Raw genomic sequence first — 144,179 nt, 5'->3', positions numbered from 1 at the left:
TCAGGAAGCTGTTGATCCTCCCAACTGATGTTCAGTACACACACACACACACACACACACACACACACAGAGGCTCCTCCGCAAGGAAGGGAGTCATACCTATGAATAATCAATCTATGGTTGGTAACAGGAAGAGACAGTAGATTCTGGAAGAGGAACGGAGTGCCAGGCAGCACTCAGGCTGGTGTGTGCGCACTGCGTAGGTCATGTCTTTATTTTATAGGCTTTCCTGTACAAAGGCTGTCAGTCTCCCTCTTCTAACCCCTAACCCTAACATTTAAAGTTAGCTTCAGACTCATGGTGTGAGTCTATAAATGTCATAGCTGAGTATTTTCCCTGGGCATGTAGAGCGGTGTAAAGGATGGCGCTGAGCTGTTTTAGCAGTGCGTAGGGGAGCTGAGGCTCTGTGTGTTGAGTCAGGGAGGGAGAACATATGCTTTATTACATGACACATCTCAGCTGGTGTGAAATAACTCATCGATGAGTAAGACTAGGGAAGGAGCAGGGCCTGTCGGGAAGGAGCAGGGCCTGTCGGGAAGGAGCAGGGCCTGTCGGGAAGGAGCAGGGGCTGTCGGGAAGGAGCAGGGCCTGTCGGGAAGGAGCAGGGGCTGTCGGGAAGGAGCAGGACCTGTCGGGAAGGAGCAGGGCCTGTCGGAAAGGAGCAGGGCCTGTCGGGAAGGAGCAGGGGCTGTCGGGAAGGAGCAGGGCCTGTCGGGAAGGAGCAGGGCCTGTCGGGAAGGAGCAGGGGCTGTCGGGAAGGAGCAGGGCCTGTCGGGAAGGAGCAGGGGCTGTCGGGAAGGAGCAGGGCCTGTTGGGAAGGAGCAGGGGCTGTCGGGAAGGAGCAGGGCCTGTCGGAAAGGAGCAGGGCCTGTCGGGAAGGAGCTGGGCCTGTCGGGAAGGAGCAGGGCCTGTCGGGAAGTTGGGTGTATGTGTCCCTCTGTTATCTTCTGCTGTTCTTCGCCAGAGGGGAGCTCCGACACAATGTTCTGGCCTTTGATGTGTGCTGTGCGGTATGTGTAGGAGTGCCCCATATTCACTCTCCCCAGTGGCTCCACAAGGAACATCACCACACAACTGCGCACGGTACAGCATAGCACAGATCAACATAACAACAGCACAGCATAGAACCACATAACAACAACACAGAACAACATAACAACAACATAGCACAGAACAACATAACAACAACATGGAACCACATAACAACAGCATAGAACCACATAATAACAACATAGAACCACAGAAGAACAACATAGAACCACATAACAACAACAACAGAACCACATAACAACAATACAGAACAACAACATAGAACCACATAACAATAACACAGAACATAACAACAACACAGAACAACATAGCAACAACATAGAACCACATAACAACAACAAAGAACCACATAACAACAACATAGAACCACATAACAACAACACAGAACCACATAACAACAACATGGAACCACATAACAACAACATAGAACCACATAACAACAACATGGAACCACATAACAACAACATAGAACCACATAACAACAACAACAGAACCACATAACAACAATACAGAACAACAACATAGCACAGAACCACATAACAACAACATGGAACCACATAACAACAACAACAGAACCACATAACAACAACAACAACAGAACCACATAACAGCAATACAGAACAACAACATAGAACCACATAACAACAACATAGAACCACATAACAACAACAACAGAACCACATAACAACAACAACAGAACCACATAACAACAACACATAACAACATAACAACAACATCACAGAACAACATAACAACAACATAGAACCACATAACAACAACATGGAACCACATAACAACAACATGGAACCACATAACAACAACAATATAGAACCAAATAACAACATTAACATAGAACCACATAACAACAACAACAGAACCACATAAAACAACAACATAGAACCAAATAACAAAAACAACATAGAACCAAATAACAAAAACAACATAGAACCAAATAACAAAAACAACATAGAACCACATAACAACAACATCACAGAACTACATAACAACAACATAGCACAGAACAACATAACAACAACACATAACAACATAACAACAACATCACAGAACAACATAACAACAACATAGAACCACATAACAACAACATAGAACCACATAACAACAACATAGAACCACATAACAACAACATCACAGAACAACATAACAACATAGAACCACATAACAACAAAATGGAACCACATAACAACAAAATGGAACCACATAACAACAACATAGAACCACATAACAACATCACAGAACAACATAACAACAACATAGCACAGAACAACATAACAACAACATCACAGAACAAAATACCAACAACATAGAACTACATAACAACAACATAGAACCACATAACAACAACATAGCACAGAACAACATAACAACAACATAGCACAGAACAAAATACCAACAACATAGAACCACATAACAACATCACAGAACAACATAACAACAACATAGCACAGAAAAACATAACAACAACATAGCACAGAACAACATAACAACAACATCACAGAACAACATAACAACAACATAGCACAGAACAACATAAGCACAACTGCACCTTGCAGCACAGCAGAAAACAATGTTGCAGAGTACCGTGCACCAAATCCCCCAACATTGCACCCAGCTATTATAGCACCAGTATAGCGCCAGTTAACCTAGACATTCTAGGACTCCATATCCCCATGGAGACCAGACACCAGGGCCTAGAAGGGGACCAGGACAGAATAGCCTCGAGTTGGGAGGAGGAAGAGCCCACGGCCAAATTAGGTTTTTAGGCTGCTGAATACGTCACTGCATACGCATAACCCATATTAGCATCCTCGTGGGTGGCCAGTCAGAACGAGAGACTGATAGAAGAGAGGAAGAGATTAATATGGGTATGAAGGTAAGGATCGTTGATGGATCATTCCTCGAACACCATGTCCTTTATGATTTCATTATGCTTAGAGCTGTTGTAGCTTTCTACTTTTAGCCTGGTGGTGATGGCCTGCTATGGTTGAAAAACATCACACTCTCTCTAGCACCACAAAGACACATTACATCCATACTTTTGGCACTTTCTAAACTCCTTTGAAAGTCCCTAATAGATAGTCTGCACTCTGACTCCATTTTGAAAACCCAGTCAGCCTAGTCCTAGGGGTTTGGGGGAACTAGCACATCAGAGCAGTCCGTGTGTTGTGTAATCGTGTTTATAGATGGGATGTGATAGTGGAGTGAGTATTGCTGTGTGTTTATACAGCCCTAGCTCCTGTGGACATGCTAATTGCTTCTGAGTAAGAGGAACACATTGGGTTGGTGTTGACCACCTCATTAGTTCAGGCTTTAGTCCAGTCCAGACCAGACCAGACCAGCAGAGCTTCACACACACTGGTGTGGTCTGTTTCTGTGTGTCTGTGTGTCTGTGTGTGTGTGTTAAACTGTGGGTCACTTAACCAACAGTGCAGTTTTTAAGTAAAAAATAGGTATTAGGTAAACAATAGATAAGTTAAGAAATAAAAATAAACTGTAAAAAAATAACAGTTGCGTGGCTATATACAGGTGGTACCGGTACAGAGTCAATGTGCGGGTGCACTGGTTAGTCAGGCTATTTGAGGTAATGTGTATACAATGCATAGTCCGGGTAGCCATTTGATTAGCTGTTCAGGAGTCTTATGGCTTGGGGGTAAAAGCTGTTGAGAAGCCTTTTTGTCCTAGACTTGGCACTCCGGTACCGCTTGCCATGCGGCAGCAGAGAGAACAGTCTATGACTGGGGTGGCTGGAGTCTTTGACAATTTTTAGGGCCTTCCTCTGACACCGCCTGGTATAGAGGTCCTGGATTTTTCTTTTATTTTATTTCACCTTTATTTAACCAGGAAGGGCTCATTGAGAATTGAAATCACTTTTTCAAGAGCGTCCTGGCCAAGATAGGCAGCACCAAGTCATTACACAATTACAGACAGACAACATGAAAAACTACAAGTAATCTAGTAAAAACCATAGAATTAACAAGAGTATAACAAAATCATAAAACAGCTAATTTTGCCTGGATGGCAGGCAGCTTAGCCCCAGTGATGTACTGGGCCGTACGCACTACCCTCTATAGTGCCTTGTGGTCGGAGGCTGAGCAGTTGCCGTACCAGGCAGTGATGCAACCAGTCACGATGCTCTCGATGTTGCAGCTGTAGAACCTTTTGAGGATCTGAAGACCCATGCCAAGTCTTTTTAGTTTCCTGAGGGGGAATAAGCTTTGTTGTGCCCTCTTCACAACTGTCTTGGTGTGTTTGGACGATTCTAGTTTGTTGGTGATGTGGACACCAAGGAACTTGAAGCTCTCAACGTGCTCCACTACAGCCCCGTCGATGAGAATGGGGGAGTGCTCGGTCCTCCTTTTCCTGTAGTCCACAATCATCTCCTTTGTCTTGATTACGTTGAGGGATAGGTTGTTATTCTGGCACCACCCGGCCAGGTCTCTGACCTCCCTATAGGCTGTCTTGTCGTTGTCAGTGATCAGGCCTACCACTGTTGTGTCGTCTGCAAACTTAATGATGGTGTTGGAGTCGTGCCTGGCCATGCAGTCGTGGGTGAACAGGGAGTACAGGAGGGGACTGAGCATGCACCCCTGAGGGGCTCTCATGTTGAGGATGAGCGTGGCAGATGTGTTGTTACCTACTCTTACCAACTGGGGGCGGCCCATCAGGAAGTCCAGGATCCAGTTGCAGAGGGAGGTATTTTGTCCCAGGGTCCTTAGCTTATTGATGAGCTTTGAGGGCACTATGGTGTTGAACACTGAGCTGTAGTCAATGAATGGCATTCTCACGTAGGTGTTCCTTTTGTCCAGGTGGGAAAGGGCAGTGTGAAGTGCAATAGAGATTGCATCATCTGTGGATCTGTTTGAGCGGTATGCAAATTCGAGTGTGTCTAGGTGTAACCGATGTGAAATGGCTAGCTAGTTAGTGGGGTGCACGCTAATAGCATTTCAATTGGTGACGTCACTCGCTCTGAGACCTTGAAGTAATTGTTCCCCTTGCCCTGCAAGGGCTGCGGCTTTTGTGGAGCGATGGGTAACGATGCTTCGTGGGAGGCAGTTGTTGATGTGTGCAGAGGGTCCCTGGTTCGAGCCCAGGTAGGGGCAAGGAGAGGGACGGAAGCAAAACTGTTGCTGCCAAAAAGGAGGAGGTCAAAAGGGGGGTGAGTGTAACCGATGTGAAATGGCTAGCTAGTTAGCGGGGTGTGCGCAAATAGCATTTCAATCGGTGACGTCACTCGCTCTGAGACCTTGAAGTAGTTGTTCCCCTTGCTCTGCAAGAGCCGCGGCTTTTGTGGAGCGATGGGTAACGATGCTTTGTGGGAGGCAGTTGTTGATGTGTGCAGAGGGTCCCTGGTTCGGGACCAGGTAGGGGCGAGGAGAGGGACGGAAGCTATGCTGTTACATAGGGTTTCTGGGATAATGGTGTTAATGTGAGCCATGACCAGCCTTTCAAAGCACTTCATGACTACGGACGTGAGTGCTACGGGTCTGTAGTCATTTAGGCAGGTTACCTTAGTGTTCTTGGGCACAGGGACTATGGTGATCTGCTTGAAACATGTTGGTATTACAGATTCAATCAGGGACATGTTGAAAATGTCAGTGAAGACACCTGCCAGTTGGTCAGCACATGCTCGGAGCACCCGTCATGGTAATCCATCTGGCCCTGCAGCCTTATGAATGTTGACCTGTTTACGGAGATCGTGATCCCGCAGTCGTCCAGAACAGCTGATGCTCTCATGCATGCCTCACTGTTGCTTGCCTCGAAGCGAGCATAGAAGTGATTTAGCTCGTCTGGTAGGCTCGTGTCACTGGGAAGCTCACTGCTGTGCTTCCCTTTGTAGTCTGTAATAGTTTGCAGGCCCTGCCACATCCGACGAGCGTCGGAGCCGGTGTTACCTTACAGCCTTATTCTAAAATGGATTAAATAAAACACTTTCCTCATCAATCTACACACAATACCCCATAATGACAAAGCGAAATCAGGTTTAAAGAAATGTTTGCACATTTTATAAAAAATAAAAACAGATACTATATTTACATAAGTATTCAGACCTTTTGCTATGAGACAGGAAATTGAACTCTGGTGCATCCTGCTTCCATTGATCATTCTTGAGATGTTTCTACAACTTAGAGGCCACCTGTGGTAAATTTAATTGACTGGACATGATTTGGATAGGCACACACCTGTCTATATTTGTAATATATTCGCAAAAATGTCCAAAAACCTGTTTTTGCTTTGGCATTATGGGCTATTGTGTGTAGATTGATGAGGACAAAAAAATGATTTCATCCATTTTAGAATAAGGCTGTAACATAACAAAATGTGGAAAAAGTCAAGGGGACTGAATACTTTCCGAATGCACTGTAATTATAAATACCGTTTATACAGGTTTTTATACACATTTTCTGTATAAATAGCCTTTAAAACGTATGTAAACAGTCCACAAATGTATCCATTTTTATTTTCTTGGAAAGCTGTGAGTGCTATTATATGATACAATATCAGTACTTGTTGCATTTACATCTTGTCTAAGTTCTATCATCAACTGATTGGTGTGGTGTAGGGCTGTGGATTGACTGCATTGTTTAAATGGAATGTTGGCATATTGGCATTTTTCATTCCTCTAACTGTCTGACTAGCTAGCTAACACACATACATTGCAGATACATTCTTCAAATTCATTATTTTACACTATGTTATCACAGCACTGGCAAACCATGTTTGACCATCTCCCTCACCAACATGGCTGACCTTTATCCCATTATAAGAAGGTTAATGTCCATTCTAGTATTTTAATTCCTAATTCTATGATTCTTTATGCATTTGGGCAGGAGTTTTTCCAGACCACATGACCTAACCAGGTAGTCAGGAAAAACTGTGAGGCTGTAATAGTGTTACAGAGTGTTCTTCAGTGTAGACTGTGGTAGAGAGTGGCTCCACAATAACCAGATCCACTCTGGGAGTAAACAGTATACACAAGGTTTCTGTGAAGAGGTGGGCTCACTGCTCAGTCTTACTGGAAGAGGTATTTTGTGATGCCACCATAACATACAGCTGTTCAATTGAGTACAGGCTTAACTGAATGATAATAGAGACAGAATCCAGAGTTTTGAATAGTTTGGGGTAGGCATCGTCTCAGAGGAATGCTCCTCAGAACTGATGACAGGTTGGGCAGCTAAGCATCGACCCCCCCCCCCCCCCCCCCCCCCCACACACACATAGGAAGGGATGTGAGTTACAGAGTCTACTAGATTAATGAAGTGACAATCCATTCAGACCAGCCTTACTGATTGAAGTTTTGTAACTACATTTAGCCCATTATTATTAGTTTAAGACTATTGGGGCCGCTGCCACCAGTGAGTTGTCGCCCCTGAGTCACTGTCCTGATGTCCTCCTCTGAAAGGGAAGGTATATCCCCTCAACTTCCTTGGCACATGTTTTGTGTGTCACGTCTGTCTCAGACCTGAGACCCCCCCCCCTTCACCCCTCCCAGCCAGCCCTGGTGATGAGGGATGCTGATTAGGCAGCAGCGGACATAAACTAAAACAACATTCAACCAGGCCAGGCGAGGGCCAGCCAGTCAGTCAGCTTGGCAGTGATAAGGTCCGTGTGCCTACGTGCCGCTCGGCCAGCCACGTACTCTCTCTGTCTGTCATGCCCACAGTGACCTAATGACACCCCAGACACAGCTAACGCTCTGCCCTGCCCACTAGAGAGGGAGAGACTGGTAGCAAGGGTGAGGGTATCCAGGCATTTTATGGTAATTAGCATCCACTTAGTGGTTGTTGGTATGATGACGTTTGATTGTTCTGTTGCTGGTTCGGGTTTAGCCAGGGGAGAATGACTACTACCACATACATATATACATATACAGTTGAAGTCAGAAGTTTACATACACCTTAGCCAAATACATTTAAACTCAGTTTTTCACAATTCCTGACATTTAATCCTAGTAAAAATGCACTGTCTTAGGTCAGTTAGGATGACCACTTTATTTATGAATGTGAAATGTCAGAATAATAGTAGAGAGAATGATTTATTTCAGCTTTTATTTCTTTCATCACATTCCCAGTGGGTCAGAAGTTTACACACACTCAATTAGTATTTGGTAGCATTGCCTTTAAATTGTTTAACTTGGGTCAAACGTTTCGGGTAGCCTCAGTTACATGAGCTGGTGTAACTGAGTCAGGTTTGTAGGCCTCCTTGCTCGCACACGATTTTTCAGTTCTGCCCACACATTTTCTATGGGATTGAGGTCAGAGCTTTGTGATGGCTACTCCAATACATTGACTTTGTTGTCCTTAAGCCATTTTGCCACAACTTTGGAAGTATGCTTGGGGTCATTGTCCATTTGGAAGACCCATTTGCGACCAAGCTTTAACTTCCTGACATATTTCTTGAGATGTTGCTTCAATATATCCACGTAACTTTCCTCCCTCAAGGTTGCCATCTATTTTGTGAAGTGCACCAGTCCCTCCTGCAGCAAAGCACCCCCACAACATGATGCTGCCACCCCGTACTTCACGGCTGGGATGGTGTTCCTCGGCTTGCAAGCCTCCCCCTTTTTCCTCCAAACATAATGATGGTCATTATGGCCAAACAGTTCTATTATTGTTTCATCAGACCAGGGGACATTTCTCCAAAAAGTATGATCTTTGTCCCCATGTGCCATTGCAAACCGTAGTCTGACTTTTCTATGGCAGTTTTGGAGCAGTGGCTTCTTCCTTGCTGAGCGGCCGTTCAGGTTATGTCGATATAGGACTCGTTTTACTATGGGTACAGATACTTTTGTACCTGTTTCCTCCAGCATCTTCCCAAGGTCCTTTACCGTTGTTCTGGGATTGATTTGCACTTTTCGCACCAAAGTACGTTCATCTCTAGGAGACAGAACGCGTCTCCTCCCTGAGCAGTACGGATGCGTGGTCCCACGTTGTTTATACTTGCGTACTATTGTTTGTACAGATGAACATGGTTCCTTCAGGTGTTTGGAAATTGCTCCCAAGGATGAACCAGACATGTGGAGGTATACAATTTTTTTCTGAAATCTTGACTGATTTCTTTTAATTTTCCCATGATGTCAAGCAAAGAGGCACTGAGTTTGAAAGTAGGCCTTGAAATACATCCACAGGTACACCTCCAATTGACTCAAATGATGTCAATTAGCCTATCAGAAGCTTCTAAAGCCATGACATCATTTTCTGGAATTTCCAAGCTGTTTAAAGGCACAGTCAACTTAGTGTATGTAAACTTTTGACCCACTGGAATTGTGATACAGTGAATTATAAGTGAAACATGCACAAAGTAGATGTCCTAACCGACCTGCCAAAACTATAGTTTGTTAACAAGAAATTTGTGGAGTGGTTGAAAAACGAGTTTTAATGACTCCAATCTAAGTGTATGTAAACTTCCGACTTCAACTGTATATATATATAACAAGTTCTCATTTACAATTGCGACCTGGCCAAGATAAAGCAAAGCAGTTTGACACATACAACAACACAGAGTTACACATGGAGTAAAACAAACATACAGTCAATAATACAGTAGAAAAATAAGTCTATATACAATGTGAGCAAATGAGGTGAGATAAGGGAGGTAAAGGCAAAAAAGGCCATGGTGGCAAAGTAAATACAATATAACAAGTAAAACACTGGAATGGAACATTTGCAGTGGAAGAAAGTGCAAAGTAGAAATAGAAATAATGGGGTGCAAAGGAGCAAAATAAATAAATACAGTAGGGGAAGAGGTAGTTGTATGGGCTAAATTATAGATGGGCTATGTACAGGTGCAGTGATCTGTGAGCTGCTCTGACAGCTGGTGCTTAACTCTAGTGAGGGACATAAGTGTTTCCAGTTTCAGAGATTTTTGTAGTTCGTTCCAGTCATTGGCAGCAGAGAACTGGAAGGAGAGATGGCCAAAGGAGGAATTGGCTTTGGGGGTGACCAGAGAGATATCCCTGCTGGAGCGCGTGCTACGGGTGGGTGCTGCTATGGTGACTAGTGAGCGGAGATAAGGGGGGACTTTACCTAGCAGGGTCTTGTAGATGACCTGGAGCCAGTGGGTTTGGCGACGAGTATGAAGCGAGGGCCAGCCAACAAGAGCGTACAGGTCGCAGTAGTGGGTAGTATATGGGGCTTTGGTGATAAAACAGATGACACTGTGATAGACTGCATCCAGTTTATTGAGTAGGGTATTGGAGGCTATTTTGTAAATGACATCGCCGAAGTCGAGGATCGGTAGTATGGTCAGTTTTACGAGGGTATGTTTGGCAGCATGAGTGAAGGATGCTTTGTTGCGAAATAGGAAGCCAATTCTAGATTTAACTTTGGATTGGAGATGTTTGATGTGAGTCTGGAAGGAGAGCTTACAGTCTAACCAGACACCTAGGTATTTGTAGTTGTCCACATATTCTAAGTCAGAACCGTCCAGAGTAGTGATGCTGGACGGGCGGGCAGGTGCAGGCAGCGATCGGTTGAAGAGCATGCATTTAGTTTTACTTGTATTTAAGAGTAGTTGGAGGCCACGGAAGGAGAGTTGTATGGCATTGAAGCTCGTCTGGAGGGTTGTTAACACAGTGTCCAAAGAAGGGCCAGAAGTATACAGAATGGTGTCGTCTGCGTAGAGGTGGATCAGAGACTCACCAGCAGCAAGTGCGACATCATTGATGTATACAGAGAAAAGAGTTGTCCCAAGAATTGAACCCTGTGGCACCCCCATAGAGACTACCAGAGGCCCGGACAACAGGCCATCCGATTTGACACATTGAACTCTATCAGAGAAGTAGTTGGTGAACCAGGCGAGGCAATCATTTGAGAAACCAATGCTATTGAGTCTGCCGATTAGGATGTGGTGATTTACAGAGTCGAAAGCCTTGGCCAGGTCAATGAATACGGCAGCACAGTATTTTTTCTTATCGGTGGCGGTTATGATATCGTTTAGGACCTTGAGCGTGGCTGAGGTGCACCCATGACCAGCTCTGAAACCAGATTGCATAGCGGAGAAGGCACGTTGGGATTCGAAATGGTCGGTAATCTGTTTGTTGACTTGGCTTTCGAAGACCTTAGAAAGGCAGGGTAGGATAGATATAGGTCTGTAGCAGTTTGGGTCAAGAGTGTCCCCTCCTTTGAAGAGGGGGATAACAGCAACTGCTTTCCAATCTTTTGGAATCTCAGACGACACGAAAGAGAGGTTGAACAGGCTAGTAATAGGGGTTGCAACAATTTTGGCAGATAATTTTAGAAAGAAAGGGTCCAGATTGTCTAGCCCAGCTGATTTGTAGTGGTCCAGATTTTGCAGCTCTTTCAGAACATCAGCTGACTGGATTTGGGAGAAGGAGAAATGGGGAAGGCTTGGGCGAGTAGCTGTGGGGGGTGCAGTGCTGTTGACCGCGGTAGTTGTAGCCAGGTGGAAAGCATGGCCAGCCGTAGAAAAATGCTTATTGAAATTCTCAATTATAGTGGATTTATCAGTGGTGACAGAGTTTCCTATCCTCAGTGCAGTGGGCAGCTGGGAGGAGGTGTTCTTATTCTCCATGGACTTTACAGTGTCCCAGAACTTTTTTGAGTTTGTGTTGCAGGAAGCAAATTTCTGCTTGAAAAAGCTAGCCTTGGCTTTTCTAACTGCCTGTGTATATTGGTTTCTAACTTCCCTGAAAAGTTGCATATCACGGGGGCTGTTCAATGCTAATGCAGAACGCCACAGGATGTTTTTGTGTTGGTTAAGGGCATTTATATATATACTGCTCAAAAAAATAAAGGGAACACTTAAACAACACAATGTTACTTCAAGTCAATCACACTTCTGTGAAATCAAACTGTCCACTTAGGAAGCAACACTGATTGACAATAAATGTCACATGCTGTTGTGCAAATGGAATAGACAACAGGTGGAAATTATAGGCAATTAGCAAGACACCCCCAATAAAGGAGTGGTTCTGCAGGTGGTGACCACAGACCACTTCTCAGTTCCTATGCTTCCTGGCTGATGTTTTGGTCACTTTTGAATGTTGGCAGTGCTTTCACTCTAGTGGTAGCATGAGACGGAGTCTACAACCCACACAAGTGGCTCAGGTAGTGCAGCTCATCGAGGATGTCACATCAATGCGAGCTGTGGCAAGAAGGTTTGCTGTGTCTGTCAGCGTAGTGTCCAGAGCATGGAGGCGCTACCAGGAGACAGGCCAGTACATCAGGAGACGTGGAGGAGGCCGTAGGAGGGCAACAACCCAGCAGCAGGACCGCTACCTCCGCCTTTGTGCAAGGAGGAGCAGGAGGAGCACTGCCAGAGCCCTGCAAAATAACCTCCAGTAGGCCACAAATGTGCATGTGTCTGCTCAAACGGTCAGATACAGACTCCATGAGGGTGGTATGAGGGCCCGCCGTCCACAGGTGGGGGTTGTGCTTACAGCCCAACACCGTGCAGGACGTTTGGCATTTGCCAGAGAACACCAAGATTGGCAAATTCGCCACTGGCGCCCTGTGCTCTTCACAGATGAAAGCAGTTTCACACTGAATACGTGACAGACGTGACAGAGTCTGGAGACGCCGTGGAGAACGTTCTGCTGCCTGCAACATCCTCCAGCATGACCGGTTTGGCGGTGGGTCAGTCATGGTGTGGGGTGGCATTTCTTTGGGGGGCCGCACAGCCCTCCATGTGCTCGCCAGAGGTAGCCTGACTGCCATTAGGTACCGAGATGAGATCCTCAGACCCCTTGTGAGACCATATGCTGGTGCGGTTGGCCCTGGGTTCCTCCTAATGCAAGACAATGCTAGACCTCATGTGGCTGGAGTGTGTCAGCAGTTCCTGCAAGAGGAAGGCATTGATGCTATGGACTGGCCCGCCCGTTCCCCAGATCTGAATCCAATTGAGCACATCTGGGACATCATGTCTCGCTCCATCCACCAACGCCACGTTGCACCACAGACTGTCCAGGAGTTGGCGGATGCTTTAGTCCAGGTCTGGCAGGAGATCCCTCAGGAGACCATCCGCCACCTCATCAGGAGCATGCCCAGGCGTTGTAGGGAGGTCATACAGGCACGTGGAGGCCACACACACTACTGAGCCTCATTTTGACTTGTTTTAAGGACATTACATCAAAGTTGGATCAGCCTGTAGTGTGGTTTTCCACTTTAATTTTGAGTGTGACTCCAAATCCAGACCTCCATGGGTTGATACATTGGATTTCCATTGATTATTTTTGTGTGATTTTGTTGTCAGCACATTCAACTATGTAAAGAAAAAAGTATTTAATAAGATTATTTATTTCATTCAGATCTAGGATGTGTTGTTTAAGTGTTCCCTTTATTTTTTTGAGCAGTATATATATATATATATATATATATATATATATATATATATATATATATATATATATATATGTATATACAGTGGGGGAAAAAAGTATTTGATCCCCTGCTGATTTTGTACGTTTGCCCACTTATAAAGAAAGGATCAGTCTAATATTTTAATAGTAGGTTTATTTGAACAGTGAGAGACAGAATAACAAAAATATACAGAAAAACGCATGTCAAAAATGTTATAAATAGACTTGCATTTTAATGAGGGAAATAAGTATTTGACCCCCTCTCAATCAGATAGATTTCTGGCTCCCAGGTGTCTTTTATACAGGTAACGAGCTGAGATTAGGAGCACACTCTTAAAGGGAATGCTCCTAACCGCAGCTTGTTACCTGTAAAAAAGACACATGTCCACAGAAGCAATCAATCAATCACACCATGGCCAAAACCAAAGAGCTCTCCAAGGATGTCAGGGGCAAGATCGTAGACCTACACAAGGCTGGAATGGGCTACAAGACCATCGCCAAGCAGCTTGGTGAGAAGGTGACAACATTTGGTGCGATTATTCGCAAATGGAAGATACACAAAATAACTGTCAATATCCCTCGGCCTGGGGCTCCATGCAAGATCTCACCTCGTGGGGTTGCAATGATCATGAGAACGGTGAGGAATCCGCCCAGAACTACACAGGAGGATTTTGTCAATGATCTCAAGGCAGCTGGGACCATAGTCACCAAGAAAACAATTGGTAACACACTACGCCGTGAAGGACTGAAATCCTGCAGCGCCCGCAAGGTCCCCCTGCTCAAGAATACATATACAAGCCCGTCTGAAGTTTGCCAATGAACATCTGAATGATTCAGAGGACAACTGGTGAAAGTTTTGTGGTCAGATGAGACCAAAATGGAGCTCTTTGGCATCAACTCAACTCGCCGTGTTTGGAGGAGGAGGAATGCTGCCTATGACCCCAAGAACACCACCGTCAAACATAGAGGTGGTAACATTATGCTTTGGGGGTGTTTTTCTGCTAAGGGGACAGGACAACTTCACCACATCAAAGGGACGATGGACGGGGCCATGTACCGTCAAATCTTGGGTGAGAACATCCTTCCCTCAGCCAGGGCATTGAAAATGGGTTGTGGATGGGTATTCCAGCATGACAATGACCCAAAACACACGGCCAAGGCAACAAAGGAGTGGCTCAAGAAGAAGCACATTAAGGTCCTGGAGTGGCCTAGCCAGTCTCCAGACCTTAATCCCATAGAAAATCTGTGGAGGGAGCTGAAGGTTCGAGTTGCCAAACGTCAGCCTCGAAACCTTAATGACTTGGAGAAGATCTGTAAAGAGGAGTGGGACAAAATCCCTCCTGAGATGTGTGCAAACCTGGTGGCCAACTACAAGAAACGTCTGACCTCTGTGATTGCCAACAAGGGTTTTGCCACCAAGTACTAAGTCATGTTTTGCAGAGGGGTCAGATACTTATTTCCCTCATTAAAATGCTAATCATTTTGGGGGGGAACAAAATGGCACCGTAGAGAGAACACGGTGTTTCAGCGAGCTCACGCGGTATTCGTAAATTTATATTCTTACATTAATCTCCTAGCTTGAAAAAGTGGTAGAATTGGCTAAATAAGTTACCCTACAATGAGTCTTTGCGACTATTTCTCAAAAATCTCCGACAACATGCCCAACAGAACTACTAAGAAGTCGACCAAAACCGCCATCCCTGTAGATGTGCAGGAGGAGCTAGCTAACGTTAGCGAAGCTAACAACATTGCGGATCCAGGCACAATGAACCTGGTGATTCAAAGGATGACGGATAACATTACTAAAGTGATCGATGTTAAGATAAGAACGGTCCTGGAAGCAATAGCAGGCCATTCAGCTGAACTACAGAGGGTTGTCAAACGTGTTGATGAGGCGGAAGGAAGAATTGCTTCTGTGGAAACTTCAACTACATCCATGGACACTAAGATAAAAGCACTTGAGAAACAGGTGCGCAAAATGGTGGAGCACATTGACGACTTGGATAATCGAGGACGCAGATGCAATATTCGTGTTGTGGGGCTCCTGGAAAATTCTGAAGGGACACGTTCAGTAAAAATTTTTGAGGAATGGATCCCTGGCTATCTACAAATGGACACTAAGGCTGGTCGTGTGAAGCTAGACAGAGCACATCGCTCTCAAGCACCGATACCCGGTCCCAATCAGCGCCCACGGCCAGTGGTTATAAAGTTCCACAACTTTACCGACAAGCAGCGCGTCATGGATGCAGCTAGAAACATCGGTTCTGACGGTAGTCAACGTAAAGGTCCAAAGGTCTCATTCTTCAATGATTATTCCACAGCGGTTGTACGAAGGCGCAAAGCGTTTTATGAGGTGAAGGCTCGACTCAAGAGAATGAAGATCGACTACGCACTGCTGTACCCGGCCACATTGAAGATTATGGTCAACGGATCGCCTAAAAAACTCTACACATCTGAAGAGGCTGCTGCGTTTATTGACTCTCTCGGGTAAATAACCTTAAGCTGCACCTCCGCAGCATTGGATAACGTTTTATTTTATTTGAATCTGATCATGAAACAGTGGTGTAAGTTCTCATGTGCTCCTGTTCAGTAATATTCGTATCATTATTAAGTAACTGCCGCCGTAGCCCAGACTGAGATATGTGTGAACCTATATTGGTGCCCAGGCTTGGTTTTGGGTGGAAGAGCCTCAATCTTCTTCTATTGATTTTAACTTCCACATATATAAAGGTTGAGGCTATTGAGTGGCAATGCGGACTTAAGAGTCTACATTGGAAAGTTGAAATCCCCTGCATGTTAGCTAGTGGGAAAACCCCCTTTTGGATCTTTACATGTTTAATTTTTGGGTTTAGTATAGTTCGAGTTCAGGGTTCATATTGTTTGTTTATGCTCAGTGAGATAGAGGAGAGTTCAACACATGGAAAAAGGTACCACCCCATTTTTACAGTAGGATTCAGTCTGGATATTGAATGGTCAAAGCGCAATGGCAGGTAACAGACTACGTGTATGTACATGGAACATTAGAGGGAGCCATAACCCCATTAAAAGGAAGAAGGTACTGTCTTTTTTTTTTAAAGAAAATATTGATATTGCCCTGTTGCAAGAAACTCATTTGAATGATAAGGAGCATCTGAAATTACAACAAGGCGGGTTTGGTCAAGTGTTTTTCTCATCATTTACATCCAGAAGTAGAGGTGTAGCAATTCTTGTGAAAAAGAACCTACCACTTAAGTTCTTGAAGTGTGTGAAAGATAAATTGGGTCGCTTTGTTATAATTAATGGTACTTTACAAGGGCAGAACATTTCCATAATGAATATTTACTTCCCCCCTGCCCACCCCCTGACTTCCTCACTAAGGTATTTCTAGACTTTTCAGAATTAAACTCAGACACTGCAGTGGTTGGAGGAGATTTTAATTGTTTGTTGAACCCCCTTATTGATAAGTTTCCCAGTGGTATAGCCTCACTCTCTCCTCAAGCTAAGTCACTTACAGCTATTTGTGATGATCTGGGGTATGCTGATGTTTGGAGAGCTTTTCATCCCTCCAACAGAGAGTTCACTTTTTTCTCTGCACCTCATGGATGTCAGACTAGAATAGATTACTTTTTTGTGCCCAGGACGTCGCTGCAGTCTGTTTTATCCGCTAGGATAGGAAGTGTCATGACGTTGGCCTGTGGGTAAGGTTTATGACCCCCCCCCCCATAAATACCTTTCTCCCTTCCCCTCTCTTACTAACCCTACTGATGGACTGCTGTCCTGTTAAATATAGAGAGTCTGGGAACATCAAACAAATGGAGAAAGGAACCATCTTTTGATAATAAAACCAGTTGGAAATATGCTTGATAACGTAATGAGTATGTATGTCAGTTCATTGTTATCTGAGACATTATGATTGATGACAGGACGACATAAACTGTACCTGAGAAAGTATACACCCTCTAGTTATCAGAGTCACATGGAATTGCTATGCAATTGAAATGTTTGATATTGAAATTGTTTGTTAGGAGATTAAATGTAATTTTAGCTTCCAAATGAGAGAATTGGGTTTTCATAAGGAAAGTGCCCTGCTCGATCAGTGGCCAACCCTGTGAAGAGACAGGGGTTATAAACGATGAAACACCTCCTTCCCTCCTCTCCACTATATAAGCCTTTGACGAAAAGACATTCACATGTTCCAGTACGGGAGGTCTGCAGCCTCTACGTTAGAAGGACACACATATCAAGGACAGAACTAAGCCAACCTCGGCGTGAGCTTTGATGGTGAATGGTATGAACTTTGAGCTTATTCACTACAGAAGTGATACTTCCTAGCCGTTGAGTTAGCCGCTGCTAACGTGGGCTAGGAAAGGACGGACGACGGATCCAGTCTAACAACCAGACGAAGATACCCCCACGTATCCAATTTACCACCATTGACATTCTTCCACTACAGGAAGATCTGTTGGCCAACCCGGCCAGCATCTACGACCAATCTACCGAAGCGCAGCTCAGAGTAAATATTTATTGCATTTTCCCTTTCCAAATGGGCGGTAATTTAGAATGCATAAGATAATGTATTTACGATAGCATAGCTGCTGTTTCTTTGTTCCTAAATCCTCCCGCTCTTTCATTCAAGCCCAACCCCCTTTCCTTTGTGTAACCAGCTTTCATACAGGTTCCGTTCACCAGGGGTGAATTCTGTATGACATCATTGTATTCTGTGTATTTGTAATTCTGTGTGATTAGTTTAGGTATTTAGTAAATAAATAATTAAACCCAATTTTGTATTGCTGATTCAACTTGTTAGCCAGGGTTCGTGAAGATAACCAAGAATTTACAACTTTCATTATGAGACTGAAAATAAGATAAGGGTTAATATTGACTGCTATCGATGTAAAATATTACTAAGTATTTTAAGAGTTTATTCGGAAGATAACAGCTCTATAAACGTTCTTCTGTGGTGCCCCGACTTTCTAGTTAATTACATTTACATGATTAGCTTAATCAGGTAATATTAATTACAGAGAAATCATTTTATAAGTTAGCATGTCATATCACTTAATCCGGCATAGCCAAAGACACGCCAGAAGCATAGTCATATCTGATCATGCGGAGGTGATCCTGGACATAAAACTCAACAGGGTATTCAATCAGTCAAGACATTGGAGGTTGAATACAACCATTCATAAAGACAATACATTCACATCATATTTTATTACAGAGTTTAAAGCATTTTTCTCTATTAACTCTCAATCAACAGATAACCCCTCACTCCTTTGGGAAACCTGTAAGGCGTACGCCAGGGGTCTGATTATGTCATACGCAGCCACTAAGAGGCGGAAAAAGCGTGAAAAGCAAAAAACACTAGAGGTTGAATTAAGAACTAAAGAGAAGGACTACATTAAAACTCCCACTCCTGCCCTATTAAAGGAAATATCAGTTCTTAGATCAACGTTGGACTCTCTCCTAACACAGGACGCTGAGAAGAAAATGAGATTTGTCAAGCAAAAGCTATATGAACATGGCGATAAGCCAGGAAAGTACTTGGCGTACCTAGCTAAAAAGAGAGCTGACTCACAGTCAATTGCGACTATTACTGATTCTGATGGCAATCATTTATATGAAAATAAATTGATAAATGACTCATTTAAGAAATTTTATGCAAATCTTTATGCCTCAGAACTGCCAAATGATGCACCCAAGTTAATGGAGAACTTATTTTCTAAGATTGAGCTCCCTACTATCTCCGAAGAACAGAGGTCTCTCCTTAATGCCCCTATTACTGAGGAAGAGATAATGTCCGCAATTAAGAATCTGCAAAATGGTAAGGCCCCAGGACCGGACGGGTTTTGTAGTGAGTTCTATAAAGAGTTCCATGGCCTGATCCTTGAGCCATTGCGTGATATGTTTAACCACTCATTTTCAAATGACCAGCTCCCCCAAATGCTGCGAGAAGCCAACATATCACTTATCCTCAAAAAGGGAAAATGTCCGGAGTCTTGTTCCTCGTACAGACCAATTTCCCTTCTGAATGTGGATAGAAAATTGCTTTCTAAAATTCTAGCCACAAGATTAGAGGACTCACTGCCACTAATTGTGAAAGGAGACCAAACTGGCTTCATTAAGGGCCGTAGGTCATGTAACAATGTCAGACGGCTTCTTAATGTAATTCAAGTCTACCAACAAAGTGCTATGGATGGTCTTGTGCTCTCCCTAGATGCTGAGAAAGCATTTGATCGTGTGGAGTGGTCTTACCTATTCTTTGCTCTAAATACATTTGGTCTGGGGGACAACTTTATAAAATGGGTGAAAGTTTTATATGATGATCCTCAGGCTGCTGTCCTTACTAATGGACTTAGGTCAAATAGCTTCTCTATACACAGAGGTACCAGACAGGGCTGTTCTTTGTCCCCCCTCCTATTTGCACTCGTTATGGAACCACTGGCCGAGGCCATCAGGGTAACGCCTGCTATACAGGGGCTGCTCATTGGTGATGTTCACCATAAAATAAGCTTGTATGCTGATGATGTCCTGATATTCATTTCTAATCCCGAGACTTCAATCACATCTCTTATTAATATTATTGAGTTATTCAGTGAATTCTCAGGCTACAAGATTAACCTAACTAAATCAGAGGCTATGCCACTTGGTAACCTTCACTCTGTACCTAATACTTCTCCCCCCTTCCCTTTTAAATGGTCTCCCTCAGGTTTTACGTATCTGGGTATATTTGTAACTCCTAAATTCCAACAAATGTACAAAGCCAATTTTGTTCCCTTGTTTGACACAATAAGACAGGATCTGGAGCGCTGGAACTCTCTTCCGATTTCATGGTTGGGTAGAATATCCCTCTTGAAAATGAACATTTTACCTAGGCTACTTTACCCAATCCAAATGATCCCAGTATTACTCTCCAATAAGGTAATAAAGGATGTAAATGGATGGCTAAGTTCCTTTATATGGAGTAAACGCAAGCCAAGACTTAAGATGGCAATATTGCAGCTGCCAAGTTCTATGGGTGGCTTGGATCTGCCCAATATCAGGTTCTATCAGTGGTGTGCCCACCTATGTTATATTTCTGACTGGATCACAAATGATGACTCCTCTATTTGGTTAGACATTGAGACTTCTCTTTCAAAATACCCTTTACAGGATCTTTTGTTTTTCACAAGTTTCAAGTCTGTAAAAGATCACTGTAACAACCCCATTACACTTAACACACTTAAAGTATGGAGGTCAGTTCAATGTTTCCTGGGAAGGTCCAAACTAACCTCTGCTCTTACCCCAATTCTTAACAACCCAGATTTTGTCCCAGGATTGCTGGATGCTGGCTTTAACGTTTGGCTTAATAAGGGCATACGCAGACTAAATGACTTATTTGCGGATAAGATTTTATTGTCATTTGAGCAGATGGTCGAGAAATATCAACTTCCAAAGCAGGACTTTTTCCGTTTCCTACAAGTAAGACATTATATTCTGAAGAGCACCACCTTAATTGGCAACCCTGATATGTCTGTCATTGAAAGAATGCTTTTTTTCCCACAAAGGAAAATGTCTGTAAGTCTGTTTTATGATGCTTTAAGGTCCTTTTCCACTGTCGACACACAGAGGGTGAAACAAGTGTGGGAGAAAGAACTGTCTGTTACTATTGACGAAGAGATGTGGGAGGACATTGGAAATATGCAAAAACAATATCTAGATGTAATCGTACTAGAGCAATTCAATTAAGAATAATACACAGATTGCATATATCCCCAAATCGCAGACATGCTTTTAGCCCCCTCTTCCTCTTCTACTCAATGTCATAAATGTAAAACTGATACAGGCACCCTAACACATTGTTTATGGTCATGTACCAAAATACAAAGATATTGGTCTGGTGTTCTGCAAGAAATTGAAAAGATCCTAGGGGTCGATCTAGAATTGGACCCAGTTTCTCTACTGTTAGGTCTCCCTAGTAGGCATGTTACTTCTGTGGGTAAGAGGAAGCTTTACAACATCCTCACCTTCGCAGCGAGGAAAAACATACTTTTACAGTGGATTAGTGATAAGGTTCCCTCTATTAAAGATTGGCATAAGATACTATTTGAATGGGTGCCGTTGGAATATCTGACATGTACATTGCATTCTAAGACAGATCAGTTCTACAAAGTATGGGAACCTTACCTAAATTACCTAGAACCTGAAGTATCAGCTATTATGCTGCAAGGATTCTCTTAGAATGGTGATCTATGTATTTCAGAATTACACTGTACGGTCTATGTGGGGAACCCAACTTCTTGGTTTAACCTGAGCTTTTTTTTATTTATTTATTATTATTATTATTTATTTTTTTTTAATTCTATTTATGTTTGTTTAAAATGTATGTATTGAGAGACACAATGAGGGGGATGGGGTGAGAGAAGCGCTGAGCGGGGAGAGGAAAATGGTGTGTGTGTGTGTACGTGCGTGCATACATACGGATATGTGTAAGTGAGTGCTGTTTTTTTGCCTTGTCTTTGTTGTTGTATCTGTTAATATGGGAGAAAATTGTGAAACTCCAATAAAAATACTGTTACAAAATGCAAATCATTTTATAACATTTTGACATGCATTTTTCTGGATTTTGTTGTTGTTATTCTGTCTCTCACTGTTCAAATAAACCTACCATTAAAATTATAGACTGATAATTTCTTTGTAAGTTGGCAAACGTACAAAATCTGTAAGTGGGCAAACGTACAAAATCAGCAGGGGATCAAATACTTTTTCCCCCCACTGTATATATATATATATATATGTGTGTAAGTATTCCTCTTGTCCAGATGGGATAGGGCAGTGCGATGGCATCTATTGGGCTGGTATGCAAATTGCAGTGGGTCTAGAGAGTCTGGTAAAATGGAGGTGATATGGTCCTTAACTAGCCTCTCAAAGCACTTCATAATGACAGAAGTGAGGGATGTGGTGCGATAGACATTTAGTTAAGTTACTTTCACTTTCTTGGGTACAGGAACAATGGTGGACATCTTGAAGCAAGTGGGGACAATAGACTGGAATAGGGAGAGATTGAATATGTCCGTAAACACTCAAGCCAGCTGGTCTGCGCCTTCTCTTCAGACGCGGCTATGGATGCCTTCTGGGCCGGCAGCCTTGCGAGGGTTAACACGCTCAAATATCTTACTCACGTCGGCCACAGAAAACGAGAGCTCACAGTCTACGGGAACGGTGGCCCGCGTCGGCGGCAGTTTGTTTCCCTCGATGCGGGCGAAGAAGGTTATTAGCTTGTCCAGGAGCTAGATGTTGGTGTCCGCGACGTGGCTGGTCTTCCCTTTATAATCTGTGATTGTCTGGAGTCTCTGCCACATACGTCTCGTCTGAAACCGTTGAATCGTGACTCCACCATGTCTCTGTACTGACAGAGACAGTCTTTGCCTTACAGAGGTCATAACTGGACTGTTTGTACTCAACCATATTCCCAGTCACCTTGCTATGGTTAAATGTGGTGGTTCGTGCCTTCAGTTTTGTGTGAACGCTGCCATCTATCCAGGGTTTGCACAGTGTAGTTTCTTGAGCCATTGTGGTATCGGCTTGAGGGGGAATATACACAGCTGTGACGATGACCGAAGATAATTATCTTGGGAGGTAATGCGGTTGGCATTTGATTGTGAGCTATTCTAGGTTGGTGAACAAAAGGACTTGAGTTCCGTACATTACTATAATCACACCATGATTAGTTAATCATGAAACATACACCTCCACCTTTCTTATTCCCTGAGAGTTCTTTATACCTGTCTACGCTATGTACTGAGAACCCAGCTGACTGTATGGACTGGGACAGAATATCCGGAAAGAGCCATGATTCTGTGAAACAGTATGTTACAGTCCCTGACTCTCTGGAAGGAGATCCTCGCCCTGAGCTTGTCTACTTTATTGTTCAGGGATTGAACATTAGCTAGTAATATACTTGGAAGCGGTGGGTGGTAGAGTCCACTCCGAATACCTCTGCTCCGCCAGCTGCGTCTTGGAGCAGTTTCTGGGATAAGTGGAATTGCCTTGGAGGGTACAACGAAAGAGTCCAATTAAGGAAAGTCATATTTCTGGTCGAAATGCTGGTGATTTACCGTCGCTCTAAAATCCCAAAGTTATTTCCGGCAGTAATAATAACCCCAGCCAAAATAAAAAAAATATACTGCAACTGTCACGCCCTGACCTTAGAGAGCCTTTTTTTATTCTCTATTTTGTTAGGTCAGGGTGTGACTTGGGTGGGCATATCTATGTTTCTATTTCTTTGTTGGCCTAGTATGGTTCCCAATCAGAGGCAGCTGTTTATCGTTGTCTCTGATTGGGGATCATACTTAGGCAGTGTCACATCCTGACCAGCAGATGGAGCTAGTGTTTTAGTTTTGGGGTCAGGACGTGGCAGGTTTGTGTTTGTATATGTTGGTTGGATGATTGGGACTTCCAATTGAAGGCAGGTGTGTATAGTTGCCTTTGATTGGAAGTCCTATATAGGTGTGTGTGTTTGTCTTTGGGGTTGTGGGGAATTGTTGTGAGCACTGCTTTGTTTGGTTGAGCCTGCCACACCGTCACATTGTGAGTACCGTCCATTGTTTTGTTTATTGTTTTGTTTTCTCAAGTGGATACCTTACATGTTTTTTGCAGTAATAAATATGAGTATCCACACTTCCGCTGCGCCTTGGTCCTTCTCTCTCCTGCACGACTTATTCTGTGACAGAATTCCCCACCACCAACACAGGACCAAGCAGCGGAAGAAGGCTGGCAAGGACTGGGAGACCGAGAGGCACCCCCAATAATTTTTTAGGGGGGGGCACAAGGGCTATTTGGCGGGGCGAGATTACAGCCCCAGGCCAGCTCCCCGTACCCTTGTAGGGCAGACTGGACAGGTCCCGTGCTTTGGGGTTGGGGCTGTGGTGAGGCCTGGGATTTTCAGGCCGGTAGGCAAGGTACCAGCACCCCGCATGTGCCAGGGCGAAGTAGGCATCGAGCCGGAAGGGGTGATGCCAACCCTGCACTCAAGACCACCAGTGCGCCCTTTCGGTACAGTGTTTCCCGCTAGACGCACTAGCATGGAGGTGCGTGTCTCCAGGCTGGCAAGTCCAATACCAGCCCCACGCATCAGGAGTCTAGTGCGTCAGCCCAGCCTCGCCAGTCAACAGTCACCAGAGCTGCCCGCCAGTCAACAGTCGTCAGAGCTGCCCGCCAGTCAACAGTCGTCAGAGCTGCCCGCCAGTCAACAGTCGTCAGAGCTGCCCGCCAGTCAACAGTCGTCAGAGCTGCCCGCCAGTCAACAGTCGTCAGAAATGCCCGCCAGTCAACCATCACCAGAGCTGCCCGCCAGTCAACAGTCGTCAGAGCTGCCCGCCAGTCAACAGTCGTCAGAGCTGCCCGCCAGTCAACAGTCGTCAGAGCTGCCCGCCAGTCAACAGTCGTCAGAGCTGCCCGCCAGTCAACAGTCGTCAGAGCTGCCCGCCAGTCAACAGTCGTCAGAGCTGCCCGCCAGTCAACAGTCGCCAGAGAGGTCAGACTGCCCCGAACTGCCGGAGTGGCCAGACTGCCCCGAACTGCCGGAGTGGCCAGACTGCCCCGAACTGCCGGAGTGGCCGGACTGCCCCGAACTGCCGGAGTTGCCGGACTGCCCAGACTGTCCCGAGTTGCCGGACTGCCCAGACTGTCCCGAGTTGCCGGACTGCCCAGACTGTCCCGAGTTGCCGGACTGCCCAGACTGTCCCGAGTTGCCGGACTGCCCAGACTGTCCCGAGTTGCCGGACTGCCCAGACTGTCCCGAGTTGCCGGACTGTCCCGAGTTGCCAGACTTCCCCGAGTTGCCAGACTGGCCAGACTGCCCCGAACTGCCAGAGTGGCCCGACTGCCTGGAAAGACCAGAACCGGAGCCACCTCCTGATATAGGTGGGTTGGGGAGGGAGGGTGTAGCACAGTGCCGTCGGTGACGGCAGCCACCCTCCCTTCCCTCCCTTATGGTTTAGGGGTTATTGTTTGTTGGTTTTTGTTGGGGTATTGGGGATTTTCTTGTGTTTTTCTTGTGTTTTTCTTTTTAGGTGCATTCCGGGGACTGCACCTTGAGGGGGGGGTACTGTCACGTCCTGACCAGCAGATGGAGCTAGTGTTTTAGTTTTGGGGTCAGGACGTGGCAGGTTTGTGTTTGTATATGTTGGTTGGATGATTGGGACTTCCAATTGAAGGCAGGTGTGTATAGTTGCCTTTGATTGGAAGTCCTATATAGGTGTGTGTGTTTGTCTTTGGGGTTGTGGGGAATTGTTGTGAGCACTGCTTTGTTTGGTTGAGCCTGCCACACCGTCACATTGTGAGCACCGTCCATTGTTTTGTTTATTGTTTTGTTTTCTCAAGTGGATACCTTACATGTTTTTTGCAGTAATAAATATGAGTATCCACACTTCCGCTGCGCCTTGGTCCTTCTCTCTCCCGCACGACTTATTCTATGACAGGCAGCCCTTTTTCCCACCTGTGATTGTGGGATCTTGTTTGTGTGCAGTTGCTTTCTGCACTGCATGTAGCGTTACGTTCATTTTTCGTATGTTGTTGTTTTTCTCGGTGTCATTGTTAATAAAATAAAATGTACGCCTACCACGCTGCACCTTGGTGTCATTCCAACAACAGACGTAACAGCAACAGTTGCTTAGGAGCCATGAACAGGGCGACCATGTCCATCGACACCATCTTGTTAGGATAATTTAGTTGCTAATGGCAGCCTGCAGTACCACAGTCAGCATTTAACTTGTGTTACTCAATGAGAGGTGGCAGTACTGAGCTAGCCTGCAACGTAACTTCCTGGAATAGCTCAAACTGTGCATGTTATGTCTCCATGAGACGCCATCTTAACCAACTTCATTTGTTTGTGAACTATGTCAATGTAGACAAACACTGTATGGCTTCAAAACATGGTTAAAACTACAATTTTGATGGCATGGATGGTCAATCCTTGCATCCAGAGCTCTTTCTATGAATTTGAAAGTGGCTACATTTCTCCAGCCCCATCCTTCAGCTTTTACCAAAACAGTGGCAGGGAAGATCCTTTGTTAGTATTTGAACAGCAGTTTGCCCCTTTAAAGGAACACTAAGTAGTATAACATCATATACAGAAAAGTGACTTACTGTGGAGTGGCCTAAATTTAAGGACTTGACTATGAATTTCTCTGTCCTCTCTCCTTGCTCTCTCTACAGAGACCCCACCACTGTAATGAAAAGAGCTGCCTCAGCCAAAGGATCAATACCTCTGTTTGGATGTATAGCTAGAATTAGAAGGAATAAGATCAAATTTAGACTACTGTGCAGGTGCTTTATTTGCATCGCTAGGTAATCACATTATGTATGGTCTGCTGCAATGACAGTGTTCTCAGGATGTTTTGTGTTAAGACTCTGGCTCTGCTCTGTGAGGAACTCTTTTCTTTCATAGAGATCTGGGGTGTGGTGAATTTTCATTATATCTGAAAGGTATTGCCGGCGACAAAGCCTGTACTTTTATTTGCTGCAATAATCATGATTGCCGTAATATATTTAAAAGTACTGTGAACCCCTCAGAAGAAAGGCCAACGTCCTACATCTTACCGTCTTTCCCTCGCATTAAATCATGAATATTCTATTGTTTAGTATTTTAATCAACTTTTAATTTCATTTATATTGACAGAGAGGTACAAAGAAAACAAAGAGTAGTCACATTAACCCTCCCTCCACCTGAAGCACTGACACAACACATAATACACTGCTCAAAAAAATAAAGGGAACACTTAAACAACACAATGTAACTCCAAGTCAATCACACTTCTGTGAAATCAAACTGTCCACTTAGGAAGCAACACTGATTGACAATAAATGTCACATGCTGTTGTGCAAATGGAATAGACAACAGGTGGAAATTATAGGCAATTAGCAAGACACCCCCAATAAAGGAGTGGTTCTGCAGGTGGTGACCACAGATCACTTCTCAGTTCCTATGCTTCCTGGCTGATGTTTTGGTCACTTTTGAATGCTGGTGGTGCTTTCACTCTAGTGGTAGCATGAGACGGAGTCTACAACCCACACAAGTGGCTCAGGTAGTGCAGCTCATCCAGGATGGCACATCAATGCGAGCTGTGGCAAGAAGGTTTGCTGTGTCTGTCAGCGTAGTGTCCAGAGCATGGAGGCGCTACCAGGAGACCGGCCAGTACATCAGGAGACGTGGAGGAGACCGTAGGAGGGCAACAACCCAGCAGTAGGACCGCTACCTCCGCCTTTGTGCAATGAGGAGCAGGAGAGGCACTGCCAGAGCCCTGCAAAATGACCTCCAGCAGGCCACAAATGTGCATGTGTCTGCTCAAACGGTCAGAAACAGACTCCATGAGGGTGGTATGAGGGCCCGACGTCCACAGGTGGGGGTTGTGATAACAGCCCAACACCGTGCAGGACGTTTGGCATTTGCCAGAGAACACCAAGATTGGCAAATTCGCCACTGGCGCCCTCTGCTCTTCACAGATAAAAGCAGGTTCACACTGAGCACATGTGACAGAGTCTGGAGACGCCATGGAGAACGTTCTGCTGCCTGCAACATCCTCCAGCATGACCGGTTTGGCGGTGGGTCAGTCATGGTGTGGGGTGGCATTTCTTTGGGGGGCCGCACAGCCCTCCATGTGCTCGCCAGAGGTAGCCTGACTGCCATTAGGTACCAAGATGAGATCCTCAGACCCATTGTGAGACCATATGCTGGTGCGGTTGGCCCTGGGTTCCTCCTAATGCAAGACAATGCTAGACCTCATGTGGCTGGAGTGTGTCAGCAGTTCCTGCAAGAGGAAGGCATTGATGCTATGGACTGGCCCGCCCGTTCCCCAGACCTGAATCCAATTGAGCACATCTGGGACATCATGTCTCGCTCCATCCACCAACGCCACGTTGCACCACAGACTGTCCAGGAGTTGGCGGATGCTTTAGTCCAGGTCTGGGAGGAGATCCCTCAGGAGACCACCCGCCACCTCATCAGGAGCATGCCCAGGCGTTGTAGGGAGGTCATACAGGCACGTGGAGGCCACACACACTACTGAGCCTCATTTTGACTTGTTTTAAGGACATTACATCAAAGTTGGATCAGCCTGTAGTGTGGTTTTCCACTTTAATTTTGAGTGTGACTCCAAATCCAGACCTCCATGGGTTGATAAATTGGATTTCCATTGATTTATTTTTGTGTGATTTTGTTGTCAGCACATTCAACTATGTAAAGAAAAAACTATTTAATAAGATTATTTCATTCATTCAGATCTAGGATGTGTTATTTTAGTGTTCCCTTTATTTTTTTGAGCAGTGTATTTTACCATTAACACTGCAGCAGAAGTGAACTCATTCTCTGCTAAGTTTCCTAGGGAAGCTGTGAAGCACTGGGGAAGCTGTGAAGCCAGCTGTAGCCTATTGCATGATTGTGTTCATGAGTCTGCTATTAAAGGTGTATGTTTACAGATTTTCATTAAATCATGTATGGCTCCAAATATTGTACATACATTCCTTCATATGGGCAGAATATTGTAGCCTAGGCTTATATACATTTGTTCATATGGGTATATAAACTGTGGCTCCTTGAAAGCACCTCAGCTACAGCATTTGTTTGTCTGAAAGGGTAGCCTACACTATGTCGCCACGAAACCTGGACATAGTTTCGAAGCACCACTGAATGGGCATTTAACTTTTCGGTAAAGAAATTCCGCTTCTGAAGAAGGGCTAAAGTCCATCACTAGGCAACCAGAACTGTCAATTAAATTATCTCGAGCTGCCTACGCGCAGCCCATTCACTCCTAAGAAAAGTTATTTGAAGTTTGTTTAATACAATGACTTACCAATACATGTACTAGAAAGAAAACACTGCAGAAAAACTACACAACAGGATATCAATCAGCAACGTTTATTCCCCCACCCACACTCATTCATGAAATTAAACAAACAAAAAAGGGCAGGATACTAAACCTTTACCCTCACACCCTCCCTCCCTCCGACACACACATTTAATAGGATGCAGAATAATCGCAGGAAAGGAAGTGTAGCTAGATTTAAATATTTAGTATATGTCAATCTAGCAAGCCAGGCAACTAAAAGCAACTCTCTAGACAATGTTTTGATTTGTTGGAAACGTTAGTTAGTTAGCTACCTAACTGGCTAGCCACCTAATATAATTATCTGACAACGTTTTCAGTTTAACTGTAGACATCTTTTTATTCACCGTAACAGGAACATTAACACATTACAAGGTCATTACTAACAAATTATTTACAAGTATGGCGAGGTGCTAATTTACAATCGTTGTCATGAAAGCAGTGCATTTCTGTCGGATTTAAAACGTGCTCTCGCGTCAGGTTACCATGACAACGATTGCAACAACAAGGTCAAAGTTGAATATTTCCTGCTTGGTTGCGGCATCAATGGCAATATGAAATGCAAATGCAGCCACAATTGGGGGGAAAATGTGGCTGTTTGAAAGGGAGCCATATAAACATTGCCCAGTTGTTGTTTTTTTCAGGCAACATACTGCAAATCCTATGTGAATTCCAATCCTGGTGTTGTGCCCCACATTCAGCCAAGGGGAAAGAACAGACGGCTGCAACCTGATTGACTGAATAAAATATGCAGTGGAGGAAAAGTACCCAATTGTCATACCTTAATAGAAAATGACTTAAGTAAAAGTGAAAGTCACCAGTAAAATCCTACTTGAGTAAAAGTATTTGGTTTTAAATATACTTAAGTATCAAAAGTAAATGTAATTGATAAAGTATACTTCAGTATCAAAAGTAAAAGTATACATCATTTCAAATTCCTTATATTAAGCACACCAGACAGCACCATTTTCTTTTTCCTCAACTAGCAGCTTCATTAAAAATGACCCACAAACACCAGTCACAACGTCTACAGTGAAGAGGTGATTCCGGAATGCTGGCCTTCTAGGCAGAGTTCCTCTGTCCAGTATCTGTGTTCTTTTGCCCATCTTAATCTTTTATTTTTATTGTCCAGTCTGAGATATGGCTTTTTGTTTGCAACTCTTCCTAGAAGGCCAGCATCCCAGAGTCGCCTCTTCACTGTTGGCGTTGAGACTGTTGTTTTGCAGATACTATTTAATGAAGCTGCCAGTTGAGGACTTGTGAGGCATCTTTTTCTCAAACTAGTCACTCTAATGTACTTGTCCTATTGCTCAGTTGTGCACCGGGGCTCCCACTCCTCTTTCTATTCTAGTTAGAGTCAGTTTGCGCTGTTCTGTGACGGGAGAAGTGCACAGAGTTGTACGAGATCGTCAGTTTCTTGGCAATTTCTCGCATGGAATTGCCTTCATTTCTCAGAACAAGAATAGACTGACGAGTTTCAGAAGAAAGAACTTTGTTTCTGGCCATTTTGAGCCTGTAATTAAACCCACAAATGCTGATGCTCCAGATACTCAACTAGTCTAAAGAAGGCCAGTTTTATTGCTTCTTTAATCAGACCAACAGTTTTCAGCTGTGCTAACATAATTGCAAAAGGGTTTTCTAATGATAAACTTGGATTAGCTAACACAACGTGCCATTGGAACACAGGAGTGATGGTTGCTGATAATGGGCCTCTGTACGCCTATGTAGATATTCCATTCAAAATCAGCTGTTTCCAGCTACAATAGTCATTTACAACATTAACAATGTCTACACTGTATTTCTGATCAATTTGATGTTATTTTAATGGACAAAAAATGTGTTTTTCTTTCAAAAACATGGACATTTCTATGTGACCCCAAACTTTTGAACGGTACTGTATATCTTTTTTTTTTTTTATGCTGCAGCACTCCCACTTCCCGCGGCTATGGTAAACACTGCTGCTGTTGTTGTCAACAAGGGAGGGGATTGATGGAGGAAAGATGTGCCAAGTGCAAGACTGCCCTCTGCTGCTGCAGATTGATATAAAAAGGGGGTAAAAGTAGGTCAAAGAGAGAACGAGACAAAGGGAGTGAGAGAGGGAGAGGATGAGGGGGATGCCTTGGCAACCTATTTTTTTCCAATTCTCCTGCATTTCAAATGGAAAATCCCCCCACCCTGTTCCAGTGTCAATCCTGTGGAAAGAATAGCTGCCGATTAAGAACTACTTTATTATGAATTAAACCTACTTCAGATGTAAATGTCGAGGGCAAGCTGTCGAGCTCGGCTGAAAGTGGTGGAGAAAAGGGAAATTCATCGAGATGAGATGACACTGCAGAAGCAGGCTCCGCTCTGATATACTGATATCAATGACATCATTCTCACTACTCGGGAGCTGAGAGGGCGATGCATGACTGTAAGGATAGGTCATTCAGTATTTTGAGAGTCAGTTGACCCAGCCAGCTGTCATGTTTTATATATGAGTTATAAGTGTGTAATAGATGTAGGGCCATCAGGACTCATAATCCAATCACAGCTATACTGGTTTGATGGAGACTATATCAGATCAGGCCTGCTGAGACGGGCAGTGTCCCACTTCAACTGGATAGTCTAGGCTTAGAACAACTCTGTCCTGTCTGGTTTTACATTTCTTGATGCATTTTAATTTGTCCGTCTGTCGTCATAGTCATGCAGTCTAAGACGACATAAAAATAAAATGTATTAGCCGCTGATATTGTGCAATCTATTGCGTTATTTGTTTCTGCCATTAGGATTAAATTGCATTTTGATGTGGTAGGTAATTCGACCTGTTTTAGACCAAATCCTCTATTTAACATTATGTGACCCCTGACATCTAAGGGTGGTTGACCGTTGCGTAACAGTGGCATTTAAAATACATCTCACCACTTCTGCCAAGTGTTATAATCAGTGATGAGTTTACAAGGCCAGTGCTATGAGAGGGAGGGCGAGAGATGCACTGTTACAATACAACCAGCAGAGGGCAGCATATGGCACTAATGTCATATTTCAAGTTATGTAGATAACTTGAAACAGTGTAACCAGGTCTTGTGTCTGGAAAGTAGCCTAGACTAGCTAGCAAGCTAGCCAATTTATTTTGCCAATTAGCTTCAGCCGGCCGGAGTGATCTATGGGGCTAGTTAGGGACTCTAAAAACATTACACAATGTAAATGGGACAATATTTGCATGTTGCACACCTTTTAGTTGTCTCATTAAATGTTTTCAATATTTATTATTCATTTCTACAATTTATAGTTGGTTTGAGGTTTTTAAGTCATTGACATTTGGAGCTATTACATTTTGTAATTTACTGATGGTCCCAAAATTGCCCATAGGGATATCCAATGTCAAACAAAATGAACTATGAGCGTTACGATCCAGTCATGTGTAGCTGCGCTCTGAATTTATGATTACTTCGGTAATGTGGGCATGTGGGCTGGATTTAAATAAACCCAACCCAAGGAAAACTGTTACGGTGCCATTTTATTCTGTTACATATTTCTTTCCCCTAATTATCTCGCAAATTTGTGTTTGGGATGGGATTGACTTTATGACAAAAAATATTCTATTTACATTATGTAGTCAATTATGACACTAGAATAAATGTTTCTGACTCATATCGATGCCTCATAGGCACATTTCAAAAGGAGAAGTTGCTTATTATGTTCAGTTGCTCTTTAATCCTATTTCAGGTTATTTCTTTACTAATTTGACACATTGTCCCTGTTCTCACCTTTTATCACTCTTCTTCCTCTTTCCTGTTGCTCTTCTTCCTCTCTCCTGTCTCTCTTCTTCCTCTCTCTTTCCTCTCCTTCCTATTTTCCCTCTTTCTTCCAGGGTGAAAGGGGTTAGTGTCATTGGACCAGTTTGCAGTGCACAAAGAAGTTGGTGTGTTGTATACAAGTCAAGTACTCTCAGGTTGTTTGTGTATGGATGGAAGATGGGGGGGGGCAGTGGGTGGCGGGTGGAGACAGGGAGCGGAAGGGGCACCTTCACTGACTGACAGAGTGGCCCAGACAGCACTTCTACAGAACATTACATTACCATTCTCCACAGGTCCTTCAGTGTGTGTGTGTGTGTGTGTGTGTGTGTGTGTGTGTGTGTGTCCTCTCAGGCAGGGTACTCAGTCAGGCACCATCGTCATCACTCCTCTAATGCGACTGGTCCCTCTCTTTCTTTCTCTCCTCACAGACTCCTTGACATCTATCTCTCTTCTCCCTACAGTTCTCTTTTCATCCCTTCATCCTTCTATCCGCCTGTGGACCTACAGATATGCGACCTGCTCCATGGAGATTGCTGTAGATGGCTGAAGAGCTGTGTACTGGCTGGTTTCACATTGTTGCAGGTATGACTACCTCTCTCTTTCCTCACCTATCTGTCAACTTCCTCTGTATAAATGTGTCTGGGGGTATCCAATACTGCACTGTGTGCGTTGTGGTGCTTACAAGTATTTGTGTTCTATAGTTGTGTTGTGTGTGTTCGTTTATGTATGTTTGAGTTTATTTGTATTTTTACGGGGACAGTGCACATTATTCAACGTTTCAGTAAAAGTGCTGGTTTGAGCCAGCCGGCTAATTTTCAACCTCAGACCCTGAATACATGTAAACATACACTTCCACGTGTACCCGTTACTCTGTGAGTTGGTTGTTTGTGTATACCCCTCCACGTGTACCCGTTACTCTGTGAGTTGAGTGTGTGTATACATACCCCTCCACATGTACCCGTTACTCTGTGAGTTGAGTGTGTGGTGTTTGATGCAGAAGCCTCACAGAGAGGTATTACACTGAACAAAAATATAAACGCACCATGTAAATGCATCATTCACCGGATTCCTGCTGCTCTGGATCATTACACCGGATCATTACTCTGGATCATCGCAGCTAGCTAGCTGCAAACGAGTGGCTACTATTAGCTAACGCCTCTGTCCCAAAGCAAGCACCAGCTAGCCTTGTGCTAGCCTCGAGCTAGGCCCATATACCAGCTAATTCTAGGGCTACAATACCTCCTTTGCCAATTGGCCTGGACCCTTTATTGTCGGCACGGAGCCCCGCCAATCCATCACGACTGGACTGCTGGTGTGATCGCTCGATGTGGTCTCAACAGGCTATTCTGTTACGATGTCACCGAAGAACCATCTACTAGCCCCGGCCCGCTAGCTTTTCTGAACGCTGTGTCCCCTGCTCACCCAGTGTAGTAGTGACTACTGAACGGCACCCTGACTCACCTATTGCTGCTCTTTTGACCCTATGATCACTCGGCTACTCAGCTGATGCCCTCTGGACTGTTTCAATAACACTGTACCTCATTTTGTTTAACTAACTGACCCATTCATTGCCATTTACCTGTTGTTGTCTTAGCTCTCCTGATCAACACCTGTGATTGCTTTATGCCTCTCTCTAATGTCAATATGCCTTGTCTAATGCTGTCTTGGCTAGTTTTTATTGTTTTCTTTCACTGTAGAGCCCTCAGTCCCGCTCAAAATGCCTTAGATAGCTCTTTCGTCCCACCCCACACACATGCGGAGACCTCACCTAGGTTAACTGATGCCTCCAGAGACGAAACCTCTCTCATCGTCACTCAACGCCTAGGTTTACCTCCACTGTACTCACATCCTACCATATCCTTGTCTGTACATTATGCCTTGAATCTATTTTACCACGGCCAGAAATCTGCTCCTTTTATTCTCTGTCCCCAACGCACTAGACGACCAGTTCTTATAGCCTTTAGCCGTACCCTTATCCTACTCCTCCTCTGTTCCTCTGGTGATGTAGAGGTTAACCCAGGCCCTGTAGCCCCCAGTTTTTCTCCAGGTGCTATCATTTGTTGACTTCTGTAACCGTAAAAGCCTTGGTTTCATGCATGTCATTATCAACATCAGGTGTCTGGCTAGACTGTAAACTCTCCTTCCAGACTCACATTAAGCATCTCCAATCCAAAGGTAAATCTAGAATTCACTTCCTATTTTGCAACAAAGCCTCCTTCACTCATGCTGCCAAACATACCCTCGTAAAACTGACTATCCTACTGATCCTTGACTTCAGCGATGTCATTTACAAAATAGCCTCCAACACTCTACTCAGCAAATTGGATGTTATCAAAGCCGTTTTGTCACCAAAGCCCCATATACTACCCACCACTGCGACCTGTATGCTCTAGTTGGCTGGTCCTCGCTACATGTTCGTCGCCAAACCCACTGGCTCCAGGTCATCTATAAGTCTTTGCTAGGTAAAGCTCCGCCTTATCTCAGCTCACTGGTCACCATAGCAACACCCACCCGTAGCACACGCTCCAGCAGGTATATTTCACTGGTCATCCCCAAAGCCAACACCCCCTTTGGCCTGCTTTCCTTCCAGTTCTCTGCTGCCAATGACTGGAACGAATTGTAAAAATCACTGATGTTGGAGACTTATATCTCCCTCACTAACTTTAAGCATCAGTTGTCAGAGCAGCTTACCAATCGCTGCAGCTGTACACAGCCTATCTGTAAATAGCCCATCCAACCAACTATCTACCTCATCCCCCATATTTGTTTTTGTTTTTCTGCTCTTTTGCACATCCTCATCTGCACAAACAGTTGAACTCGGAAGTTTACATACACCTTAGGCAAATACATTTAAACTCAGTTTTTCACAATTCCTGACATTTAATCCGAGTAAAAATTCCCTGTCTTAGGTCAGTTAGGATCACCACTTTAATTTTAAGAAGGTGAAATGTCAGAATAATAGTAGCGAGAATGATTTATTTCAGCTTTTATTTCTTTCATCACATTCTCAGTGGGTCAGAAGTTTAAATACACTCAATTAGTATTTGGTAGCATTGCCTTTAAATTGTTTAACTTGGGTCAAGCGTTTTGGGTAGCCTTGCACAAGCTTCCCACAATAAGTTGGGTGAATTTTGGGCCATTCCTCCTGACAGAGCTGGTGTAACTGAGTCAGGTTTGTAGGCCTCCTTGCTCTCACACGCTTTTTCAGTTCTGCCCACAAATGTTTTATAGGCTTGAAGTCAGGGCATTGTGATGGCCACTCCAATACCTTGACTTTGTTGTCCTTAAGCCATTTTGCCACAACTTTGGAAGTATGCTTGGGGTCATTGTCCATTTGGAAGACCCATTTGCAACCAAGCTTTAACTTCCTGACTGATGTCTTGAGATCAATTTCCCTCCTCATGATACCATCTATTTTGTGAAGTGCACCAGTCCCTCCTGCAGCAAAGCACCCCCACAACATGATGCTGCCATCCCCTGTGCTTCATAGTTGAGATGGTGTTCTTTGGCTTGCAAGCCTCCCCCTTTTTCCACCAAACTTAACGATGGTCATTATGGCCAAACAGTTGTATTTTTTTTAATCAGACCAGCGGACATTTCTCCATAAAGTACGATCTTTGTTCCCATGTGCAGTTGCAAACTCTAGTCTGTCTTTTTTATGGCGGTTTTGGAGCAGTGGCTTCTTCCTTGGTGAGCAGCCTTTCATGTTATGTTGATATAGGACTCGTTTTACTGTGGATATGGGTATGACAGCTGCGTGGTCCCATAGTGTTTATACTTGCATACTATTGTTTGTACAGATGAACGTGGTACCTTCAAGCGTTTGGAAATTGTTCCCGAGAATGAACCAGACTTGTGGAGGTCTACAATTTTTTTCTGAGGTCTTGGCTGATTTCTTTTGATTTTCCCATGTTGTCAAGCAAAGAGGCACTGAGTTTGAAGGTAGGCCTTGAAATACATCCACAGGTACACCTCCTATTGACTCAAACAATGTCATTTAGCCTATCAGAAGCGTCTAAAGCCATGACATCATTTTCTGGAATTTTCCAAGCTGTTTAAAGGCACAGTCAACTTAGTGTATGTAAACTTTTGACCCACTGGAATTGTGATAGAGTGAATTATAAGTGAAACAATCTGTCTGTAAACAATTGTTGGAAAAATTGCTTGTGTCATGCACAAAGTAGATGTCCTAACCGACATGCCAAAACTATAGTTTGTTAACAAGAAATTTGTGGAGTGGTTGAAAAATGAGTTTTAATGACTCCAACCTAAGTGTATGTAAACTTCCGATATCAACTGTATATTACTCCAGTGTAAATTGCTATATTGTAATTACTCCGCCACTATTGGCCTATTTAGTGACTTACCTCCTTACTTCATTTGCACACACTGTATGCAGATTTTTTTATTGTGTTTTTGACTGTACGTTTGTTTATCCTATGTGTAACTCTGTATTGTTGTTGTTTTTGTCACACTGCTTTGCTTTGTCTTGGCCAGGTCTCAACTGGCCTAACTGGTTAAATAAAGGTGAAATAAAATAAAATGAAAATAAAAAAGGAAGCCTCCTCCCTAAGTTAGTTTTTTTCACTGCTTTATCACACTCCGCCAACGCTGATGTCCTAGCCGTGTCTGAATCCTGGCTTAGGAAGGCCACCAAAAATTCTGAAATTTCCATCCCCAACTATTTTCCATCAAGATAGAACTGCCAAAGGGGGTGGAGTTGCAATCTACTGCAGATACAGCCTGCAGAGTTCTGTCATGCTATCCAGGTCTGTGCCCAAACCGTTTGAGCTTCTACTTTTAAAAATCCACCTTTCCGGAAATAAGTATCTCACTGTTGCCGCTTGTTATAGACCCCCCGCCCCCAGCTGTGCCCTGAACACCATATGTGAATTAATTTCCCCCCATTTATCTTCAGAGTTTGTACTGTTAGGTGACCTAAACTCGGATATGCTTAACACCCCGACCGTCCTACAATCTAAGCTAGATGCCCTCAATCTCACACAAATTATCATGGAACCTACCAGGTACAACCCTAAATCCGTAAACACGGGCACCCTCATAGATATCATCCTGACCAACCTGCCCTCTAAATACACCTCTGCTGTCTTCATCCGGGATCGCAGCGATCACTGCCTCATTGCCTGCTTCCGTAATGTGTCCGCTGTCAAACGACCACCCCTCATCACTGTCAAACACTCCCTAAAACACATCAGCGAGCAGGCCTTTCTAATCGACCTGGCCGGGGTATCCTGGAAGGATATTGACCTCATTCCATCAGTAGAGGATGCTTGGTTATTCTTTAAAAGTGCTTTCCTCACCATCTTAAATAAACATGCCCAATTCAAAAAATGTAGAACTAAGAACAGATGTTTCTCAGTTCACTCCAGACCTGACTGCCCTTGACCAGCACAAAAACATCCTGTGACGTACTGCATTAACATCGAATAGCCCCCGCGATATGCAACTTTTCAGGGAAGTTAGGAACCAATATACACAGTCAGTTAGGAAAGCAAAGGCTAGCTTTTTCAAACAGAAATTTGCATCCTGTAGTACTAACTCAAAAAAGTTCTGGGACACTGTAAAGTCCATGGAGAATAAGAGCACCTCCTCCCAGGCTAGGAAACACTGTCACCACCGATAAATCTACTGTAATCGAGAATTTCAATAAGCATTTTTCTATTGCTGGCCATGCTTTCCACCTGGCTACCCCTACCTCGGTCAACAGCCCACAGCAACTTGCCCAAGCCTCCCCCATTTCTCCTTCACCCAAATCCAGATATCTGATGTTCTGAAAGAGCTGCAAAATCTGGACCCCTACAAATCAGCTGGGCTAGACAATCTGGACCCTCTCTTTCTAAAATTATCCGCCACTATTGTTGCAATGCCTATTACTAGCCTGTTCAACCTCTCTTTCGTATCGTCTGAGATCCCCAAAGATTGGAAAGCTGCCGCGGTCATCCCCCTCTTCAAAGGGGGAGACACTCTAGACCCAAACTGTTACAGACCTATATCTATCCTACCCTGCCTTTCTAAAGTCTTCAAAAAACTGCATCCAATGACTGGAACGAATTGCAAAAATAACTGAAGCTGGAGTCTTATATCTCCCTCACTAACTTTAGGAATCAGCTGTCAGAGCAGCTTACTGATCATTGCACCTGTACATGGCCCATCTGTAAATAGCCAACCCAAATACCTCATCCCCATATTGTTATTTATTTTTGCTCCTTTGCACCCAGTATCGCTACTTGCACATTCATCTTCTGCACATCTATCACTCCAGTGTTTAATTGCTAAATTGTAATTATTTCGCCACTATGGCCTATTTATTGCCTTACCTCCCTAATCTTAACTCATTTGCACACACTGTAAATATACTTTCTATTGTGTTATTGACTGCACATTTGTTTATCCCATGTGTAACTCTGTGTTGTTTGTGTCGCACTACTTTGCTTTATCTTGGCCAGGTCACAGTTGTAAATGAGAACTGGCCTACCTGGTTAAATAAAGATGAAATAAAAAAAAATAAAGATCCCATACATTTTCCATATGCACAAAAAGCTTATTTCTCCAAAATGATGTGCACAAATTTGTTATTAAGTTTTTCTCATATTAACAAGCTTGTTATACAGCATGATCATTACACAGGTGGACCTTGTGCTGGGGACATTAAACGGCTACTCTAAAATGTGCAGTTGTGTCACACAACACAATGCCACAGATGTCTCAAGTTTTGAGGGAGTGTGCAATTGGAATTCTGACTGCAGGAATGTCCACCAGAGCTGTTGTCAGAGAATTTAATGTTCCTTTCCCTACCACAAGCCGCCTCCCACATAGTTTTAGAGAATTTGGCAGTAAGTCCAACCGGCCTCACAACCACAGACCACATGCAACCACACCAGCCCAGGACATCCAAATCCGGCTTCTTCACCTACGGGATTGTCTGAGACCAGCCACCTGGACAGCTGATGAAACTGTGGGTTTGCACAACCGAAGAATTTCTGCACAAACTGTCTGAAACATCTCAGGGAAGCTCATCTGTGTGCTCGTTGTCTTCACCAGAATCTTAACCTGACTGCTATTCGGCGTTGTAACCGACTTCAGTGGGCACATGCTCACCTCGATGGCCACTGGCATGCTGGAGAAATGTGCTCTTCACAGATGAATCCCGGTTACAACTGTACCGGGCAGATGGCAAACATTGTGTATGGCGTCATGTGGGCGAGCAGTTTGCTGATGTGAACGTTGTGAACAGAGTCCCCCATGGTGGTTCTGGGGTTATGGTATGGGCAGGCATAAGGTACGGACAACAAACACAATTGCATTTTATTGATGGCAATTTGAACGCGATAAGATCCTGAGGTCCATTGTTGTGCCATTCATCTGCCGCCATCTCCTCATGTTTCAGCATGATAATGAATGGCCCCATGTCGCAAGGATCTGTACACAATTCCTGGAAGCCGAAAATGCCCCAGTTCTTCCATGGCCTGCATGCTCACCAGACATGTCACCCATTGAGGATGTTTGGGATGCTCTGGATCGACGTGTACGGCATCGTGTTCCAGTTCCCACCAATATCCATCAACTTCACACACCAATTGAAGAGGAGTGGGACAACATTCCACAGGCCATAATCAACAGCCTGATCAATCAACAGCCTGATCAACTCTATGTGAAGGAGATGTATTGTGCTGTATGTGGCAAATGGTGGTACACCAGATGCTAACTGGTTTTCTGATCCACGCCACTAACTTTTTTTTCAAAGGTATCTGTGACCAACAGAGGCATTTCTGTATTCCCAGTCATGTGAAATCCATAGATTAGGGCCTAATTAATTTATTTCAATTAACTGATTTATATGAACTGTCAAATCTTTGAAATTGTTGCATGTTGCGTTTTATATTTTTGTTCAGTGTACATTTATACATTTACAGTTTAGTCATTTAGCAGACACTCTTATCCAGAGTGAATTACACAAGCAATTAGGGTTAAGTGCCTTGCTCAAGGGCACATCGACATTTTTCACATATGATTCGAACCCGCAACTTTTTGGTTACTGGCCTAACACTCTTAACCACTAGAGGTAGAGAGGTAACAGAACAGTGTCCCTGGGATCTGTTCCTGTCCTTAAAGGATCCTCTAGTCTAGCTGCAGTAGAAACGGGTCAGGAGCTAATAAAGTTTGTCACTGTCACACAGCCAGGTCCCAGAGAGGGTAGAGCTGCACTAGAAAGGGCTAGACAATGGATAGATGAAGTGAGAAAACAGAGGGCAAATATCACCAAGTTTTCTTCTCTCTCTGCTATTCTTTCCTCTCTGCTTTGTCTCTTCATCTCTCTCTCTCTCTTACTTCCTTTTCTAAGTAATTTCTCTCTCTCTCCTGTTATAATTCGCTCCCTGTCTGTGTGTTTTCTGGCCTGGCTATGTTCAGAGCTCCTCTTACTGGCTATTGGACTGTACTGTAGTTGAACAGAGTGCTGGTACCCATCTGAACCAGTATCTGTCTATTGTTCCTGGAGAGGAACAGCACATGCAGGCTTTTGTACCAGCCCTGCCCTAACTAAAGTATAAAAGAATAAGCTACCAAACCTGTTCGAAAGGGTTGCTTAACTATTGAGGTGTCTGGTCTCTCTTTACCAATTTAGGTAAATCCTTCTTTAATTTTAGTGCCCCCATTGTTGGAATAACCTGCAAAATTAATTGGATCTTGACTCCCTGTTGCCGCTAGGGCATTTTAGGACTCTGGTGTTTAATGAATTTATTGAGGATTGCAGTTGTTTTGATTGATTGTAATGGTTTATTTGTTGAGATTGTAGTATTGTAATTGTACCTTGTATTTCAAAAATATATATATTATTCTTTTGGTTTATTTTGGAATGTTTATTTTCTTGATTGTGAAATGTTTTGTATTCAGGGCATCATTGTGAATTTGACCCTGGTCTCAATTGGGCTCCGCAGAATAAATACAACTTAAATAAAAAAAGAACAAAAAAAACACCTGACTCAACTAATCAATTAATCACTTCTTCATTTTAGACCATCATTGGTTGAATCGGGTGTTTTAGAGCTGGGCTGGAACAAATGCCTGCATACCCTGGCCTGTAGCTCTCCTGGGCCTGAGTAAGCATGCATCAATAAGCATGCTTGGTGTAGGCTGTTATTGTAACAGTGATTCCACAGGCCTCTCTGTTAACCAGTGTAAATCTCCATGTGGGTGCAGTCAAACTGCCATGCTCTGAGGGGCTTTGTCCATTCTAGTAATTGTATTTCTATGGCTGGAACACTGGAGTAGAGCTCAGGGAATGGTTGGCTTCTGCTCTAAATATCAATGGAGATATCTATGGCACTCCTCTGCTTTCCTGTTCTCTCCTCTTCTCCCATCTCATCTCTTCTCCACTCACCCTTTTCCTCTTATTCCCTCATCATCTGTTCTTTCCTATCCTCTATTGTTTAACCCCATGATAATCTCCTCTTTTCTCTCTTTTCTTGTGTCTTCTTCCCTCTCTCTCTCGCTTGTCTTGCGTGTTTCTTTGTCTCATGTTGTAGTAGTCCTTGGTGGGTAAGGTGCCAGTTTCCTAGCCCCCTTGTTGCTGGTTGGAAGTGTCCAGTCTTCTCAGAGTGAACTTCGGCATTTCATCTCTTCTCTCGATGCCACTATGCATCCACAATCATAACATGGCTTAGAGCTTCAGGCGTTATTTAGAAAATTCTCCCTTCACTCCCTCTTAATCTCCTGTGAGCACTGGGGGGCAGTGGAGGAGAGAAGCGACCTTGTCTGGCAGAGCTAGGGGGGAGGGAGGGAGGGACGGATAAAGCAGGGGACTCCTCTCAGGAAGCATTTGCTGGCTGTTAAGTATACAGAGGGAGGGAGCATGCCATGGCTTAATGAGGGGGAGAGGTGCAAGCAATGAATTTGGCAAGGGAGAGAGACGGAGGCAGGGAGAGAGAGCATTTCACATGGACCTGAGCATGACTGGGGAGAATGCATTGTGCATAAGGAAGCACAGGGCTGGCTCAATTTAAAGTGTGACAGCATGTGTCTCTCATTATGTTTTCCTGTTTTAAGAAATCTAGTTTACATCTGTAATTAAATCCTAATAGTTTATAGATTTAGAATATTCTGCAGCTGCAAGTGAGTTAATCATTTGTTTTGTAATACTATTTGTACTAGAGTAGCTCTGTTGTCAGTCTGTCCTGCAGCTCAGTCTCTGCTCCACAGCCAGAAACATGTTGTTATGGAGGCCACAGCAGTGCTAGGCTATTTGTCAGTCTGTCCTGCAGCTCAGTCTCTGCTCCACAGCCAGAAACATAAACATCCTCTCGCTCCCCCTTCTCTCTCTCTTTCTCCCCCATCTCTCACTTTCTCCCCCATCTCTCACTTTCTCCCCATCTCTCTTTCTCCCCCATCTCTCTCTCTTTCTCCCCCTTCTCTCTCTCTTTCTCCCCCATCTCTCACTTTCTCCCCCATCTCTCACTTTCTCCTCCATCTCTCTTTCTCCCCCATCTCTCACTTTCTCCCCCATCTCTCTTTCTCCCCCCATCTCTCTCTCTTTCTCCCCCATCTCTCTCTTTCACTCTTTGTTTTTGCTCCATTATGGCCCTGCAACACTATAGCCATCGGGCGTTCGGCATTGCCGTCAGCCTTCAGCCATTGAGGGAATGCTTCCTTTGAAATCAATGAAAGCTGCTATACTGCCCTTGTTGCGCTCGCGTTGCGTCATGTCCAATTGCAGCATCCAAGCTCAATAATCGCTGAGATTAAATTCTCGATGGCTGACGATTGTGCGTTCATTCTATCTTGTGTGTTGAAATAGTGAGACATAACGTTTATTTTGGTTGCGTATGGCCTCCACTAGACACCACTGGTTATTTTACAAAGATTTATGAAGTCAAGAAGCTACTATCTAACACAAACTATAGCTAGCTAGCTACATTGACTATTTTAATTCAATGTAAAGAAAATAAACTTGTGTAGTTAGAGGATCAATTGGTATAACCACAAGCAACAATTGAATTAGTACTTGCGAAAAACTTGACCAAAGCTATTGATTATACTGTACTTTTGCATGATTGATGAATATGTTACATTTCAGTAGGGAAAAATAGAATAAAGATGCTCTTCCGCTCTGCTCCTCCGCTATCAAAACCACTCACTCTGTGAAGCAGGTAGAACATCACATTGACATGACCCTGATGGCAACGCAAAGCGTGTAGTGGAGCGGTCTTCCTTTACTCTGGCTCCCACCCACCCCCTCATGTAAAAATGAATCACCAGCCTCCATGCACACACACACACACACACACACACACACACCTCTCTTTTTCTCCCCGCCCTCCCTCCCTCCTTTTCTCGCTCCATCTCTCCCTATACGCCTCTCGCTGGTGGCAGGCTGAGAGTAGCGGTACACACACCTCCCTTCTCTACTCCCTCTAGGGCCAGATGGCGTGGTGGTGGAAGAAATCGTAGCAGCAGTAGTAGAAGAAATGGTAGCAGCAGTAGTACAAGAAATGGTAGCAGCAGTAGTACAAGAAATGGTAGCAGCAGTAGTACAAGAAATGGTAGCAGCAGTAGTACAAGAAATGGTAGCAGCAGTAGTACAAGAAATGGTAGCAGCAGTAATACAAGAAATGGTAGCAGCAGTAGTACAAGAAATGGTGGCAGCAGTAGTACAACAAATGGTAGCAGCAGTAGTACAAGAAATGGTGGCAGCAGTAGTACAACAAATGGTAGCAGCAGTAGTACAAGAAATGGTAGCAGCAGTAGTAGAATAAATGGTAGCAGCAGCAGTAGAAGAAGAAATGGTAGCATCAGAAAATGTAGCAGTAGTACTAGAAGCAGCAGTAGTAGTAGAAGAAATGGTAGCAGCAGAAAAGGTAGCAGCAGCAGCAGTAGTAGTAGAAAAAATGGTAGCCGCAGCAGCAATAGTAGCGGTAGCAGTGGTTGTAGTAGAACGGTAGTAGTAGTAGTAGAAAGGTAGTAGTAGTAGTAGTAGAATGGTAGCAGCAGTAGTAGTAGAACGGTAGTAGTAGTAGTAGAAGAAAGGTAGTAGTAGTAGTAGTAGAATGGTAGCAGCAGTAGTAGTAGAACGGTAGCAGCGGTGGTAGTAGTAGTAGTAGAACGGTAGCAGCGGTAGTAGCAGTAGTAGAACGGTAGTAGTAGTAGTAGAAAGGTGGTAGTAGTAGTAGTAGTAGTAGTACTCGTAGAACGGTAGCAGCAGTAATAGTAGTAGTAGAACGGTAGCAGCAGTAGTAGTAGAACAGTAGCAGCGGTAATAGCAGTAGTAGAACGGTAGTAGTAGAAAGGTGGTGGTAGTAGTAGTAGTAGTAGTAGTAGTAGTAGTAGTAGTAGAACGGTAGCAGCAGTAATAGTAGTAGTAGAACGGTAGCAGCAGTAGTAGTAGAACGGTAGCAGCAGTAATAGTAGTAGTAGAACGGTAGCAGTGGTAGTAGTAGTAGTAGTAGTAGTAGTAGTAGAACGGTAGCAGTGGTAGTAGTAGTAGTAGTAGTAGAACTGTAGCAGCAGTAGAAATAGAACGGTAGCATAGTAGTAGTAGAACGGTAGCAGCAGTAGTAGTAGTAGTAGTAATAGTAGAACGGTAGCAGCCGTAGTAGTAGAACAGTAGCAGCTGTAGTAGTAGAATGGTAACAGCAGTAGTAGTAATAGTAGAACGGTAGCAGTAGTAGTAGTAGAACGGTAACAGCAGTAGTAGTAGTAGCAGCAGCAGAACGGTAGCAGCGGTAGTAGTAGCAGCAGCAGAACGTAGCGGCGGTAGCGGTAGTAGTAGTTGTAGCAGCAGCAGAACGGTAGCAGCGGTAGTAGTAGTAGTAGTAGTAGTAGAACGGTAGCAGTGGTAGTAGTAGTAGTAGTAGTAGTAGAATGGTAGCAGCAATAGTAGTAGTAGTAGTAGTAGTAGAATGGTAGCAGCCGTAGTAGTAGAATGGTAACAGCAGTAGTAGTAGTAGTAGTAGTAGTAGTAGAACGGTTAGTAGCAGTAGTAGTAGTAGTAGTAGAACGGTAGCAGCCGTAGAAGTAGAACGATAACCGCAGTAGTAGTAGTAGAACGGTAACAGCAGTAGTAGTAGTAGTAGAACGGTAGCAGCAGTAGTAGTAGTAGGAGAACGGTAGCAGCCGTAGTAGTAGAACGGTAGCAGCGGTAGTAGTAGTAGTAGAATGGAAGCAGTAGTAGCAGTAGAGGTAGCAGTGGTAGTAGTGGAACGGTAACAGCAGTAGTAGTAGTAGCAGCAGCAGAACGGTAGCAGCGGTAGTAGTAGCAGCAACAGAACGTAGCGGCGGTAGCGGTAGTAGTAGTTGTAGCAGCAGCAGAACGGTAGCAGCGGAAGTATTAGTAGTAGCAGCAGCAGAACGGTAGCAGCGGTAGTAGTAGCAGCAGTAGAACTGTAGCAGTTGTAGTAGTAGCAGCAGCAGAACTGTAGCAGTTGTAGTAGTAGCAGCAGCAGAACTGTAGCAGTGGTAGTAGTAGCAGCAGCAGAACGGTAGCAGTAGCAGCAGCAGAACGGTAGCAGCGGTAGTAGTAGCAGCAGCAGAACGGTAGCCGCGATAGTAGCAGCAGAATGGTAGCAGCGGTAGTAGCAGAAGAACGGTAGCAGCGGTAGTAGCAGCAGAACGGTAGCAGCGGTAGTAGCAGCAGAACAGTAGCAGCGGTAGTAGCAGCAGAACGGTAGCAGCGGTAGTAGCAGCAGAATGGTAGCAGCGGTAGCTGCAGTAGCAGCAGAAGTAGTAGTAGTTGAACAGTAGTAGTAGTAGCAGCAGCAGAACGGTAGCAGTGGTAGTAGGAGCAGCAGAACGGTAGCAGTGGTAGTAGTAGCAGCAGAACGCTAGCAGTGGTAGTAGTAGCAGCAGAACGGTAGCAGTGGTAGTAGTAGCAGCAGAACGGTAGCAGTGGTAGTAGTAGCAGCAGAACGGTAGCAGTGGTAGTAGTAGCAGCAGAACGGTAGCAGTGGTAGTAGCAGCAGCAGAACGGTAACAGCGGTAGTAGCAGCAGAACGGTAGCAGCGGTAGTAGCAGCAGAACGGTAGCAGCGGTAGCAGTAGTAGCAGCAGAAGTAGTAGTTGAACGGTAGTAGTAGTAGCAGCAGCAGAACGGTAGCAGTGGTAGTAGCAGCAGCAGAACGGTAGCAGTGGTAGTAGTAGCAGCAGAACGGTAGCAGCGGTAGTAGCAGCAGAACGGTAGCAGCGGTAGTAGCAGCAGAATGGTAGCAGCGGTAGCTGCAGTAGCAGCAGAAGTAGTAGTAGTTGAACAGTAGTAGTAGTAGCAGTAGCAGAACGGTAGCAGTGGTAGTAGCAGCAGCGGAATGGTAGCAGTGGTAGTAGCAGCAGCGGAACGGTAGCAGTGGTAGTAGGAGCAGCAGAACACTAGCAGTGGTAGTAGGAGCAGCAGAACGCTAGCAGTGGTAGTAGTTGTAGCAGAACGCTAGCAGTGGTAGTAGTAGCAGCAGAACGGTAGCAGTGGTAGTAGTAGCAGCAGAACGGTAGCAGTGGTAGTAGTAGCAGCAGAACGGTAGCAGTGGTAGTAGTAGCAGCAGAACGGTAGCAGTGGTAGTAGTTGTAGCAGAACGGTAGCAGTGGTAGTAGCAGCAGCAGAACGGTAGTAGTAGCTGCAGAACGGTAGCAGTGGTAGTAGCAGCAGCAGAACGGTAGCAGTGGTAGTAGTAGCAGCAGAACGGTAGTAGTAGCAGCAGAATGGTAGCAGTGGTAGTAGTAGCAGCAGAACGGTAGCAGTGGTAGTAGTAGCAGCAGAACGGTAGCAGTGGTAGTAGTCGGAAAGATATCAGTTTGTCTCTGTGAATGGTTTGTCCTCTGACAAATCAACTGTACATTTCGGTGTTCCTCAATGTTCCGTTTTAGGACCACTATTGTTTTCACTATATATTTTACCTCTTGGGGATGTCATTCGAAAACATAATGTTAAATTTCACTGCTATGCGGATGACACACAGCTGTACATTTCAATGAAACATGGTGAAGCCCCAACATTGCCCTCGCTAGAAGCCTGTGTCTCAGACATAAGGAAGTGGATGGCTGCAAACTTTCTACTCGGACAAAACAGAGATGCTTGTTCTAGGTCCCAAGAAACAAAGAGATCTTTTGTTGAATCTGACAATTAATCTGGATGGTTGTACAGTCGTCTCAAATAAAACTGTGAAGGACCTCGGCGTTACTCTGGACCCTGATCTCTCTTTTGAAGAACATATCAAGACTGTTTCAAGGACAGCTTTTTTCCATCTACGTAACATTGCAAAAATCAGAAACTTTCTGTCCAAAAATGACGCAGAAAAATTAATCCATGCCTTTGTTACTTCTAGGTTGGACTACTGCAATGCTCTACTTTCCGGCTACCCAGATAAAGCACTAAATAAACTTCAGTTAGTGCTAAATACGGCTGCTAGAATCCTGACTAGAACCAAAAAATGTGATCATATTACCCCAGTGCTAGCCTCCCTACACTGGCATCCTGTTAAGGCAAGGGCTGATTTCAAGGTTTTACTGCTAACCTACAAAGCATTACATGGGCTTGCTCCTACCTATCTTTCCGATTTGGTCCTGCCATACATACCTACACGTACACTACGGTCACAAGACGCGGGCCTCCTAATTGTTCCTAGAATTTCTAAGCAAACAGCTGGAGGCAGGGCTTTCTCCTATAGAGCTCCATTTTTATGGAATAGTCTGTCTACCCATGTGAGAGACGCAGACTCAGTCTCAACCTTTAAGTCTTTACTGAAGACATATCTCTTCAGTAGGTCCTATGATTAAGTGTAGTCTGGCCCAGGGGTGTGAAGGTGAACGGAAAGGCTGGAGCAACGAACCGCCCTTGCTGTCTCTGCCTGGCCGGTTTCCCCTCTTTCCACTGGGATTCTCTGCCTCTACCCCTATTACGGGGGCTGGCTTACTGGTGTTCTTCCATGCCGTCCCTGGGAGGGGTGCGTCACTTGAGTGGGTTGAGTCACTGACGTGGTCTTCCTGTCTGGGTTGGTGCCCCCTCGGGTTCGTGCCGTGGAGGAGATCTTTGTGGGCTATACTCGGCCTTGTCCCGGGATGGTATGTTGGTGGTTGGAGATATCCCTCCAGTGGTGTGGAGGCTGTGCTTTGGCAAAGTGGGTGGGGTTATATCCTACCTGTTTGGCCCTGTCCGGGGGTTTCATCGGATGGGGCCACAGTGTCTCCTGACCCCTCCTGTCTCAGCCTCCAGTATTTATGCTGCAGTAGTTTATGTGTCGGGGGCTAGGGTCAGTCTCTCACATCTGGAGTATTACTCTTGTCTTTTCCGGTGTCCTCTGTGAATTTAAATATTCTCTCTCTAATTCTCTCTTTCTCCTTCTTTCTCTCTCTCTCTCGGAGGACCTGAGCCCTAGGACCATGCCTCAGGACTACCTGTCTTGATGACTCCTTGCTGCCCCCAGTTCACCTGGCCGTGCTGCTGCTCCAGTTCCAACTGTTCTGCCTGCAGCTATGGAACCCTGACCTGTTCACCGGACGTGCTACCTGTCCCAGACCTGTTGTCCCAGACCTGCTGGAACCCTGACCTATTCACCGGGTGTGCTACCTGTCCCAGACCTGCTGTTTTCAACTCTCTAGAGACAGCAGGAGCGGTAGAGATACTCTCAAAGATCGGCTATGAAAAAGCCAACTGACACTTACTCTTGTGTTGCTGACTTGTTGCACCCTCGACAACTACTATGATTATTATTATTTGACAATGCTGGTCATTTATGAACATTTGAACATCTAGGCCATGTGCTGTTATAATCTCCACCCGGCACAGCCAGAAGAGGACTGGCCACCCCTCATAGCCTGGTTCCTCTCTAGGTTTCTTCCTAGGTTTTGGCCTTTCTAGGGAGTTTTTCCTAGCCACCCTGCTTCTACACCTGCATTGCTTGCTGTTTGGGGTTTTAGGCTGGGTTTCTGTACAGCACTTTGAGATATCAGCTGATGTAAGAAGGGCTATATAAATACATTTGATTTGATTTGATTAGTAGTAGCAGCAGAACGGTAGCAGTGGTAGTAGTAGCAGCAGAATGGTAGCAGTGGTAGTAGTTGTAGCAGAACGGTAGCAGTGGTAGTAGTAGCAGCAGAAGGGTAGCAGTGGTAGTAGCAGCAGCAGATCGGTAGTAGTAGCAGCAGAATGGTAGTAGTAGTAGGAGTAGTAGTAGCAGCAGCAGAACGGTAGCAGTGGTAGTAGCAGCAGCAGAACGGTAGCAGTGGTAGTAGCAGCAGCAGAACGGTAGCAGTGGTAGTAGCAGCAGCAGAACGGTAGCAGTGGTAGTAGCAGCAGAACGGTAGCAGTGGTAGTAGTAGCAGCAGAACGGTAGCAGTGGTAGTAGTAGCAGCAGAACGGTAGCAGTGGTAGTAGTAGCAGCAGAACGGTAGCAGTGGTAGTAGTAGCAGCAGAACGGTAGCAGCGGTAGTAGTAGCAGCAGAACGGTAGCAGCGGTAGTAGTAGCAGCAGAACGGTAGCAGCGGTAGTAGTAGCAGCAGAACGGTAGCAGCGGTAGTAGCGGTAGTAGTAGCAGAACGGTAGTAGCGGTAGCAGCGGTAGTAGTAGAAGTTCAACGGTAGTAGTAGTAGTTGAATGGTAGTAGTAGCAGTTGTAGTTGAACGGTAGTAGTAGTAGAAGCAGCAATACGGTAGCAGTGGTAGTAGTAGCAGCAGAACGGTGGAAGTGGTAGTAGAAGCAGCAGAATGGTAGCAGTGGTAGTAGTAGTAGCAGAATGGTAGTGGCAGCAGCAGAACGGTAGCAGTGGTAGTAGTAGCAGCAGAACGGTAGCAGTGGTAGTAGTAGCAGAAGAACGGTAGCAGTGGTAGTCGTAGCAGCAGAACGGTAGTAGTAGTACTGATAGCAGCAGAATGGTAGCAGTGGTAATTGTATCAGCAGAACGGTAGTAGTAGTAGTAGTAGTAGCAGCAGAACGCTAGCAGTGGTAGTAGTAGTAGAAGTAGTAGTAGCAGCAGCAGCAGTTTGGTAGTAGTAGCAGCAGAACGGTAGCAGCGGTAGTAGTAGCATCAGAACGGTAGTAGTAGTAGTAGTAGTAGTAGTAGTAGTAGTAGTAGTAGCAGCAGATCGGTAGTAGTAGCAGCAGAACGGTAGCAGTAGTAGTAGCAGCAGCAGAACGGTGGTAGTAGTAGTAGTAGCAGCAGAACGGTAGCAGTGGTAGTAGCAGCAGAACGGTAGCAGCGGTATTAGTAGTAGTTGAATGGTAGTAGTAGTAGTAGTAGTAGTTGAACGGTAGCAATGGTACTAATAGCAGCAGAACGGTGGCAGTGGTAGTAGTAGCAGCAGAATGGTAGCAGTGGTAGTAGTAATAGCAGAACGGTAGCAGTGGTAGTAGTAGCAGCAGAACGGTAGCAGTGGTAGTAGTAGTAGCAGAATGGTAGTAGCAGCAGCAGAACGGTAGCAGTGGTAGTAGTAGCAGCAGAACGGTAGCAGTGGCAGTAGTAGTAGCAGAATGGTAGTAGTAGCAACAGAATGGTAGCAGTGGTAGTAGTAGTAGCAGAATGGTAGCAGCAGCAGAACGGTAGCAGTGGTAGTAGTAGTAGCAGAATGGTAGTAGCAGCAGCAGAACGGTAGCAGTGGTAGTAGAAGCAGCAGAACGGTAGCAGTGGTAGTAGTAGCAGCAGAACGGAAGCAGTGGTAGTAGTAGCAGCAGAACGGTAGCAGTGGTAGTAGTATTAGCAGAATGGTAGTAGCAGCAGCAGAACTGTAGTAGTAGCAGCAGAACGGTAGTAGTAGTAGTTGTAGTCGTAGTAGCAGCAGCAGCAGATCGGTAGTAGTAGCAGCGGAACGGTAGCAGTGGTAGTAGCAGCAGCAGAACGGTAGCAGTGGTAGTAGTAGCAGCAGAACGGTAGCAGTGGTAGTAGAATCAGCAGAACGGTAGTAGTAGTAGTAGCAGCAGCAGAACGGTAGCTGTGGTAGTAGTAGCAGCAGAACGGTAGCAGTGGTAGTAGTAGCAGCAGAACGGTAGCAGCGGTAGTAGTAGCAGCAGAACGGTGGCAGTGGTAGTAGTAGCAGCAGAACGGTGGCAGTGGTAGTAGTAGCAGCAGAACGGTGGCAGTGGTAGTAGTAGCAGCAGAACGGTAGCTGTGGTAGTAGTAGCAGCAGAACGGTAGCAGTGGTAGTAGTAGCAGCAGAACGGTAGCAGTGGTAGTAGTAGTAGCAGAATGGTAGTAGCAGCAGCAGAACGGTAGCAGTGGTAGTAGTAGCAGCAGAATGGTAGTAGTCGCAGCAGAACGGTGGCAGTGGTAGTTGTAGCAGCAGAACGGTAGTAGCAGCAGAACGGTAGCAGTGGTAGTAGTAGCAGCAGAACGGTAGTAGCAGCAGCAGAACGGTAGTAGCAGCAGCAGAACGGTAGCAGTGGTAGTAGCAGCAGCAGAACGGTAGCAGTGGTAGTAGCAGCAGCAGAACGGTAGCAGTGGTAGTAGCAGCAGCAGAACGGTAGCAGAGGTAGTAGCAGCAGCAGAACGGTAGCAGTGGTAGTAGTAGCAGCAGAACGGTAGCAGTGGTAGTAGTAGCAGCAGAACGGTAGCAGTGGTAGTAGCAGCAGCAGAACGGTAGCAGAGGTAGTAGCAGCAGCAGAACGGTAGCAGAGGTAGTAGCAGCAGCAGAACGGTAGCAGTGGTAGTAGCAGCAGCAGAACGGTAGCAGAGGTAGTAGCAGCAGCAGAACGGTAGCAGAGGTAGTAGCAGCAGCAGAACGGTAGCAGTGGTAGTAGCAGCAGCAGAACGGTAGCAGTGGTAGTAGCAGCAGCAGAACGGTAGCAGTGGTACAGCAGAACGGTAGCAGTGGTAGTAGCAGCAGCAGAACGGTAGCAGTGGTAGTAGCAGCAGCAGAATGGTAGCAGTGGTAGTAGTAGTAGCAGAATGGTAGTAGCAGCAGCAGAACGGTAGCAGTGGTAGTAGTAGTAGCAGAATGGTAGTAGTAGCAGCAGAACGGTAGTAATAGCAGCAGAACGGTAGCAGCGGTAGTAGTAGTAGCAGAATGGTAGTATTAGCGGCAGAACGGTAGTAGTAGCAGCAGATCGGTAGCAGTGGTAGTAGTAGCAGCAGAACGGTGGTAGTAGTAGTTGTAGTAGCAGCAGCAGAACAGTGGCAGTGGTAGTAGTAGCAGCAGAACGGTGGCAGTGGTAGTAGTAGCAGCAGAACGGTAGCAGTGGTAGTAGTAGCAGCAGAACGGTAGCAGTGGTAGTAGTAGCAGCAGAACAGTAGCAGCGGTAGTAGTAGCAGCAGAACGGTAGCAGCGGTAGTAGTAGCAGCAGAACGGTAGCAGCGGTAGTAGTAGCAGCAGAACGGTGGCAGCGGTAGTAGTAGCAGCAGAACGGTAGCAGTGGTAGTAGTAGCAGCAGAACGGTAGCAGTGGTAGTAGTAGTAGGTAATGGTAGTAGCAGCAGCAGAACGGTAGCAGTGGTAGTAGTAGCAGCAGAATGGTAGTAGCAGCAGAATGGTAGTAGTAGCAGCAGAACGGTGGCAGTGGTAGTAGTAGCAGCAGAATGGTATTAGTAGCAGCAGAACGGTAGCAGTGGTAGTAGCAGCAGAACGGTAGCAGCGGTAGTAGTAGCAGCAGAACGGTGGCAGCGGTAGTAGTAGCAGCAGAACGGTGGCAGTGGTAGTAGTAGCAGCAGAACGGTAGCAGTGGTAGTAGTAGCAGCAGAACGGTAGCAGTGGTAGTAGTAGTAGCAGAATGGTAGCAGTGGTAGTAGCAGCAGCAGAACGGTAGCAGCGGTAGTAGTAGCAGCAGAATGGTAGTAGTAGCAGCAGAACGGTGGCAGTGGTAGTTGTAGCAGCAGAACGGTAGTAGCAGCAGAACGGTAGCAGTGGTAGTAGTAGCAGCAGAACGGTAGTAGCAGCAGCAGAACGGTAGCAGTGGTAGTAGCAGCAGAAGAACGGTAGCAGTGGTAGTAGCAGCAGCAGAACGGTAGCAGAGGTAGTAGCAGCAGCAGAACGGTAGCAGTGGTAGTAGCAGCAGCAGAACGGTAGCAGTGGTAGTAGTAGCAGCAGAACGGTAGCAGTGGTAGTAGCAGCAGCAGAACGGTAGCAGAGGTAGTAGCAGCAGCAGAACGGTAGCAGTGGTAGTAGCAGCAGCAGAACGGTAGCAGAGGTATTAGCAGCAGCAGTGGTAGTAGTAGCAGCAGAACGGTTGCAGCGGTAGTAGCAGCAGAACGGTAGTAGTAGCAGCAGAATGGTAGTAGTAGTAGGAGTAGTAGTAGCAGCAGCAGAACGGTAGCAGTGGTAGTAGCAGCAGAACGGTAGCAGAACGGTAGTAGCAGCAGCAGAACGGTAGCAGTGGTAGTAGTAGTAGCAGAACGGTTGCAGCGGTAGTAGCAGCAGAACGGTAGCAGAACGGTAGTAGCAGCAGCAGAACGGTTGCAGCGGTAGTAGCAGCAGAACGGTAGCAGAACGGTAGTAGCAGCAGCAGAACGGTAGCAGTGGTAGTAGTAGTAGCAGAACGGTAGCGGTAGTAGAAGTAGTAGCAGTAGCAGTAGTAGTAGCAGAACGGTAGAAGTGTTAGTTGTTGCAGCAGAATGGTAGCAGTGGTAGTGGTAGCAGCAGAACGGTAGCAGTAGAATGGTAGCAGCGGTAATTGTTGTTGTAGTAGTAGTAGTAGTAGCAGAACGGTAGCAGCGGTAGTAGTAGTAGGAGCAGCAGCAGAATGGTTGCAGTATCAGTAGCAGTAGCAGCAGCACGGTAGCAGCGGTCGTAGTAGTAGTAGCAGCAGAACTGTAGCAGCAGTGGTAGTAATTGTAGTAAGGGTACAGCAGCAGCAGAACGGTAGAGGTGGTAGTAGTAGTGGTTGCAGCGGTAGGTGTATCACAACAGTAATAGCAGCAGTAGTGGTAGTAGTAGCAGCAGAACGATAGCAGCGGTAGTAGTAGTAGTAGTAGTAGCAGAATGGTAGCAGCGCTACTAGTAGCAGAACAGTAGTGGTAGTAGTAGCAGCAGAACGGTAGTAGCAGCAGCAGAACGGTAGCAGTGGTAGTAGCAGCAGAAGAACGGTAGCAGTGGTAGTAGCAGCAGCAGAACGGTAGCAGAGGTAGTAGCAGCAGCAGAACGGTAGCAGTGGTAGTAGCAGCAGCAGAACGGTAGCAGTGGTAGTAGTAGCAGCAGCAGAACGGTAGCAGAGGTAGTAGCAGCAGCAGAACGGTAGCAGTGGTAGTAGCAGCAGCAGAACGGTAGCAGAGGTATTAGCAGCAGCAGTGGTAGTAGTAGCAGCAGAACGGTTGCAGCGGTAGTAGCAGTAGAACGGTAGTAGTAGCAGCAGAATGGTAGTAGTAGTAGGAGTAGTAGTAGCAGCAGCAGAACGGTAGCAGTGGTAGTAGGAGCAGAACGGTAGCAGAACGGTAGTAGCAGCAGCAGAACGGTAGCAGTGGTAGTAGTAGTAGCAGAACGGTTGCAGCGGTAGTAGCAGCAGAACGGTAGCAGAACGGTAGTAGCAGCAGCAGAACGGTAGCAGAACGGTAGTAGCAGCAGAACGGTAGCAGAACGGTAGTAGCAGCAGCAGAACGGTAGCAGTGGTAGTAGTAGTAGCAGAACGGTAGCGGTAGTAGAAGTAGTAGCAGTAGCAGTAGTAGTAGCAGAACGGTAGAAGTGTTAGTTGTTGCAGCAGAATGGTAGCAGTGGTAGTGGTAGCAGCAGAACGGTAGCAGTAGAATGGTAGCAGCGGTAATTGTTGTTGTAGTAGTAGCAGAACGGTAGCAGCGGTAGTAGTAGTAGGAGCAGCAGCAGAATGGTTGCAGTATCAGTAGCAGTAGCAGCAGCACGGTAGCAGCGGTCGTAGTAGTAGTAGCAGCAGAACTGTAGCAGCAGTGGTAGTAATTGTAGTAAGGGTACAGCAGCAGCAGAACGGTAGCGGTGGTAGTAGTAGTGGTTGCAGCGGTAGGTGTATCACAACAGTAATAGCAGCAGTAGTGGTAGTAGTAGCAGCAGAACGATAGCAGCGGTAGTAGTAGTAGTGGTAGCAGCGCTACTAGTAGCAGAACAGTAGTAGTAGTAGCAGCAGAACAGTAGCGGTGGTAGTAGTAGTAGTTGCAGAACAGTGGTAGTAGTAGTAGCAGAACGGTTGGAGTAGTAGCAGCGGTAGCTCCTTCAACTGTTGGGATGAGTCTAGAGGGGCAGCTGTACACAGCGTCGGCCTCCCTGACGTCTCAATGATTTATTATTATCCTCAGTGGCAATGGAGAGGGAGAGAGAAAGGGAGGGTCAGAGAGAGGGTGGGTGGGAGGAAGGGAGGGAGGGAGGGATAGAGAGAGGCAGAGAGGGAGAGCAGTCATACTGAGCCAGCAGGCAGAGCAAAAACAGTGGGAGAAAGAAGGCAGAGCTCTGTGAAAATAGAGATTTTAAAATACAGTCAACCTACAGAAAAATGTATATACCAGCTAGGAGGGGAAATACATCTATTCTGTAACCAAGATCAGGGGGTGACTGTGTTGGGGAGTGTGTCCTCAACATGGGCTGTCAATTCACTTCAACCTGCTCGTTATTCTGGCAACAAGCAAATCATTAATCTCATTCATCGCCCGGCAGTCTACACACTTCAGCGTCACAAGGTAGGCAGGGGAGGGGTGTGTGTTTTCTATGCGTTAACATGCTTATGTTTGAGTGTGAGTGGGTGTGTGAGAATGTGTGTGAGGGAGGGAAAGAGAGAGGCTACTAGTAGGGCCAGGCTGTCAGAGGATGCAAGCTAAATTCCATGTGACTCTGTAGAGAACCTCAGGGATTGGCTGAGAGCAGCTGTGACCTCAGCAAGCATCGCTCCCTCTTTCTCTCTCGCTCTGCCTCTCCACCCCCCTCCCTCCCTCTCTACCCCCTCTTGTTCTAATCTTTTCAGAATAGCTTTTTTTCCCCCTTCCTCAGCATCCTAGGCTGATTGTGTAGGTTAGTAGCAGCATCCATGGCCTAAGCCCCAGCCCCTGCCTCTCTCGGGCTACCGATCGGCACAGTGCCCAGCCAGCCCCACCTCTCTGCCCAGCCGCGGTGCATGGACCCTGGGCCAGTTGACAGACGACGTGTGGGGGTGTTTGAGGCTGGGTGTTATCCGTGGCACTAGGCTCTGTGCTCTAGTTTATCATTTGCTAACCAGGGGCTTCTCTCCCCCTCCTGCTTTCTTTTCAGGCTCCTTGGAGGTAAAGGAATGCAAATCTGCAATCATGATGGAAGGTAAGACACATTTTAATTGATTCTCTATTTATTTATCCGCCTCCTCTACGGTGTCTCATCTGCTAGCAGTGTGTGTGTGTGTGTGTGTGTGTGTGTGTGTTTGGCAGCTTCAAATGTCATAAGCTGCCCTGCTATTTTGAGTGCATGCATTCCAGTGATCTTGCATGTCATTCAGTGGGAAGGGCACAGCCACCGTTGAGAACGTCTCTCCCTACCATGCCAACACAATGGCCCAGCTAATTGAACACTGTGTGTTCTTTCTCTCTCCCCCTCTCCCCTTCCCGTCATAAAGATTATTTGGTTTTATTGTGCAGAAGAGCTTATGGGCCAGCTGGCTAGCTTGTATAAATTCTATTTGTATGGAGCGACACACACACACACACACACACACACACACACACACACACACATACAGACACACGGTAAACACGGTGTGTTCTGCTGTAGCATGTATATGTGCGGCCGGTCGCTCGCGTTGCGTTTGAAGGCCATTTTCAACCTTAGGTATAGCTGCGTTAGTATATGTGTACATGCTGTGGACAGATTGATTTTGTGTTGAAAACACACATTACATTCTGGCCGTTTTTAAATGCATGTATGGCCCTTTATGTTGATGACATAATCAGTCTGTGGTGATGGAGAGAGAGAAGTGTTATTTATGCATACTGTAAACACAAGATTAATTTAATACATTTATTCTACCTGCTCCATTTTGTTCCTTCTCATCTCTATAATCCATTATCTATTTTAAAACTTCATCCTTTATTTGTAACAGTGACTTATCCGTAGAAATATAATCTAGTCTACTAAGTTATTCTGATTCTATGGACTTATCTTATATTTATCTTTCTATTGATTTTGACAATACTACTACTCATCTACCTTTATTTAAGCATGATAATGGCATCATTCAGGACTAGTTAGGCCAGTGTGTGGGGTAATATGAACACCCAGACCCCCAGTACCCTGACGTTCCCCTCTATAGTAGTACAGTAATATGAACGCCCAGACCGCCAGTACCCTGACGTTCCCCTCTATAGTAGTACAGTAATATGAACGCCCAGACCGCCAGTACCCTGACGTTCCCCTCTATAGTAGTACAGTAATATGAACACCCAGACCGCCAGTACCCTGACGTTCCCCTCTATAGTAGTACAGTAATATGAATGCCCAGACCGCCAGTACCCTGACGTTCCCCTCTATAGTAGTACAGTAACATGAACGCCCAGACCGCCAGTACCCTGACGTTCCCCTCTATAGTAGTACAGTAATATGAACACCCAGACCGCCAGTACCCTGACGTTCCCCTCTATAATAGTACAGTAATATGAACGCCCAGACCGCCAGTACCCTGACGTTCCCCTCTATAGTAGTACAGTAATATGAACACCCAGACCGCCAGTACCCTGACGTTCCCCTCTATAGTAGTACAGTAATATGAACACCCAGACCGCCAGTACCCTGACGTTCCCCTCTATAATAGTACAGTAATATGAACGCCCAGACCGCCAGTACCCTGACGTTCCCCTCTATAATAGTACAGTAATATGAACACCCAGACCGCCAGTACCCTGACGTTCCCCTCTATAATAGTACAGTAATATGAACGCCCAGACCGCCAGTACCCTGACGTTCCCCTCTATAGTAGTACAGTAATATGAACGCCCAGACCGCCAGTACCCTGACGTTCCCCTCTATAATAGTACAGTAATATGAACGCCCAGACCCCCAGTACCCTGACGTTCCCCTCTATAGTAGTACAGTAATATGAACGCCCAGACCGCCAGTACCCTGACGTTCCCCTCTATAGTAGTACAGTAATATGAACGCCCAGACCCCCAGTACCCTGACGTTCCCCTCTATAGTAGTACAGTAATATGAACGCCCAGACCGCCAGTACCCTGACGTTCCCCTCTATAATAGTACAGTAATATGAACGCCCAGACCGCCAGTACCCTGACGTTCCCCTCTATAGTAGTACAGTAATATGAACGCCCAGACCGCCAGTACCCTGACGTTCCCCTCTATAGTAGTACAGTAATATGAACGCCCAGACCGCCAGTACCCTGACGTTCCCCTCTATAGTAGTACAGTAATATGAACGCCCAGACCCCCAGTACCCTGACGTTCCCCTCTATAGTAGTACAGTAATATGAACGCCCAGACCGCCAGTACCCTGACGTTCCCCTCTATAGTAGTACAGTAATATGAACGCCCAGACCGCCAGTACCCTGACGTTCCCCTCTATAGTAGTACAGTAATATGAACGCCCAGACCCCCAGTACCCTGACGTTCCCCTCTATAGTAGTACAGTAATATGAACAACCAGACCGTCAATACCCTGATGAAGGCCGCTTGCTGTTGAAATGGTGATTAATAAATGTATTGCGTTGGTGATAGTGTATGCAGCTACACTATTTTCCTTTTTATCATAGATGCATGTCATTAACCATCGGTTGGCTCTGGCTCTGATCCTCCCTGTGTGTCTGTGCCGTCAGTCATCCCCGGTCATCCCCAGTTATCTCTGGTCGCCAGTCCTGGCTGTTAAGGTTGTTGACTTGACTTCTGCCATAGAAATAGAAGTACTAGAATGGTTATTCCCATTCAAGTCAATGTTCCGTGTTCTGAGGAAATGTTCCTGTTCTTGTAATTTCTTTGGCACCTACTCCGGAGTCCACATCAAAGGACTGGAGGGGGCAGGGACAGCATTGTCTCATGAAGGCAGCATTGAGTCAGGTGGAACACCCATCAGTAAAACCCCATGATATTTGAACATGGATAGGACCCCTGATTCTCTGATGCTGACATTCAATACAACACTATCACTGACCAGGTTATGATTGCCCAGGCCATTCTGACTCTCATACTGAGTTCTGACAACACTATAGATAGTGATTTAGTGTGTTTTTGTGTGTGTGGGTTTTGTGAGATAATGCCTGTACGTCCATCATGTGCTCTGTGTCTGTCTCAATCAGTGTATCATAATGGTGTTACTCTTCATAACCTGGTCCCTCATCATAACCTCTGGACGGGTCACATGATGTGACGCTTTCTGAATGGTCATCAACACCCCAGTCAAAGCTCCTCCCTTCCCCAGTCCAATGACAGTGGCTGATGAGATGTTAAATACGTACAAAAGCTATAGGTTATCAGACATGTCCTACAGCCATGAAGGACTTTGTGATCCATCCATCCATCCATCCATCCATCCCACCCCTTCCTTCCTTCCTTCCTTCCTTCCTTCCTTCCTTCCTTCCTTCCTTCCTTCCTTCCTTCCTTCCTTCCTTCCTTCCTTCCTTCCTTCCTTCCTTCCTTCCTTCCTTCCTTCCTTCCTTCCTTCCTTCCTTCCTCCCTTCCTTCCTTCCTCCCTTCCTTCCTTCCTCTTCTCAACTGGGTGCATGCCATCCACCAATTTAAATGCTTGACCCCAATCCCACTTCCCCAAAACACATGTAAATATTGGACAATAAATTGTGCCTTCCTGTATTATACTTATGCTAAAATGTTTATTATATTCTATTGAGGCATTTACTTTATGTTGGTATTCTTATCTTTTTTAAATTCTTATTGTTGTTGCATTGTGGAGAAGGAACCTGTAAGTAAGAATTTTGTTGGTCGGTGTATACCATGTGTATCCTGTACATACGCCAAAATAAAAAAGAAATCTGATGAAGGCCTTTTGCTGTCAAAATGTTGGTTATTATTAAATGTATTGCATCTGAACAACAGAGTGTGAGGCTATGTATTCACTTCAAAGTTCATGCCATGCTATTTATTTATGTATGTCTATTTGTCAGAGCTGAGGCTATGCTACGCTAGCTAGCTAGAGGCATCTCCCAGCACGTGTCAAGGGAGAGGTGTTAGGCAACGTTAGGTATGGGTTGAGGTTGGAGGTTGCATGGGGAGGAAAGCGACAGTCACAGTGTGCCGTGTGTCTTTAAATAGCCCTCCATGATAGCGCCGCTTTAGCGTGGCTTTGTGATGCTGGATTACTGACTGTCAGGTGTAAAAGTGGATGCTAATCCCTGTTAGCGGTGCTGTTTAAAATCCCATTGCTAGGAGGACCAGGTATGATAATGGTACTATACCGGAAACCATCAAGAGTTTTATCTCTACAGAGGAAACACCCAGTTTAGCTGTCAGGGATAGATGTGGAGGTAGTGTCCTAATCTGGAATAGGAAGTGATCCCCAGACTTCTCCTTAAAGGCCCAGTGCAGTAAAAAACATGATTTGGCTGTGCTTTTATATATACTTCCACACTATGAGGTCGGATAATACTGTGAAAATGATGATAATCCCCTTTTTAGTATAAGAACTGTTTGAAAAGACCGCCTGATATTTCAGCCAGTTTTGGTGGGATGGAGTTTTGGCATGCCTGGTGACATCACCAGGTGGTAAATTGGTTAATAGACCAGTAAGAAAGACTTCCAAACCTCTCCGCCAATAACAGCTAGTTTTCAGCTTTCCACTCCCAGACAGTTCTAGCAAAATTCTTGCTTGAGAAATTGCTCTTTGCTAAGAAACAATTTTTGATCATTTTAAATTGAAAACAATCACAGTAAGGTACTTAATTATTACCCAGCAATAGATTTGGTATTGAGATAGAAACGTCTGCATTGGACTTTTTAAAACTCCTGAGACCCCAGCCACTGACAGTTTTACATTGAATCTATTCCAGTAGTAGCAGGGCACCTGATACTAGCCCCAATAGCTTGATGATCAGTTGACCATGTTGAATCAGGCGTTCTAGTACTGGACTAGATCAAATACGTGGAACTGGTTGGAGGTAATCAAGGAAAAGTCGGGAAACACTGGAATAGGTGGCTGCACTGTAGGTTCCTGGTATTGTTATGGAGGAACAAGACTTATCACATAATCACCATTGGGTGCTTATTATGGTATTATTAAGTCCTGTTAAGGTTGATAGACAGGGACTACACAGTTAACCATACAGGTAGATCTTGAGACGCCCACAGGATATGGTAGCTCTAGGAATAAGAGCCCAGAGGGAGGCCCATTCTTGGAAGCATTAGCCCTGGGTAACCTCCTAATGCTATGTTTCTAAGAAGAGGTCATTGATGCCAGTAGTATGGCTTTAAAAGTTTTAATATAGTTGAAGCTGTGACTGAATGGGAGAGGCCCAGGTGGTCCCAAAAGGGCTTCAGCTAGGGCTAACACCAGGGCTAAGACCAGGGCTATCACCTTAGGCTAACACCAGGGTTGGCATCAGGACAAGGCTAGGATTTAGGAAGGCTGCTTTAAATAGATGTTTAAATAGTTGTGTTGTTGCTGTTCCATTTCCTGTGACTAGTTGTAGGTCTGTGCTAGGTCCCACCCTAGCATTACTCTACAGGACCCGCCTCTGTTACCGTGGTTAACAGGGTTCTCCTTCCCTAGTCTGTTCGGTTGGCACTAGCCTCAGCTGCAGCACCAACCCTGCACACTCTCATCCTGAACCATGAAACAATACATGACTAAAACTAAAGGTAACAATTTACATGAACTATACATAAAGCATCCATTACACATCTATAAATCACACCATAAACATGACATTGTAGTTAAAAAACAACAAAGTAGTCCTTTAATCTACCCTTGGTTTTTAATGAGCATTGTGTTTTGAGAGATTTACGATCCCCATGTCTCTAGGGCTGGGACGATACCAGTATCGCAATACTCGTTAGTATCGTGGTAAGTAAACAAAAAACGGAGCTGATTTAACTTCTTTAGGAAAATGGCTCTAATGTTGGAAACAAGCATCATTATGTTGTCTTCCAGAGTGAAATGTATTTATTTTCTAACCTATAGCACACAATATTTAACATACAGCAAGTTTTTAATTGACCAAAGAGTTCGGTCTGCTTCATGTTTTCATTTTTGCCGTGGAAAAAATATAGCGATACTGGTGTTGTCACAGACCAATGTGTTACTGGACAGACCCTGGTCACTGTGTTGAGCTACTTAGAGGCAGAGCTAGACAGGAAGCACTAGTGAATAATGTTGGAGCTTCTGACAGCTCAGGAGGAAAGGCCTTTCCTGTGGAGGGAGCATTACTCCTCTCTGCTTTGGCAGCAGATGCTTTTATAACAAGTGTTTGGACTGGAGATGTGGCTGTGGAGCGGAGCACAGAGAGGAGAGGATACGGATACTGAGGGTAGGGAACGGGGGGAAAGGGAGGGGACGGGACGGGACGGGGGGCAGTGTCCAGGTGACCCGTTTGTGTGTGGAGCCACTGAGATGTGTGTGTGTGTGTAATATACAATAACATATGCCATTTAGTAGCTGCTTTTTTCCCAAAGCGACTTAAAAACATGTGTGCATACATTTCACTTATGGGTGGCCCCAGCGGGAATCAAACCCATGACCCTTGGAACAAGCGCCTTGCTCTGAGCCACACAGGTCGTGTGTGTGTGTATGTGTGTGTGTGTGTGTGTGTGTGTGTGAGAGAGAGAGAGAGAATGAAGAGACATGCCACAGAAGAGGAAGAACTCATTGTAGGGAAGAATAAGGTCTTTGTTGCTGTGAGGGACAATTATTCAGTAAGAGACCCAAAAGACCCAAAATGAACTTTCCCACAACAAAGGCATGCAGCAGGGACAGGAAGGGGACTGTCGTCTGGATTCATTGTCCTTCATTTGTCCCTTTTTATGCCCTCACACCTCTGTCCACAGCTAGTACACCTCTCATTAACACACTCATTAACATACATACACATTAACTTCCACTTCAACACTCTAAGACACACACACGTACACTCTAAGACACCCCCCCCCCCCCACACACACACACACCTCCCTCAGCCCACCTAAAGTAAACCATCTCTAATAATCTGTCTCAGATAAGTCAAACAGTGTTTAATGAGTGTGGGGTAGAGGAACACAATTGCTTATTTTACAGGCAGCAGCGCTGGGAAAACCTTCCTTCTCCAGACTGACGGGCTAGCCTGCCTGCCTGCTAGGGTGTTAACGGTAGTATGGGTTCCTCTCACAGACACACAGGAAAAGTTAATGCCTTATTAGTCACGTGACAGGAAGATAGTGATTTAAAAGCACATTAAGTTGACATGTTGTGCCTGTGACGCAGGCTTCCGTGTGGATTGTCAGGCTGGTTATTTACAGTATGTCAGTCTGTTTGCCTTCCAGACTTTCTTTCTCTGTCTTTTTAGCTGTTTGTCTGTCAGTCTCCTTATATTTTGTATCACTGTCTCTCTCTCTAGTCTGTTCATCTATCTGTGTATCTGTGAGTGTGTGTGAGCGAGTGTAGCGGGCGAGCTCCGGTCACAGATTAGAGCCTTCCTGAACATGTGACCCTGGATTAGGAGGTCTCTCTTTCTCTCTTCTCAGACACACACACACACGCAAGCCTGCACTCGCACACAATACACACAAACACACGCACACATCTACACCGCAGAAACTCCTGATGATTATACTGTCTCTGACAGCAGTGTCAGGCCCAGAATTGCAGCGAGAGAATACCAAAACCACCAGGAACAGAGCCGAGTGAAAAAGAAAGAGAAATGTCAAATCAAATGTTATTTTTCACATACACCGAATACAACAGGTGTGGACCTTACCGTGAAATGCTTACTGACAAGCCCTTAACCAACAATGCAGTTAAAAAAATAGAGTTAAGAAAATATTTACTTAATAAACTAAAGTACAATTTGTTTTAAAATATATAAGTAACACAAGAAAATGACATAACAATGACGAGGCTATATACAGGGGATAGCTGTAGGATTGGAGGGAGAGAGACAACACAGAGCAAGAAACGGCGTGTCAGGAAAATATGGGTAAACAGAGGAAGAGAGATGAAGGGTCAGAGGTAATCAGTCAGAAAGCTTAGAGATAAACAGAGCATGAGCATAGAAGAGGGAGACAGACAGGGACACTGATAGTGTGAGAGGAGGCGAGGGAGAGCGGCAGGGAGAGAGAGAGAAACAGAGAGAGAATGGGAGAGAGGGAGAGAGAAGGGAGAGCTTGAGGGAGAGACAGAGAGAGAGGGAGAACTCTTGTGATCCCAGTGACCCCGGATGGCAGCCAGCTCAGGCCTCTATTTTGTTGAGTCACTGTCCTGCGTGTTACATCACTGGCCTCTGGGACTCCTATTTGCTCAAACTCAGAAAGTCTAGACGGGATCTCAGAAATATGTAGAGCCCAAATAACTCATTACAATTTCTACCAGTATATAGACTTTTAGCCCCGATTAGAACCCAAACAATGCCAACCGTGATTCTGCCCGCAGCTCTGCCATCCTGTCACTCCAGCCATGTGCCAGAGTCCAGAGGCAACCAGCTTGTGCCAGCCTATTACATCTGAGAATATCTGTTTTCAATCTTACTACAATGTTCTGTCTCTCTCCTCCTCCTCCTTTCCCCTGAGTGTCCTCCATTTCCTGTTGATATGGACATCTACTCCGCTCCTCCCCTCCTTCCGGTTTTGAGGAGGGAGAGATATAGGGATGAGGTAAAGAAGGGGAGGGATGGGGTAAAGAAGAAGAGGGGGATGCCTTGAGGGAAATTGGAGTGATTTATTTTGGTCATGTTTTATTTATCTCTTCCCTCCATAACTAAATCTGCTGCTCCCACATTGCCAATTAACTAAGGCTGTGTCTGTCTCTGGCCCTCTCTCAGCCCCACAATGTCTCTGACTGGATACAAAAACAGACATAATAAGCAGTCCACTGTTAGTTGTAATCTCAGTGGGCAATCTGATCTCACTTTGCCACTTTGCCAGTTATGTAAAGTGTGTTACATTTTTAGGGAATTCAACCGCTGGTTAAAGAGGATTTTAGAGGGACTCATCTCCAGTATAGTACAGGTAATGTATAGTTTCAACTCTGCAGCGGTGGCATCCATTTTGATCTATAGAACCGTGTTTGTGTTGTATTAACAGTATGGATGTATCCATTAGGTTTCACTGTGATGCTGGTATCAGTGCCAGAGCAGTAAAAAAATAAAAATGTCAAAGAGGGCAATTTTTTTCTCCCTATTTGTCCTGTTTCAAACATTTTTTATTGTATTTATTTTTATTTCACCTTTATTTATCCAGGTAGGCTAGTTGAGAACAAGTTCTCATTTGCAACTGCGACCTGGCCAAGATAAAGCATAGCAATTCGACACATACAACAACACAGAGTTACACATGGAATAAACAAAACATACAGTCAATAATACAGTAGAACAAAACAAAACAAAAAGTGTATATACAGTGAGTGCAAATTAGGTAAGTTAAGGTAATAAATAGGCCATGGTGGCGAAATAATTACAATATAGCAATTAAACACTGGAATGGTAGATGTGCAAGTAGAGATACTGGGGTGCAAAGGAGCAAGATAAATAAATAAATAAATACAGTATGGGGATGAGGTAGGTGGATAGATGGGCTGTTTACAGATGGGCTATGTACAGGTGCAGTGATCTGTGAGCTGCTCTGACAGCTGGTGCTTAAAGCTAGTGAGGGAGATATGAGTCTTCAGCTTCAGAGATTTTTGCAGTTCGTTCCAGTCATTGGCAGCAGAGAACTGGAAGGAAAGACGACCAAAGGAGGAATTGGCTTTGGGGGTGACCAGTGAGATATATTGCTGGAGCGCGTGCTATGAGTGGGTGCTGCTATGGTGACCAGTGAGCTGAGATAAGGCGGTGCTTTACCTAGCAGAGACTTGTAGATAACCTGTAGCCAGTGGGTTTGGCAAAGAGTATGAAGCGAGGGCCAACCAACGAGAGCGTACAGGTCGCAATGGTGGGTAGTGTATGGCACGTTGGTGACAAAACGGATGCCACTGTGATAGACTGCATCCAGTTTGTTGAGTAGAGTGTCGGAGGCTATTTTATAGATGACGTCACCGAAGTCGAGGATCGGTAGGATGGTCAGTTTTACGAGGGTATGTTTGGCAGCATGAGTGAAGAATGCTTTGTTGCGATATAGGAAGCCGATTCTAGATTTAATTTTGGATTGGAGATGCTTAATGTGAGTCTGGAAGGAGAGTTTACAGTCTAACCAGACACCCAGGTATTTGTAGTTGTCCACGTATTCTAAGTCAGAGCCGTCCATAGTAGTGATGCTGGACGGGCGAGCAGGTGCGGGCAGTGATCAATTGAATAGCATGCATTTAGTTTTACTTGCATTTAAGAGCAGTTGGAGGCCACGGAAGTAGAGTTGTATGGCATTGAAGCTCGTCTGGAGGTTAGTTAACACAGTGTCCAAAGAAGGGCCAGAAGTATACAGAAGGGTGTCGTCTGCGTAGAGGTGGATCAGAGAATCACCAGCAGCAAGAGCAACATCATTGATGTATACAGAGAAGAGAGTCGGCCTGAGAATTGAACCCTGTGGCACACCCATAGAGACTGCCAGAGGTCCGGACAACAGGCCCTCCGATTTGACACATTGAACTCTATCAGAGAAGTAGTTGGTAAACCAGGCGAGGCAATCATTTGAGAAACCAAGGCTGTCGAGTCTGCCAATAAGAATGTGGTGATTGACAGAGTTGAAAGTCTTGGCCAGGTCGATACAACTGCACAGTAATGCCTCTTGTCGATGGCGGTTATGTTGTCGTTTAGGACCTTGAGCGTGGCTGAGGTGCACCCATGACCAGCTCTGAAATCAGATTGCATAGCGGAGAAGGTACGGTGGGATTCGAAATGGTCGGTAATCTGTTTGTTACCTTCGCTTTCGAAGACCTTAGAAAGACAGGGTAGGATAGATATAGGTCTGTAGCAGTTTGGGTCTAGAGTGTCACCCCCTTTGAAGAGGGGGATGACCGCGGCAGCTTTCCAATCTTTGGGAATCTCAGACGATACGAAAGAGAGGTTGAACAGGCTAGTAATAGGGGTTGCAACAATTTCGGCAGATAATTTTAGAAAGAGAGGGTCCAGATTGTCTAGCCCGGCTGATTTGTATGGGTCCAGATTTTGCAGCTCTTTCAGAACATCAGCTATCTGGATTTGGGTGAAGGAGAAATGGTGGGGGCTTTGGCGGGTTGCTGAGGAGGGTGCCGGGCAGTTGACCGGGGTAAGGGTAGCCAGGTGGAAAGCATGGCCAGCTGTAGAGAAATGCTTATTGAAATTCTCAATTATAGTGGATTTATCGGTGGTAAAAGTGTTTCCTAGCCTCAGAGCAGTGGGCAGCTGGGAGGAGGTGCTCTTATTCTCCATGGACTTTACAGTGTCCCAGAACTTTTTTGAGTTAGTACAACAGGATGCAAATTTCTGTTTGAAAAAGCTAGCCTTAGCTTTTCTAACTGCCTGTGTATATTTGTTCCTAACTTCCCTGAAAAGTTGCATATCACGGGGGCTATTCAATGCTAGTGCAGAACACCACAGGATGGTTTTGTGCTGGTCAAGGTCTGGAGTGAACCAAGGACTATATCTATTCCTAGTTCAACATTTTTTGAGTGGGGCATGCTTATTTAAGATGGTGAGGAAGGCACTTTTAAAGAATAGCCAGGCATCATCTACTGACAGGATGAAGTCAATGTCATTCCAGGATACCCCTGCCATGTCGATTAGAAAGGCCTGCTCGCTGAAGTGTTTTAGGGAGCGTTTCACAGTGATGAGGGGTGGTCGTTTGGTCGCAGACCCATTACGGATGCAGGCAATGAGGCAGTGATCGCTGAGATCTTGATTGAAAACAGCAGAGGTGTATTTGGAGGGCGAGTTAGTTAGGATGATATCTACGAGGGTGCCCGTGTTTACGGATTTGGGGTTGTACCTGGTAGGTTCATTGATAATTTGTGTGAGATTGAGGGCATCAGTCTTAGATTGTAGGATGGCCGGGGTGTTAAGCATGTCCCAGTTTAGGTCACCTAGTAGCACAAGCTCAGAAGATAGATGGGGGCAATCAATTCACATATGGTATCGAGGGCACAGCTGGGGGCAGAGGGAGGTCTATAGCAAGCGGCAACAGTGAGAGACTTGTTTCTGGAAAGGTGCATTTTTAGAAATAGAAGCTCGTATTGTTTGGGTACAGACCTGGATAGTAATACAGAACTCTGCAGGCTATCTTTGCAGTAGATTGCAACACCGCCCCCTTTGGCAGTTGTATCTTGGCGGAAAATGTTATAGTTAGCGATGGAGATTTCAGAGTTTTTGGTGGTTTTCCTAAGCCAGGATCCAGACACGGCTAAGACATCCGGGTTGGCAGAGTGTGCTAAAGCAGTGAGTAAAACAAACTTAGGGAGTAGGCTTCTAATGTTAACATGCATGAAACCAAGGCTTTTACGGTTACAGAAGTCAACAAATGAGAGCACCTGGGGAGTGGGAGTGGAGCTAGGCACTGCAGGACCTGGATTAACCTCCACATCACCAGAGGAACAGAGGAGAAGTAGGATAAGGGTACGGCTAAAGGCTATATGAACTGGACGTCTAGCACGTTCGGAACAGAGAGTAAAAGGAGCAGGTTTCTGGGCACGATAGCATAGATTCAAGGCATAGTGTACAGACAAAAGTAAGGTAGGATGTGAGTACATTGGAGGTAAACCTAGGCATTGAGTAATGATGAGAGAGATATAGTCTCTAGAGACGTTTTAACCTAGGTGATGTCATCGCATATGTAGGAAGTGGAACAACATGGTTGATTAAGGCATATTGTGCAGGGCTAGAGGCTCTACAGTGAAATAAGACAGTAATCACTAACCAGGACAGTAATAGGCGAGGCACATTGATATTAGAGAGAGGCATGTGTAGCCAAGTGAACATATGGGTCCAGTGAGTGGTTGGGCTGACTAGGGACACGGCGATTCAGACAGTTAGCAGACCGGGGCTGGCAAGCTAGCAGTTAGCACACCGGGTTAGCAAGCAAGCAGTTGGCAGACCGGGGCTAGCAGTTAGCAGACCGGGGCAGGCAAGCTAGCAGTTAGCAGACCCGGGGCAAGCAAGCTAGCAGTTAACAGACCGGGGCTAGCAAGTTAGCCTTTGGGGGACGTTGCGATGAGGGTAAGTCTGTTTTTGCCTTTTCGTGCGGTGACGTCGATTGACCAGTCGTGGAATTAGTAGGGTTCCAAGTAGCTCTAGGTAGCTAGTAGGCCGCGGTTAGCAGAATGGGCCTTCAGCGGACGTCGCACCTGAGGGGCCTGTAGGAATCCTCGGGCAGATTATGTCGGTATTCCAGTCGTAGAGGATCGGCGGGGTTCCGTGCCCGTACCGGCAGAAGAAGGGGTCCAGATATTGTAGCCCAGGAGTGGGCTTCGGTGGTAGCACAGGAGCCCTGGCCGAGCTAGCTTCAGGCTAATTGGTGCTTGCTCCGGGATGGAAACGCTAGCCAGGAGTAGTCACCCGGGATTGCGGTTAGCTAGTTGCGAAGATCCAGATGAAATGTTCAGAGTTTGTTGTAGGAATCCGGGGATATGGGGGAAAAAAATATATAAAATATTAATAGGTCCGTTATGCTCTGGTTTGAGTCACGTTGTTCGAACTGGCGAGAGCTTTCTGAGCTAAAGGTTAGCTGATGACCGCTAGCAATGGTTTGCTGACTGATAACTGGTAGGTAGTTAGCTGGCTAGCTTCAGTTGAGGGATTCCAGATCCGAAGTAAATAGAAATACTTTAGAAAAAAAAACAGATCCACGCCACATTGGGTGAGGCAGGTTGCAGGAGAGTATTTAGAAGTTGAGGTTTAGGAAATATTTTAAAAAGATATGCGAAGAAAAAGATGTAAAAAGATATGTACAAGGGATACGACAGGACAAAGACGTCTGACTGCTACGCCATCTCGGATTAAAATGTACATTTTAGCAGATGCTCTTATCCAGAGCAATTTACAGTAGAGTGCATACATTTTTATTACATTTTAAATACTGGTCCCCCGTGGGAATCGAACCCACAACCCTGGCGTTGCAAGCGCCATGCTCTCCCAACAGCTACAGTGGGACATTTACCAGTATGTGGTGTGAAATTTGTTTTTTGCATATCCCATTTTCCCTGAGATGGCCAGGGATGGAGACTTGTGTGGGTGCAGGCAGTGACACAGGTCGTGTCTACACTTGACATTTACATGCGACTTCTGCTATCAGAATACGAAGGTCGCATTGAAAACACGGGTTCAGATGCACAAAAGTAGCTTTGTGGTCTGATTGTGTTCAGATCTGGCTGACCACTTCAGAAGGTGGTCAGGGATGCATTGTGTGCGGATTTCTCGTCTGTCTGGACGCAATCAGGCTACCGAAAGCGCATACAGTGGGTCATCAGCACTCCTCCCACAAGTCTCCAGAAAACGTGTGTTTTGGGACAGAGAGGCACCTTTTCATTATAACGTTGGAGGAAATGAGTTCCTAGAGTGTGAGGAACGTTTGCTTGCCTCATAAATGCTCGCCAGCTAGCTAATATTTAGAAAAAAAGCTAGAGGTATGCTAACCCGTTTGCAATCTCTTTAGCATTGCTTGCTAGCTTTCTGGCTAGCTACAGAGGTTAGCTGGCTAGTTGGCTACAGTAGTTAGCTACTGCCATCAGTTGTTGTTGTGTTATCATATTTTGACTATTCCACCATTTGTGAAATGGCATCCGGACACAGTGGACCCGGTAGACACATTTAAATGGAGTTGTGGATGCATGACGTGTTCAGAATTCCATGATCAGAACTCTATGATCAGAATACTAAAGCTGCATGAACTGTCAAGTCTAGACACGGTCACAGTGATGCAGCAGCACGGCAAAAGGAAGAGTAGAGATGAGATTTTAGATGGAAACTGTGAGGATGGATGGAGGGGGATGGAGGTCAGCTGTGTTTGACTTGTGTGGGTGAGTGTGTGATATGTATTTGTGTGTGGAATGCGTATGTGGATGTGTTTGCATTGTCTGTGTGTGTACATGTGGTGTGTGTGTGTAGTGTTTGTGTGTGTACCTGTAGTGTATGTGTGTGTACCTGTAGTGTGTGTACGTGTATGTGTGTGTACGTGTAGTGTATGTGTGTGTGTGTGTGTACATGTAGTGTATGTGTGTGTACATGTAGTGTATGTGTGTGTACATGTAGTGTATGTGTGTGTACACGTAGTGTATGTGTGTGTACATGTAGTGTATGTGTGTGTACGTGTAGTGTATGTGTGTGTACATGTAGTGTATCTGTGTGTACATGTAGTGTATGTGTGTGTACATGTAGTGTATGTGTGTGTATGTGTATGTACACATAGGGTATGTGTGTGTACATGTAGTGTATGTGTATGTACGTGTAATGTATGTGTTTGTATGTGTGTGTACACGTAGTGTATGTGTGTGTACATGTAGTGTATGTGTGTGTACGTGTAGTGTATGTGTGTGTATGTGTGTGTACACGTAGTGTATGTGTGTGTACACGTAGTGTATGTGTGTATGTGTGTGTGCACGTAGTGTATGTGTGTATGTGTGTGTGCACGTAGTGTATGTGTGTGTACACGTAGTGTATGTGTGTATGTGTGTGTGCACGTAGTGTATGTGTGTGTATGTGTAGCGTATGTATGTGTACACGTAGTGTATGTGTGTGTACATGTAGTGTATGTGTGTGTACACGTAGTGTATGTGTGTATGTGTAGCGTATGTATGTGTACACGTAGTGTATGTGTGTGTACACGTAGTGTATGTGTGTATGTGTGTGTGCACGTAGTGTATGTGTGTGTACATGTAGTGTATGTGTGTGTACATGTAGTGTATGTGTGTGTACATGTAGTGTACATGTAGTGAATGTGCGTGTGCATGTAGTGTATACGTAGTGTATGTGTGTGTGTATACGTAGTGTATGTGTGTGTGTACACGTAGTGTATGTGTGTGTACATGTAGTGATGTGTGTGTACGTGTGTGTATATCAGACAGCTGTGACTGAGCGGTAGCTGAATGTGTAATATCTTGGAGGGTAGTAGTCGGTGTGTGTGCCTGCATGCATGTGTGTGTTTGCACGTGTGCCTGCGTGTGAAGGCCTGAGGGAAGAACTCTAGCTTAGAGGAGTCCTTTTAACCATGCTGGTTGATCAGTCCACAGTCTGAGACACTGTTGATGCTCTGGACCTCATCTCTCTCCCCTAGTTATCTCTCCAGGGAAGTTTGGTCCTCTTCCAAAGCAAAGGAGAGGAGAGTGAAATTCCATTTTTGGACAGCTTTGACCTTTTGTGAGACAGTTATTTAGTATGGTTATGTCCAATTAGGATTTCCTAGGCAGCTCGGTCCCTACTGGAACTACGTCACTGGTACTTGATTTGATAATTACACACACAAATTATATTTCGTTATACATGATGCTGTACATTAGATATAAATTAATAGCTGTAATGCATTTGAGTCAGTGGTTTGTAGCTGCACTTTACTTCTATCTTTGGGATACTAATTTAGCATGGCAAAGATGCTTGCTAAGATGTCAGGCCAGATATAGCAGCACTCCTCTTTACTTTGACTGGATCACTGAGTAACACCTAACCACCTCCGATGAGTAGGAGACCTCGTAAGGCTGTCACTGTGTGTCTGAGGCTGAGCTGTCATTATAAAGACCAGTGGGATTTAGCCAGGTAACGAGTCATCAGGTTTTCAGATAATTACCCCAAATTATGTTGGAGGCTACATTTACCTTAGTGTGTTTTGTGTGCTTGTCTTTGGGGGTTAATAGTGGGACTGTGTGTGTGTGTGTGTGTGTGTGTGTGTGTGTGTGTGTGTGTGTGTGTGTGTGTGTGTGTGTGTGTGTGTGTGTGGTCTAGTCCAGGGGTTCCCAAACTTTTTGGGGCGGGGGACCCGTTTTGTGATAGCAAATTTATCAGGGACCCCTTCAAAATGAGAACCAAACTCCTACTTTCGAGTGCAATAAAAATAGAATACAAGGACTTTTACTATGAATGCTGCAGTGCATGGCCGGACTAACCAAGTCTCAGGTCCTAGGAAAGATCACTTTTTAAAGGCATCCGAGCACATTTAGCAGTTTTAATGCTAATTTCCGTCAACTCTACACATTTTCCCATGGGGAACAGAGACAATTCAGCGGTTTTAAAGCTTAAAGTACAGTGCATTTATGTTAAAAAATACAACAAGTATTGAGTTGAAAACCAGGTCATTGATGGAGTACTGTGGATCCCTGTGAACCTCCCAGGCCCTGTTGTGCATATTCCATTGTCATGATTGTATTGTATTGCACCCTCTAACTTCTTCCACAGAGCCTTGACCTCATTTCTTTAGTCTATTATTGCTAGCAATGTTTTTTGTGAGATGTCAGAGATTGTGTGATGTATTCTGGCCTTGGTCTGGAGCCTTAATGTGTTGGTCTTGACATGCTTTACGTGCTTTACGTGACATGCTGACATACGAGGTCAGAGTCTTTATACAAATTTTTTTATGATAATGTTTCTGGATAGGTTACGATGATGTCAGACACTCACCTAGTCTCCTTGGACAATGGACATACAGACATAGCTATCCCTGGATGCTCTTCCCTCCCTCCCTGCAGCACCTGACTGCCTGGCAGAATACCAGTCATTCTCAGTGAATCTCAGTCTTACAGCCAGAGGAAGGAGTTTTTGATGTTGTTGTGTTTAAGGTTTATATTAGCCTTGAAGACAACCTCACCGCACCGCAGAGCCTGACGTCTTTGAAGACTTCTTTTTTCAAAAGAAAATCCCACTGGCTGTTAACTATGGAGGAAGACAAGCAGCCACATCTCATCTTATCATCTATGTCAATTGTGGACACGTACAAGGACTATATAGTATTACATAGCATACCGTTGAAATGGCAGCCATCGTTGTGACAACGTTGCCACTTTCTGTGTAACCAAAATGAATACAGAGGACATTTGTATTAATGTCTTAGAATAAGCAAATCCATTTTAATTTGATTTCTTTCAAATGAAAGTCCATATTATGTATATAGACTTTTAAACGTGTTCAATGAAACATTTGATCTTAAGGTATTACTGAGGAAGTTACTTCTTCACCACAGAGATGGGAAAGGGAGAAGGGCCAGTGTGTAGGTTAGCCTGTCGAGTTGAAGCCCCAGGCTGTCTCCGCCCTTTGTGCTGCCCTGGTGTACAGCTGTGCTCGGTGTGTCTCGCCCTTTGAAAGTCATGTCAGTGGGGCTCAGAGCGTACGTGTCCCCAGCCCACAACAAGTTTCTTCTTATAAGACGGCTGTTTGATGTAGGGCTGCTAAGATTCTCACTCCATTTTGCGTCTGTTTTGTAGTTGAAATGAACCAGTGCTTTTGATATGTTCTTTATCTGGTGTTTGATAAGTGATGGCCAAGCAGACACTTTCCCTGGAATGCGTTTTTTATGACGGGATCAGAGCAGCAGCCTATGGTTACCACAGGGCTGGGTGGGGGTGTGAGTGAGAGGAATTGGTGGTGTGTGTTTCTTCAAGTGCTTCCAGACCTAGAGATTGCCTGTGGTTTCTCTCTCTCTCTCTCTCTCTTTCGTTCTTTCATTCGTCCTTCCTTCCCTTTGTAAACAGACATCCTAGTGGCTTGTGGATGGGATGGTGGTTGATGACAATAATTTTAAGGTTGGTTTAAATAGACCCTCTGGTTAGAAGAGCCTGACAGGACATTCCCCTCCCTGATCAACCGGTAATCCCTATATGGAGGGGGCAGGAGATCAGGCCTGCCTCGGACACACTGATTAGAGAGAGGGATGGAGGGAAGGGAAATCCAAAGTAATTCCTAACAGCTTTGAGCCTTTAGCAGTCAGATCTCCTTATCGGTTTGGAGGGAGGGAGATATCCCAATTTAAGATCTGACAAAAAATACTTAAATCATTTATAGAACCCATTGCCCTCTATGGTTGTGAGGTTTAGGATCCACTCCCCAACCAATAATTCACAAAATGGGACAAACACCCGATTGAGACTCTTGCAGAATTTGGCAAAACCCCAAACAATCCATGCAGAGCAGAATGAGGACTATACCCACTAGTTATCAACATCCAGAAAAGAGCTGTTCAATTCTACAACCACCTAAAAGGAAGCGATGCCCACACATTCCACCACAAAGCCCTCACCTACAGAGAGATGAACCTAGAGAAGAGTCCCCACACAAACACACAGACCCCACAGAGCCCCAGGACAGCAACACAATTAGACCCAACCAAATCACGAGAAAACAAAAAGATGGAAAGAATTAGCTTTCCAATTTGCTGAGTTTTTTTTGTTATCTGGCCCTAAACAGATAGTACAACATTAAGAAAACTCAGTGAGCATAGGCTTCCTATTGAGAGAGGCCACCATAGGCAGACCTGGCGCTCAAGAGAAGACAGGCTAAGACAAGCACACCTCCCACAAAAATGAAACTGGGCTGCACTTCCTAACGTCCTGCCAAATATACAGTATGACCACATTAGAGATACATATTTCCCACAGATCACAAAGAGTTAGAAAACAAATCAAACATTGATAAACTCCCATATCTGTTAGGTGAAATACCGCAGTGGGCATCACAGCAGCAAGATGTGTGGCCCGTTGCCATGCGAAAAGGGCTACCAGTGGAGCACAAACAACACTGTAAATACCACCTATATTTATGTTTATTTATTTCCCCCTAGAACTATTTGCACATTGCTAAAACACTGTACATAATTGATGATGTTCTCACTTTTGTTTATTTCACTTGCTTTGGCAATGTAAACACATTTCCCATGCCAAAGAATCCCCGTGAGGGGGAGAGAGACCTTTTAAAGATGGAGTTGTTTCCTTGCTGAGTCGTCCATTTAAAATCACTGCCGTATGCTGTCACATCTCTGTGTCTCCTAGCGAGGCTTACAAATTTCCTGTCCCCCCAGGGAGCTGAGAAGGGAACATGATCCTGATTCATCTCAGCTACTGATTCACATTAGCTGCTCCTCCGTAATATTTCATCTGAACAAGAGCTATAGAGGCACAACGTGTCTCAGCATTCTCCTCTCATGGAGTCTATCTCTCTGAGCGTTCTATTCTGACCAATAAAACATCTTGCAGGGAAGCTGCAAGTGATGTGATTGGTCGAGCTGTGCTTAGGCAGAGGGCAACTGTGTGTGGAGACTGATGACTAGTGTGAAAGCTTGGGCCACTCTCTCTTCCTGTATCTGCCATCTCTCTCACTCTTTTTCTTCTCTTCTCCTGTCTCTTTCTCCCTCCTACTCTCACTGGCCAGCAGTACATGTCCAGGACCGCACAGCGCACACACACAGCTCGTTGGTTTGCTAGACAGGTCTCTCTCTCTCTTTCTCACTCACTCACTCACTCACTCACTCACTCACTCACTCACTCACTCACTCACTCACTCGCTTGTTAGCTCTTCATCCACTAAATGTCTCCTTGTCTGGATCTGATTCAGGTCTAAGGTGGTCTCTCTCCAACCGGTCCAGGCTGTGAGGTCAGATCATGTGTTTCTATAGAGGCTGCTCATGTTAGTGTTGAGAACAATGCTTTCTCAGCCTCTCTTCCATAGTATAATGTGAATGGGAATGGATGCAGTGCTGATCTATTGGGAGAGGAGAGTGTCGTGTCTTTGGCATCATTAAACTGAAGACTGTTAGTTTATCAAATCAATTCTCTGTAATTATTAATACGTGATTAACTAATCAGGTAAATGTAATTAACTAGGAAGTCGGAGCACCAAGGAAAATATTCAGATTACAAAGTTATAATTTTCCTAATATAACTTTCAGATATTTTAATATCTGATCAATTAGTCTTCTAATGAATGACTTATTCTTTACCTCACGTTAGTCTCATTCCAAACGTCGTAAATTGTTGGTTATCTGCACGAACCCAATCTTCACTATGAACCATCCATACATCAATTGTCTCAATAATTGATTTATTAACTAACTAAATAATCACAGAAATGCACACACAAACAAACAAAGTAGATATGGTTACAAGGAAATGATAGGGGATGTTCTCTAGTGGGCTAAACCGGTATGGCGGCTTGGTAGACAAAGGGACTGAAAAGGGCGCGAAAGATAAAAGACACTACACAATTGATAATTATAACAATTGAAATGCTAATCCTTTGCACATGAACGCTCACTCATTCGGGAATAATTGCAATCAATATATATATTTACGCTCAGTGTGTCGTCGTGATCTCTGTTGGAAAGTTAGTTTCTGTTGGAGAGTTTGTCCGCACTCTCGATCTCTTTTCCGTGGTTAGAATAGATAGTTCAGAGTCCCATTCAGAAATGTTGTTATAGAAGAGATGTTTCGGCGGTTGTCGGCCTTCGCATTCAATGGTATAGAATTCCTAGCTGCAGACTAGTAATTAGTATCAAAGATTTGCTCTTATTCTGTCGCATCGATAGTCTCAGAGTTTTACCACGTGGTATGGTTAAAAGATTCCGCAGTCTACTCAAACCTTAGCTCCCTCTGTGATGAGGTACTGGTATGGTCTCAAACCTTAGCCCTCTCGTGGTAATCGAGGTAAGCTAGTCTGAAGGGAATTCCTCCAGGTAGGGGTTATATTCGTAACAGTAGAAAGGGGCTGTCCCATGACGCCAGATCAATGTCTGTGCTCATGGGGCGAGCCAATGATTTAGTTAAACTTTAAAGGGAATTGGATTCTCTTTCAGTAAACAGTTTAAAATCATATTACATAATTTCACAAATAGTTTAATCTTTACTCATTCATTTCATACAACAATTAGATGCAAGCCTCACAACTGAGACTCTTGTATAAACAGAGTTATGGTAATGTGGCTGTATTGTCTCTCATGAGTTTCACAAACATTAAACGAAATGGACCGATCGTAGCTGGATTCTCTCCCGACCGTGTACACATTCTCCAAAGCATGAACATTGCTCAGTTCTCAAGTTATGTGATGTGGAAGAGGTTCCTTTGTTCTCCTGTGAAACTCACTCTCTCTATACTCTGGCCATGAGGACAGAAACTCCTCTAGGAATTTATGACCTGCCTAACAGAGCCTGGGTGTAGGGGGAAGAGAGAGAGGTGGTAAGAGAGAGAGGGGTGTCGTGACGGTGTATTAGTTAATGTGACGACTGTTGCTCATCGAATGATTAACGGTTTATAATTGCGTGATTAAATGAATTAAGCAATGAATCAAGCAATTATTAACTCATTAACCTGGGGCACCATGGGAACATTATTTTGATTGAGTTTCTATTTCCCAAATTAACTCAAAGGATATCAGAATATCGATTTTACAACAGTCGCTAAATTAATCAACCTCTTGTCTCATGTCTGAACGTCGCATAATCCGGGAATCTGCACGAACCCGGGCTACACCAATGAGTTTACCACACCAATCTTAGTTGATTATTGATTTACTAGCAAGCTAAAATGATGATAAAAATACACATACACAAAACACAGTCTAGCTATTGATTAGGACTTAGTATAACGGGCCAACACACTATGGCACGTGTTACCCAAAATGGGGATTTAAAAGAGAGAGAAACAAAGAAAGTACACGAGAGAAATATACATTTGGGTTCATTTGTCAGCCATGCTTATTTAAACCTAGCCTTGCCCCGAACTGCCGCTCTTATGGGTCAGAATATAATGATGTAATTACGTGTTGGAGGTCTCAGGTGGGAAGCTCCGCGTGGGTCGTTTAGGCTTCTCAATGACGCACTTCTCCGGCGCAACTCTCTGGTTGTCCTCACGATGTCAGTGTCCTTCTTGGCTTAGTGGTCTGATCCCTCGCGGTCTTCTGAGGACAGACAGCTCTGTAGCTCAGAGCTCACAGCTTCGGCCTCGAACGGTGTAGATACCACGATTCAATGGAGAGTGGAGGCTGGGTGGTTCGGCTTGAATTCACCCGCTTAGACACAGCTACTCGTCCGTAGCTCGTGTAGAAAAAGATTTCTTTGTCTTCAACCTTGTGTTTCGTTTTGGGGTTCGTTGACTTTGTTAGACCTTCGCTGCAGCTTGGGGTCAATTAGTCTGATATGTTATTTCTTCACTCTCCTGTCTTATACCCTCGGGTCAGAAGTGGGCGTAACCGCCTTTAGGGCAATTCTCTGGGCGGACCAAGTTAAGGGACAAGGCCTAGATTTGACTAAAATCCGATTTTAGACACTAACTTCACATTTCATCTTTACCAAAACATTCTGTTTGATTTGGATATTTTCCGCACAACGTACAATGTATAAACATCAGGCATATACTGGGAAAACTCTTAAAGGTACAATGTTTTCATAATAACGTCATCTCTTAACCTTTAAAAACAATACAAAAGTTACATACATTTTAATATTCCACCTCTCGTCATGACCACCATTGTGGCTGACGGAAACCATTGTTCCAAAGTCCCTTTATTGCATGTTTAATGTTCTGAGGCCAGTTCTCCATTGTGAGGACAAAGGAATTTCTCTGTGGCCTAAGGTTTATTATGGGCTTGAGGTGTCATAAAATCCCCACATCTTCAGACCCCTAGATCTCTCCTCCTCTGTTGGGGGTTTGGGAGATAATCTGTAGGGTGGTGGTCTCCTGTACCCTGACCTGATCAGGACAGTCATGACAGGGGGATGGTGCTTGCTGTACCCAAAGAGGGCCACGTCATGACAAGAGCGATGTATGGGCTCATCTCAGCAGCAGAGCCAGTCTATGGGAGGGCCATTTATTAATTATACCATTCTGGAGGGGCTGGAGAGGGTTTACAGAGTCAGACACTATATCAAGGTACACACACACACACACACACACACACACACCACAAACACCCACAATATTACTTCCACTCAGCTCCTCTCACGTGAACACTTGTACGTGAAGGTGGACAGACACAGAACAAGTGAGGGATGGTGATAGTGGGATAGAGAGAAACAGAGATACCATCTGCTGTCTCCTTTGAAAAGCTCAGTGCCAACCAAATCCTCCTCATACTAATAAGACTAGGCTATGAGAAATGTTCCGTCCACTAAAGAGAATAAATGGTATGTCCACACTGCCTAGAACAATAGCTGACACATCTCACAGATGCACTACATGACCAAAAGTATGTGGACACCTGCTCGTCAAACATCTCATTCCAAAATAATGGGCATTAATATGGAGTTGGTCCCCTTTTTGCTGCTATAACAGCCTCCAGTCTTCTGGGAAGACTTTCCACTCGATCGTCTCATCGCTGTAACTCCCCAAAGGGCTCGGGAGGCAAAGGTCAAGTCATGCTTCTTAACACCTGCCCGTTTAACCCGGAAGCCAGCTGCACCAAACACTGTTCAACTGACGACGAGGTCAGCCTGCAGGCGCCCAGCCCGCCACAAGGAGTCTTTAGAGCATGATGAACCAAGTAAAGCCCCCCTGGCCAAACCCTCCCCTAACCCGGACGAAGCTGGGCCAATTGTGTGCCGCCCTATAAAACTCCCGATCACGGCCGGTTGTGATACAGCCCGGGATCGATCCCGGGTCTGTAGTGACGCCTTAAACCGCTGGGCCAATCAGGAGGCCCTCGTCAAACCATTTCTGTATGGACCTCGCTTTGTGCACAGGGGCATTGTCATGAAAAACAACCATTTGTCCTCCTCCACCAAACTTTTAGTTGGCACTATGCATTGGGGAAGGTAGCTTTCTCCTGGCATCCGCGAGGTGTTGAAAGGACAGTCTCTCTGGCAGCCACTCACTGGAAGATAGAGGATTTATGTAAGCTTTGTTAAAGGATAGCTCAGCACTTAGTCAGGGGTTATTGGGATACTGTACATGGAGTAACTGGTTTTAAAATGGCAGTTAAGTTTGAAGTGAACTAATTCACCTTTTCACATTCAAAAGCGGGTAAATCTCAGTTGTACCATATGCTTTTCTACAATATTCTGTGCAGGTCCTTCCTGCCAAGTAGCTCCAGAGTTGGTTTAATCCACTTCCATTTCCTGTTTATGAGCTTGGCTCAAATAGGCTAGAGATGGTCTATAATAGTCCCTGGGGTGGTCTGTATCAGTCTTTCCTACACCATCTGAGGGGGTAAAATAAAGGTCTCAGAAAAAACAGGACAGTGGCGGACCACACCTCAACTCTATCGACCATTTAACTAACGGTATTTATGAAAGACACATTAACTGAAGACTTGTTAGCTTCTGAGTCATTGATTAGTAAAAGGTCTATACTGATGAAAGTAAATAACCAAAGGGTTAAGTGGCTATTTATTGGTTTATGTTCAGTGTGTTTAGGTCTTGTGTGTTTGTGTTTTCACCTTGGTATGGTTGACTGTAAGACTCCACTGTAAGATCATGCCATTGCCACTTCTCTGCTCTGGCATCATGGGAATATCCAAGTTAGCTTTGTAAACACACTGTTTCGTTGACGCCCTTTCGCCTTGTTATTTCCATGACAATGAGCGTGCCACCCTTCTGATAAAGCTTTTACCTAAATGTGGTTTTCAAAGTTTTGTAATCATCATGCAGACATGAGGACATGGCTATATTGTTGTCCACAAGAGGAGTAGAATATCTCATCAGCTTCTCTGCATTGAAATGATTTTTCACAACATTAACTTTAGAGCTGGACGTGAATGGAGTTGATTGGTATTATTGTGTGTGAGGCTTTTAGCAGGAATATCATATCACTGATGTATATTAGCCATAATTGACCTATTCATTTTATTCAGCCTGTTTAGCATGATTGGTCTGAGCTCTTTTAGCTGGAATTGAAAGTGGATTTGACAATAAGATGAAGGCAGCTAAAGATTTTATTCACTCACACAGGACACTCAGGAATGACTATTTTATTCACTCACACAGGACACTCAGGAATGACTATTCTATTCACTCACACAGGGGACTCAGGAATGACTATTCTATTCACTCACACAGGGGACTCTGGAATGACTATTCTATTCACTCACACAGGGGACTCTGGAATGACTATTCTATTCACTCACACAGGGGACTCTGGAAGGGCTTCTATTCACTCACACAGAGGACTCAGGAATGACTATTCTATTCACTCACACAGAGGACTCAGGAATGGCTATTCTATTCACTCACACAGAGGACTCAGGAATGGCTATTCTATTCACTCACACAGAGGACTCAGGAATGACTATTCTATTCACTCACACAGAGGACTCAAGAATGACTATTCTATTCACTCACACAGAGGACTCAGGAATGGCTATTCTATTCACTCACACAGAGGACTCAGGAATGACTATTCTATTCACTCACACAGAGAACTCAGGAATGGCTATTCTATTCACTCACACAGAGAACTCAGGAATGGCTATTCTATTCACTCACACAGAGGACTCAGGAATGACTATTCTATTCACTCACACAGAGAACTCAGGAATGGCCCAGGCATCAAACCTTAACGGACATAAAGATTTAACACACATCTTTTTTCGTCACTTTATTCAACTCCGGTCAAGTACGGGTCAGTTATGATTTGGTGTGTGTGAGTAAGGTGTTGTTTTGTGAGTGTGTTAATTTCTCCGTTCCACTCAGCCCCAGACCACAGCAGGCCCTCACATGTCTCCCTCTCATCCCATCCTCCCACCTGGTAGAAGAGCTAGCCTTGGACGGACCGACTGACCGACCCTCTGTCTTCCTGACGGAGTCAAACACTAGTTGCTCCCGTCATTCCAGATGAATCGGTCCACTCATCTCCTCTCAGATGTACACGCTGTATGTTTTGCTGATTAGCTTCCTAAGAATGATTTGTGGGGAAATGCTTTCACAATTCCTTTTCTATGAGTAGTGTGAAGGACCCTCGTGAGGATTACTATCTAGCAGGTAATGTTCTCTTAATGTTTGTCTATGTTACTGCAATGTTGTGGAAGGTCCCTCGGGTTACGTTATTGTTTACTCTGGTCTCTGCAGTGCCCATTTAATACCTTATGTGGAGACGTTTCACTTTATTTTCACGTAAATACCAGTACAGGTGGGAGTGTATGCAATGTTCAGACATGTTCTACTCAGGTGAACAGATGTTATTACTGGTGCACGAGCAGGGAAATCTGTGTGAAACACTTTCTGATGATTGGTCTACTCCATGAAAGGTTGATTGTGAACTACCGATGTCACTTCCATGACCCTTTGTCTGCTCTATCCAAGGCTGAGGGCTCTATAGGATAAGTAAGGATGAACCTCTGTCTACTCTATCCAAGGCTGAGGGCTCTATAGGATCAGGTGAGAGGGACTGACTGGCTAGAGGGAATCAGGAATTGACAACTCATCCTCTGGGGATCAACTAGGGGGTGTCTCACTGTATGGTCACTGTGTGTCTACCAGTGTGTTATTATCTACAGTACCTTGTAAATTATAGCATACCTCATAAAGGTTTCAAAGAGCTCAGACTGCTGGATGCTCATTATGGGCAATGGACACTTGGCATAACTTACCATTAGTATGTGTATGGTGTACACAGGCACAAGTTTAGTATGTGTGTTCTATTCTTGTATCTATTTGGATATTGTTCATGGATATGTGCATGGATATTTGTTTCCTTGTTTGTCTGTTTACTGCTTTGTCATATTGTGGACAGGGTGACATGTTTACTCAGCGCACAGTGAGCGTAAAGCAGCAACAGCTACCAAAATAAGACTATCTACTCTCTCCTCTTCTCTCCTCTCTCCCTTCTCCTCTTCCCTCCTCTCCTCTCTCCCCTCTCCACTCTCCTCTCTCCTCTCCTCTTCTCTCTCCCCTCTCCTCTCTCCCCTCTCCCCTCTCCTCTTCCCTCCACTCCTCTTCCCTCCTCTCCCCTCTCTTCTCTCCTCTCCTCTCTCCTCGCTCCCCTCTCCTCTTCCCTCCTCTCCTCTTTCCTCCTCTCCTCTCCTCTCTCCTTCTCCTCTCCCCTCCACTTCTAGCTCAACTGATTGTTAAGCATGACTCTCCAGTTAAGGACATCTGCCAGCTAGCTTGCTGAGATTCATATGTATTAGCCATAAGTGCTTATTTTTCTGCCCTTGTCTTTCTGCTGTGAATCTGGTGACTGAGCTCAGCCAAGAGCTGCTGCAGATGACATTCAATTTAAATGGACTGGTATTTATGCAGCTGTGGAAGACCTTTGGGTTGCTCTTTCTGATTTATATGGTGATTTGTTGTGAAAGGAGGAGGATGTGGCTGGAATAGTTGGGGATTCAATCTCGATGTAAAATGCTGTAGACTGGATTTATACACCTAACCCATCCTGTGCCCTGGTGTTGACCCATCCACCAGTCACAGATTTATAGGCCTAACCCATCCTGTGCCCTGGTGTTGACCCATCTACCAGTCACAGATTTATAGGCCTAACCCATCCTGTGCCCTGGTGTTGACCCATCCACCAGTCACAGATTTATACACCTAACCCATCCTGTGCCCTGGTGTTGACCCATCCACCAGTCACAGATTTATACACCTAACCCATCCTGTGCCCTGGTGTTGACCCATCCACCAGTCACAGATTTATACACCTAACCCATCCTGTGCCCTGGTGTTGACCCATCCACCAGTCACAGATTTATACACCTAACCCATCCTGTGCCCTGGTGTTGACCCATCCACCAGTCACAGATTTATAGGCCTAACCCATCCTGTGCCCTGGTGTTGACCCATCCACCAGTCACAGATGTATACACCTAACCCATCCTGTGCCCTGGTGTTGACCCATCCACCAGTCACAGATTTATACACCTAACCCATCCTGTGCCCTGGTGCTGACCCATCCACCAGTCACAGATTTATAGGCCTAACCCATACTGTGCCCTGGTGCTGACTCATCCAGCAGTCACAGATTTATAGGCCTAACCCATCCTGTGCCCTGGTGCTGACTCATCCAGCAGTCAGTTCAATCTAATACACAGATTTCAACCAAAAAATAGTTGTTAACATCATCATATTCTGGAATGCAGAATATGCTCTCTTCTAAATGATGACTGACTTATCTGCAGACACAAGTCATTGTTGTTATCAATAATATTATACATCTGTAAGGGGTGCATAACTGGTGGCAGGGAAGTCAGATGCAGGAGAGCAGAACTTGGTAAATAGCCGGAGCAGTTTAATAGTAAAAACCAACGGCATAAGAAAATACGAAATATGGGCACAATAACCCGACGCGCACCAGTCAAACATATGTGCACATGTACTTACAATAAACAATACCACACAAAGACATGGGGGGAACAGAGGGTTAAATACACAACACATAATGAGGGAAATGAAAACCAGGTGTGTGGGAAAACAAGACAAAACAAATGGAAAATGAAAACTGGATCAGCGATGGCTAGAAGACCGGCGACGTCGACCGCCGAACACCGCCCGAACAAGAAGAGGCATCGACTTCGGCAGAAGTTATGACAACATCTGATAAACAGCGGCTGCTGATTGGTGTATGGAAAGCAGATGTTACAGAAAGTTGTGGAAATGTCAGCCTTTGGTGCATGTAATAGGGAGTGCCAGCTGTTAGGAGAACATAAGGACAGAGAGGCATTCCGGAATACCTTTTGTCCACACTTTGCCAGCTGTCAGTGTACTGCAGCCAGTTCTACCCATGATGACCCACTTTCCTTAGTGTTCAGCCACACGTCATTAGCTACAGAATCTGTCTTGTCAATGTGTGCATCCATTCAGCAACTGACAAATCCAGTACTGCGTGTCGTCGTGTTCCAGAGCCGTGTAATGTGCCGGATATTGTATATGCACAATGTCTGTGAAAGGTCAGTGTGTGTGTGTGTGTGTGTGTGTGTGTGTGTGTGTGTGTGTGTGTACAGTAAGTGTGTCAGTCCATAGCAGCCACCTGGACAATACAGTAAGAGATCAGCCTTAGTGCATTGTCACACTGAGTAGGGCTTGTGGTGACCGAAGTCCGGTGGCCATTTTCCTGCCTCTGTCAAAGGCTGCGTTTACACAGGCTGCCAAATTCTGATATATTTCCACTCATTCGTCTTTAGACCAATCGGATCAGCTCTGAAAAATTGGTCAAAATACCAATGAGTGAAAAAAAGATCAGAATTGGGCTGCCTGTGTAAACGCAGCCTTAGTGAGTCTGTTTTGTCTCACTGTCTCTCTGTTACCTTGTTGCACTGTCTCTCTTTTCTGTCTCTCTTCTCTCTGTCTCTCTGTCTCTCTGTCTCTTTGTGTGTGTGTGTGTGTGTGTGTGTGTGTGTGTGTGTGTGTGTGTGTGTGTGTGTGTGTGTGTGTGTGCGCACATTTGTTAGTTCATAGAGTTGTATCTGCCAGACTCCTGCTGCATCTCTCTCTCCGGCTCCATCCTCACAGGGATGACTCAGACCAGCACAGGAGCCATGTTAAACCTCCTCTATATACCCATCCCAGCCATTATACCCAGCCCAGCCATTATACCCAGCCCAGCCATTATACCCAGCCCAGCCATTATACCCAGCCCAGCCATTATACCAAGCCAACCCTAGCCATTATACCCAGCCCAGCCCACCCCAGCCATTATACCCAGCCATTATACCTAGCCATTATACCCAGCCCAGCCCACCCCAGCCATTATACCCAGCCCAGCCCACCCCAGCCATTATACCCAGCCATTATACCCAGCCCAGCCCACCCCAGCCATTATACCCAGCCATTATACCTAGCCATTATACCCAACCATTATACCCAGCCAACCCCAGCCATTATACCCAGCCCAGCCATTATACCAAGCCCAGCCATTATACCAAGCCCAGCCATTATACCCAGCCCAGCCATTATACCCAGCCCAGCCATTATACCAAGCCAACCCTAGCCATTATACCCAGCCCAGCCCACCCCAGCCATTATACCCAGCCATTATACCCAACCATTATACCCAGCCAACCCCAGCCATTATACCCAGCCCAGCCATTATACCCAGCCATTATATCCAGCCATTATACCCAGCCAACCCCAGCCATTATACCCAGCCATTATACCCAGCCATTATACCCAGCCATTATACCTAGCCATTATACCCAGCCATTATACCCAGCCATTATACCCAGCCATTATACCTAGCCATTATACCCAGCCATTATACCTAGCCATTATACCCAGCCATTATACCTAGCCATTATACCCAGCCATTATACCCAGCCATTATACCTAGCCATTATACCTAGCCATTATACCTAGCCATTATACCTAGCCATTAGGTCTAGCCATTATACCCAGCCATTATACCTAGCCATTATACCCAGCCATTATACCCAGCCATTATACCCAGCCATTATACCCAGCCAACCCCAGCCATTATACCTAGCCATTATACCTAGCTATTATACCCAGCCATTATACCCAGCCAACCCCAGCCATTATACCTAGCCATTATACCTAGCCATTATACCCAGCCATTATACCCAGCCATTATACCTAGCCATTATACCCAGCCATTATACCTAGCCATTATACCCAGCCAACCCCAGCCCACCCCAGCCATTATACCCAGCCAACCCCAGCCATTATACCTAGCCATTATACCTAGCCATTATACCTAGCCATTGTACCCAGCCATTATACCCAGCCATTATACCTAACCATTATACCCAGCCATTATACCTAGCCATTATACCCAGCCATTATACCTAGCCATTATACCTAGCCATTATACCTAGCCATTATACCTAGCCATTATACCCAGCCATTATACCCAGCCATTATACCCAGCCATTATACCCCGCCATTATACCCAGCCAACCCCAGCCATTATACCTAGCCATTATACCTAGCCATTATACCCAGCCATTATACCTAGCCATTATACCCAGCCATTATACCCAGCCATTATACCCAGCCATTATACCTAGCCATTATACCCAGCCATTATACCTAGCCATTATACCCAGCCATTATACCTAGCCATTATACCTAGCCATTATACCCAGCCATTATACCTAGCCATTATACCCAGCCATTATACCTAGCCATTATACCTAACCATTATACCTAGCCATTATACCTAGCCATTATACCTAGCCATTATACCCAGCCATTATACCTAGCCATTATACCCAGCCATTATACCTAGCCATTATACCCAGCCATTATACCCAGCCAACCCCAGCCCACCCCAGCCATTATACCCAGCCAACCCCAGCCATTATACCTAGCCATTATACCTAGCCATTATACCTAGCCATTATACCTAGCCATTGTACCCAGCCATTATACCCAGCCATTATACCTAGCCATTGTACCCAGCCATTATACCCAGCCATTATACCTAGCCATTATACCCAGCCATTATACCTAGCCATTATACCCAGCCATTATACCCAGCCATTATACCTAGCCATTATACCTAGCCATTATACCCAGCCATTATACCTAGCCATTATACCCAGCCATTATACCCAGCCATTATACCCAGCCATTATACCCAGCCAACCCCAGCCATTATACCTAGCCATTATACCTAGCCATTATACCCAGCCATTATACCCAGCCATTATACCTAGCCATTATACCCAGCCATTATACCCAGCCATTATGCCCAGACATTATACCTAGCCATTATACCCAGCCATTATACCTAGCCATTATACCCAGCCATTATACCCAGCCATTATACCCAGCCATTATACCTAGCCATTATACCTAGCCATTATACCCAGCCATTATACCTAGCCATTATACCCAGCCAACCCCAGCCCACCCCAGCCATTATACCCAGCCAACCCCAGCCATTATACCTAGCCATTATACCCAGCCATTATACCTAGCCATTATACCTAGCCATTATACCCAGCCATTATACCTAGCCATTATACCCAGCCATTATACCTAGCCATTATACCCAGCCATTATACCTAGCCATTATACCCATCCCACCCCAGCCATTATACCAGCCCACCCCAGCCATTATACCTAGCCATTATACCCAGCCCACCCCAGCCATTATACCCAGCCAACCCCAGCCATTCTACCAGTCCACCCCAGCCATTATACCCAGCCCACCCCAGCCATTCTACCCAGCCCATCCTAGCCAACCCCAGCCATTATACCCAGCCAATCCCAGCCATTATACCCAGCCATTATACCCAGCCATTATACCTAGCCATTATACACAGCCATTATACCCAGCCATTATACCAAGCCATTATACCTAGCCATTATACCCAGCCATTATACCTAGCCATTATACCCAGCCAACCCCAGCCATTATACCCAGCCCACCCCAGCCAATATACCCAGCCCACCCCCGCCATTATACCCAGCCCCGCCATTATACTCAGCCCATCCTAGCCAACCCCAGCCATTATACCCAGCCCACACCAGGCATTATACCCAGCCCACCCCAGCCATTTTACACAGCCCACCCCAGCCATTATACACAGCCCATACTAGCCAACCCCAGCCATTATATCCAGCCCATCCCAGCCAACCCCAGCCGTTATAACCAGCTGTTATAACTTCAACCAGTAAAATGTCTCTTTGGATATCTTTTGCTACAGCCTATATCAGAGGTCAACCGATTAATCGGCATGGTCGATTAATTAGGGCCGATTTGAAGTTTTCATAACAATCAGTAATCAGCCTTTTTGGACACCGATTATGGACGATTTCATTGCAATCCACGAGGAGACTGCGTGGCAGGCTGACCACCTGTTACGCGAGTGCAGCATCAAAAGGACCTTGTGGCTGCAAGGAGCCAAGGTAAGTTGCTAGCTAGCATTAAACTTATCTTATAAAAAACAATCAATCTTCACATAATCACTAGTTAACTACACATGGTTGATGATATTACTAGGTTAACTAGCTTGTTCTGTGTTGCATATAATCAATGCTGTGCCTGTTAATTTCTCATTGAACCACAGCCTACTACAACTTCGCCAAACAGGTGATGATTTAACAAAAGCGCATTCGTAAAAAAACACAATCGTTGCACAAATGTACCTAACCATAAACATCAATGCCTTTCTTAAAATCAGTACACAAGTATATTTTTTTAAACCTGCAAATGTAGTTAAAAGAAATTCATGTTAGCAGGCAATATTAACTAGGGAAATTGTGTCAGTTCTCTTGTGTTCAGTGCAAGCAGAGTCAGGGTATATGCAGCAGTTTGGGCCACCTGGCTCGTTGCGAACTGTGTGAAGACCATTTCTTGCTAACAAAGACCGTAATTAATTTGTCAGAATTTTACATAATTATGACATAACATTGAAGGTTGTGCAATGTAACAGGAATATTTAGACTTATGGATGCCACCTGTTCGATAAAATACGAAACGGTTCCATATTTCACTGAAATAATAAACATTTTGTTTTTGAGATGATAGTTTCCAGATTTAACCATATTAATTACCAAAGGCTCGTATTTCTGTGTGTTTATTAAATTATAATTAAGTCTATGATTTGATAGAGCAGTCTGACTGAGCGCTGGTAGGCAGCAGCAGGCTCGTAAGCATTCATTCAAACAGCACTTTATTGCATTTGCCAGCAGCTCTTCGCAATGCTTGAAGCACAGCGCTGTTTATGACTTCAAGCCTATCAACTCCCGAGATTAGGCAATACTAAAGTGCCTATAAGAACATCCAATAATCAAAGGTACATGAAATACAAATGCTATAAGGAGAAATAGTCCTATAATTCCTATAATAACTACAACCTAAAACTTCTTACCTGGGAATATTGACGACTCATGTTAAAAGGAACCACCAGCTTTCATATGTTCTCATGTTCTGAGCAAGGAACTTAAACGTTAGCTTTTTTACATGGCACATATTGCACATTTACTTTCTTCTCCGACACTGTGTTTTTGCATTATTTAAACCAAATTGAACATGTTTCATTATTTATTTGAGACAAAATGGATTTTATTTATGTATTATATTAAGTTAAAATAAAAGTGTTCATTGTTCAATCAGTATTGTTGTAATTGTCATTATTTCAAATATATATATAAATCGGCCGATTGAATTGGTATCAGCTTTTTTTGGTCCTCCAATAATCCGTATCGGTATCGGCGTTGAAAAATCATGATCGGTCGATCTCTAATATCAATGAGTGTTAGCATTCTAGCTAACAACTGCTACATTCAAAATAATTATTTACCATTGATCACAACCAAATATATTTGTAGCGACTGTTCAAGCAAGAATCAAAACATCATTGTAAGCGTAAAAAAAAGTGATTTTGTTTAGAAGTAATAAAAACATAAATCTATGTTGATTGTGCGCAGATGGCGATGGCTTTCTTACTGCTGCCAAGAGTCGCGCGCATCTGTACGTGACGTCAGTGTGTCGTGTACTGAAAAAGGGTCTATTATATGATTCGTACAATAAAATCATATAAAATAATGTCACGGGACTTATGAGCATATCTTGTTTGCTAAATGAACTAGCCAATAGCATGGCGTATCGGAGATATGTTTATGTTAATTGATGGTCAATTACTATGCCGGCAGTCATTTGCATGACAATAACCGTCTGACAAAATGTCCTGACCATCACAGCTCTAGTGACCACCCACACCTCCATAACTTAACACCTTCCTACAATAACTGCACCTGTCGGAGTGACTGACCACGCACCTTGCAGCATGATCACACACCTTCCAAGAATAGGTTTGAGTTACCAGACACCCGTTTCTCTGCTTCCTCAGTGTGTGCCATGTTCTTCTACTTAGTATTCACAGGACACCTGTCTCCCCATCCCTGCTGCCTGTCTGTGTGGAGGGCCCTCCTGGCGGACAGCCTGAGTCTTGTTCACTGTGGATAAAGAATCTCTCCAGCCTCTCCAGCTCTCTCCCTTCAAAACAGCTTGTGAAACAGTCTCTGCTTCTCCTGACTAGAGTTAGCAATCTCCCTAAATGAGCTCAGTCACCAGCTAGGGGGAGAGAGAGGGGGACCCTGTGTGTGTGTGTGTGTGTGTGTGTGTGTGTGTGTGTGTGTGTGTGTGTGTGTGTGTGTGTGTGTGTGTGTGTGTGTGTGTGTGTGTGTGTGTGTGTGTGTGTGTGTGTGTGTGTGTGTTTTCTTTAAGATCATAGCTATTTTAATTATCCTCGGCACTCCAGGGATTCCCTGGTCCAGACTGCTGAAGGCTTTGGGGGTCTGAATCACAGTCAACATCTCCAGACTACAGTTAAACCCAGAGAGAGACACATGAAGACAGAAGAGCACACAACATTCACACTGTGTTGCTCAGAACACAGAAGAGCACACAACATTCACACTGTGTTGCTCAGAACACAGAAGAGCACACAACACTGTCACCATGCAGTCTAAACACACAGGAAGCCACACACAAGCACATAACTCACAGGGTAGCTGAGGTACAGAAATCTAGTAAAGCACAGCAATAACAGAGCTATTGTAGAGAGTAGCATTGTAGATCACCTCAAACTGTCTTATCTCAGGAAGTTGTTTTGACAGGTCTGATTCGTTTTAGGACTTGTTGTTTGGTTTGGAATAGATCTCCAGATCTAGAAACCTGTTGGGGGATTGAGAGAAACAGTAACAGAGCTGCCTTAGATGAAGAGATACCAAGACATACCGAAATGGAATGCTGAAAAGTAGAAAGACAGAACTGCCTGCATGCTTCACTGCAGACGAAGACGCCTCCCTCTTTTTTTTGCAGTGTGTATTCTTTGCTCCCTCTTAGATGCCCAGATGCCATCCATAGTTAGCTAGTTTTTACCCCCTCCATCCTCTTCCCTCCGCCCTCTTCCCGCCTCCCTCTGCCTGCTTCCTGTTCCTGTCGTTTGAGTCAGGTGGCACTCCTGTTACTGGTCTCTTATTGGCTGGGAGTTCATGTGGCCCCCAACAGGGTTTTACCTGGGACCAAAAGGGTTCTACCTGGAACCAAACAGGGTTCTTCAAAGGGTTCGCCGATGGGGACAGCTGAAGAACCCTTTTAGGTAATTTTTTCTAGGATTGTAGCAGGGACAGAGGAAGTGGTTGAGTCTGGGAATGTGATAGAGGCAGGGTGAGACTGAAAGGTAACCTCAAACCCAGCGGGGACATAGGCTGTGACAGAGGCAGGAGCAGGTACTGACAGTTGCCCAGAAGGACAGTGGCAGGTAGTGACAGGTCTTCACAGAGCCTGTAGACAGACAGGAACAGGTACCTAAGATACTGAAAATCTAAGGAGGAAGAGACAGACAGACATAGAGGCATATTTTAACTCTTGTCACGTATCTCTTGGACTTCTGGCAGTTTCATTTTGCATGCTACAGATGAGGCATGTTTAGACTGTGCCTTGGGAGATTGCATGGAGATTGGCCTCCTCCCTGTGCTGGGTTGATTATTCGTTCGTCGCTCTGGCGTTTGTTGTTTATTCATGAGTTGAGTCACTGGTTTTGAATTCAAGCACTGGCCTAGAGGATAGGGATAAAGATACTGTACTGTGTGTGTGTCTGTGTGTGTGTGTGTGTGTGTGTGTGTGTGTGTGTGTGTGTGTGTGTGTGTGTGTGTGTGTACGTGTGTGTGTGTGTGTGTGTGTGTGTGTGTGTGTGTGTGTGTGTGTGTGTGTGTGTGTGTGTGTGTGTGTGTGTGTGTGTGTGTGTGTGTGTGTGTGTGGTGTGTGTGTGCGTGTGTGTGTGTGTGTGTGATACTACTTCGTGCAGACACACTCTAAGGCTCTGGTTCCCCCGCTGCGTGTTGCACTGTACTAGGAGAGGTGGAGGTGTGAGACGACAGGCAGAGACAGACATGGCAGAATGACGAGGCTGGAATAATGCAGGGAGATAACTGGACATTCATTTTGGGTTAGAATGGATTGGAGAATTGTGTACAGTAGATTTATGATAGTCCTACTCCCTTTGAAATAGTCTACACAGAAAATTTGTCCAGAAGGTTATGCCAATTTCAGTCTCTGTGTAAGAGGTACTTAATGTTAAAGGTCCAATTCAGCCATTTCTGTCTCAATATCAAATAATTTCTTGGTGACAATTAAGTACCTTGTTGTGATTGTTTTCTTCAAAAATTGTCAAAAAGAAACAAAAATAGCTTCTTAGCAAAGAGCAATTTCTCAAGCAAGAATTTTCGAGGACTGTCTGAGTAGGGACAGGAAACTGACAGCTAGTTGTTTTTGGCAGAGAAGTTTGGAACTCTCTTTTTTTATTGGTCTATTAACCAATTTACCACCTGGTGATGTCAAAACAGGCTGAGATTTCAGGCAATCTTTTCAAACAGCTCTTACACTAAAATGGCATCATCATTTTCACAGTATTGTTCCAACCTCATTGTGTGAATATATACATAAAACACAGCAAAATCACGTTTTTGACTACACTGGGCCTTTAACAGTTGCTGTACTGTTTTAGTATACTGTTCCAAGTCATTTCAGTCGGCTCCAGTCTCTCACACTCTGAATATGGAGGAAGAGCAGTTAAGTTTGCTTCCCTTCTGAGTTCATGTTTTAATAGGCTGGTATCATGGCAGGTTACAGATATAAGGAAGCAGAATCGTCTTGATTTGTGTTTCCTGAGAGAAAGGGACTATTTTTCCTGCTGTAAAGGTAGATATCAGCCATTCTCTGTTGTACTTTGTAACATAATAAGTGAGGATGAAGTGTAGACAGAAGTAGTTGCCAGGTTCCTTCCTACTCATCCTACTCTAATATGAGTTACTGTATGTCTGTTGATGATAGTGTATTGATTTAGCCAGAGGACTCATTTAGCCAAAGGACTCATTTAGCCAAAGGACTAATTTAGCCAGAGGACTCATTTAGCCAGAGGACTCATTTAGCCAGAGGACTCATTTAGCCAGAGGACTCATTTAGCCAGAGGACTCATTTAGACAGAGGAGTAATTTACACAGAGGAATAATTTACACAGAGGAGTCATTTACACAGAGGAATAATTTACACAGAGGAGTAATTTACACAGACAAATAATTTACACAGAGGAATAATTTACACAGAGGAGTAATTTGCACAGACGAATAATTTACACAGAGGTGTAATTTAGCCAGTACTCTTTTATCCAGAGCAGAGCCAGTATCAGAGGAAGGGGCCTTGACAGATCAGTGATCAACAGAAAGGGATCCCTCTGCATTGGCCATGAGGACCGTTTGAGATGTGAATGAATATCAGCCTTCAAAGAGCATTCTGCTACTCAATAATAGATGAAAAGCTCAACCTTGATCCACAGGACCACAGGTCTGGGCCTCTGTTCTGACACTGGAGAGTATAGCCAGTCTGGAACTCTATGAATACACACAGATGGACACAAACACAGACACAGACACACACAGACACAGACACACACAAACACAGACACAGACACACACAAACACAGACACAGACACACACAGACACAGACACACACAAACACAGAAACAGACACACACAGACACAGACACAGACACACACAAACACAGACACACACAAACACAAACACAAACATAGACAGACACACACAAACACAAACACACACAAACACAGACAGACACACACAAACACAAACATGGACACACACAAACACAGACACACACACACAGACACACACAAACACAGACACACACAAACATAGACACACACACACACACACTGCTTGTTGATTTTGTGTGCTCGGAACTTGACTATGTGTGTGTGTGGGTGCGTGTGCGTGTGTGCCATCTGTATGTGGGACTGTGTTTGATCTGTTCTTCACACGCACTTAATCATCTCTCTCCTTTGGTTTGTCCTCAGGATTGAAAAAACGTACCAGGAAGGCCTTTGGGATACGGAAGAAAGAGAAGGGAGACAAGGACAATGACTCCACGTAAGTCTACCAGTCAAACTTACACTTGCTCGCACACACACACACACACACACACACACACACACACACACACACACACACACACACACACACACACACACACACACACACACACACACACACACACACACACAGCAGTCATCCAAATATGATTCCACTGGCTGTGGATGTTCCATCGAGGGAGTTGAGGTTCTATTGACCATGAACGTTCCACCTGAGGAGCTCTACAGTTTGAGACGTAATGTCCGCTCATGCGATGACAGTTGCCTTGGCAGCTGTAGGCTGTGCCCATGCCTCTGTGAAACTAACTGTAGCTGAGGCTCAGCACTGTGATCAATCACTACCTAGCCCAGGCTTTTTCTCTAATTCTGTTTGGGACGTATCGATTCACCTCACAGGGTTGTATGTGCATGATAGCTTTTCATTTTGATTCATGACTCCTGAGATCTGATAGGTGGGTATGTTGCTGTGTGTGTGTGTGCGTGTGTGTGTGCGTGCGTGCCCGCCTGCTGCCCGTCCGTCCGGGTGTATGTATTTGTGTGTGGGGGAAGTTTTCCCTGAGAAAGCCCCAATAGACTGTGATATTCCAGTAAGCTGCTTTGCTAATTGGCGGTGCACTTCAGTTTGAATATAAACTATTTTATTATATGGCGAGTGGATTTCAAGATCCTTACTTTCTCTTTGTCCCTGTCTCCATCCATCCATCCCTCCCTCCCTCCTTCCTTTTTTCTCTTTCTCTCGCTCTTTTTTCCTCAGGGGGTCCCCTGACAGAGATGGGGGTGTAAGTATTGCAAAATCATTCATGTTTTATCTAATGGATTAATCAGACAACTTGTTCAGCTGAGAAATAGTCCATAATATATTAGTTTGTTACCTTTTCAATAAAGAAGTTTGTCATTGCTGGAAGGAGAAAGACATAACTGGCTATTTACAAGCTTGATTTAATACTGTCATTTTAAGACTCTCAGTCCTTTAGGAGAATCAACACTGTAACATTACACTGTTCCTTTTTAATAGACTCTAGACTATAGAATCAAATGAAATGAGTCTATTGAATAACGTGTTAACTGTTGCATGATTTTTATTGTATTTGTGTTCTCTGTGTTGTCGACCGTCATCATTTAGGATCCCCAGCAGACTGAATCGGTATTGAACACTATGCAGTCCCCTCTAGCGTAGGATAGTTACTCTACTACCAGACTTCACTAGAGCTTAATGCACCTAGTTGCCCTATAGGTGGCATCGCCATCAAGTAGCGCTAGCCAATCACTCAATAGTATAGAAGTGCATGAGTTGAGTATACATAATTCTGATTGGTGGGATTCATTGTGATGCGATGTTGTTCTGTTTTCAGTCCCAGAAGAAGGCCAATGGAGCAGCTGTCAATGGGTTCTCTGGGGAGATCGACTGGGACAGATATGTAAGGAATCAGCATTCTACCCTTTGAACAAGCTCATATAGCACATGATACAAAACAATCAATATATTTTATAGAGAATAGATTTTCTTCTGACCCATCTGTTACTGTTTTACTGTCGTTTCTTAACATTCTGTGGGTATGTCAACGTAGCATCAGGGTCGGGCTCAATTCAATCAATTCAGAAACTGAATTGACAGAATTTAAATGGAATTAAGCCCAACCTTGATTAGACTGGGACAGATACAGTATGTAAGTAAAGCAAAAATCATTATTCTACCCTTGTAACAAGCACATAGCACATGATTTTCAGTTAAATTCCTGAATTGACTGAATTGAAATGGAATTGAGCCCAACCCCGATTAGCATGGTGTAAATATGGTGTGTCTGTTTCAGAACACCCCTACGGTGGACGATGAAGGTTACAGTCTCAGGCCAGATGAGGAGGAGGGGCCAGGATCAGATATCCTTTGTATCTACTATACACCCTAATATAGATAGACATTAACTACATCACACGATGTAGTATATCACTGTGTGCTAGTCTGTATCAGTTTGTACTTGTTTCTGTCGGTATGTCTGTATGTCTGACTGGCTGAATTAGTGAATGACTGTCTGACTAGATCAGAAACATTTAGTATTCAGCCCACCACAGAACTAGTCTGGCAAACACCTAACTGTGAATCACGACAGCCAGGCCATCACAGTACTGTCAAGTATCATCTCATCTCAACTCAATAACAAACAGACAGACTACCGGGGAAAAACTGAGCATCACTTCAACTCAATAACAGCTAACGGCACGCTTCCTGGAATTACTATGTAATGATTAGTCTGATATTTATGGAACCTACTGTTCTGTGAGGAGATTGTACAGTCTCCTGGTTGTATGCTGTAGTATATGCTATTTGGCAGAGATTTAGATATATAAACACACTCTGGGGTAACGTTTATTCTAGGTACAGATCTAGGATCAGCCTCCCCTCCCCCAATCCTAACCTTAACCATTAGTGTGGAAAATACTAAACTGACCCCAGATCAGCGTCTAGGGGCAACTTCACTCTACTCCTATCACCTATGACCTTCAGCATTGAAACCATTGCTGTCCTTAACGGCGACCCACCTGGCCCCAAACCCCCCAAGGAACACTTCTTCTCCTCCAGCGAGTCAGAGGGAGAGGAGGACCACCGGAAAAAGTTTAAGATCAAGATCAAACCGTTACCAGCAGAAAGTGCCAACTGTTTGGCCCCATCAGTAGATGAACTTAAAGCCTCCATAGGCAACATAGCTCTGTCTCCCTCTCCTCTGGTGAGTACCTCCCCCCTCTGCCTTCACTGCTCTGTCCTCACTCGGGTCATGATGTCACTTCCTCTTCATGTTACTGTGTTGTTATGGAGTAGAACTATAGAACTGTAGAACTCTAGAATGTGTTTGAACTGTTGTATCTGTTTGACTGTTCTGTTGCTCATTAGGGAAGTTCTTTCCACGGCTCACAACACATTTCTTTCTGTATATGTCTTTGTGTGGTTTTCTGTCTCACTGCATGTTGTTTACGTTATTTTTCTTCTCATTACCCCATGCATATGCCTGTCTGGGAGTGAATGATAGTATCTCAGAGCCAATTCCATCCATATCCCTGGAATGACAGTGAGCTAGGGAGACATGCGTTAGTTTACCCTCTACTACACAACTGCTGATGGTAGGGAGGTTGGGGAGAGAAACCAATTACAGTTATTCCATTGCCAACAGTGGGGTGTTTGAGTCTCCACCACAGGGCTGGCTCGAGGCATAAGCCACATAAGCGGTCGCTTAGGGCCCCAGCCCAGTAGGGGGCCCCGAACTCAGTTGGGGTCTCAACTTACTGTTGAGCGTTAGAATAGTAGAATGGTGCAAGTTCGAAACTATCAGCAATTTTTCTATTATTATGTCAAGACACTTGACAGCCATGTCAGCTAACAATTTTTAGATTGGTAAATTAGTCTAGCCAGCTATCTAAATTTGTAGTAATCATGGCCAAATACCGACTGGTCACGCAGGCCACGTGCCCAGGGTCCCTGACCTCCTGGGGCCCCCAAAAGACTAGAGCCGGCCCTGCTCAGCCACTTTGAACTGGAGAGAGATCTTAGCTGATCTAGGGTCAGATTCCCACACCACAATAACAATGACAACCCATGAGATTCAAACACTCAAATTAAAAGCCTCACTTAACCTCAAAATAGCAGTGATCCAAACATGAGAGCGGAGTGGGAGGGAGAGCTGTTGAAGGAGTTTCTCTTTGGGATGCCCCCCCCCTCCTCCTCCACCCTCCCTCTTCCACCTCCACCCTACTGTACCTCTAACTTTCTAGTTGGGACAGTTAGCTCCAGTGTCAATACTGGTGTAAATAATTCAGCCTGGAAAGTGGGCATTCACAGTGAGGTTCTGTCCTGTACATACGCAAGGACAGTCTCTGGTCATACGAGAACCTTATAGACTCAATAATTCATCCATCCGCTGGCTGTCGAGCCGGTAGCTAGTCGCTAGCTCCCTTACCAGGAACAGTGAGCAGGTGTTTGGTTGTCTAAGGTGTACCTGGCTCTCTCTGTGTGTAGAGGGATTTGAAAATAAAGATCAGCATACAATGGCTGTGTGGTTTAATTGTCACATACCTCCAGATAGGTGCAGTGAATTGGGTTGTTTTACTGTTAACTCATACCCAAAATCCAGGCTGTATCACAACCGGCCGTGATTGGGAGTCCCGTTAGGGCAGCGCACAATTGGCCCAGCATCGTCCGGATTTGGCCGGTGTAGGCTGTCATTGTAAATAAGAATTTGTTCTTAACTGACTTGCTGTTGGTGACTCATCCTATACTTGTATTTGTAGCCAAAGCATGAATTGGAGAGACAAAAATAAAAACACCTCAAACTTGTATTTCAAACAGACCGTTTAAAAAATGCTTACTATTTCTTCATAGAGGATGATATCTTCCTGAGGTGGATGAGCTGGCCAATCAGCAGTCTACTCACAATCATATTTTTATTGACCGGTGTACGCCCACACCATTCTGTTGTCGGGGTAAGCCCACACTATTCCAACACAGAAAAGCTGCTTTTTAACATAATTAATCACAATTTTTAGCAAGGAAAACTATTTCACTCGTAATTAATTATAGGTCATAATATCATAGAAATCTGGAAACACTGGGCAGTTACTTTAATGTAGAGATTTATCCCCAAGCCATGATTCTAACTCCCACGTCTGAATAGAAAGCAGTGTCAACTTTGTCCTTTTCTCTCCAGATTAAGTCTATGCCAATTAGCCTCTCCCCTATTTAGTAAAGCCATACCAGTCTGTCCAGAGTGCTGAAACTTCTGCTTTTTCTTCTCAGTCATTAATTAAACACGAGTCACATGATCGCACCTCTCTCTATGTCAAATGTGCGCTTACCCAGGTAGTCCTGGAAACAGTTTGACCATGAAATCGGCTGAGGGGAGCTGGGATAGGGCGCAAAGGTTAACAGGCTAAACTGAACAACAAGAGGTTCTTTCCACATTTCTTTCACTACCCCTCGCTTTCTCTTGCTCCCTCATTCTCTCTCTCTCTCTCTCCTGCATTCTCTTGCTCTCATTCTCCCTTGACCTCTCTCTCTCCCTCTCTCTTTCTCTCCCTTGACCTCTATCTCTCTGTATTAAAGTTGAATGTGTTGTTGTTGGAGGGTGATGGCTGTTGAGAATACAGAAGGAGAGACAGAGGAAGACAGTATGTGTGAGAGCAGATGAACCTCCCATAGGCCTTTCTGCTCCACAGTACAATACACTGGAGTTTCCTTGTGCTCATCAACTATCCCTGTTTGAGTTTGATTAGACTATGGATTAAACATCCAGTCACTGATCAGATCAAAGTTGTGTATCAATATACCGTAGATAGATGGTGTGGAAACTGAAATGGATAGACAGATTGGTAGATGGTGGATACTTGTGTTCTCACCTTGGATGTTCTCATTAGGCAGAGAAGAAATGTATTGTCATGATGTGTGTATGTTTAGTCAGTCAATATTCACCTCCATATTACCCATCCGTCATTTCTGCTCACAGCTTCATATGTGATTGTAGGTTATCTCCACTGACATAGTATCCCCTCTACCCCCTCTCTCCCCTCCTCTGTCTCTCTGTCCTGCCCCCTCCCTTTGTCCTTCTCTACCCTTCTTCCCTTTATTTCCCTACCCTCCCTTTTTCTTCCTCTCCCTTATGTATGATGCTCTCTTCTGTAGAGGAGTAGTCCGGTAAGCCTGTTCCTGGCATATTGTCTGTCTTTCTTTATATATACGATCTTCCTCTCTGCTCTTTCCTGTCTCTCTGTCTCTCTGTCTCTCTGTCTCTCTGTCTCTCTGTCTGTCTGTCTGTCTGTCTGTCTGTCTGTCTGTCTGTCTGTCTGTCTGTCTGTCTGTCTGTCTCTCTGTCTCTCTGTCTCTCTGTCTCTCTGTCTCTCTGTCTCTCTGTCTGTCTGTCTGTCTGTCTGTCTGTCTGTCTGTCTGTCTCTCTGTCTGTCTGTCTGTCTGTCTGTCTGTCTGTCTGTCTGTCTGTCTGTCTGTCTGTCTGTCTGTCTGTCTGTCTGTCTGTCTCTCTGTCTCTCTGTCTGTCTGTCTGTCTGTCTGTCTCTCTGTCTGTCTCTCTGTCTGTCTCTCTGTCTCTCTGTCTCTCTGTCTCTCTGTCTCTCTGTCTCTCTGTCTGTCTGTCTGTCTGTCTGTCTGTCTGTCTGTCTGTCTGTCTGTCTGTTCCATGTCAGTTTTCTCCCTTCATGTTTGTAATTCAGCGTACTAACTTTTCTCTCTAAGGACTATGTTATTGAATGTCAGGTGGGTGTCCATTGGATCCATTGTAATAGAGTAAGAGAAATATGCAATAGCAACACAACACACTCAGGTGTAGAGGTGAACCAGGATTTGTGGAGAACAGGTTGCTCTGAGTGAGTACTGATGGGCGTAGGATTTAACACTACCACAATACCAGCACAGAGATGGCTGCTATTCAGTGACCTTCGCTAAGATGGAAATCAGGCTGCTTGGAGACTGAATGGGGAATAAATGAAGGGAGGGAGAGATGATAGGAGACAACAGAAAGAGGAAACGGGAGAAAGACACGGCTCTGCAAGATGCAGCTGAATGAAGCCACAGCAGGTCCACAGATGAGCAGAGAGGATCAGCTATTATGGACTGTGGATGACTGTGATTTCTCTCTCAACATACACACACACCAACACATGATCTGGCAGGCACACACATCACTACAACAATACTGTATCTCTCCTGTTGGCAGTGTAACTGTGGTGTTGGGAGTGTAACTGTTGTGTTGGGAGTGTAACTGTTGTGTTGGGAGTGTAACTGTTCTGTTGGCAGTGTAACTGTTGTGTTGAGAGTGTAACTGTTGTGTTGGGAGTGTAACTGTTGTGTTGGGAGTGTAACTGTTGTGTTGGGAGTGTAACTGTTGTGTTGGGAGTGTAACTGTTGTGTTGGGAGTGTAACTGTTGTGTTGGGAGTGTAACTGTTGTGTTGGGAGTGTAACTGTTGTGTTGGGAGTGTAACTGTTGTGTTGGGAGTGTAACTGTTGTGTTGGGAGTGTAACTGTTGTGTTGGGAGTGTAACTGTTGTGTTGGGAGTGTAACTGTTCTGTTGGCAGTGTAACTGTTGTGTTGGGAGTCTAACAGTGTTGTGTTGGGAGTGTAACTGTTCTGTTGGCAGTGTAACTGTTGTGTTGGGAGTCTAACAGTGTTGTGTTGGGAGTCTAACAGTGCTGTGTTGGGAGTGTAACAGTGCTGTGTTGGGAGTTTAACAGTGTTGTGTTGGGAGTGTAACAGTGCTGTGTTGGGAGTCTAACAGTGTTGTGTTGGGAGTCTAACAGTGTTGTGTTGGGAGTCTAACAGTGTTGTGTTGGGAGTCTAACAGTGCTCTGTTGGGAGTGTAACAGTGCTCTGTTGGGAGTGTAACTGTTGTGTTGGGAGTGTAACCGTTGTGTTGGGAGTGTAACTGTTGTGTTGGGAGTGTAACTGTTCTGTTGGGAGTGTCACTGTTGTGTTGGGAGTGTAACTGTTGTGTTGGGAGTGTAACTGTTGTGTTGGCAGTGTAACTGTTGTGTTGGCAGTGTAACTGTTGTGTTGGGAGTGACTCTGTTGTGTTGGGAGTGTAACTGTTGTGTTGGGAGTGACTCTGTTGTGTTGGGAGTGTCACTGTTGTGTTGGGAGTGTCACTGTTGTGTTGGGAGTGTAACTGTTGTGTTGGGAGTGTAACTGTTGTGTTGGGCGTGTAACTGTTGTGTTGGGAGTGTAACTGTTGTGTTGGCAGTGTAACTGTTGTGTTGGCAGTGTAACTGTTGTGTTGGGAGTGTAACTGTTGTGTTGGGAGTGTAACTGTTGTGTTGGGAGTGTAACTGTTGTGTTGGGAGTGTAACTGTTGTGTTGGGAGTGACTCTGTTGTGTTGGGCGTGTAACTGTTGTGTTGGGTGTGTAACTGTTGTGTTGGGAGTGTAACTGTTGTGTTGGGAGTGTAACTGTTGTGTTGGCAGTGTAACTGTTGTGTTGGCAGTGTAACTGTTGTGTTGGGAGTGTAACTGTTGTGTTGGGAGTGTAACTGTTGTGTTGGCAGTGTAACTGTTGTGTTGGGAGTGTAACTGTTGTGTTGGGAGTGTAACTGTTGTGTTGGGAGTGTAACTGTTGTGTTGGGAGTGTAACTGTTGTGTTGGGAGTGTAACTGTTCTGTTGGCAGTGTAACTGTTGTGTTGGGAGTCTAACAGTGTTGTGTTGGGAGTCTAACAGTGCTGTGTTGGGAGTGTAACAGTGCTTTGTTGGGAGTTTAACAGTGTTGTGTTGGGAGTCTAACAGTGCTGTGTTGGGAGTGTAACAGTGCTGTGTTGGGAGTGTAACAGTGTTGTGTTGGGAGTGTAACAGTGCTGTGTTGGGAGTGTAACAGTGCTCTGTTGGGAGTGTAACTGTTGTGTTGGGAGTGTAACTGTTCTGTTGGGAGTGTAACTGTTGTGTTGGGAGTGTAACTGTTCTGTTGGGAGTGTCACTGTTGTGTTGGGAGTGTAACTGTTGTGTTGGGAGTGTAACTGTTGAGTTGGGAGTGACTCTGTTGTGTTGATAGTGTCACTGTTGTGTTGGGAGTGTAACTGTTGTGTTGGCAGTGTAACTGTTGTGTTGGCAGTGTAACTGTTGTGTTGGCAGTGTAACTGTTGTGTTGGGAGTGTAACTGTTGTGTTGGGAGTGTAACTGTTGTGTTGGGAGTGTAACTGTTGTGTTGGGAGTGACTCTGTTGTGTTGGCAGTGTAACTGTTGTGTTGGGAGTGTAACTGTTGTGTTGGCAGTGTAACTGTTGTGTTGGCAGTGTAACTGTTGTGTTGGGAGTGTAACTGTTGTGTTGGCAGTGTAAGTGTTGTGTTGGGAGTGACTCTGTTGTGTTGGGAGTGTAACTGTTGTGTTGGGAGTGTAACTGTTGTGTTGGCAGTGTAACTGTTGTGTTGGGAGTGTTGCTGTTGTGTTGGGAGTGACTCTGTTGTGTTGGCAGTGTATTCTGTTGTGTTGGGAGTGTAAAAGTTGTGTTGGCAGTGTAACTGTTGTGTTGGCAGTGTAACTGTTGTGTTGGGAGTGTAACTGTTGTGTTGGCAGTATAACTGTTGTGTTGGCAGTGTAACTGTTGTGTTGGCAGTGTAACTGTTGTGTTGGGAGTGTAACTGTTGTGTTGGCAGTGAAACTGTTGTGTTGGGAGTGTAACTGTTGTGTTGGGAGTGTTACTGTTGTGTTGGGAGTGTAACTGTTGTGTTGGGAGTGTAACTGTTGTGTTGGGAGTGTTACTGTTGTGTTGGGAGTGACTTTGTTGTGTTGGGAGTGTAACTGTTGTGTTGGGAGTGTAACTGTTGTCTTGGGAGTGTAACTGTTGTGTTGGCAGTGTAACTGTTGTGTTGGGAGTGACTCTGTTGTGTTGGGAGTGTTACTGTTCTGTTGGCAGTGTAACTGTTGTGTTGGCAGTGTAACTGTTGTGTTGGTAGTGTAACTGTTCTGTTGGGCGTGTCACTGTTGTGTTGGGAGTGTAACTGTTGTGTTGGGAGTGTTACTGTTGTGTTGGGAGTGACTTTGTTGTGTTGGGAGTGTAACTGTTGTGTTGGGAGTGTAACTGTTGTGTTGGGAGTGTAACTGTTGTATTGGGAGTGTAACTGTTGTGTTGGGAGTGTAACTGTTCTGTTGGGAGTGTCACTGTTGTGTTGGCAGTGTAACTGTTGTGTTGGGAGTGTCACTGTTGTGTTTGGAGTGTAACTGTTGTGTTGGGAGTGTAACTGTTGTGTTGGGAGTGTAACTGTTGTGTTGGGAGTGTCACTGTTGTGTTGGGAGTGTAACTGTTGTGTTGGGAGTGACTCTGTTGTGTTGGGAGTGTAACTGTTGTGTTGGGAGTGACTCTGTTGTGTTGGCAGTGTATTCTGTTGTGTTGGGAGTGTAAAAGTTGTGTTGGCAGTGTAACTGTTGTGTTGGCAGTGTAACTGTTGTGTTGGGAGTGTTGCTGTTGTGTTGGGAGTGACTCTGTTGTGTTGGCAGTGTATTCTGTTGTGTTGGGAGTGTAAAAGTTGTGTTGGCAGTGTAACTGTTGTGTTGGCAGTGTAACTGTTGTGTTGGGAGTGTAACTGTTGTGTTGGCAGTATAACTGTTGTGTTGGCAGTGTAACTGTTGTGTTGGCAGTGTAACTGTTGTGTTGGGAGTGTAACTGTTGTGTTGGCAGTGAAACTGTTGTGTTGGGAGTGTAACTGTTGTGTTGGGAGTGTTACTGTTGTGTTGGGAGTGTAACTGTTGTGTTGGGAGTGTAACTGTTGTGTTGGGAGTGTTACTGTTGTGTTGGGAGTGACTTTGTTGTGTTGGGAGTGTAACTGTTGTGTTGGGAGTGTAACTGTTGTCTTGGGAGTGTAACTGTTGTGTTGGCAGTGTAACTGTTGTGTTGGGAGTGACTCTGTTGTGTTGGGAGTGTTACTGTTCTGTTGGCAGTGTAACTGTTGTGTTGGCAGTGTAACTGTTGTGTTGGTAGTGTAACTGTTCTGTTGGGCGTGTCACTGTTGTGTTGGGAGTGTAACTGTTGTGTTGGGAGTGTTACTGTTGTGTTGGGAGTGACTTTGTTGTGTTGGGAGTGTAACTGTTGTGTTGGGAGTGTAACTGTTGTGTTGGGAGTGTAACTGTTGTATTGGGAGTGTAACTGTTGTGTTGGGAGTGTAACTGTTCTGTTGGGAGTGTCACTGTTGTGTTGGCAGTGTAACTGTTGTGTTGGGAGTGTCACTGTTGTGTTTGGAGTGTAACTGTTGTGTTGGGAGTGTAACTGTTGTGTTGGGAGTGTAACTGTTGTGTTGGGAGTGTCACTGTTGTGTTGGGAGTGTAACTGTTGTGTTGGGAGTGACTCTGTTGTGTTGGGAGTGTAACTGTTGTGTTGGGAGTGTAACTGTTGTGTTGGGAGTGACTCTGTTGTGTTGGGAGTGAGTCTGTTGTGTTGGGAGTGTAACTGTTGTGTTGGGAGTGTAACTGTTTTGTTGGGAGTGTAACTGTTGTGTTGGGAGTGAGTCTGTTGTGTTGGGAGTGTGACTGTTGTGTTGGGAGTGAGTCTGTTGTGTTGGGAGTGTGACTGTTGTGTTGGGAGTGTCACTGTGGTTATGAGTGTAACTGGTGTGTTGGAGAAGTGTCCTTTACTGATATGTCACTGTCTGACCAGGTGTCTGTTCTCTCTTCCTTTTTGCTGGTCACAGAGACGTAGCCCGGTAAGTGTTCCTCCGTTCCGTTCTGTTTCCCTTGGCTGGGGTAAATAACAAACACTTTTTGTCCCTCTGTGCATCCTGTAACCTGCTGGGGGAGTGGAGAGGGGTGGGGTTGATTGCTGAAATGACAGATCAGGTAAAGATGGCTAAGAAGATACAGGTTTTGTCTTCTAAGTCCCTGGGTGAATCTCAGTCTTTCTTTGATTCCTTGTGTCCTCTCTCCTTGCTTTCTCTCTTCACCTCCCTCTTGACATTTTGAGAAGGAGTTGGGGAGAGGATGGGAGGAGATGATGCAAGCAATCGAGGAAGGACTTTTGAGATTCACCCATGTTGACAGATGTACCCTTTGATCTGTCAATTCAGACACACCTCAGCTGATCCTCTCTATCTCTCCCTCCCTCCCTCTCTCCTTCTTTCTCCTCCCTCTCTTTTCCTTCTTGTCCTGTTTCATTGAGACTTATTGCATGCACTGTATCCTGACTAACAAGCATCACTCTCTGTCTTGGTCTCTTTCTTTCACTCCTTTCCTCTCTCTCTCTCTCTCTCTCAATTCTCTCTCTCTCAATTTCAATTTAAGGACTTTATTGGCATGATAAACATATGTTTCAAATTGCCGAAACATGTGACATAGATAATAAAGAAAAGTGAAAAAAATAACAAAATAAATTAACAGTAAACATTAAACTCACAAAAGTTCAAAAAGAATAAAGACATTTCAAATGTCATATTATGTGCAAATAGTTAAAGTACAAAAGGGAAAATAAATAAACATAAATATAGGTTGTATTTAAAACGGTGTTTGTTCTTCACTGGTTGCCCTTTTCTTGTGGCAACAGGTCACAATTATTGCTGCTGTGGTGGCACACTGTGGTATTTCACCCAATAGATATGGGAGTTTATCAAAATGGGATTTGTTTTTGAATTCTTTGTGGGTCTGTGTAATCTGAGGGCAATATGTGTCTCTATGGTCATACATTTGGCAGGAGGTGAGGAAGTGCAGCTCAGTTTCCACCTCATTTTGTTGGTGGAGTCTGTACATAGTCAAAGGTGTCCTTAATTTTGGGTCAGGTCAGGTATTCTGCCACTGTGTACTCTCTGTTTAGGACCAAATAGCATTCTAGTTTGCTCAGTTTTTTTGTAAATTCTTTCCAATGTGTCAAGTAATGATCTTTTTGGTTTTCTCATGATTTGGTTGGATCTATATATGTTGCTGTCCTGGGGCTCTTTGGGGTCTGTTTGTGTTTGTGAACAGAGCCCCAGGACCAGCTTGCTTAGGGGACTCTTCTCCAGGTTCATCTCTCTGTAGGTGATGGCTTTGTTATGGAAGGTTTGGGAATTGCTTCCTTTTAGGTGGTTGTAGAATTTAATGTCTCTTTTCTGGATTCTGATATGTTGAAATGTATGTTCCTTTTGATGGCATAGAAGGTCCTTATTGCCTTGTCTCTCAGCTCATTCACAGCTTTGTGGAAGTTACCTGTGTTACTTGCTGATTTTTAAGCTGAGGTATGTATAGTTTTTTGTGAGCTCTAGGGCAACGGTGTCTAGATGGAATTTGTATTTGTGGTCCTGGTGACTGGACCTTTTTTGGAACACCATTATTTTGGTCTTACTGAGATTTACTCAGGGCCCAGGTCTGACAGAATCTGTGCGGAAGATCTAGGTGCTGCTGTAGGCCCTCATTGGTTGGGGACAGAAGCACCAGATCATCAGCAAACAGTAGACATTTGAATTCAGATTCTAGTAGGGTGAGGCCGGGTGCTGCAGACTGTTCTAGTGCCCCCGCCAATTCGTTGATATATATGTTGAAGAGGGTGGGGCTTAAGCTGCATCCCTGTCTCACCCCCCGGCCCTGTGGAAATAAATATGCGTGTTTTGCCAATTTTAACCCCACACTTATTTGTGTACATGGATTTTATAATGTCGTATGTTTTTCCCCCAACACCACTTCCCATCAATTTGTATAGCAGGCCCTCATGCCAAATTGTGTCAAAAGCTTTTTGAAATCAACAAAGCATGAGAAGACTTTGCCTTTGTTTTGGTTTGTTTGTCAATTAGGGTGTGCAGGGTGAATACGTGGTATGTTGTACGGTAATTTGGTAAAAAGCCAATTTGGCATTTGCTCAGTACATTGTTTTTGCTGAGGAAATGTACGAGTCTGTTGTTAATGATAATGCAGAGGATTTTCCCAAGGTTGCTGTATACACATATCCCATGGTAGTTATTGTCTGTCTGTCTGTCTGTCTGTCTGTCTGTCTGTCTGTCTGTCTGTCTGTCTGTCTGTCTGTCTGTCTGTCTGTCTGTCTGTCTGTCTGTCTGTCTGTCTGTCTGTCTGTCTGTCTGTCTGTCTGTCTGTCTGTCTGTCTGTGTCTTTCTCTACCTCTGGGTTTCTGCATCTCTCACTCTGTCATTATGCTGTCTCACCTGTCTCTCCTCAATGCTGTGCAGGGTGTGCAATGTCTTGGGCTTACATGAGGCTTTAAAGACCTACTCTTTCTGTTTCTGACAGCGTTCTGTGCCTATTGAGACTCATGCTAGAAAGCTGTAGAATGGATTCTAATGACTATTATACAATTATCAAATATTACTTTAATTCATGTAACTGCATTTTGTGTAACTTTCAGTAACTACAAGCAATATTCTACACTCCCTTCCATGCAGAAATGTGCATTGTTTTATTTATAAAAAACAGGTCAGCTCGTAAGTCCTAAGGCCAATAGCTACTAGATTGTTCCACAGTATTTCTGAGTGACTAGGCCTAATATTAGTCATCCACTTCCCCGTGGAGACAGGGCAGCCAATGGACTCATCCGATTAGCTCATCCTAAGGTTATAGAGACCATTTTCTGACCTTCGCTAGTAGACAGGCTTCCTCCTGGAAATACTGTATGTAATATGAACATTCAACATGGTGTTACTCATGGATTTTAAACCCCTTTAATATTTCCATAGAAGTCATTTGAGTGTAAAATGTAGTGTGATATGTTTTTATGTTGTCTTTTTACGTTTTTATTCCAGGGGTTGATGAATAAGGACTGTAGTAAGTATCTAAGATTTCTTATCTTGTTTTTGTTGTCGCTTTCGCTAAATGCTTCGGTTAGAAACAAAACTCAAGTAATTGACTAGTTTCTGTTTTAGTGTGTGTGAGGCAGTTGAGGTGAATGTCTGTGAATGAATCTCTCCTCAGGTGAAGAGATACAGGTAGCTCGGCCAAGACGTTCTGCACCCATTGCAGCCCCCACGTTAACAGCCACGGTGCTACAAGCCCCCAGGTACGTCTCTGTCTGTCCCCTTTTCATCTGTCACCTACACCCACACCCCCTCCACAATGCCCCAAACCCCAGGTACATCACTGTCTGTCCCCCACTGACCTGTCACACACTGGCCCCAGGGCTCGGTACTGGTACTCCTTGTATATGACCTCGTTATGGTTTTTATTGTGTTACTATTTCCTTTTTTATTTTATTTTATTTATTTAGCAAATATTTGTCTTACTTTTTAACTCTGCATTGTTGGGTATGGGCTCGTACTGTAAGTAAGCGTTTCACTGTAAAGTCTACAGTACACCTGTTTTATTCGGAAAATGTGACCAATAAAAAAATCATACCTCGGCACTTTCATTGACCTCTGACTTCCAATCTCATGACTACTCAACAATCACTGATTTAGTGACGTTCAGTTAAAGACTGATACATCCCCTTGCTTCCCTCGTGACATGAATACATCTCTGGTTGTAGTATGCTGAGTGAGGTGACTGAAGTGTCTGTGGAAGTCTCTGTGTTAGTGTGATGGTTTGACTCACTCTGCTGTCCTTGTCCCATCTCCCTGTGTTGAGTGAGCCAACGGAAGCGTGTCTGTGAAAGTCTCTGTGATGGTCTGACTAACTCTGTCTGTCACTTCTTATCTCCCTCCACTCCCTCAGTCGTACACGACGATGCTACAGCCTACTAACCCTGTCTGTCTCTGTCACGCTCTCTATCTCCCTCCCAGAAGTAAGAAATCCTCAGCAGTACCACTACCAGAGAAGGAACCAGCCCCAGAACCAACCCCAGAACCAGCCCCAGAACCAGCCCCAGTACCAGCCCCAGAACCAGCCCCAGAACCAGCCCCAGTACCAACCCCAGTACCAGCCCCAGAACCAGCCCCAGTACCAGCCCCAGTACCAGCCCCAGAACCAGCCCCAGAACCAGCCCCAGAACCAGCCCCAGAACCAGCCCCAGTACCAGCCCCAGTAGCAGCCCCAGCCCCAGTACCAGAGGATGCTACAGCCTTATTTGGACCTCCCCTGGAGACAGCCTTCAGAGAACAGAAAACTGAAGGTACAACTCTCTGCCACATCTATCTTTGTCACTGTCATTCTGTGTGTGTGTGTGTGTGTGTGTGTGTGTGTGTGTGTGTGTGTGTGTGTGTGTGTGTGTGTGTGTGTGTGTGTGTGTGTTTGTGATTGAGCGTGTGTGTGCGTATATGTGGTGTGTGTTCGTGTGTGTGTGGTTGTGATTGAGCATGTGTGTGCGTATATGTGGTGTGTGTTCGTGTGTGTGTGGTTGTGATTGAGCGTGTGTGCATATATGTGGTGTGTGTTCGTGTGTGTGTGGTTGTGATTGAGCGTGTGTGTGCGTATATGTGCTGTGTGTTCGTGTGTGTGTGGTTGTGATTGAGCGTGTGTGTGTGTGTGTGTGTATGTGTGGTGTGTGTTCGTGTGTGTGTGGTTGTGATTGAGCGTGTGTGTGCGTATATGTGGTGTGTGTTCGTGTGTGTGTGGTTGTGATTGAGCGTGTGTGTGTGTGTGTATGTGTGGTGTGTGTTCGTGTGTGTGTGTGGTTGTGATTGAGCGTGTTTCTACCTTGTTTGGTTGTGATTGAGCACTGTAACAACTCTGTGACTTGTTGTGATCCACTAAGGCTGGCAGTGACACTAAAGACACTGCACCAGAATAACACCAACAACATGGATGCTTTTTATTACCTACACTGCCTCTCTACCACCTCTAAAGACACTGTCCCTCTTTCCTGTCACCTGCACACACTGCCACTATGTCTTGCACACTAAACATTTCACAAACACACTAGGGGTCAGAGGCACTATGAGGTTACATTTGATTCCTCCTTGGTTGGTTTGCTGTGATGTCATGTGGATCCTCCCCTCATCCCTCTTCCAGCCACGGTGGATTTAGCTCTGCAGGCTCTGGGATGGGAAGCTCTTATCTGGTTATGTAACTACCTGCTGAGGCATAGCTAATGTCACCACACACATACAGTACAGCAGCCTTTCCTTTTTAACACTCTGTCCATTCAGAGATAGAACTATGTGGGTAATGTCCCTGCATGTAGTATCTCCCGTTCTCAATGGAGTGGAACAGTTCTGAGGAACTGATAGTGTTCCTATGATCTCTTCATTGTTCCCTCTTAGTCAGGTCGTTTTTGAAAAATACATTATGTTCTGAGGGTCTCAAATGAAAAGAAATCCATCTCTTTTTAAGTAATGGTTATAGATGAAGTGTCTCTTTTTTAGCACAGTGTTTGGTTATTTTTGACCTGACATGTTTAGGCTAATGCAAACATTACTTTATTTTTAGCAATTTAAAAGTCCCCTGAGGTATTTTTATTTAGCTCATGATACTGAAACCTCCTCTATGTTATGTCCCCTGTCTGTTCTGAATGTAGTGGGAATATCTGAGCAGCTGGTGTGTGACGTGTGGGGTGCTCCGCTACCTGAGTCTGAGTCACTGAGCCCAGACTTCTCTTTCACCAGAACCTTCTCCACAGGAAGTATGTTTTCTGTTTATGTTGCACTTCCTGGAATGACTCTGGAATGACTGCACGGAACCATCCACTCACCTCATAAACCAACTCACCCTCACGAATGAAACTAACGAGCGATCTGTGAATGAGCACACCATTAACTCTCTCAATTCCTCTGCAGCCTGTACTAATGCACTAATTTCATCCGTCATTAGTTTGAGAAATAATTAAATCCATATACCATAGAGTTCAGATTAGACCTGGTAGATTTACTAATGTTGAGCATCATGATTCAATCACCTCTTTCTCCCTGCATCTGCATCTGTTGTGGGTTATGGGCCATATGCATGGTGGTGTATGGCATGGGGCTGTATAGTATTTCCTGTCCTGTGCTGGTGTGGTGCAGCCAGACACTAACCCCAGGGGCCTCTAGATGGTGCCACCCTTTATAGTGCCATGCTGTTCATGGCTGCACTGATGTCATTGCAGCTCTGCCTCCGCTTCCGCCCAAGAATGTCTCGACCTCCCCCCCTCCGACCAGCTCCCCCTCTGTAGATGCTGCCGGTAAGACCCCTCATCCCTCGATCCCTCCCTCCAGCCCTCCTCCCTTCCCTCCCTTCTTCCCTACACCTCATATATCTCCAAACCATCCCCTCTTTGTATGTTTAATTTTTCTCTGTATTGCTTTCTTTTTCTTGCATTTGCTGTCTCTCTCTCTCTCTATCTCTGTCGGCTTTCTCTCATTCTCATACAAACTGTTATGGTCCTCTCTCCCTGCACATGACTGTCTGTCAGAATTGTCAGTATCGACAGAAGGCTCAGGAAGGAAGACCTCCATCCCGGACCTGGACAACATTTTCGGCCCAGCGGAGCCCTCTGCCTTTGGCGAGGAGTCTGCCGATAAGTGGGTCTGCTTCAGCGAGGAATCGGCAGCCTCTGAAAGACCGCCCCCCCCGAAGGACCCAGCCCCACCCCTACCAACGTCCCCAGCCCCTCCAGAAGATCCCCCCGCCCCTCCTGTACCCACCTCCCCTCTCCCTTCGGAAGACCCTTCTCCCTCTCTCCCCCCTCTCCTTACCTCCACTCCCCCACAGGAAGAACCGGTCTCTTCTTTACCCACCTCTGAAACCCCTACAGACGAACCAGCACTCCGCCTACCCACTGTCCCACCCGTGCCTAAAGACCCTACACCCCCACCCACACCACTTCCACCAAAGGACCATACACCACCCCCCACTCCTCCACCCACCATTGTCCCTCCTCTTGACTCACCCCCCAGCATTGCCCCTGTTCCCCCTGCCCCTTCACCCCCCAGCGTGGCCCCTGTCCCCCCTGCGGTCCCCTCTCCTCCCAAAGCAAGGACACCTGTCTCCCCCACCAGCCCCCCTGGCCCTGCCGTTGTGGTCGAGCCCTCACGCACCATCCCCAGACCCCTTGTCTTTGTCGAGGAGGAACGGAAGAGTCCTGAAGGGGCAGCTCCGCCTGTCCCGCCTGCTCCATCGAACGAGGGCCTTGTTGAAACCGCCGCCTCGCCCAAAGATGTTGGCCAGGTGTCCCGTGCTGCGCCTCCCCCTCCTCCACCCCCTACGTACAGGGCAGTTGTGTCCTCGCCAGGACCCACGACAGGGGGCATGGGTAGTGGTGAGTACCCCCAAGCGTCACACTCATCCATAACAGAAAAACCCACCTGACCACTGTCAGAATCAGTGTCTGTGTTGTAGACAATTTCTGCTGTATCATGCAGTTAGCTAGTGTAAGCACATACTTGATAGGTTGTCATTGTAAATAAAGAGTTGGTTCTTAACTGACTATCTATTTAAGGCAATGATTAGATTGGTGTGGCTTGCTCTTTGCCTGGAGCGGCTCATTGAAATCTACTGTGAATAGGAGATATCTTCAGTACATTGTTTAATGTTGCTAGATTAATGCTGACTGACCCCCATATCACAATCGTCAAAGTTAAACACATTAAAGACTGTATATGAGCTGTGGAGGTACTGTACAGAAACCCTGCCTGCTCTTGTTTAGATGTACAGCTTGTCTTACAAAACAGTATATCACATTGAGGCTGTGTGTGTGTGTCTTTGTGTGTGTGTGTGTGGCTGAGTGTGTGTGTGTGGCTGAGTGTGTGTGTGTGTGGCTGAGTGTGTGTGTGTGTGTGTGTGTGTGTGTGTGTGTGTGTGTGTGTGTGTGTGTGTGTGTGTGTGTGTGTGTGTGTGTGTGTGTGTGTGTGTGGCTGAGTGTTATCAGTAAGAAGTGGGTTGAGAACTCTCAGCCAATGAACCCATTTCTCCCTATCTATTTAACCTTTACGGCAGTGGGCTAAATCAGGGTCACACGGAGTGTTTCTTGGTAGTCTTAAACAAATCTACTTTGAAACAAAAGTATACACCTCATGCACATGATTATGGGCTTAAAAAAAAGAAGAAACCTGTACCATGTCAGATATAGAGTTGAAATGTATTACATTTTGTGTTTGCATCTCAATGTAACACTTTATATATATCACACGAAGACTGAAATACAGGGGCGGTCCAGGCCGATCTGCCACCCTAGGCGAGACAAAAAAAGTGACACCCCCCCGCAGAACTTGAATAGTTCCAGTAAGCAAAATGATGTTGAAAAGACATCTAAAATATGTATTTTCCAGACGTTGGAAGTTAGGTTCAATTTAAATTATGAATGAAAGTTGAAAATACATCATTTCTAGACATGTATGTTTGGGCCAAATCAAGGCTGGTCCAGACTGGACAAAATCTGAACCAAACATCGACGCCTATGATTGGTTCAGACCAAAAATCAATGTCCATATACGTTGAAATCAAGGCCGGTCCGGACTGCACCAAAAGAAGATGTCCTAAAGGCGTCGGCCTGTGCTTACTGAGGTATAGCCTACAGTGTCACCTGAAGTAGAGTTTTAGGAATGCCCATCTATATGGTAGGTCCACCATTTGTAAAACACCAAAAAAAGATGGCCGGTCCAGATCAGACCAAAAGAGACTTCCAAAAGAAGTCGGCGTCAGTCCGTGCTTACTTGGGGTGTAGCCGACCTTGTCGGCCAACAATGGAATTGTGAATGCCCATCCATGTGGTAGGGCCACCGTTTGTAAAACAGGCCGTTGCATTGGCTTTATTTGTCCTGATTCCTGTGACTAATCAATTTGGCTATTTAAGTATTGACTATCAGCAACCCAACTTTATCAGGAGTTATCCTGAGCCTATTTTCAATATTTACACAGCAGGAAATGCAGAAGGATTTTATTTTGCGCTATGATAAAAAAAAATGTACATATACAAACTAGAAACTACTCATGACAATTTAGCCCAAGGGATGAAACTCCTGCACAGCAGTTGTTAGTAGCCTGATAGTGTATTCCATGTTGTCCATTTTACCTGGACCTGTCCTGTTTTTAGGATTTAGGTTTTTAGGTTGTTAGCATGTCAGCACATTTTTTTATTTGATTCGGCGCAATTTAGGTAGGCTATTTGATCGGAGAAACCTGCATGATGTTAAAAGTTTCCTTCTCATTACATTGTCATTGTAACGGTCGTTGTAGGAAGTGGACCAAAATGCAGCGGGTACGTGAATGCTCATCTTTATTTTATGACGCACACTATACAAAAACAGCTCAACAGTAATGCAGGCTAAACATAGCAGTGCACAAACAACCTCCCACAATTCCCATAACAAACACACCCCTATATATAGGACCTTCAATCAGAGGCAACAAGAAACAGCTGCCTCCAATTGAAGGCCCAATCCCAATTAACTAAACAAAGATCTAAACACCCTAGATCAGGCATAGAAATACACTAACATAGACCAAAACCCCGGAAACTCTAAACAAACACCCCTCTACATAAACACACACCCCGAACCACATAAAACAAATACCCCCCTGCCACTTCCTGACCAAACTACAATAACAAATGACCCCTTTACTAGTCAGAACGTGACAGTCATCCATTTTCTCTCCAGCCTGTAGGCTACAGAAAGGCCGCATGCTGTACTATTTCTACCATATACTATATCTGCTACATGATTTATATTAGATCATTTTTTGGACAGAACATTGGTGGAGTGCTGCATCGATGCATCTCTCCAACAGCACCCTGGAGAGGCGTGCTGGGAATGGACAAGATAAATATTTTGTGTCCTCGCCTTTGACAAAGTGGGCACTGCTTATCACAGGGCAGCATCAGCGCTCACCTAAAATGCCTATATGCCACTGGTTGAGAGAAATTTTCATTGTTTTAGGGCAGAATTCGGAGGTTTTATATTTGTTGTTGGAGGTGCATCTTGGTCCTCGTCAATCTGCCGCCAGAGGCAACTGCCTAATCCTGCCTAATGAGCGGGCCCGTCTTGATGAAATATAGCTAAACCGTTTGACGAGGAAAAACACTGGATGTTTGGCGTCTTTTTTTAAATAATGTTTATTAATTATGAAATGATTAAAAATATGAATAACAGTCCAGCCATGAGGCCACTAGAGGCCTGCAGGAAAGGGATACAGTGATTTACACCACACACACTCTTCTGTAGACCAGACAGTGTAGTGTACATGACCATGATGAGGACAAGGACAGTTTGTTTAGTTTAACACAAAGGGAATGGGAAACCAGGATTGAGGACTGAAAACACAGCTGGGACAGATCTCGCTGACGCTGCACATCGGAACGTCAGGATGAGTGAGAATTCAGGCCCGGAATGTCTTGTCCCACTGTGGGAAAATAGTCCCCCAATAAATGGACTGGCCCAAGTCAAATCAAAGTTTATTGGTTGCGTACACAGTTTAACAGGTGTTATAGTGGTGCAACGAAATGCTTATGTTCCTAGCTCGTAACAATGCAGTCAAATGTCAGACATTACAACCCTAACCCTAACCCTAAATGAAAAGGCAAGTACAGTGGGACGAATCTAGTTAACATCCCAAATAGCACTGTATCAAAATTCCCATTGAACACTGAACAGGCAACCATGGGACTGGTGTGTGTTGTGTTTCACTGGAATTCTTTCCAATTCAGCTCAGTAGCAATTCAATAAAACATAATGTTCTGTAAACAGGAAACCAGGTTAACCAATCATTATTCCAGAATGTACTAGATGTTCTTGACTCCGTCATCTGGTCAGTTTTTTGTTTTCATGTTCAAGGATCTCCCCAGAGTGTAATGTTCTGACTCTTTGGACGGTGATGTCATGATGTTCTAACTCTCTGGACGGTGATGTCATGATGTTCTAACTCTCTGGACGGTGATGTCATGATGTTCTAACTCTCTGGACAGTGATGTCATGATGTTCTAACTCTCTGGACAGTGATGTCATGATGTTCTAACTCTCTGGACGGTGATGTCATGATGTTCTAACTCTCTGGACGGTGATGTTATGATGTTCTAACTCTCTGGACGGTGATGTCATGATGTTCTAACTCTCTGGACGGTGATGTTATGATGTTCTAGCTCTCTGGACAGTGATGTTATGATGTTCTAGCTCTCTGGACAGTGATGTTATGATGTTCTAGCTCTCTGGACAGTGATGTCATGATGTTCTAACCCAGATGTCTTCTTGTCCCCATACAGGAGCGTCCTCTCCGGCTCGTCCTGCTACACCGTCAGCTCCATCAGCGGTTTTCAGCAGCCCCACCCCGCCCCCTCCCCCTCCACGCCCCACCTCACGACCCAAACTGCCCCCTGGGAAACCCAGCAAGGGGGACATGGTATGTGATATTGTCCATCTCTATTTACACTGTACTTAAACAGAAACAACAACAGCTCAAATCCCACCTCAAAAAGACACTCCCCCTCTTAAGATGTTTATACTGTATGGTACCTCCATATCTTGAGATATCTGTACTTTCAATTTTTTATGGTTTCACTTTTAGCCCCCAAAAAATGTATGCTGAACTGTGAGGGTGTCTGAACATAAAAACAGTGATACTAGTAAATCCTGTAATCTCTCTCTCTCGCTCTCGCTCTCTCTCTCGCTCTCTCTTTCTCTCTCTCTCTCTCTGTGTCCCTCCAGAGCCGGCCCTTCAGTCCCCCGGGCAGTCACTCGTCCAGCCCCCCTTCCATTGTCCCCCTGGCCCGGGCCGAGAGCACTTCCTCTATCTCCTCCAACAACTCCCTGAGTGCAGCCACCACCCCCACCGTGGGTAAAAATCTCACCCTTTCTGTGTCAGGTGTGTGTACACCATCATCTCTTATCTCTATCTGTGCTAGTGTGGTTATTTGTGCTACTGTGGTAGTCTGTGCTGTGTTGCCCGTGTTGCCTGTGTGGTTTGGTCAATTTCTGCTACTGAGATGGCCACATCCATTTAAATTCCTTTCAACGGGGTATCGTAGTATGTGCCAGGCGCACTGGTTTGAGTGTGTCAAGAACTGCAACACTGCAGGTTTTTCACACAGTTTCCCATGTGTATCAAAAATGGTCCACCACCCAAAAGACATCCAGCAAACTTGACACAACTGTGGGAAGCATTGGTGTCAACATGGTCCAGCATCCCTGTGAACAGTTTTTGACACCTTGTAGAGTCCATTCCCAATGAATTGAGGCTGTTCTGAGGACAGTAGGGGGTGCAACTAAATATTAGGAAGGTGTTCCTAATGTTTTGTACACTCAGTGTATATCTGTTCGAGTACAGTATTCACTCAATGTATTACACTGCATTTCTGTGAATGTGGTATAGGATTTTCAAGAGTAGAAATGCCTAATAAGTCATAATGTAATGGTTAAATATACTGTAACCATTCACTCAGCTAGGGGAAAAGGAACCTACAGTATATTACAACATAATACAGACCGTCATAAGGAACATATGGTATTAAACCCAAAGAGCGACATTGTAAATCATCACTTAAATGAAGCATAATGTGGTAATGGTTTGTTGGGTATTTACTGTTTTGTTAGATACACAAAGCATTATGCATGCGTCATATTTTCGTTAGATAAATAAGGAGAATAGTAGAAAATATGATTTGCAACCTAAGTAGGCTTAGCGAGCGGAGAGCCCACAATTGAAGTGCTGATCATACCTTGTGTTTCGCATCCCATTGATTTTTTTCCTCAACATTTTTCATCCAGCCATCATTTTTGAGTTCACAACATGCCCTCCATACTTTGAGATTGTACATTTTTAATTGTCACCATTGTTTCTTACATGGTTTTATTCTTCAGTTAGATTTCTCCTTTGTTTTGATTTGCGTTCTTTTTGTTTTGTTTTTGCTCTTGTCTTTGTTCCTTTTTCTTTTGGGCTGTCGCTTGACGTGATGTCAGAAGATGATGCATTTGTAGACAAACTGCCTACGTTTGGGAGGCCCTTTGATTCTCTGGCAGGTACAGTATAGTGTGGATGAAGGGAGGGGGGCTATCTGAGAGGAAGGGGCTGGGGGTGGGGTGGGACCTGGAAGGGGTCCGATGATGCCTATTTACCCATGATGATGTCATACGTCATCCGTCCATGAGAATGTTCTTGCTTTGTTTGTTTGTTTTTGTCAAGCCATCTCAGAATGGATGGCAGCCATCCTGTGAGGGGAGTAGATGTTGAACTGAGATATTGGAGTATGCCACGGATTACATTTTCATTTTTTTACTTTGATAAATGGTGAAACACCTCTCTCGCTGCCTATCTTACTCACATACTCTCATATCAAAGTATCCCAAGGATACTTTTTTCAGAAAACTGAAATGCCATGCATCTCTTTTTCATCTTCCCAAACCGGTATCTTTGGCTGTCCTGCCCTCATTGCCACAGCAACGTCCCTGTTTTGTATGATAGTCATTGTGTGTGTACTGTATGGAGAGCACTGTGTTTTCAAGCATGCTGTTACTCTGCAGTCTGCGGTGCTGTGTGTGTATGAGTGTGTGTTCATGTGTATTAAGAGTGTAGTCTGTCTGAAGAGCTTCTGTGGCATCGAGATCCAGACACACAAACACACACTCCAGGGGCGTCATTTCAGCTAAACCTAGGGTATGGAAAAGTAACAGGGGGGGTTATTCCTCCAAGGAATTGAAGCTAATTTACTGCATTTCTACACAATTTAAAAACTCTCTAATGCAATTTGGAGAACAGCAAAAACAAGTCAAATTTCCTCCAGCCATTATCACCTTGTTGCTGTAGCTTCATTCACTTCAGTCAGTAGGGGACTTAACATTCTACAAGAATTAGCTGCTACGCACTAGCTCAGCAGCGGAATAACATTTACAGTTTGGTTACATGTCAAGTCAAACAGCAGTTACCTGTCTAAAGCGATCTACTACAGCTATCTTTACCTCTGCACTGTTTTGTAGAAAAAGTCACGCTGTTCCCTGCAGCTGCGTCCATGCACTCTCCATAAAGCCAGCCAGCCATACAATCCTCCTTCCCTCCCGCTTCCAGGCATCCGCATGGTCCTAAATGTAACAGTGTAGGTTCCGTCCCTCTCTTCGCCCCAACCCGGGCTCGAACCAGGGACCCTTGCACACATCAACAACTGACACCCACGAAGCATCGTTACCCATCGCGCCACAAAAGCCGCGGCCCTTGCAACGCAAGGGGAAACCCTACTTCAGGTCTCAGAGCGAGTGACGTCACCGATTGAAACGCTATTAGCGTGCACCACCGCTAACTACTAGCCATTTCACATCGGTTACATAAAGTTTGCTAAACTGCATGATTGTAGCAGCCTATTTTAAATAGTTGGTGTTGAGCTAGTGTATGGCGACTGCCCTGACACACACACACACACACACACACACACACACACACACACACACACAGTGATACAGACAGAGCCTCTTTTGAAGTCTGGAAGGAAAATAAGTGTCTCCAACCAGTTGGTAATTATTGTGCCACCTTCTCCTCAACACTCAGAACAACGCAGGCAGGCAGGCAGGCAGGCAGGCAGGCAGGCAGGCAGGCAGGCAGGCAGGCAGGCAGGCAGGCAGGCAGGCAGGCAGGCAGGCAGGCAGGCAGGCAGGCAGGCAGGCAGGCAGGCAGGCAGGCAGGCAGGCAGGCAGGCAGACAGACAGACAGACAGACAGACAGACAGACAGACAGACAGTGAGCTTCCAAACCTCTCACCCTGACCCCCATCTACCCCCCTCCCTCTGTCCCAGACTGCCTCTTCTCTCTCACTCCACCCCATGGGAACATGTTTCTCCACTACGCTCCGCTCCACTACACTCTGCTCCACTTCACTAACCACCCCCATCAGAACACCTGCCCACTATTCTCTATTGTCTTCACCCACAGTCATCCTTCACTCAATCCATCTACTCCAGCCATCTACTCACTACACCCAAAGGGCCCAATCACCCCCTAAGCAGTCACACCTTAACACTGATCCCTTCGACCAACTCCCCTCCTCCACCCATGGTTTTACCCACATCACTGCCCCATGGTGTATGTCATCAGGTTGATTTGATTATTTATTTGGATCCCCATTAGCGTTTGCAGAAGCAGCAGCTACTCTTTCTGTGGTCCACAGACAGTCCAACAGTCAGGCTCCATCTGTATTGAAAGACAGAGCATGACACAAAAACCATTAGGACCGGAGGATGTGATTTAAAAGGATTCATGTAATGGTAATGGTTTTCTATAGCAGTGTGTAGATGAGTATTGTATGACAGGTGTCATTCCCAGTCAGTCCTCCTCCAGGCTTGGCTTTTTCTCTCCAAGAGACTCAACACCACCATCCACCACCAGATACTTAACTTCCCCTGGTCCAACCTCCAACCCCCTCCCACACACCCACATGGGACCTTTTCACACTACTGAGCCGAGCTGTACTAAGCTTATCTGACGTGTCCAGTTGCTTCCTGGAACCATGCTGGAAAGGACAATGTGGAAAGAATATGATCTGAGCCTGCACAGTAAGGTTCGGGTTGGACTATAGTGTGAAATGACCCACAGACACACAGGGTCACGCACAATCTGTTCCTGTCCTGTCCTGGCAGTGTTTTGGCTTGCTGTGCCATGCACCCCTCTTTACCCCACCTCACCTCACTGTGTTGTGTGATGGACCTGCCATGTGACTCATGCTACTGTCCTTCTCTCTTCCTCCTCCTCTCACCCACCCTCCTCACCCACTCTCCCTCCTCCCTGCCCCACCACAGAGAATGACCAGCCTTCCCTGGTTTGGTTTGACAGAGGGAAGTTTTATTTAACCTTTGAAGGTAAGTTGTGTCTGCACAATGGCTAACTGCAGTGCACACACTCACCCGGGGTCACCCGGGCCTCATCTGTGCAAGCTTCTCCTCTAACTCCTCCCCCCTCCTCTAACTCCTCTCACTCCTTCAATCATGGCCACATCTCACTCCCTCCAAGCGAACTGCTGCGCCCCTCTACATGCAGTCATCTTGTCTTATTCCTCTCACTCCTCCTCGACCTCCTCGCGTAGTCATTCGTTCTCATTTCACATTCGGTGTCCACAAGTCTGCCGTTTCCTAAAAGATCATCAAATCAAATTTTATTGGTCACGTACACATGGTTAGCAGATGTTATTGCGAGTGTAGCGAAACGCTTGTTCTTCTAGTTCTGACAGTGCAGCAATATCTAACAAGTAATATCTAACAATACCACAACAAATACCTAATGGAATAAGGAATGGAATGGAATAAGAATATATAAATATAAATATATGGAGCAATGACAGAGCGGCATAGGCTAAGATGCAATAGATCATATAGAATACAGTATATACTGTACATATGAGATGAGTAATGCAAGATATGTAAACATTATTAAAGTGCCATTATTAAAGTGACTAGTGTTCCATTTATTAAAGTGGCCAATGATTTAAAGTCTGTATGTAGGCAGCAGCCTCTGTGCTAGTGATAGCTGTTTAACAGTCTGATGGCCTTGAGATATAAGCTGTTTTTTAGTCTCTCGGTCCCAGCTTTGATGCACCTGTACTGACCTCGCCTTCTGGATGATAACGGTGTGGACAGGCAGTGGCTCGGGTGGTTGTTGTCCTTGATGATCTTTTTGGCCTTCCTGTGACACCGGGTGCTGAAGGTGTCCTGGAGGGCAGGTAGTTTGCCCCCGGTGTTGCGTTGTGCAGACCGCACCACCCTCTAGAGAGCCCTGTGGTTGTGGGTGGTGCAGTTGCCGTACCAGGCAGTGATACAGCCTGACAGGATGCTCTCAATTGTGCATCTGTAAACGTTGTGAGGGTTTTAGGTGACAAGCCAAATTTCTTCAGCCTCCTGATCATTGATCGTCCTTCATGTACTTTACTAATCTGTTTTTGTCATTTTCTTTTTTGTGTGGACTCACTCTCTTTTGTCTTTTGGGTTTGGGTATTGATCTCTCTCTGATTTTGTCACAATGACTCAGCATCAACAGTATGTCTGGAATACGCATGTCCTCTCTCTCTCTTTGTAAAATTATTTTTCATTCTTTATTTCTGTCGGTCTTCTCAGTGCTTTTCAGTGTTTCCGAATCACAACAAACCTCCTCATGTAACTGGCTTTATTAACCCTCCTACTGTAAATATAGTGAAACCTGAAATTTTACAACAATGTCCAACAGTCTTAAGGGACTTCACATTGATGTACAGTACATTCAACATTTAATTTAACAAGGTAATGGGATATCATAGGAGCTAAACCCACCCACACATCATACACAGGTATTCGTTCTCATTTCAATTACATAGATATGTGACAATGGAGTAGTGGCCTGAGGGAACACACTAAATGTATTGAGTAAAGTGTTACAAAATGTAATATTATAAATTGTATATAACTGCTTTAATGTTGCTGGACCACAGGAGGAGTAGGCAGCTAATGGGGATCCTTAATAAATACAACATATGAATACAGTGATTCTCTCACACACTCTTTGGTTCTCCATCTTCATCCACACATGGCTGTTGAGAGATGGAGAGTTAGGGAACAGAAAATAGAGAGTTTAGTACAGTAGTAGCTTTGGTGGTTTGTGAGGACTATGGACATGGGTTGTGTTTAATGCTGAAAGTCTTCCTTCTCTCTTTCTGCTTTTCATTCTCTCTCTCTCCAACATTTTTTTGTCTGAGTGAGTCTCTCTCTCTCTCTCCTTTCTGTATTGCCATTAAATGTGTGTGTGCTGTCTGAAACAGGCTGCTCCAGGGGACCCAGCCCTCTCACCATGGGGGCCCAGGACACCCTTCCGGTGGCGGCAGCTTTTACTGAAACGGTCAATGCCTTCTTCAAAGGAGCCAACCCTAACAAGTAGGTCCACTCAAACACGTTAGGAGATGTGTCTCACTGTATGCACCCTCTCTTTCTCCCCCTTTTTCTCTCCCTCTCTGTCTCTCTCTGTCCCTTTCTATCTTTCTCCCAATTCTCTCCACTCTCTCTTTTACTCATTTTCCCTCTGTCCATTTCATTTCTATGATATCTCTCTTCTTGCTTTACTCTGTTCTTCTCTTTCTCATCCTTCGGATGCTCTAACCTCCTCCCGTGTCCCTGTCAAAAGGTGTGTTGTGAAGATCACAGGCGAGATGGTGCTGTCGTTTCCAGCGGGGATCACGCGGCACTTTGCCAATAACCCGTCCCCTGCCGTGCTAACCTTCAGCATAACCCACTACAGCTGGCTGGAGCATGTGCTGCCTAATCCCCAGCTACTCTGCTGGTAAAGACCACTATAACACCCCTCAGACAACTCACTACACCCTGTAGCATTTAGAACATGTGACATTGAACGCCTAAAATCATGCTGTAACAAAACAATCCACCCGTCCAGTTCTGACTGGGCTCTGAGTCACTGTGAATTCATCCCAGTGGTCTGACTAACCACCTCATTCCAAGGTTATTCTGCACTCTCACGTGTAAAATGCATCAGTTGTTGTTGTTGTATAGCACTCAGTATCTGTTTGCAATCTCTGCACTGCAATAGTCCTGACCTCTGTGTAGTAGATACAAAGATAACTTGTACTCTGTTGTGTCTATGTGTTGACTAAAGTTTAGATGGATCAATCATGACATTAGATCATATGATAAAATACATATTGTGTGCCCACATAGTGACACCGCCACAACACCCAACCCTGACTGCAAGACCTTCTGGGTGAACATGCCAAACCTGATGACCCATCTGAAGAAGGTGGCTGAGCAGAAACCCCAGGCCACATACTACAATGTGGACATGCTCAAATACCAGGTGAGCTGAACTATGTTCTACTATAGAGATACAGAAACCAATACCAGGTCAGCCCATCTCTCTGTCTGCAACTGGTACTAGATTATAGGCTGATCCATAAAGATCAAGTGATGTCTTCTTTCTGTGTCCAAGGTTGACCCATTTAAAACCAGACATTTAAAGTCTGTCCTGTCCAGTCTGTATCCATAGTTACTATTCCAGTTTAATGTTATTATGCATTCTTTCCTCTGTATTGTTTATGTGTGCAGGTATCAGCGCAGGGCCTCACGTCGACCCCCCTGAACCTGGCAGCCAGTTGGCGATGTGAACCCACCAGCACGGACCTCCGGATAGACTACAAGTACAACGGCAGCTCCATGACAACGCCCGTGGCGCTCAACAACGTCCAGTTCCTGATCCCCGTTGACGGAGGGGTCACCAAGCTACTGGCTGTGCTTCCCCCCGCCGCATGGTAAGACCGAATAGTATACTGCATGTCAGAACTGTATACAATACATTTGTATTGAATTAAATTCACTTAATTTGATCATTAAAAGTTGAAGGCTGCTTCAGTCGGAGACATCCAATGGCTCTATGGCCCAGCCCTGTGGTGAAGACATTGATTTTTCTTGTTTGAAAAGGCACGTTTCCCAAACCCAGATTAAACCTATTCCTTGCTTTTAGAGAGTAACAGATTACATTAAATTCTGTTCTTCCAGGAACGCAGAGCAGCAAAGAATCCTGTGGAAGATTCCTGATATTTCCCATAAATCTGAAAATGGAGGTAAATAACCTTGTTTATACCCAGGAGGAATCAGTAATGCCTTGTTATCATCTTCTCCATTAAAGTACTAATCAAAAAGAATTGGTGAAGTCGCGTCATGACAACAACAGGCTCTAAGGGCTTGAAACACATCAATAACGTTTGCCTGCCGAGAGTACTTGCGAACTAAGTGCAAACCGATTTTACATGTAGAATCACGCAAAAATGTCGGCAGTCGATCAGTAGATGAACGGGAGATCCTTATTCGGTGTGATGTGTGTGACCCTTAATATCAGTAAAATTAAAACAAATATATTTATTAAGCCCTTTTGTAACGTTCGTCGCCTGGTGACGAGGAAGCGGACCAAAACGCAGCTGGGAGCGAACACATGTTTATTCAACACACTGGAATTAAACATGCACACAAAAATCAAGGAAAATGCCGATACGTTACGTGCTCAAACAAAGAGACAACACCCCACAAACAGCGTGGGGAAAACAGCAACTTAAATGTGATCCCAATCAGAGACAATTAGCGACAGCTGTCTCTGATTGGGAATCGACAGAACCCAACATAGAAATAACCCACCTAGAGCCTACACAAGGCTAAAACGTAAACAAAACACAAACCAAGGAAAAATACCCAACATGACACACCCTGACCCAAAATACCCGAGTTCACCTGGTCAGGGCGTGACAGAACCCCCCCCCCCAACGGTGCGTACTCCCGGCGCACCAAACTTAAGTCTATTAGGGGGGGACCCGGGTGGGCGCCTCACCCTCGGTGGAGGCTCTGGCCCCGGGCGTGTTCTCTCCCCCGCCTTCACCTTAACCCTACCCCTCTGGCCCGGACTGGACCACTGTGGAGCGGCATGCTCAGGCTCCGGAGCGGAGCCGTCGACCGGAACAGGATTGGGCACCGGTGGACCGGACACGGGTTGTGCCGGACTGTGGACACGCACCGTGGGCTTGGTGCGGGGAACAGGAACGGGCCGGACAGGACTGTGGACACGCACCGTGGGCTTGGTGCGGGGAACCGGTGACGGGCCGGACAGGACTGTGGACACGCACCGTGGGCTTGGTGCGGGGAACAGGAACGGGCCAGACAGGACTGTGAACACGCACTGGTGAACTGAAGCGTGGAGCCGGTTTAGCCACTCGTCCTGGCTGGATGCCCATCCTAGCACGGCATGTGCTGGGCATGTCCACCGGACGCACCGGGCTGTGCGGGCGCACTGGCGACACAGCGCGCAACTCCGCTTCCCATGGCTTGGTGCGGGGAGCAGGGACGGGCCGGGCAGGCCTGTGGACACGCACCGTGGGCTTGGTGCGGGGAACAGGAACGGGCAAGACAGGACTGTGAACACGCACTGGTGAACTGAAGCGTGGAGCCGGTTTAGCCACTCGTCCTGGCTGGATGCCCATCCTAGCACGGCATGTGCTGGGCATGTCCACCGGACGCACCGGGCTGTGCGGGCGCACTTGCGACAAAGCGCGCAACTCCGCACACCATGGCTCCTCCTCCAGAACTTCCCTCTGCAGGTCCTCAATCAACTGCCTCATCATCTTCGTCTCTTCCTCCGCCGTCATCCCCCACGAGAGCAGTGGTCTGGGCTCTTCCTCTGCCCTTCCGATCACCCCATTAGCCCCCCCAAAAAAATTTCTTGGGGGTGTTTACCGGGCCTCCTCGACCGCCGCCTGCGACTCCGTCTACCGGCTGGCTTTACCTCCTCGACCTGGGAATCCTTCCGCCAGGGTCCTTTCCCCGACATGATCTCCTCCCAGGTCCAGAACTCCTTCCCCTCGCGAGCCCATCTCTCGCGCTCCTTTTCCTCCCGCTGCTTGGTCCTGGTTTGGTGGGGTGTTCTGTAACGTTCGTCGCCTGGTGACGAGGAAGCGGACCAAAACGCAGCTGGGAGCGAACACATGTTTATTCAACACACTGGAATTAAACATGTACACAAAAATCAAGGAAAATGACGAAACGTTACGTGCTCAAACAGAGACAACACCCCACAAACAGCGTGGGGAAAACAGCAACTTAAATGTGATCCCAATCAGAGACAATTAGCGACAGCTGTCTCTGATTGGGAATCGACAGAACCCAACATAGAAATAACCCACCTAGAGCCTACACAAGGCTAAAACGTAAACAAAACACAAACCAAGGAAAAATACCCAACATGACACACCCTGACCCAAAATACCCGAGTTCACCTGGTCAGGGCGTGACACCTTTTTACATCAGCCGATGTCACAAAGTGCTATACAGAAATCCAGCCTAAAACCCCAAACAGCAAGCAATGCAGATGTAGAAGCGCGGTGGCTGGGAAAAGCTCCCTAGAAAGCAAGAACCTAGCAAGAATTCTAGAGAGGAACCAGGCTCTGAGGGGTGGCCAGTCCTCTTCTGGCTGTGTCGGGTGCAGATTATAACAGTACATGGCCAAGTCGTTCAAACATGCATAGACAACCAGCAGGGTCAAATAATAATAATCACAGTGGTTGTAGAGGGTGCAACAGGTCAACACCTCAGGAGTAAATGTCAGTTGGCTTTTCATAGCCGAGCATTCAGAGTTCGAGACAGCAGGTGCGGTAGAGAGAGAGAGAGTCGAAACAGCAGGTCCGGGACAAAGTAGCACATCCCGTGAACAGGTCAGGGTTCCATCGCCGCAGGCAGAAAATTTGGAACTGGAGCAGCAGCACAACCAGGTGGACTGAGGAAAGCAAGGAGTCATCAGGCCAGGTAGTCCTGAGGCATAGACCCAGGTCTCAGGTCCTCCGGGAGGAGAGGGAGAGGGAGAGGAAGAGCGAGAGAATTAGAGTGAGCATACTTAAATTCACACAGGACACCGGCTAAAACAGGAGAATTACACCAGATATAACAGACTGACCCTAGCCACCCGGCACACAAACTATTGCAGCATAGATACTGTAGGCTGAGACAGGAGGGGTCAGGAGACACTGTGGCCTCATCCGACGATACTCCCAGACAGGGCCAACCAGGCAGGATATGACCCCATCCACTTTACCAAAGCACAGCCCCCACACCACTAGATGAATATCCGCAAACCACCAACTTACTACCCTGAGGCAAGGCTGAGTATAGCCCATGAAGAAGATCTCCTCCACGGCACGAACATGAGGGGGCAACAACCCAGGCAGGAAGATCAGGTCAGTGACTCAACCCACTCAAGTGACACACCCCTCCTAGGGATGGCATGGAAGAGCACTAGTAAGCCAGTGACTCAGCCCCCGTAATAGGGTCAGAGGCAGAGAATCCCAGTGGAGAGAGGGGAACCGGCCAGGCAGAGACAGCAAGGGCGGTTCGTCGCTCCAGTGCCTTTCCGTTCACCTTCGCACCCCTGGGCCAGACTAGACTCAATCATACGACCTACTAAAGAGATGAGTCTTCAATAAAGACTTAAAGGTTGAGACAGAGTCTGAGTCTCTCACATGGATAGGCAGACTATTCCATAAAAATTGAGCTCTATAGGAGAAAGCCCTGCCTCCAGCTGTTTGCTTAGAAATTCTAGGTACAATGAGGAGTCCTGCGTCTTGTGACTGTAGTGTACGTGTAGGTATGTACGGCAGGACCAAATCAGAGAGATAGCTAGGAGCAAGCCCATGTAATGATTTGTAGGTTAGCAGTAAAACCTTGAAATCGGTAATATGATCACATTTTTTGGTTTTAGTCAAGATTCTAGCAGCTGTGTTTAGCACTAACTGAAGTTTATTTAGTGCTTTATCCTGGTAGCCGGAAAGTAGAGCATTGCAGTAGTCTAATCTAGAAGTGACAAAAGCATGGATTTGCTTTTCTGCATCATTTTTGGACAAAAAGTTTCAGACTTTTGCAATGTTACGAAGATGGAAGAAATAGATCCTTGAAATATTCTTGATATGTTTGTCAAAAGAGAGATCAGGGTCCAGAGTAACGCTGAGGTCCTTCACAGTTTTATTTGAGACAACTGTACAACCATCAAGATGAATTGTCAGATCCAATGTAAGATCTCTTTGTTTCTTTGGACCTAGAACTAGCATCTCTGTTTTGACCGAGTTTTTCCACATGTCTGAAACACAGACTTCCAGGGAGTGCAATTTTGGGGCTTCACCATGTTTCATCGAAATGTACAGCTGTGTATCGCCCACATAGCATTAAAGGTTAACATTATGTTTCCGAATGACATCACCAAGAGGTAAAATATATAGTGAAAACAATAGTGGTCCTAAAACGGAACCTTGAGGAACACCGAAACTTACAATTGATTTATCATAGGACAAACCGTCCACAGAGACAAACTGATATCTTTCCGACAGATAAGATCAAAACCAGGCCAGAACTTGTCCATGTAGACCAATTAGGGTTTCCAATCTCTCCAAAATAATGTGGTGATCGATGATGTCAAAAGCAGCACTAAGGTCTAGAAGCACGAGGACAGATGCAGAGCCTTGGTCTGATGCCATTAAAAGGTCATTTACTACCTTCACGAGTGCAGTCTCAGTGCTATGATGGGGTCTAAAACCAGACTGAAGCATTTTGTATACATTGTTTGTCTTCAGGAAGGCAGTGAGTTGCTGCGCAACAGCTTTAAAAAAATTAATTGATAGGAATGGTAGATTCGATATAGGCCGATTTTAGTGTTTAACATTTTCTGGTCCAAGGTTTGGCTTTTTCAAGAGAGGCTTTATTACTGCCACTTTTAGTGAGTTTGGTACACATCTGGTGATTAGGGAGTCATTTTTTTATCTTCAACATAGCAGAGGAAGCAGCTCTTTCAGTAGTTTAGTTGGAATAGGGTCCAGTATGCAGCTTGAAGGTTTAGAGGCCATGACTATTTTCATGAATGTGTCAAGAGATATAAAATTTAAAAACTTGAGTGTCTCTATTGATCCTAAGTCCTGGCAGTGTTGTGCAGACTCAGGACAACTAAGCTTTGGAGAAATACGTAGATTCAAAGAGGAGTCTGTAATTTTCTTTCTAATAATGATCATGATATTTTCGTCAAAGAAGTTCATGAATTCATCACTGCTGAAGTGAAAGCCATCCTGTTGCTTTTTAGTTAGCTTTGCGACACTTTCAGCATTGTTCTTATTCTCATCAATTAAGTTCGAAAAATAGGATGATCGAGCAGCAGTGAGGGCTCTTCGATATTGCATGGTACTGTCTTTCCAAGCTAGTCGGAAGACTTAGAATTTGGTGGAGCGCCATTTCCGTTCCAATTTTCTGGAGGCTTGCTTCAGGGCTCGGGTATTTTCTGTTTACCAGGGAGCTAGTTTCTTGTGCCAAATGTGTTTTGTTTTTAGGAGTGCGACTGCATCTAGGGATTTACGCAAGGTTAAATTTAGTTCCTCAGTAAGGTGGTTAACCGATTTTTGTACTTCGACGTCCTTGGGTAGGCAGAGGGAGTCTGGAAGGGCATCTAGGAATCTTTGGGTTGTCCGAGAATGTATAGCACAGCTTTTGATGATCCTTGGTTGGGGTCTAAGCAGATTATTTGTTGCGATTGCAAATGTAATAAAATGGTGGTCCGATAGTCCAGGATTATGAGGAAAAACATTAAGATCCACAATATTTATTCCATGGGACAAAACTAGGTCCAGAGTATGACTGTGGCAGTGAGTAGGTCCGGAGACATGTTGGACAAAACCCACTGAGTCGATGATGGCTCCGAAAGCCTTTTGGAGTGGGGCTCTGGACTTTTCCATGTGAATATTAAAGTAACCAAAAATTTGAATATTATCTGCCATGACTACAAGGTTGGATAGGAATTCAGGGAACTCAGCGAGCAGCGCTGTACACAGCCCAGGAGGCCTGTAAACTGTAGCTATAAAAAGTGATTGAGTAGGCTTCATAAATTTCATGACTAGAAGCTCAAAAGACAAAAACGCAGTCATTTTGGGGGGTAAATAGAAATTTGCTATCGTAAATGTTAGCAACACCTCCGCCTTTGCGGGAGGCGCGGGAGATATGGTCACTAGTGTAACCAGGAGGAGAGGCCTCATTTAACACAGTAAATTCATCAGGCTTAAGCCATGTTTCAGTCAGGCCAATCACGTCAAGATCAGTGATTAGTTCATTGACTATAACTGCCTTGGAAGTGAGGGATCTAATATTAAGTAGCCCTATTTTGAGATGTGAGATATCACAATATATTTCTATAATAACAGGAATGGAGGAGGTCTTTATTCCAGTGAGATTGCTAAAGCAAACACCGCCATGTTTAGTTTTGCCCACCCTAGATTGAGGCACAGACATGGTCTCAATGGGGATAGTTGAGCTGACTACACTGACTATGCTAGTGGCAGACTCCACTAGGCTGGCTGACAGCCTGCTGCCTGGCATGCACCCTATTTCATTGTTGATAGATAAAATGAGAGCACCCCTCCAGCTATGATGGAGTCTGTCACTCCTCAACAGGCCATCTTAGCTTGGCTTTGACTGACTAACTAGATTTTGGGTGTATGGTCAGCTAATAATCAAACTGAACCTACAAGTAACTGCCAAAATGAAAAAAACACTAAATATATTGAAAGCAGGTGCTTCCACACAGGTGCGGTTCCTGAGTTAATTAAGCAATTAACATCCGCTCATGCTTAGGGTCACGTATTAAATTGCCCAGTTGCCCATTATTTTGGCTACCATGGCTAGACGAGATCTCAGTGACTTTGAAAGAGGGGTCTCAAAGGGGGTTTAAAGGGTTGTGTGTGTCAGTCACCAGATCTCAACCCAATTGACCCTTATGGGTGATTCTGGTGTGGTGCCTGAGACGCCGTTTTCCGCCACCATCAACAAAACACCATTAGAGTTCTAGACACTTGTAGAATCTATGCCAAGGCGCATTAAAGGTGTTCTGGCTTGTGGAAGCACAATGCCCTATTGAGACACTTTATGTTGGTGTTTCCTTTATTTAGGTAGTTACCTGAATGTTTGCCTTATAGGGCTCATTTAGCTATGGATGGATACATTAGTGTTTTTCAGTCCAGATGAACAGACCCTTTTAATAATGACATTACCTTTGACTTACTGTACATGACGTTTGGCCTTTGCCCCATTTCACTCACTCTTGCCCCCTTCTGTCTGGAGATGGTTCCAACAGTCATAATGATCAGAGATGAGTTAAAGAACCATAGAATTAGGAATTAAAATACTAGAATGGACATGAACCTTCTTATAATGGGATAAAGGTCAGCCATTTTGGTCAGGGAGTTGGTCAACCATGGTTTGCCAGTGCTGTGATAAGATATTGTATAAAATAATGAATTTGAAGAATTTATTAGCTAGCTAGCCAGACAGTTTTAGAGCAATGATTCCATGAATTTGTCAAATTAACTGCTAATATGCCAACATTACATTAAAACAATGCAGTCAATCAACAGCCATACACTGGCTGAAATCAGTTGATGATAGGACTTATACAAGTTGTAAATGCAACGAGTACTGATATTGTATCATATAATAGCACTCACAGCTTTCCAAGAAAACACAAATGTAGACATTTATGGTCTGTTTGAGGCTATTTAGACAGAAAATTGGTATAAAACCCATATAACCTTTATTTGTAATCATATGACAATGTTTTAGGTTGACTAATTCTATTTCACAATTTCTGATATAACACATGCCTTTTATTTTCCTGCGTAAGTAAAATCAGGATTATGCCTCTACTGCCATTCATTCCAATTAGACTGGTTTGGATTTCTCCCTGACCGATATGGCTGCCATTTTCACCCCATTCTGGAACTTTGCGGGTTTATGACATAGCTCCTCTAGTAATTTAATAGGATTTCTATGTAAAGAACAGGCAAGTATTCAAGATCTACCTTGTCCTGGACCTGCTGTTTTCAACTCTCTCTCTACCGCACATGCTGTCTCTAACTCTGAATGATCTGCTATGAAAAGCCAACTGACATTTACTCCTTAGGTGCTGAGCTGTTGCAACCACTATGATTATTATTATTTGACCCTGCTGGTCGTCTATGAACGTTTGAACATCTTGACCATGTTCTGTTATAATCTCCACCCGACACAGCCAGAAGAGGACTGGCCACCCCTCAGAGCCTGGTTCCTCGCTAGGTTTCTTCCTAGGTTCTTGCCTTTATAGTGAGTTTTTCCTAGCCACCACGCTTCTACATCTGCATTGCTTGCTGTTTGGGTTTTAGGCTGGGTTTCTGTATAGCACTTTGTGATATCGGCTGATGTAAAAAGGGCTTTATAAATATATTTGATTCATTGATATCATGCTGTGTGCTGTGGAGGGACAGGTTTGCATGTTTGTGTGTATGCGCGTGTACGTGAGTGATGTACAGTACCAGTCAAAAGTTTGGACACACCAACTCATTCAAGGGTTTTTCTTTATTTTTACAATTTTCTACATTGTAACACAAGGAATCATGTAATAACCAAAAAGGTGTTAAACAAATCAAAATATATATTATATTTTTGATTCTTCAAAGTAGCCACCCTTTGCCTTGACAGCTTTGCACACTCTTGGCATTCTCTCAACCAGCTTCATGAGGAATGCTTTTCTAACAATCTTGAATGAGTTCCGACATATGCTGAGCACTTGTTGGCTGCTTTCCCTTCACTTTGCGGTCCAACTCATCCCAAACCATCTCAGTAGGGTTGAAGTCGGTGATTGTGGAGGCCAGGTTATCTGATGCAGCACTCCATCACTCTCCTTGGTCAAATAGACTTCCAGCAGACTAGATGCTGCTGGAAGTGGTGTTGGAGGGCCAGTAGGAGGCACCCTTTCCTCTTGTCTAAAATAATACCCCAATGCCCCAGGGCAATGTCCTGTGTAGGGTGCCGTCTTTCGGATGGGACGTTAAACAGGTGTCCTGACTCTCTGTGGTCACTAAAAGATCCCATGGCACTTATCGTAAGAGTAGGGGTTTTAACCCCGGTGTCCTGGCTAAATTCCCAATCTGTCTCTCATACCATCATGGTCACCTCATTCCCAGCTTACAATTGGCTCATTCATCCCCCATCCTCTCCCCTGTAACTATTCCCCAGGTTGTTGCTGTAAATGAGAATGTATTCTCAGTCAACTTACCTGGTAAAATAAGGGTTAAATAAATAAATGAATAAAAAATAGCCCTTACACAGCCTGGAGGTGTGTTTTGGGTCATTGTCCAGTTGAAAAATAAATGATAATCACGCTAAGCGCTAACCAGATGGGGTGGCGTATCCCTGCAGAATGCTGTGGTAGCTATGCTGGTTAACTGTGCTTTGAATCCTAAATAAATCTCAGACAGTGTCACCAGCAAAGCACCATCACACCACCTCCTCCATGCTTCGCGGTGGGAACCACACAGGCGGAGATCATCCGTTCACCTACTCTGCATCTCACAGAGACATGACTGCACTTTTTGCGACTGCACTTGAAGAAACTTTCAAAGTTCTTTGAATGTTCCTTATTGACTGACCTTCATGTCTTAAAGTAATGATGGACTGTCGTTTCTCTTTGCTTATTTGAGCTGTTCTTGCCATAATATGGACTTGGTTTTTTACCAAAGAGGGCTATCTTTTGTGTACCACCCCTACAAGAAGGAAAGAAATTCCACAAATGATCTTTTAACAAGGCACACCTGTTAATTTAAATGCATTCCAGGTGACAACCTCATGAAGCTGGTTGAGAGAATGCCAAGAGTGTACAAAGCTGTCATCAAGGCAAAGGGTGGCTACTTTAAAGAATCTCAAAGAATGTCAAAGAATTTGTTTAACACTTTTATGGTTACTACATAATTCCATATGTGTTATGTCTTAGTATTGATGGCTTCACTATTATTCTACAATGTAGAAAATACAAAAAATTAAGAAAAGCCCTTGATTAAGTAGGTGCGTCCAAACATTTGGCTGGTACTGTATATGCATGTGTATGTTTGTGCAGTATATTGAACCTTTGTCCCTCTCTGTGACGTCCCTAGGCATTGGCTCATTGTTGGCGCGGTTCAAGCTGTCGGAGGGCCCCAGTAAACCCTCTCCCCTGGCGGTCCAGTTCACCAGCGAGGGCAGCACTCTGTCAGGCTGTGATATAGAACTGGCTGGGCCAGGGTACCGCTTCTCACTCATCAAGAAGAGGTTCGCTGCAGGTGAGACACTGCCTTTCTTCACTTACTCTGCTAAACAGAAATAATGTCACCTAAATTATTATGGAGTGCATCCCATCTTTCACAAAATACCAGAGTAAGGGAAAGATTGACTCAATTTAGCATAACGCTCATAGTGTAATAATAACATGATTCTAAACTAATAGTGTATCACTGTGATATTAATTGGTGTTATTACATTGTTATGATACAGTATTATCGTAAAATATGTTTTGCTATGTGTACATAGTTGCATGTATGATTCCTTTTCACACATAAGTATTCAAACCCAAGGCATGTTTGTCATTTTCAGGAAAATACTTGGCAGACAACTGATACTTCATACTACTACTGAACAAATACACTGGAGATCATCATCTCAATGGACTAATGAAATCCTACAGAGGACAGACCTACACCACCACCTCCCTACAGACAGACACTTCTTTCTAAACCCACGAGACAGACAGGCCAAGGCCACACAGCCTACTGTACCCAGCAGTATTGTATAGCTTGCATATAGACTCGTGGACCGTTTTAGGGTGTAATTATTGTATTTGTAAAATGTATTAATTTCAGAACATCTGTATTGCTGCTGCTCTAGATACCCACCCGGGTTTCCCTCTCTAAAGGTACATGCTTCTGCCTCTCTATCCCCCTCTCTAAAGTGTGGTGTTCAAACTTAAACACTGCTACAGCTACCTAGCTACTCAACTGCAAAATCACGGTCTCAACACATAACACACTGTATTTATTTTAGATGCAACAACAAATATGTGGTATTAGGAGAGGATGTATGAAAAGACCATTGGTTTTTGCCATTGAGTGAACTAAGATGAATAGACGCACAATGATGTCACATTCCTCCATTCAGTTTAAGGGAGGGGCTAATTCTTCCCCGTGCTGCTTCTCGCATGCCTCTGATTGGACACGGTTAGACCTACTATTGGAGTTTTTATGCTGTTGGGTTTTTAACAGTTAATGCGTTACACGCTGGCACAGCAGGTTTAAAGGACATTGTTCATTTGGATGGTGACCATTACCACTCTCCTCTCTCTTCTTTGAATGCAGTGATTTAACACCGGGTTCAAACATATACTCTCAACATTTTCCTCAGAAAATATCAGAAAGTCCTGAGTAGTTAGGCAGCTGCAACAATAAATACATTCTTGGTTGCAATATAAAACAAATATAATATGTTTCCCTCAATAAAAAACCTGTACAAAGTCTCATTTTAAATTAATAATATATATCTGAAAGGGCGTTTGGTGTTTTCCTTGTATTGTCAAATAGCCTTTCTGTTGTTCCTGACACAGCAGTGGTAGACTTACTTCAGAGTACATTACAGCATTCTATTTTTATTTATTGATGATAATGATTTAAAAAGTATGTAAAAAGTATGTGATTCTGTATATGAATAGAATTTGAATGGTATCGCAATTTAGAATCCTTGAAGGTATAAATATTCTAATTATCTTTTTTTGCTATCTGTGTAGTTGGGTAACCTGTGTACAGTATAATGTATAAGGTATAATTTTTGAATTTATTTCAGATATATAATTTTTTAACTCAAGTGCATCAGAAGATTTGACTACAGGATATATGCGCGTGGGGGGATAAAATAAAAAACAAGATGAATAGCTACCTGGATGCGTACGTCAGGCAGTATGAAAGCAGTGTTATTTAGAGTTACACTAATAGTTATTACCATGGATAATCAGTCAGGTTTTGACTATGTTATGCTCTGTTCCCATTCACCTCAATGTGTTATTCTGCATCAAACAGCATGAACTCCCCTTCGGATCAAACCAACCAGCGCTTGAATCCATGGCTTTATTTTGCATAATGGTAATGGTCTCTGTGAGATGACATGGTGACGAGGTTTTGGAGGGAGGTTAGATGACCAAAACGCTTTTTGTATTTTATGTGTGTACTCCAGACAGTCCTCTAAAAGATAGAGAAATAAGTGTAATATTTTTTTAAACAAAAAAAAAAACCATATTGTTTCATGTGAAGAACACTGTGCTGATAATGTTAGGAACTTCCTGAATGCTCTGATATTCAACATAGAGAACAAAATGTGTGTGATGACATTTAACTTAAAAGGTCTCCTCGTGTGGGCATCATAAGTATGTCAGCATACTATCTGAACTTCATGAAGCTACATAGCACCATTTATACGGCTGCCTTAGAACTGCCATAGAAGTGTCTTACATGTCCATTTTGTCTGACCATTTAGTTGGCATTTCTAAGTAAGGCATCAATGAATTGTGTCATGTAGCTCTCTGTATAGCTGTTTAGTGAGTAACACTTTACTTGAACATTATTTTACACACCTAACTATAGTTAACAGAAATTACATTGGTAATGTTATTACTGTTTATGAACTATGTATGATCTCTGGTCATGCTTATGATGGAGGGAGGGTTCAAGCTAAGTGTTACGGCATGGATAATGTAATGTGTGTCTGCATACAGTTACGGTATAGTGTTAAAGTGAAGTGGTCCACCAACCAATAGACTCGTTGACCTGTTGTCATGTTAACTGTGAGAACTGAAGACCAGAGCAGGGAGTACGTCTGTGTGTGGCGTGCTAAGCTCGACTGCTTTGGGTTCCGCACTGTTTCTCTGTCAAACACATGTGCAAGCTGTGTTTGTACAGACAATGTTAAGATGATCCGATGAGAAACTAAGTTTGCTTCTTTCCAAAACCAATAAAAGTTATGAACTGGACAAGTTTTTGGAGCACTCTTTTTGCAACTCACAGCAGAAGTTTTATTAGTCGTAGGTACAGGATACACATGGGATACACTGTCCAACAAAATTCTTACTTACAGGTTCCTCCTCCACAATGCAACAACAATCAGAAATAATACAAGATAAGAATACCAACATAAAGTAAATGCCTCAATAGAATATAATAAACATTTTGCATGTTGCTCGATTGCAGTTTATTCTGTATTTCCTCCACCAATTTTGTGTTCTGATGTACAGTGCAACACATCAAGGTTGGCTGTAACAACATTGTCTTAAAGCCTTACTAGGAATACACCCCTTCTGCCATTAAGAAGCTGTTTATAATTGTGTGCTGTGAGGGAGATGTAACTGTAGTATGATTAGCCTTTAATTCAACGTACCATGTGTACTGTACATATATGTTTGTTTCATTTTATATTTGTAAGGATATATTTGCTATTTCATCTGTTTGTGTTATCCAATGCACAGGATACTGAATATGAAATTGTTTAATGTGATGTATCGTACTAATGAAATGTTGTAAACGAATGCAGAATGAACCACCATGTTATGATGTGGGTTTTCTCTGAAATAAAGGAGGCGTATCAATTATGTTTGATCAGTTGTTTTGTATTCAATTATTTTGGTCCAATGCAGTATGAATACAAAGGATTTATCTTCTTTAAATATCCTTAATGGTCGTGACTGGTCTAGGAAGGATTAGAACAAGTCTACATTTCCTATTCTGCACTAGTATCACACCAACCCTCACTTTGCATATATTTCCTTTTTTGGCCAAGCATTCAGATTGTCTTCTCCCAGAGGATGAAAAATTATGTAACACCTTGGCAACACACAGTATTCCAGGTAAGATCTGCCAATCATCTGAGTGGGGAATTCACTGTCTACCTTGTTTTGTATTCTGAGTGGATGACTGTGTTGTGCGGATAGAAGATGACAGATATAGCCTACACTACAGTACACACAGTACAACATTTTACCTACTCTCTTTGTCGTCTTTTTTGGTACTTGCAGACACTATTGTTTTGTTTTGGTTTATTGGTCATCTCTGTATTTAGGTGCTGTGGCATTGGTAATGTCTGTCTTTTGTCCTGTAGCTGATAGCCTCAACTTGCGGTGTCAGTTAAAGATGGAAATGGTCTTATGGCTATCAGGGTATGCAATGAAAGACTGCAGTATTAAGAGTCAAAAAGATCAAAGTGTTGTAGTAATCCACAGTGGATTAAAATGTCACACTAAGTCATCACGTAACAGCAAAACACATCACATCCCCATGTCAAGCATATGCAAAATATACAGTACGATCAAGATAAGTATTTTCAAGAAGTTACGTCAGCTTTGGTTCTTAACTCTCTCATCATCGACACATATAACAGAGGCTGGTTTCTTCTTGTGTCTCCATGAAAAACATCTCCAGGAAGTACAGCTCCCTCCCTGCTCAATGTCATCCACACACATCAACACAAGTAAAAGTTTATCTCAAACGCTAATAATATGCACCAAATGCTAAACCTGTGACAACCGCAAGTTACAACTATCTAAAAAGCTCTATCTAAAAAGCTCTATCTAAAAGCTCTATCTAAAAAGCTCTATCTAAAAGCTCTATCTAAAAAGCTCTGTCTAAAAGCTCTGTCTAAAAGCTCTATCTAAAAGCTATCTAAAAAGCTCTATCTAAAAGCTCTATCTAAAAAGCTCTGTCTAAAAGCTCTGTCTAAAAGCTATCTAAAAAGCTCTATCTAAAAGCTCTATCTAAAAAGCTCTATCTAAAAGCTCTGATTTCATAACATCTAATTTGGATTGTTCTGTGCAAGTATTAATGATATATGATACCTCACATTCTGTTTTTCCTGAGCCTTCTACTTGTGTTTATCTACCTGGTAGCACACGGTGGTCAGCACGGTGGTCAGCATGTTGTTCAGGTCACGACTGCTGAACTCTGACCACAGACTGGCCTTCAGGTCTTCTAGACTGATCGGACTCTTCTCCTCATTGGCCAAACCTGCACATGACATCACACAACAGGAAGCTCAAGTCATAAAATCATATCACATAATGAAATATGGCATTACAGTCTGATATGAATCTGGAATGTCATACAGTCACTCATTAATAAAACAGCTTGGAAAGACAGTCAACATAAAAATGCATGTCCAAATCAAAGTTAATTTTCTCCCCCAGTCCTAATTTTGTTCAGAGGATGCTTGGGGGACTGTCTGTGCCTGATATCTTATCAGTAGTCTATGCTCAACAATGTAATTGCTGTACATGGACCTGTCAAATGAGAAAAGCCCCAAATGACTGGAACAGGTTTTGCCTGGTGCTATCAGTCTTGTCCAGTATCTGTGCCGCTATCAAATCAAATAAAAATCTAATCAAATTGTATTAGTCACATGTGCCGAATACAACAGGTGTAGACCTTACAGTGAAATGCTTACTTACAAGCCCTTAACCAACAATGCAGTTAAAAAAAAATACGGATAAGAATAAGAGATAAAAGTAACAAGTAATTAAAGAGCAACAGTAAATAACAATATATACGGGGGGGGGCAGTACAGAGTCAATGAGGTTTTATGTATATGTAGGTAAAGTAATTAAAGTGACTATGCATAGATGACAACAGAAAGTGGCAGTGGTGTGGAGTGGGGTGGGGGGGCAATGCAAAAAGTCTGCGTAGCCATTTGACTAGATGTTCAGGAGTCTTATGGCTTGGGGGGTAGAAGATGTTTAGAAGCCTCTTGGACCTAGACTTGGTGCTCCAGTACCGCTTGCCTTGTGGTAGCAGAGAGAACAGTCTATGACTGGAGTGTCTGGAGTCTTTGACAATTTTAGGGCCTTCCTCTGACACCGCCTGGTATAGAGGTCCTCTAATTGGTTCTAATGAGCATGGTTAATATGCTAACTGCCTGCTGTGGTCTGCCCACTGGGAACAGGCTTGCCCTGATATCATCAGCATCATAATCGGATTATAAGAGGTGGGTTCCACTGGGCTATAATGTTCCAGAGAACAGGACTGCATAACAGACCTCCATAACCCAGTCAGAGGAGCAACTGCCTGCCTGACACTGGAGGTTGGCTCTCTGTTGGTTGCTGTGTGTGTATCTGTGTTCGTCCCAACTGGGGTGCTCGCTTGCAAAGACCACCACAGACTGTTTCTCTGGTCTACTTTCTCCTCTTTCTTCTTTTTATCTTTCTTTCTTTCTTTCTTTCTCTTATTCTGTTTGTGTTCCTCTCTCTCTCTCTTCCTCTCTCTACCTCTCTTTCCCCTTCTGCTCTTTCTCTCTCGCTCTGCCTCTTGCTGAGGCAGTAACACAGTGGACTGGTCTCTGGTTCAAGGCGTGCATCTTCCTCCTATATATACATTTCAGCTCACCTGTTGAAGAGTCAATCAATCTCTCCCTCCCTCCCCTATAACACCCCCTCATTCCGTCCCCACCTCATCTACCCCATCTCTCTCTCTCTCTTTTTCACCTCTGGATGGAGGTGAAGCCCAGCACAGGAGTGAACAGGTCCTTCCGCCACAGCTGGATCTAATTGTAATACAAATCATCATCTGTGTGACACATCAGTGCCATCAAATCCAATTTTATTTGTCACATGCGCCGAATACAGTGAAATGCTTACTTACAAGCCCTTAATCAACAACGCAGTTTTAAGAAAATAGAGGAAAATATTTACTAAATAAAATAAAGTAAACATTTTAATAAAAAGTTAAACAATAAAATAACAATAACGAGGCTTTATACATGGGGTAGCGGTACCGAGTCAATGTGCGGGGGTACGGGTTAGTCGAGGTCATTTGTACATGTAAGTAGGGGTAAAGTGACTATGCATCATTCTCATTTTAGTGTTCTTTCTAATGTGAAATTACATCATGGCATGTCATTAATTTCCTCACGGGTAGTTTCCTCATTAGCTGACAGCAAACAC

At 44.7% G+C, this 144,179-nt stretch overlaps 1 protein-coding gene across 1 annotated transcript; it reads left to right on the top strand.

Annotated features, from left to right (window-relative positions):
- The first annotated feature begins 33,529 nt into the window (after positions 1–33,529).
- On the top strand, positions 33,530–140,850 carry sgip1a (SH3GL interacting endocytic adaptor 1a). Its single transcript, XM_029706238.1, has 27 exons — positions 33,530–33,587; positions 57,124–57,168; positions 96,570–96,642; positions 97,399–97,423; positions 97,768–97,788; positions 97,997–98,062; positions 98,456–98,522; positions 99,183–99,367; positions 102,310–102,321; positions 107,804–107,815; positions 110,828–110,849; positions 110,997–111,081; positions 111,800–111,893; positions 111,990–112,128; positions 113,473–113,577; positions 114,040–114,114; positions 114,346–115,191; positions 119,128–119,264; positions 119,570–119,699; positions 123,641–123,700; positions 125,626–125,737; positions 125,985–126,140; positions 126,533–126,668; positions 126,917–127,119; positions 127,367–127,431; positions 137,335–137,499; positions 137,810–140,850. Exons 1-27 carry the CDS (start codon positions 33,545–33,547, stop codon positions 137,830–137,832), a joined length of 3,102 nt encoding a protein of 1,033 aa, XP_029562098.1. The 5' UTR covers positions 33,530–33,544; the 3' UTR covers positions 137,833–140,850.
- The last annotated feature ends 3,329 nt before the right edge of the window (positions 140,851–144,179 follow it).

This window comes from Salmo trutta, chromosome 22 (assembly GCF_901001165.1).
Source record: "Salmo trutta chromosome 22, fSalTru1.1, whole genome shotgun sequence".
Lineage (NCBI taxonomy): Eukaryota > Metazoa > Chordata > Actinopteri > Salmoniformes > Salmonidae > Salmo > Salmo trutta.
Note: the sequence above shows the minus strand (reverse complement) of the source record. Positions and strands in the feature narration are given on the sequence as shown.

Excerpts from the sequence above, each read along its gene's own strand:
- sgip1a (XM_029706238.1), top strand. The coding sequence starts at position 33,545 with ATGGCTGAAGAGCTGTGTACTGGCTGGTTTCACATTGTTGCAG. Across the intron at positions 98,063-98,455 it reads AGATCGACTGGGACAGATAT|AACACCCCTACGGTGGACGA; the intron begins GTAAGGAATCAG and ends TGTCTGTTTCAG. Across the intron at positions 113,578-114,039 it reads CAGAACCTTCTCCACAGGAA|CTCTGCCTCCGCTTCCGCCC; the intron begins GTATGTTTTCTG and ends ATGTCATTGCAG.